Source organism: Meriones unguiculatus, chromosome 11 (genome assembly GCF_030254825.1).
Source record: "Meriones unguiculatus strain TT.TT164.6M chromosome 11, Bangor_MerUng_6.1, whole genome shotgun sequence".
Lineage (NCBI taxonomy): Eukaryota > Metazoa > Chordata > Mammalia > Rodentia > Muridae > Meriones > Meriones unguiculatus.
The window spans coordinates 92,979,216-93,094,313 of record NC_083359.1 but is presented as its reverse complement, the minus strand read 5'-3'; the positions used below and the strand labels follow the sequence as shown (position 1 = coordinate 93,094,313).

General features: G+C 47.5%; 5 protein-coding genes across 6 annotated transcripts; 3 read left to right on the top strand and 2 right to left on the bottom strand.

The window, feature by feature from the left end:
* Window positions 1-2,618: 2,618 nt before the first annotated feature.
* Dusp23 (dual specificity phosphatase 23) lies at window positions 2,619-4,851 on the top strand. Of its 2 annotated transcripts, XR_002476900.2 has the most exons (3): window positions 2,619-2,995; window positions 3,792-4,059; window positions 4,702-4,851. XR_002476900.2 is itself a non-coding variant. In XM_021650599.2 (2 exons), exons 1-2 carry the CDS (start codon window positions 2,729-2,731, stop codon window positions 3,975-3,977), a joined length of 453 nt encoding a protein of 150 aa, XP_021506274.1. In that variant the 5' UTR covers window positions 2,619-2,728; the 3' UTR covers window positions 3,978-4,851. The 2 variants fall into 2 exon arrangements, 1 of the variants encoding a protein (XP_021506274.1); XM_021650599.2 differs by having other exon boundaries at window positions 3,792-4,851.
* A 19,415-nt stretch (window positions 4,852-24,266) lies between these two features.
* On the top strand, window positions 24,267-30,102 carry Fcrl6 (Fc receptor like 6). Its single transcript, XM_021650587.2, has 5 exons — window positions 24,267-24,297; window positions 28,497-28,517; window positions 28,954-29,229; window positions 29,336-29,617; window positions 29,951-30,102. The coding sequence occupies exons 1-5, from the start codon at window positions 24,267-24,269 to the stop codon at window positions 30,100-30,102; spliced, it is 762 nt and encodes a 253-aa protein (XP_021506262.2).
* A 12,054-nt stretch (window positions 30,103-42,156) lies between these two features.
* Window positions 42,157-54,085, top strand: Slamf8 (SLAM family member 8). Its single transcript, XM_021650605.2, has 5 exons — window positions 42,157-42,336; window positions 44,709-45,035; window positions 47,939-48,244; window positions 48,325-48,432; window positions 50,113-54,085. Exons 1-5 carry the CDS (start codon window positions 42,303-42,305, stop codon window positions 50,172-50,174), a joined length of 837 nt encoding a protein of 278 aa, XP_021506280.1. The 5' UTR covers window positions 42,157-42,302; the 3' UTR covers window positions 50,175-54,085.
* A 13,385-nt stretch (window positions 54,086-67,470) lies between these two features.
* Window positions 67,471-75,113, bottom strand: Vsig8 (V-set and immunoglobulin domain containing 8). Its single transcript, XM_021650578.2, has 7 exons — window positions 75,065-75,113; window positions 71,407-71,582; window positions 70,763-70,964; window positions 70,418-70,639; window positions 69,538-69,657; window positions 69,044-69,242; window positions 67,471-68,165 (listed from the first exon to the last, which is right to left on the bottom strand). Exons 1-7 carry the CDS (start codon window positions 75,111-75,113, stop codon window positions 67,880-67,882), a joined length of 1,254 nt encoding a protein of 417 aa, XP_021506253.1. The 3' UTR covers window positions 67,471-67,879.
* A 9,384-nt stretch (window positions 75,114-84,497) lies between these two features.
* On the bottom strand, window positions 84,498-109,112 carry Cfap45 (cilia and flagella associated protein 45). Its single transcript, XM_021650577.2, has 12 exons — window positions 108,994-109,112; window positions 104,024-104,149; window positions 102,082-102,224; window positions 99,610-99,754; window positions 99,068-99,238; window positions 97,633-97,811; window positions 96,374-96,503; window positions 91,594-91,740; window positions 90,156-90,269; window positions 89,370-89,563; window positions 84,928-85,152; window positions 84,498-84,677 (listed from the first exon to the last, which is right to left on the bottom strand). The coding sequence occupies exons 1-12, from the start codon at window positions 108,994-108,996 to the stop codon at window positions 84,599-84,601; spliced, it is 1,656 nt and encodes a 551-aa protein (XP_021506252.1). The 5' UTR covers window positions 108,997-109,112; the 3' UTR covers window positions 84,498-84,598.
* Window positions 109,113-115,098: the final 5,986 nt, after the last annotated feature.

Below are 115,098 nucleotides of genomic sequence, written 5' to 3'. Positions count from 1 at the left end.
AGCACAAACATGCCCACATACACAGTAGGGCCCATGCTCAATAAAAACCAAGAAACCTGCCCCTTTCACAAAACTAGTGATTAGAAGGAGACTCACATAAAGGGAGAGACAGAGAAAGGGGGTCTGCAAAAAGGAGATGAGAGGGTAACTGTGGGGTAAATATGATCACAATATTCTGGATGCAACTATTTTTTGAAAAGTTCTAAAAAAATTTTTTCAAGCCTTTCAAAAATAAAAGCATAAACCCAAGAAATAAATAGTCAAATTAGTATGGAAAAAAAAACGTTCTTTATCTACCTTAATTGGTTGTTGTGTGAGTATACACACGTGTAAAAATTCGCTGAAGTGTATATTCATGTTTCAGTGTGTGGATTATATTGGAATAAAAACGAAGTTCTGAAAGAAGTCATACATAATATTCAACACAGTCCCCATGCAATTAAAGAATCTACAAACACCCTGGCGACTCACAGTGTCTTGGTGTATGTCTTGCCAATGCATTCTGTTTATTTTTATTCCAACCATTTCCTTAACATTTTTAAATACCATGTTCAGGCTCCAATTAAAATGAAAGATTCAACAAATCGGTCTTGGTTCCAATGAAAACAGGAAACTCTGGTTCAACAAAATTTCCACAGTTGGAGATGAGAGTACGCAGAGCCTAAACGCTCGTGAGGATCAGATAACCCTAAACAGAGAAGAACAACTCCATCAGTATGGTGTGAGGGGCTGACTGGTAACAGGACACCTAGTCAGAATTCCAGAAAAGGCTTTTCTTACAGAAACCCTCAGCTGACACAGACAATTAAATGAGAGCCCTGGCATGGGACGTGGCTCAAGACACGGACCCGGAACCCTTCCCTCCGTAGGAGACAGATGAGCAGAAGAGGGACAGGAAGTCTTTATAGGGAGCCAGGCTTTCCATGGGCAAGCCTGGGTGGGGAGGATGAATGTGCCGTTAGCCTGGCAGAGACCCACAGGCCAGAGAACACACTGCTGTCCGTTCAGGGGCTCAAGACAGAGGAGAATCTGTCTCCCCAAAAACTGTTTTTCCACTGAAGAGGACAGGCTTGGAGCTAGATAGCAAGGAGCTGAAGGATGGGCAAAGAAGAACAAGGAGACATGTGGGAAGTTCTTCCCTGACAAGTGGAAGGAGTGAGGGAGCAGAAAGGCAGAGGGCCTGAGAGTGATCTACCCGCAAGGACAGTTTCTGGAAGTGTTGCTTCTGGAGACAGAGACAGCACAGCCAGATACCCTGAGAACCCCAACTGAGAGAAGCTGAGGGGGTGACCATGGCTCTTGGGCTACACAACTCAGGAGGAAAAGGAATGAGCCGAGCATCTAAGCAGGTGGAGAGCTGTATGAGCCAGGAAGCCCTTCACCCTGGGAGGATAGCTGTCTGCATACAAGGTGTTTTCCACCTAGGGAAGGGAGAAATGCTCACGTTTTGCCAAAGCCACGGGATAACTTTGCGTATTAGGGGTAGGGGAAAACAGGTGTCGTAGGCAGGAATGAAGGTGTTCCACAGACACGTTAAGTGTACCCTCCCTCAGGCTGTCCAGTTGCCAAAGCAATGCATTCCAAGATACTGCAATTTCCCCAGGAGCTCCATTCTGGGGAAGGAAAAGGCTGGGTGTCTGCTAGATTGGCAACTTGTCTTCCAGAGAGATTCCACATCGTCTGATGACTTGTCTCCCTGTATAAGAGGCTAAAGCATATGCTCAATTATGCATATCTCTTAACCTCTACTCAAACCTAAATCATCTCAGGACCTGTAAGTACCCAGGGCTTTAAACACGATGTTTGAAAGGGTGTGAAGATGGTTGTATGAAAAGAATGTCATTTCCTGTTTGACTCCCGGAAAGTGCTGTGCTGTTAAAAGATTCTGGAGAACAGTATCTTCCTTTGCTTCCTCGGTGCCTCAGTTTTCTCATCTCTAAAATGGGGTTACTTTGATCATCTATCTTGTGACAGTTAACATATAAAAAGTGCTTGCACATGTACCTAGCACAAAGCAAATAGTCAGTTACTGTTAATGCTTATGTTATTGATTGTAATTACTGTATTTCCCTGAGTACCATTTCAGAATTCCACACAACAGTGCCCCTCCCCCCTTTTTTAGCAGTCCCAGCAATAAGAAAATGAAATTTTCTATGACTGGGACATAGTAGTTCCCTCTTATTAGAAGAACTCAAGAAGACACCAACAATGATTGCTTGGTCTTTCGAGAGATTACCCACCCACACCCTTGAGCCTAGGCGGAAGTGGATTTGTCACCTCTTTAAACCCTTGCGCACAAACTGTGAAGAGACCAGGCCCTTGGGCGAAACAGGAGCTGCTGGCTCGGGATGCAGTAACCCCAACACACCACTAGGAAGCAGCAGAGCTCAGCCCTAGGCTGTTTTTAATCTCCAGGAGCAATTAATTCGTTCCAGGTTTCCTTAGTGTATTCGCTCCCGGCAGCAATAATCGCGCTGGTTGTTGATTACCAACTTATCAACGAGTGTCCTGCTCCGGGATCGGTTGGACCGCACGGCTACTCTACTCGTCTCAGCCCCGCCCCCGCTGTTCAGCCAACCCTGGGTGGAGAGGAGCGTCACGGGGGCGGGTCCGAGGGACCACGTGGCCGCCTAAGGGCAAGTGCTGAGCAGCGACAGAAGCCAGCCCCGGAGGCCGACGAGGGCGGAGTAGGAAAGGCCAGCGTCAACCCGGGTGCCCACCCCCAGCGATGGGCGTGCAGCCCCCCAACTTCTCCTGGGTGCTCCCGGGACGGCTGGCAGGGCTGGCGCTGCCGCGGCAACCCGCGCACTACCAGTTCCTGCTGGACCTGGGCGTGCGGCACCTGGTGTCCCTGACCGAGCGCGGGCCCCCTCACAGCGACAGCTGTCCCGGCCTCACGCTGCACCGGCTGCGCATCCCTGACTTTTGCCCGCCGGCCCCAGAACAGATAGACCGATTTGTGAAGATCGTGGACGAGGCCAATGCCCGGGGAGAGGTCAGCGCGTCCCTGAGCCAAAGCGAGAGGGCGGGGCCTGAAAAAGAAATAAGTGGGCGGGGCCGGGGCAGGAGGGTGGAGTCAGAAAGGAGTAGGAAAGGCCTGGGATGGGGCTGGAGCTAGATGGACCCACCCACTGACTGGGGTCAACTCTGCTGCTGGGGGTGATGGGGATGCCAAGTAGGCTGGAAAGTACTATCAAGTGAAATACTTCGGGGGAGGGGAGGCGAAGCTCTGAAGCCTGATGGAAGAGGTTCAAAACCCATTATCCAGAGGTCCATATGTCATAGAGACGCACTTTGTAATTTTAAATTTTACTAGCAGCTATGTTTTTTTTAAAAAAGATGAAAAAGAAGTAGGTGAAGTTAATTTTGCTACTAATCCAATAAGTCAAAAATATGATTTCAACATAGAATCAATATGAAGCAAATTATTAATGAGGCATTTTCCAGTCATTTTTTTTCATGCTGCATCTTCAGAGCCTGGTAAGTATTTTACACCCATCTGCGGTTTGGACTGACACATTTCAGGAAAAATATCGCCACAAGTAGCTGGGTGTTCTGCACAGTACAGCGCAGGGGGAGAGGTCAGGAGATGCAGGTTGGGCGCCCAACTTGGAACCAGCCACTTCAGGGGCCTGTTAGTCACCAGAAGCAAGGACAGTCCTCCGCAGCTTTGATGTCTCTTCTTGTCCTGTGAGGACCCATGATTTATGGGAAGAACAGTCCCTTTCAGTGGGGACAGAGGAGCGTTGGGGAGGACACTGGGCTCTACTCCCTCAGTTTTCTCTTCACAGGCCGTCGGAGTGCACTGTGCCCTGGGCTTTGGCCGCACTGGCACCATGTTGGCCTGCTACCTGGTGAAGGAACGGGGCTTGGCTGCGGGAGATGCCATTGCTGAGATTCGGCGCCTGCGACCGGGATCCATTGAGACATATGAACAAGAGAAAGCCGTCTTCCAGTTCTACCAGCGAACAAAATAAGAGACGGAAGCATGTGCGCATGCGCACACACACCTGCTGCCTATGGAAAATGTGGCCAGGAAGGAGCGGAACTGGCCTTGAAGTAGGTTGAAGTATTACAACCTTCAGCTCTCTTTGGCTCCTATTGGACAGAAGTTGTCTTTCCCTAAAGCCATCACCTGATTGACAGGATGGCTGAGAGCCTATGAAAATGAGTTAATAACCAAAAAGGACTCATTTTTTACTGCATAGCATTTACACAACACTCCCAATACATCAACTTCATGGAACCTTGTATTGTGGAAAGGACAAAAACCATCTCTATTCTTTGAATGAGGTGGCTACATCTCAGAAAGGTCTGAGGTCACACAGTTCTGGAAAACAGAAGGATGGGCCCAGACTGCAACACACGCCTTTATCTCCTGGAAGGTACACTGTTCCCTGACTATCTGTGATATGATTTCTGGAGAAATGGTCAGTGAAAGAGGCCCATGTCTCTGGCTACCGAGGCTCTAAGTAGCCTCAGGGCTCTGCACTCTCATATCAGGAGTACCCTGGTCAATATCACCCCTATGTAGGTTCATTTGCTCCACCTGAGTCACTTCTGTTCCTCTAAGGATACAGAAGACCTGGGTGTCATGCTCACAGATGATCTCTGTCTGTCTCTCTCCCTTTCTCTGTCTGTCTCTCTGTCTCTGCCTCTCTCCCTCTCCATCTCTGCCTCTCTTGCTCGCTCTCTCTCCAGGGCTGCACACCAGCCTCAGATGCACTCAGCTCATCTATTGCCTCCAGCACCCATGTTGTCCCCAGCCTCAGACCGAGGGATGCTGTACTGAGTCTTGGTGGTCATACAGAGTAGCTGTTAAGTAAGGAAATAAATAACGTTGAGGCTGTGGATCTTGGCCATGATTCTTGGGTGTTATCTTCTCTTCGCCCCTGTTGGACGCCACCCTGCCATTAGCACCACATTTTGGACTTTCTGAGAGGTGAGATAAATGTCATACAGGAAGCCCAGTACTTTTTCATAATGTCAGTCTGAATTCTTACCCTATCTTCTACCATAAGAGGCTGAACTGAAAAAAAAGGTAGAATTCATCCTGAAATATTCTGAGTGCCTGTTAGAACTAGGTGCTGTTAGAGGTAGAATTGACTCAGCAAAGTAAGCCGTGATTCCTAGTGCCAGAAGCCCAGCCTTCTGGAGAATATGGGTAATGACCGTCCATTCACACATAATGGATGCTAAAGGCTACTCTATTCCAGGCACAGGCAGAATAGTAAAGAATTCCCCTATAGCCTCCATCTCTCACATTGAAGACAGAGCTAGGCCCATGCTATTACCTCCCCAGTACATCTTTCCACATTCTCTGCTGCCCCTAACTCAACATTATCCAGCTCACCCTTACACAAAAGGCTTATTTAAATAAGAAATATAAGATGCCTTTGTTCAGAATTATTTCCCTTTCTAATCTTAGGGATCCATTCCTGAATTATTTCCTCGGATCCTGTCTAGCCCACCTAGGGGAATAGATCAGCCAAAGAGAAGAAACTCAAAAATTCCAAGCGTTCAGGCTGCAGCAAAGGAGAGGTGTTGGGGAGAAGGGGAGAGACACTATATGAAATCCTCACCTTCCTCTCACCAAAAGCTCCATCCACCCTGCCACTCCCGAGCCTGCCCGGTGATGCCAACCAGACCATCTCTTCAGGGAGTGTGCATGCCTGTGTGCACATGTTCATGAGGAGGGCATACCCAGGAAGAGTGAAGGTGCATTTCCTTGCCTCTTTTCTTTCGCTGTCAGAGCTTACCCATAGGGGAGGAAGTGGGGGAGGTGGGGGAGGCTTGAAGCTGTGCCCAAGAGCCGTGTCTCTTCTCCAGTACCCAAAAACTAGTCTGTGTGACCTGTCCTTACCCTTTCTACTGCCTGCTCCTCCCCATGTCCTCCCTCTGCACTGCCAGAGCAGAATCAGCTCCTACCTTCCTCCCAAGGCTCCTTTGAAGGAGACAGAAGATTTTTCTAACCCCATTAAAGCCCTCTGTGCAGTGCCCTCCCCATAATTTAAGCAGGTCTCCTCTGCCTCAAGAGTTCCTTAGGGAAATAAACATATAATTATGTGCTTAAGGAAATCGCTTTTAAATAAGTAAGAGTTGACTTCAAATGAAAAACTCTGCCCTTCTCCTTCTATATACCTTGAGGGGTTAGTCTGAAGCTCCATTTGGGCTCACTTATGCCCCTAGAAATTCTGCTTTCCCATCACCCTTCTTTCTGTATCTGTCTACCAATGAAAGGTTGCATATTAGGTATAGCTCATCCCCATCACATCCAATGCTGGTGCCAGGGACACACTTCCTCCATCTGAGAAGCACATTTACATTTGCACAGACCAGGGTTTCTCATCTTTAGCACTCCTGACATTTCAGACAGGGGCTGGATAACTGGAGCGGGACGTGTATACTGTAGGGTGTTTAGCAGTGGCCCTGGTTTGTACTCACTAGGTGACAGTCACACACACACACATCTCTAGTTATGACAACCAAAGATGTCTCTAGACATTGCCACATATTCCCAGTGGGAACAAAACCTGCCCCAGTTAGAGCCAGTGCAACAGACCAACATGCAGGTTTCATTCTGGAAGTAGGGGAACAGATTTTGGGTCTTACATACATAATACGTCATAGTAGAGAAACAAAGACCAACTCACATACTGCCACCTTTCCAACCGATGTCTGGAAGTCAAGTTACTCCCAGGTTCTCAGCTATTCCAGCAAGGTCATAAGCACCACTGACTTTCTACACTCAGGAAGATTATACTCCCAGTGGACTGCTGGTGAACATAGCTGAACCAGCTTCCATGCCTGCTCTCGTTTCGGTTCTGTTGCTATGATAAACATGACTATATTGGGGTTTTATTGGTGTGAAGAGACACCATGCCCACAGCAACTCTTGTAAAGGCATTTAACTGGGGCTGGCTTACAGGTCAGAGGTTTAGGTCGTTGTCATCGTGAAGAAAAGTATGGCGGCATGCAGGTAGACATGGTGCTGGAGACATAGGTGAGAGTTCTACACCTTGATCTGAAGGCAGCGGGGAGAGAGAGTAGACCCTGGTCCTGGCTTGAGCATCTGAAACCTCAAAGCTTACCCCCAGTGACACTCTTCTTCCAACAAGGCCACACCTACTCCAACAAAGCCACACCTCCTAATAGTGCCACTCCCTATGAGCCTATGGAGCCTATTTTCATTCAAACCACCACAATAACCAAATGCAACTTGAGGGATAGGAGGAAGGGTTGTTTCATATTGTACTTCCATGTGACAGTCCATCGTGGAGGGAAGTCTAGGCAGGAACTAAAGCAAAGATCATGAAGGAAGACTGCTATGGACTCACCTTGATGGACTCAGCCCACATTCTTGTACAACCCACCTGCCCAGGGATGATACCACCCACATTGGGCTGGGCTCTTCCACACTGACATGCCCACAGGCCAATCTGATGCAGGAAACTCCTCAGTTGAGGTTCACTCTTCCTAGGTTGACCAAAAGTAACAGGCATAGCACCTGTGTTTATAAAGTCCACTCCTGTTTCTTCTCCAGTTCATGATAGAGTTCTGCTAAATAGACAACATTCTTCTTGTAAACATTTTGTTCCATACAAGCTTGACTCTGTGCTGACCACTTGGGCCTTCTGGGAAAAATTGTTCAGATGCAAGAACAGCATAAGTCAAAACAGTAATCTTCTCAAGATTACTTGAGAAGATGCCTCCCTAGCCTGGTTCTTTCTCCTGCCTTCATTGCCCTTGTCAGATGTCCAAGACAGTGCACAGGACAAACCTATACCCCACATCATTCAGTCTGAGTGATGCTAAGGATGAGAAGCCCTGGTTTTGGTGCTCACATACCCATTGTGATTTCTGATCTTGATTTCATGCTGCAGAAAGAGCTAATAGGCCCACATCTGCATGCCTGTGAGCCTATTCACATATCCTGTGGAGCTAAACTCAGTCCATTCCCGCGCAGCCTGTCCCTTTCAGCCTACATAGGGATACCTTACAAAGGTAGAGATACCTTACAAAGGGCAATTCACTATTGATCATCCTCTCTCTAAGGAAGTCGGCCCCACATTACAACCTCCCATCTGCTCAGCATCGTGCCCAAAGTCAGTTTCCCTGGGGCAATGATGAGCATATTCCCTGGGACAGAGAGTTGAGCTAAACCATAAATCCTTTCTCAGCATGAATGGCACCCATTTGCCAACCTTCAAATTGAAGCTTCTGCTATCTGTGTCTTACCATTCTTTCGGAGAGGGAAACTAATTTGGTCTCACAGGAATTTTTGTCACAAAACAATGACAGTTACCACTAATGCATTTCACAGTTTGTCATACCCATACTTTGCTTGCTTATATAAGCATAATTTCCATCATTTATGAAGCACTTACCATGTAGCTGGTGGTTTACATACCTTGCTTTATGTAATTTTATCATTACAACTCTGCAAGTCAAGTGATTTCTCCTTTCTATAGAAGGAATTGCGCTATAGAAAGGTGAATAATGTACCAAAGATCACACTTGTATTAGCTGCTTTTCTCATTATTGAAACTGCTTACCTGACCAGAAGCAACTCAAGGGAGGAAAGGTTTGCCTTGGCTTACAGTTCACAGGGATATAATCCATCATGGTGAGAGCAACCAGAGCAAGCGTATGAAGTGGCTGGAAGCTGAGAGAAGACGTGAAGTGGGGCTGGGCTGTTAAAGCTCAAGCCCCACCCTCTGGACTCACTTCCTCCAGTTAGGCTCCACCTCCTAAAGGTTCTACACCCTTCCAAAACAGCTCTACCAACTGGGGACTAAGTGTGCCAAACATATGACCTTATGTGTGGGCACAGGGTGGGAGAGAGGCACCTCATATTCAAATTATTTGTATCAAAAAAAAGCTGTGATATAAACCCAAGTCACCTCCACAGTCCAGAGCTCATGTTTCTTGCACCAAATACCCTCCTGACAAGACTTTCCATGACACTAGGAAGACAGTACAGTCTGCATTTCTGAGCTCTGCCCTACTGATCGTCTTACCTTCATGTCCCCAAGGACCCATTTCTTCCTCCTAGGTGGCCAGAGAACAATCCTCCAAAACACAAGTCAATCACACCTGACTTAGGAGCTATGCTTTATCATGAGGCCCACTTTACCTGGGGCTGGCAGAATTTCTTAGCAGGTGTAGGTGACTGTTGCCAAGGCTGACAACCTGAGTTCGATTTTTCTGGGCCACCGTAGTGGAAGGAGAGAACCTGCTCCCACGTCCTCTGTCCTCTGACTTACACACACACACACACACACACACACACACACACACACACGAATAAATAAATAAATAAAGGTTTAACTGTAATTATAAGCTGAGCATCAAATGTGGCCTGAGCACTGGGATAAGTACCATCAAAGTGGCTCTGTCACATCCATCATTCTGGAACTCAGAGCATGGAGATGTCCTCTCCAAGGATGACAGTCCTGGGGCCTATGCAGCTGGCATGGAGCCCTCAAAAATGCCTTTTTATGTTTGATAATTTATTGAAACTCCTGCTACTCTCTATGGCTTTGTTCTTTGACCCCTTAATGTATGCCAGGCGCTGCGCCAGGTACTTTACAGACATTATCTCATTCACTCTTCAAAAAGAAATGGCCTAAAACCCACGACCAGAGTGCCACCACAAAACACAGCGAGTGCACTGACACCCAGAGAGTTTAAGTACTGTGCCTCAAGTCATAGCAGAACAAGACTGAAGCCTGGAGTTAGCAATTAGGCACCTTCCCTCTTACAGATAAGAGAAGGGAGATGGTTGTAATTAGAAAATAGAAGTACCCTGCCCAGAACTGAGGTGTTTGGCCCTCCGGGGCCGTGTGTGGAGCCCTCTGATCACAGGGCTTCAGGGATGCTGCGATCTAACTCCTGCCCACGCTGCCTCCATCGTCATCTCTAACAGACTTCTGCCTCGAGACTTCAAAAGGCATCAAAACTGAAGTCCCCCTGCTGATTGAAAAATTATTTACATAAGCACATCCCCCCCCCCATGATACCCAACATTTTCCAGCCATTACGGATTCAAGGCACGCTTTCAAGAAGGCAGCATGCTTGCCCAAGCAAACAGAAATTTGAGAAACACTTTGGTGCACACCCATGCCTGAAACTGATGCCTTATTTGCAGCCTTGATAACTGAGTCTTTGTGCCAATAAATTGCTTAAATTGCTGCAACCACCCCTTCGCCCTATTTCTCCCTTGACTTATTCTGCCACCATGGATATGCGACCAAGGAACAAATTAGCAGTACCACCTCTGAATTTTCAATGTGTAGCACTGAATATAAAGCAAACAGCTCTGGGATTTTTTCTTCCCCTCCAGCTTGCATAATGACCTCACTCATCTTCATCACTAATATACACTGAGTGGTGCCTGTTCCGAATCCGAGGCGGCCTGGGCAAAATGGCAGTGGCTGCAGACATCCCACAGGTGATACAGATGATCTCTCTGAGTATGTAGTATGTGCTTATGGGCCCCTTTACCCTTGTCTCAGGAAAATTAATTGATTTGCATGTGTTCTGTAGGTATTCGTGATTTCTAGATTAAAGGCTGGGTAAAACCACACTGGGGTCCAGCCCACAGATGGAACCTTGTCATTCCTGATTATAATTCAGAGAAGATCTAAAACATCTGGCTCTTTACGGAAGTTAAAGAATGCAGGTGGAAATCTGAAAGCAGGGAAAGGCTAATGGGACAGAGTCCAGGAGAAACCAGGCACACATTTCCATTTGTTCTCTCCCGGGGGATTCACCAGGCCACAATTCTCCTAGCAACAATGAGTGGAAAAACACACAAAGTATTGCCATCACAGATATTCCCCTGAGCTTTGGTGAGCAGACCTGTGCTGGGGGCCAGTCACACATGCATGCAACATGTACATGACTGGCCCTAGCCACTTGGCACCCAACCCCAGCACAGGTCAATCTGAAGCAGCATGGTCCAAAGCAACGTAGCTATAAGAAAACAGGTGTTTACCATAAATCACATTGTTGTCATGAACCATCTGGTCGACCTGAGGTCTCAGGTATACAGAAATACTCTTATCATGCAGACTGTTCCAAAGGTTCAGTGTCTACCTCACAGGAGCTAAGCAAGGGAGAGTCTGGAGGCCTTGGAATGTGTAGACGAGGCTTCCCTAGCTTGCTGGGCTAACCTTAACAGCACACCATCGATACTTAGTGTATTGGTTACAAGATACCACGACCAAAAGCAGCTTAAGAGAGGGACAGGCTTATCTCTGCTTAGAGTTCCAGAGGAGCAGCGTTCAACACGCTGCGGAAAGCGTGGCAACAGCAGCAGGAAGATGGCTAATCACATTCATCTACACGTGGGAAGCAGACAACAGGAAATGAAGCTAGTCTCCAAACCCTCAGAGCCCAACCTCAGCAATGTACTTCCTTCAGCAAGGCTGTCCCTTCTGAAGGTTCCATAACCTTTCCAAGCAGTACCTCCGACTGGAGGTCAAACGCAATGAGCCTACAGGGGACGTTTTTCGGTCAAACCACCGCACTCGGTGTTCTCTCCATGTGATAATCTGGGCAGCTGGCACTGGGCTTTGCTCCTCTGCTTTTTGCTTACCTTTCAGCTCTGCCTTACCCCTAGCAGCCTGTGTCTGCCCGTTGCTCCTCAGAGAAAGGTTTCCAACACCGGTTTCCATACTCCTGAAGCAGCTGCCCTTATTTACCTATGCTGATTCATTCAATAGATTAATCTATCTATCTATCTATCTATCTATCTATCTATCTATCTATCTCCCTGTCTCTACTGGAGACTAAGGACTTGCCCACACTCCTAAAACCTGGCATGATGTCCGTCGAACAGCTGTACAATGAGGGTAGAGTAACTGACCAACTGAAATGGTTTCCCGATAATGAAAAATAGAAAGAAAAGAGTTAATCTAGGGACTAGTTTAGTGAAGGAACTCAGGGCACAAGTACTGTTAAGTATAAATATAAAAAACAGAACTACGCAGTGCCTAAATACTTCAGCAATGCTACAGTTATTAAAAAGATAAGAAGAGTGAGTCTGCTAAAAAATATTTTTTAATTGAATCTTTCAAAGAGATGTGGTTAGATAAGCTAAAGAGACATACAAGTGTTGAATGTTATTAAATGTACTAAGGTTATGTATTGAGTGCAGAGTCCATTCAGAGAGGCTCAGATAGCAATGGGCCAGATGTTGTGTGTCCTCAGGGGAAGGAGAGATAAAGGCATCAAAAGGCATGGATGAAATAAAATCCCCATCCAGTGGGAGGTAGCAGATTCCTGGCTGGGTTAAGATAGTAAAAGAACAGCAGAAAATTCTTACCACCGGAAAGGGTCTCCATCTGATCTACGGTGTGAACTCCCCGCAGGATTTGGAGCAGAGGACATGTCACTAGGCTCCGTTTTTTTTCCTTAGGTTGTATTCTGACAGAACGGCCCCATTACTGAGTGGCACTGTGGTGCTTTAGCATTTAATGTTGTCAAAAGGAGGCGAGGCCTGGCCGCTGCTGGTTTCTAAGGCTTCAGAAGACTTGACTCAGAAGATAAGAGTCAAGTAAGAACCTGCTTTCTCCTCTTGCTGGAAGTTAATGACTGGACTGCTTTACAAAGGGAAGGAAAGGGGTTGTTAAGTCAGAGAGCCCACCCTCTGGGCTCACAGGTTACGAATTTTTTTAGTGCTTTCAAGTGGGAAAAGATCTCGATCGAGTGTCATCCCTTTGCGCTGCAAATGTGCCTTTCTCCTGGCAGCTGGCTTAGGCTTCTGCATATCCCCTGCTCTGCCTAATTCTCTGGAGTCACATTTCTGAATCAGACTGCCATATTCCCGTTGATACTTTTCCCGAGTTCTCAAGGCAACAGGTCTGATGCTTCACTCCAGCATTCTGGTGTTTCTCCCTGTTTCCCCTAGGCCAAGAGGACTCCTGAGCATTCCAACCATCTGCCTCCATACACCACACTCCATACTCCTCAACCCTGTCTGCTGTTATGTCTGACCCGTAGTTCAAGTCTGTTTTCTTCTCCAAATAATGGTCAATTTGTCAGCTCGGGGAGCCAGACAGAGAGGGTGGCATATTTTCCTGCAGGTGGATAAACCCTCCTGGGGACTCCAGGACTTCCCTCTTGGGAGTATGCTGGGTCTATAGAGGAATCCAAGTGGCTACGAATACCAGAACACCTAATCCAGGGACCCCGTGCTTGATGTTGTCCATATGAAAACCTAGGAATGACAGCATGCGCCCTGTGGAGCGCCCCCCCCCCCCCCAGCCCTTATGAGGACCTTCAGAATTCAAGGTACAACTAGACAAGTGAGTGGCCCGGGTTCCCCAGGCTGAGATCATCAGTTCTATGGGATCCTGCCTCTGTCCTGACCCCTGTGCTCAAGAGCCTCCAGGAACAAAGGGATGCAAAGTCGCCTGCAATTCCTCTGAGAAGTCAGGCCCCAGCCTTGGGAGTGACCTTCACCCCACTCCAGCCCTCTACTGTTCATCTGATAAACTAGGAACCACAGAAGATGTCAAGGGGAACACGAGGTGAGGCTACCAGAAGGAACTTAATAAAATACAAATTAAAATAATAATTACATGATCCTATATACAGCAGTGTTGAACATATACTCAATCTCAAACTAAATCTGGCAAAGCTGGGGGAAACTCACACTCCCGAATTGCTGATGATGTTTCATTTGGTACAGCATCCTTGTAGAGTGAGTTTACCCCAGAAATATGCATACATGAATACATATATGCATACACATATCCAGCCACTGCATATATATATATATGAACAAACTGCATTTGGGCAACTTAGAGACCCATATGAGGCTGCTCATTTATTCATTTGCTCAACACATATTTACTGGACACTTGTCATATGCCAGACAGAATTCCAGGAACTTAAACACTGAGCATTAGCAAAACCCAAAAATATCCACGTTGGCAAAGTGTGTGCCCACCGTTGTTTGAATAGTCCCACACTGCAAACAACCTCAAAGACACTCTCAGGGGTCTGGAAAAGCCTCACTCTGGGCATAGTGCAGCGCCAGCGAAGATGTGTTCTGGCATCCATGCCTGGGTACTGCCAGGAAGGAACTTGTGCACTATTAGACACTATTAAAAAAACAGTCCTGCAGATTGTTTGTGGTAAAACTAAGTCGTTTAGAAGCTAACCAACTTCATAGTCTTAGCTGAACCCAATAGGGAAGGAGGAAAAAGATCGGCTGATTTACTCTATTTCTTAAACATCTGCAGCAAATAGATGCGTGAAAGGTTAGCCCTGTGCGTATTCCATGTTAAGCAGGTAGATGTTTATTTTGGTTAATGTGGGTGGGTCCTTTTTCCTTCAAGAGGGGTACAGTTTTTGCTTTTATCGCTGTTGTGCTGTTGTTGTTGCTGCTGCTGCTGTTGTTGTTATCTTATTGTTGTGTTTGATTAGCCCCCACCTCTCTGCAACCCACAAACTGTAGCCTCCCGTGTTCACTGCCCGAGTTCAGGAGAACAAAATCAGTCCAGGTGAGCTGCCTGATGCCCCCTGGTGGCCCACACCAAATCAGCAGCTCTGTAGGGGCGGAAGTGGAGCTCAGGAAAAACGGAGCTGGCTTAGGCCTGGGAATTTGTTCCACCACTTTAAAGACCAACCTGCCATTATCTACCACGGCTGAGGAGGCATGTTCTATTTATTATTCAGAAATGCTGCTTTTAAGGTTTACTCTAGAGAAGCTCAAGCATGAGCTCAAGGAAATGTGTGCAAATGTCTTTGCAGTGTTGTCCACAAAGGCCCAAAACTGAAAAGGGCACCATTATCCATCATTAGGAAAACAGATGAGTTGGACACCAGCGACCAGTGAAATACTCTACCACAGCAAGTGACAACGGGAACCCGCATGGGTCAGTCACATCTCACACATCACAACCCATGCTGAAAAAAAAGGGGAGGCCTTGGAGTCTTCCCTCTCTAAACTACCATTTACAGAAAATTGCAGGTAGGCCAAACACCAGACATTGTGGGTGGCCACACACATGCGTGTAATGACTGCAAAAACAGATGTCAGAAGTATAAATACCAGATGCAGGAGTGGGAACCACATGGACCCTTGGCTGAAGTCCAGTATCTTATTTCCTCAAGAGAAATCAGAAACAGTATTGCACTCCTGTAATCAATCCCCAATCAGGAGGCAGAGAACACGACTGGAAAACTGGGACCAGCCTGGGCTACATTGCAAATGATCAAGAAAGAGGGGAGACAAGTAAGGAAAGTGGAAGAAAGAATAACCCAAATCAGTATAAAAGAAATTTTATAATTAAACAGGTCTGGGTGGTGGGTACCTTGGTGCTTCTTATATTCTTCTTTTTAAATTATCTAATATTTCGATTTATTGTTTGTTGTATTTGATGTGTGTGTGTGTGTGTGTGTGTGTGTGTGTGTGTAGAAAGTGTTGGTAGATAGGGGTGGGGGAGATCTGTGCAAAGAAAAGCTAGAGGAAGTGTTCAATGTCCCTTGGCTTAATGCTGCTGAAGGACAAGACACATAGAGTGAGGGGTGTGGCCCTGGGGGAGAAGGAAAGCAATGATGCATTATTCGCAGTGTAACGGGGAGATTTGGGGGCTTTAAGCAGAAGAGCCCTTTTCCTGGACTCTTCATGCTCGAGTGGGTCACTCGTCTGTGTTTAAAGTGGGGGGACTAGGAGTAGAGGGTAACAATGCGGTGGGACACAGGAGAGTAGGGGGTAAGAGGGAGGGACATTGGGGGGTTGTGGGGGAAGTAGGCCTGTAAGGTAATGTGTGCGAAGGACTGGAACTCCAATCATGGTGCCTTGAAATGTATCTGTGATGTATTTTGAAGAGGAACACATGGAATTCAGCCAGAGATTTGATGTGAAGCATGTCTGAGATTTTATTAAAGCAGCAGGGTGGGCCGTGGGGTGCTGAGATGAGGAAAGTGATGGGGGTTGAAGAGGGGCCCTAAAGAGGGCGGATCTGTGGGTGGTTCCCAGCAGAGAGAGAAGGAGGAAGAATTTCATTTCATTGTTTGCCAGCCTCCAAGTGGAGGGGCAGAGCTGGCAATTGTGTGCTTAGCTCAGAAGTCCATGGGAAAGGTTGAGGCGGGTCAAGAAGTATAAATTTAGGTGTCGTTGGTTTTCTTCAGAGCCATGCAATTAGGCAGACGGTATAAATAAAAAAGAAGGCTGAAACCAAACTCCAAGCACCCCTCCATTTAATCGAGAGAGAGAGAGAGAGAGAGAGAGAGAGAGAGAGAGAGAGAGAGAACCCAGCAAATAGACTCAACTAGGTTGAAGAATAGGTGGGGGTGTCACAGGGCATGGGAGATGCTGAGGCAGGAACCTGTTTCAAGCTGGAAGCCGTGTTCAACTGTTGATAATGCTGCTGCACCACCAAATAAACAGAGCACAGGCAGAGATTCACCACCACCACCCCCTTCTCAGGGCTGGCAGTACAGGAGTCTTTGTGGCTTAGACAAAAGCAGTTCGGCAGAGGGGGCTCTGCAGGGGCTGAGGCCAGATGGCCCGTGGTTGACAAGTGAGGGGACTGCAGATTTGTGTATGGGTGGGTCTTTTGAGAATCTTGGCTCTGAGGAATAGAGAACAATGAGGTAAGTACCGGGGGGACAAGGACATAAAGGAGGTTATTATTGGCGATGTTTATTCTCATCTAACTGCAGAAGAAAAGAACACAGTAGAGAGACAGTGAAGGGAACGGTGGAAAAGTGAGTGCAGAAGAGACTGCAGAAAGGAAGGAAGGAGACTAGAGTCCAAACCCCACAATTGACTAGACCCAGCTGGGACGCTGAGGCTAACTCTCTTCCGTCTGATCCAGGTCCCAAGCTGTTCCCCAGACGCTCATTACCTCTCATTATTGTTTGCTTGCTCATGGGTGTCACCAGCTCCCAGGGCTCAGTACACTAAATCTTCCACCACCATCTCCTCTGAATACACAAGTCTTATAGTCTTCCCCTCTCTATCTAGGTTGTGTATCTACCCAGGGAACTGGAGGGGAAAATAAGCAAACTGAAGAAAATTAATTCTGACCTATTTTATGCATTCTGTATAAATGCATGAAATAGATTATGTTTGACAGTGGTAAACAGAGAAGCCAAAAAAATCCAATTTATCACTTTAATTATATATGCTTTTCTTCTTCAATCTCCAGGGAAGAATAAGCCTCCAGCAGTTTCCAGCCCCTTCCATGAAGCCATTCCCAAATTATTAATGCTGCTTTTAGTACCACGTGCCCTCAGTGACAGGTGCCCTATCTGAAGCACACAGGCAATGTTTAACATGCTACCTATGGAGGTACATGTGAGGAGGGGGTTACGGGGTGCATAAATGAAGAGTGAGGAACTAGAGATGGAGCATGAAGTTGTGAGTCAAAGGAACAGCAGTTGAAGTTGCTCTAAGCAGGTGGTCTCCTGCTTCTACCAAGCAAAGCATGTGGACGCTGGGTCCACTCAGAGCCAACCACCCACCTTTAGCGACAGCAGTCTCATCCCCTCAACCCCTGACAATTTAGCAGCCATTCACACTGCTTCTCTGCAGAAGGAGGAGCACAAAGGGGAGGGGAGGGGGACTCTATGGTACCCAGTCTCGACCTATTTTGTTTTGATTTGTTTTGTTTTGTTTGTTGAATGCATACTTTTCCAGACATCAAAGTGCAGCAGAAGAACAGGAAAAACCTGGTCCTTGTCCTCCAGAAACAAGCATCCCTCAGGGAGAAATAGGCAAGAGGCAGTTGTAACACCAGATGAAGGTGCCCAGGATGTACGGGCATCCAACACAGGCAGTGCTCAGGACAGGAAGAGGTCTGTACTGAACAGGGTTCTTTAGAGGAACAGAACAAAATAAAATGGGGATTTACTAGATTATACGGCAGGGTGTGTTGGTGACAGCATATTTGCTGGCTAGTTTGCACTTTGATTATAGCCAAAATCATGACACTCGATTCCGGGTTTGAACAGTGGAATAAGTGGCCCTGCTTACCCATGCAGAAAACACCAGGAGAGGACCAGTTTGGAAGGCATGTTCCTCTTCTCATTGTTGTGACAGCATACATCACAAAAAGCAACTCAAGGAAGGGAGGGTTTGTTTGGGCTCATAGTTTGAGGATGCAGTCCATCTTGGCAGGGATATAAATCATGGCTGTGGGAGCCGAGACAGCTGGGCACACTTGCAGACCATCAGGACATACGTAGATTCATACTGGTGATCCCACTCACACCCTCAGTCTGGATCCTGGGATGGTGCTGCCAGCTTCCAGTACGGGTCTTCCTTTTCGAGTTAACATCCCTTTCAGAGAACGTTCCCAGAGACACACCCAGAGATGTATTTCCATGGTGACTCTAAATACAGTCCAGTTGATGGTGAAGACCAACCAGCACAGGAAGAGAGGAGTCCATCTCAATAGGTTGAGTCGAACGCCTTGCACGTAGGCCCTACAGAAGCAGCTGGACACTTGGAACTGGTGTCCTTGGACCGGAAAGACACACTAGGGGTTCACTGAATCACAGATAGAAATTTAGCCCGTGGCATAGATGTGAATGCTTAAAGAACAGGCTGGAAGGAAAATGGGCCTGCGACCATAGTCTGCACAGCTCCTTCAAAACTTCTACAGAGACTGTGCCTGCAGGGGATGATGGGAAAGTTCCATACAGAGATGGGAGAAAAGTGAGGGGAGAGACTGTGTCTTGGTTTTAAAGAAAGAGGCAATAATCAACAGAAACAATGTTGACGTTCACTCAAATAAGATGAGATCATGCCTACTTCCTGGATGCCCTAGAGACGTGATGGGAGAGAGGCAGGCTGCACTGATTTGAGTGGGAAAGCAGCAAACACACCTAAGGGTTTCCCACACAGTTTTGCTCTGTGGGACATAGACTATTTTTTAAGGTTTCCCCCCCCCCGTTTTTATTTTATTTGTGTGGGTGTTTTGCCTGTATGCACATCTCTGCACCACACGCATGCAGTAACCATAGAGGCCAGAAAAGGGCATTGGATCCTCTGAAACTGAAGTTACAGACAGTTGGGAACTGCCATGTGGTTGCTAGGAATAGAACCCAGGTCCTCTGGAAGAGCAGCCAGTGTTCGTAACCACCGAGCCAGCTCTCCAGCCCCAAGATTCTATTTCAATGTAGCGTTTAATCACTGATCCCAGACAGAAACCCAGCCTTATCTAAATGCTCTGAAGACTGAAAAGATCAGTATCTTACAACCTATAACCTATTCTGCATTCGGATGCAGAATAACTATGAATGCAGGGTCACAAGTGTAACAACAAAGGGCCAACGGCTTTGGGGTGGCTTTAAGGTAAAGAAAACAAGCATCTTCCAGAAGCATGTAGTGAAAGGACCAAGTTGGTATGGCGTAACCGAATTCACAGGAAGTAGATGGTAGAATATCCATAGCAGAGGAAACCTCCTAAGAAGGCATACAAGAATCCAGTGGCAGGAGGTGGGGCAGGGAGGAGACGGTGAAAACACAAGGTACTCTGTATGTGAACTGTGGTTCTCTGCACAGTACTGAAAATTGGGTGTCATTATTACCATGACATAAATTTTAAATCTGACCTCCAATAAGGTTAGGCCACTGTCTCAGGCACTCTACCTACCAAGCAGCTTAAACAAGACTTTCTTTTAATTCTTTAATTGTTATTTTTTGTTACCATTTATTCACTTTGTATCCCCAGCTGTCTCCTCCCAATCCTACCCTTCCTCCCTCCCTCTTCTCCCCCATGCCCCTTCCCTAGTCCACTGATAGGGGAGGTCCTCCTCCCCTTCTATCTGACCCTAGCCTATCAGGTCTCGTCAGGACTGGCTGAATTGTCTTCCTCTGTGGTCTGGCAAGTCTGCACCCCCCAGGGTGAGGTGATCAGAGAGCCAGCCCCTGAGTTCAAACCAGAGAGAGCCCCTGCTCCCCTTACTAGGGCATCCTCTTGGAGACTGAGTGTGTGGATACATCTGAGCAGGATTAACCAAGACTTTTTAATATGTATTTTTCTGTCTTCAGGACTCTTAGGCACTATATACTTTGATGTGCCTTGAGGCTCACATGCTGTGCTAGGACCTAGAGACACAAAGATGAATGGGAGTCCACATTTGACTTCGAAGAGCCTGAACGTGAAATAGCAGAGGAGGATAAAACAAATGCGATAACACGTGATAAACAGAACAGTGGGGGAAATGCCTTGAGAAGCAGAGAGACCTATTCTAACGTATGCCTGTCTTTTTCTGAGCTCAAGGAGACAGAGGTGGACTTGAAATAGAGAAGATCTCTGAGAAAGCTTGTTGGCTGTCAGGATTTTTGAAAACACAGGTGGAAGGAAGGGTGGGTAAGTGAGTAGGTGGAGAGAGAAATGACATTTGGGTATTAAAAAAAAAAAAATCTTTCTTAAAGCAACTGTTGCCCATGCAGCCACAAGGAGTCGCTGCAGACCTGACTCAAACACAGCTTCCCATTGGCCCTTCCAGATTCTAGCCGTCCCGGGAGGGAAGGGAGGAGACAGGGGGAGGGAATGGCGGGAGTTGGCCAGATGCCCCCTAGTGATTCCTGCCCTTGCAGTCCAGGCCCAGACTTTAGTTCCAATCTTACCTCATTCTTCATCTTCCCGCTCATACCTTTCATTTTAAGCATTTAATACCCATCTCCATTTTGTCCTGTCTTTAGAACCTAACTCAGAAATGTTCTGGGCTCTTTCTTGGACCTCTGCTTTCAGCAAACCATGTGGTCCCAGTCGCTAGCTGAACAGCTGGGTTCCTCCACTCAAGTTGCTTCATCTTCTGGTCCTCCCAAGAAGTGACATTTGGGAGGAAGTCTAGCTGTGCCAGGCTGCCTGGCTCACTCTTCCACTCCTCCTTCTAACAGTGCTAGCCTCCTCCAAGTACTTCCTCCTTCTGTGGCAGGCCTCTAATCCTGCGGTAATCGAGAAGGCAGCCAGCAGCCACATGCAACGTTAAACATTAAATTTACTAAAACAAAGGCAAAATACAATCGGAGTTCCTGAGCCTTGCCAGCCAGTTCCAAATATTTGATAGCTACGGTACAACCGAAAGCTACCACGGGAAGCATTTTCAGCATGCTCCTTGAGTCAGCACTGTCTGAACACCTCATGTTTTCCTCACAGGTAACCTTCCTTATACTCTTAGGGTGAAGTATAATTGTTTATTCACCTCAGAGGTGAGGATCCAGCGACCCAAACGGTTGTAAAACTTAGCCAAGGTCTCTCAGCAGAGTAAGAATCAAAGCAAGAACTCAAACCTGGGTGGCTGATTGACTCCTCACTGCCTGCTGCCCCCACACCCAGAGCTGCCCCTAGTGACCATTCTCCCAAGTCCCCCTCTGACTTTCTTCGAATTAAACTGACTTCTCCCTGTCCCCAACAACCACTGGCCCTCACAGCTATTGTCCTGACAGTGACCTACACAATTAGGTACTTGGGCTTTCAGCCTCTTTTGGAAAAGAATCCTCCCGTCTTTCTGTCCAATCCCCTGCAGCTGCAGCTAACCTGAATGCAGCCCAACACAAAATCATAGCCTACTCAAAACCTTTGCAGTTTTCTCTTTGAAACTCAATTGCATGGTTTTCGGGTGGACTTGTTGCAATGCAAAAGCAGTGTGATGGGTTTGGCGACTTTCGCTAACCAGAGTAGTCTCCATTCGGAGTAGCCTGGGTCCTAGAAGCTCTGTCACCAGGGCAGATTTCTAAGCTCACAACTACTCTATAGAGTCACCTCCATCTGCAAGGAAAGGCTGGGCAGCCCGCAGAGCTCAGAGAGCCAACTCATTCACATCAGCATCATGTCCTCTGCGGGGGGGTGGGGGGGCGGGGGATACGACACACAAGCTGGGATTCACTGCACACGAACAACCAACCACTGGGATACAATGACAGTAGATGAAGCCAGGGAGATGCTTTGACCACTCTGTGCTCCCAGCATCACAGATGCTTTGCGTGTGAGGCCATTGCGGTTACCCATCACCCTGTCTCCTCCCCCTGTACTTACCTGCCCCACCCGCTGGACCAACATTGCTGAGCAAAGGTGAAGAAAATGAGGAGTCTGCAGGCAAAGAATGAGTAAGGAAAACACAGGTGCTAAGCTCTCTAGGTGAGTGGGCTGTGTTCTGTCTTCCCTCCTTGCTACTTGAATGCTAAAGCAGTCTGGCCACCAGAATACTGCCGAGCTGTGTCAGATGGGTTTCCCATTTCCACTGAGTCAGAGAATCTTTGGCAAGAACACAGGAAACTCTCTCTGTTCTTGCCTTCAGCAATAAGCACATGGATTTTTTTTCCAACCCCATAAAAGTTCTCTTTTAGACTTTCTCGGAAAGCCTTACTGCCAGAAAATGCCTCCTGCTATTTTACCAGATTCCTCTGTCTTTCATCTCAAACTCATGTGTTCTGTCCTCAGAGACGGTGGAGATCTCTGGGAGGGACCATTGAGTCCTTTCAGTTTTTACCTATTACGAATAAAGACTTGCATGTCTTCGGACACCCATACGCGTGCATTCCCAGGAAGATGCTGCCTCGCCAGGTACCCAGGTTTCACGTCTAGTGAACCCTGCCAGGCCTATTCCCAAAGTGGCTGAATCTGTTTCTCAGCCTGTTGATTCAGCAGCAAAAAGCACATAATGGTACCTCATGGCTGCTGGGAAGCAAAGAGAGACAGGAAGAGCCCAGATCCCATAAGCCCCTTTGAGGACACAGCCTCTATGACTACAGCCTCTCACTTAAGCCCAGCCTCTTAAAACAGACCAAGATCAAACCTTTAATACATGGTTTTTGGGAGAATGTTCTAGGGACAGACTATAGCAAGGAAGGACTTCATCAGACTACTGGAGAGATTGGGGTTGGATGGCTCGTGGTTTCAGTATTACTCTATCACTCAAGGAGGCTGAGACTGAATCCAAACACTCTCTGCAGCTTTCCAAAGGTGATACCATTAGAATTTATATTAAAATGATGCCATGCACACAACTGATCTTATATGACAGAGTTTATTTGGGAGAAGGGAAGCAGAAGAGAGTTAGGGCCCGAGCAGCCATGAGGACAAAGAGGGAGGGAGGGAGGGAGGGAGGGAGGGAGGGAGGGAGGGAGGGAGGGAGGGAGGGAGAGAGATGGGAGGAGAGATTACACAGACAGAGAAAGGGGAGAGAAACAGGAAAGGCAAGAGAGAAAGAGAGAGAGAAGTAAGAGGTAGGGGTCCTTTGATCTTGGGCCCCTGTGGGCATGATCAATGATAACACCACAGGTGCCTAAGCAACCTGGAAGGGGGCTAGTGCATCAAGATTTATGAATTAACAGATACCCCATGGTTATAACCCATACTGGTTCCCTGGCCTGAGCTTTTTGAAACCACAGAAAGTGTTTATTAGTGATTTATCTGGCTCTTTCATACTTTGTGTTACATAATATCAATATATTATTTTATATAAAATATGTTTTACATATTTATAAAATGTAGTTTAATATTTAATTAATGTAAATTCTTTTATGTATTTATTAAATATTACATGTTATATATTTATTACACACACACACACACACACACACACATATATATATATATATATATATATATATATATATATATATGCACCAAAGAGGAAAGGCCAACATGAGCTTATCAAATTTCTTCCCTACTTCTTGTCACCTTTGGCAGGCCCAAGCCAAGGTGCTTCCCTGAGAAATTATGCCATGCAACAGATCTGGCATAAAGGGGGTTTATTGGGTGAGGGGAGAGGAGTGAGGACCTGGGGAGGAGGTTAGAGGCAGCAAGAGAGCCGCGAGGACTGAGAGGACGGGGTGTGCACAGGGAATAGAGAGAGGAAACAAGGGGAAAGGGTAAGAGAGAGAGAGAGAGAGAGAAACAAACAGGGAGGAAAGGGGAAAAGGGAGGAGAAAGAGGGAAAGGAAACCTTAGGAAAGGAAGAGGGAGGGGGAAAGGGATGCCTGGGTTGACTGGGTTGGCTGGGATGGCTGGGGGCCTTTTTATCACAGCACACATCTGGAGGCTGAGGCAGGTCTTCACGTCAGCAGCTTTGCACCTGGCGGGGCGGTGACAAGTCTTGACATAAGCAGCTGCTAGGTCTCCATGGGCAGGCCAGAGGAATCCCCTGTATGCTACCACTTCCTCAAGCCACGGCTACTCTTAGGTCAGAAGGGCCACCCACTCACCCGAGGTCAGGAGGACTAGTTGCTCTCTCCCCAGCTTAAGCTCTGCCTGCTCCCTGGTCTGCTCTACCTCAGGAAAACCACCATGCTGCTCTGGATGGTTCTACTATTCCTTGGTGAGTACTGGGCTCTAGCGTCCCTTCCAGTCCCGAGATACAGTTCCTAGCCTTTCCTTAAGCTTGAGAAAAGTTTGGATACTGGCAAGCCGAGGGAAGCCAGTATGGGTTGGAAGCTTTCCTATCTCCTCTGCCAAGGTTCTTGGCAAAGCAGGCCCTTGGTGAATCAGAAATAAACTAGAGAAGCAGACTCTGAGATCCCATTGTCTCCCACAGTCAATTTTACCCTATGAAATAATTTGGGGGGCTATCCCAAAAGGAAACAGTCACAGAAGGAAGCGCGTCCCCTGGGAGTCTGAGGGGGAAGATCAGAAACAGGAGCGTAAGCACCATGCATTTTGTTCAGCAACAAGAAGTGAAATTTGGGAGGCAAAATCATTCTTATGAAGGCTTAGCATTCTCCAAGTTCCACTCATCCATGATTGGACTTCTCACTTGGTCAAAAGTCCTGCTGCCTTCCAAATCCCTTGTCAAGCCTGTCTGTCCCCTTCTGCCTACTTTGTCTCTCTCTGTAGGGGGTATGTATGGTAAGCTTTGAAGTCTAATTGGTCCTTGGGGCTGGTTTGAAGAGTCAGTAATCTATGTCTCTCTCCTCTCCATTTCTCCACCCACATTCTCCACCAGTCATGGTGACTGTTCTAAAAGGGAAAGCTTGCAGAGCACAGGGTTTCTGATCTCCCTAAACTCAGCTCAGTCTCAGCTAGGCTCAATGTGCTAAACCCCAAAGTTATAAATATATATATATAGTTATAGTTATAGTTACAGTTATAATATAGTACATATAATATATATTGTAAACACATATATTAAATATATATTCTAATGTATGTACAATATATATTATATACAATATATATTTATATACTTAAATTTATAAATGTTTCTCCATTCCGTAGACATAGATGGATCCTAATTGGCAAAACTAGTAATTCATTTTAAATAACATGTAGGGTGTGGCCACAATATTGTGCAACAATAACCAGTTATCACTTATCAGGTATCTAGAAGGCTAGAGCTCCCGGCATCAAACAGGATGAGAAATGCCTCAGTATTAAATATGGGAAGTTGGAGGGATGGTCCTTAGCTTCCTCCTGAACCAAGAATTAGACAAGTTCCCTTTCCTAGTGTAGCCTACCTCCCACATCATTGCGGGGCCTTTTGGGGGTCCCGCTTGGGTTGTAATGATAAAGACGTGGGGACATATGTATTGCATGAGGCAGTTGGCCTTTCGCTGGGGCAGTCTCTCTGCTAGCCCTCTAACTTAACCCGACGTCCCTGCCACTGTGTCCCACCACGTGCCTCTCTCGCTCTTTACCTCCCTGCTTTTCCTGTTCTCTGCCTCTGTTCTTCTGCCCAGTCACCATCTAGGTCACTCTTTCTGCCCCGTCCTCAACAGCACTTTCATCTACAAATGCCACACTTCTTCCTCATACGAAAAAGCCATTAGCATAGTAGGAGGGGGGCTACGTGACCTCCCACATGGCAGCTGTCTTTTCTTTTCCGGCAGACAAACATTTATATATCCTGTTAGCCTCACGCTGCCAGCACAACAGTTAACAAATGAGAGCACAGGAACACACCTTCATAGCCAGTTAATACAATATGTGGGGGGAGGAGGGAGGTGGTATCCTAACATGCTCACACATCTTCCATGGCAGCTGTCATGGGACCTCCACACCCTCCTCCCAGCACCGTGGCACCCATGGCTTGACAAAGCAACGTGCTCCTCCATGAAAGAGACCCTCTTTCTTCTTGTTAAGCTAAATCTGTCTCCCTGGTTCTTCTAATTTTCAATAATCTCTTTTCTGTCCTATAAAGCAACTCACAAAAACTCCTCCCCTTCTCTTCCACAGAATGGTTAAAGACCACTTTTTTGTCTGTGCTCTGTTGTGTCTGTACAGATAAAAATCTCCCAAATGCTCAGCATTCCAACAGGAGAGGGTTTCCAGACCCTGTTCCTCATCCTAATCAACCTTGCCTTGATGTGATGTGTTGTGCACGGAGCTCAGCTTTCCTCTCCCTCCCATTGTGAGGCGAGAAGCTCCCAGCTGCTTTTGCTGTCTGGGATTCTGTAAGGCAACTTAGTGTGACAGTAGCTCATAGACAGCTTGTCAAATGGTCACCTCACCTTCATCCTACATCTAACTAAGGTCCCTGGGCCTGCCTTAGAGAAACTGCTGAAGACAAGTGTCACTCAGGAAGTATGATCCCAGTTGGCTGCCATCTTGATTACAGAGGCCCATTTCATACTCATAACTCCAAGGTCCTGCTGTGCAACACAGCGAAAAGTCATCAGGACTTGGAGACGTGAGCTCACTTAAGTGGCTTTGCTGTCTAGGTGACGTCTCTCTTGTTATAAGCTTCAGACCTATCAACCCTGTTTGTTCAGCATTTTGTAACAGCAAAATTATTTTGCAGTGAGAAAGAAGAGTAGGGGAAGCATAACTACATACAGAACAGGTTCTCATCCACCTTCTTTCCACTTTCGGTCAGTGTGGTAACCAGTTTTCCAGGCAGTGGGTCAACATAACTTTTACAACCACCTATTTTTAAAATTACTATTATCATTCCCAATTATATGATATGACAAAGTGAGGAATTGGTAGCTTTTGGAATTTGGGAAATCGGTTTGTCCAAGCTCGCACAGAAAGAGACAGATTTGTGAAGGTCACCTGCTTCGGAATCCTGTCTACTTTTTACAATATCAGACTCATAGGTGAGAAGAGTGGGAAGAGAGAAGGAAAGAGACTGTTTTTCTGGGGTCCCCAGGCGTCAAGTGTGGCCTGCTTGTGTCTAGTTCTCCACCATACTGAATGTCAGAAAGCTGGTCACTAACTCCCTCTGCCCAGCTTTGCAGTTCACTATCTAGATCCTGAGTTCAAAACTGAGATGTCTTGGATTTTAACAAGATAAGTCCCAAGGGTGACTCCTTCAATGAGGTCATAGACCTCCAACACCCCTCCCCTACCCCAGGAACCTCCTACTGAAGTATATTCAGCACAGGTAACCCTGCCCCTGCAGTAGTGTGAGTGTTAGGCATTGTCACTTGCCAAGATGGCCATTCCTAGAGCATAGAGCAGCGCTGTGATGGAGAAGAGAAGAGCACAAAGCAGAACAGGCGCTCTCCTCACAGGCTTCAGTTTTCACAAACTCTGTCCAGGAAGAGGTCAGAGTTAGGAAGAACTTTGCTTTTCTGTTCCATGAAATAAATCAAACAAACAGAAGGAAAACAAAACAAACAAACAAGCAAATAAACCATTGGAAAACAACAGAGGTTTTTGTTTTGGTTGGTTTGGTTTGGTTTGGTTTGGTTTTTCTTTTTTCTGTCCCCTGAAAGGTCAGCTAAGAAAACTGTTAGTGGAATACACATACACACACACACACACACACACACACACACACATTAAAACTTTGGGGTATAGCACATTGAGCCTAGCTGAGACTGAGCTGAGTTTAGCGAGAACAGAGACCCTCTGCTTTGCAAGCTTTCACTTTTGGAACAGTCACCACATGACTGGCCAACGTGGGCGGAAAAATGGAGTGACGACATGGATTACTGATTCTTCAAACCAGCCCTGGCGACCAGTTAGACCTCAAAGCTCACCATACCCCCTGCAGAGAGATACAAAGTAGGCAGAAGAGGTCAGACAGGCTTGACAAGGGGTTTGGATAATGTGCAGGACTTTTGACCAAGTGGAAATATAAGGAAATATAAGCAGTAATGTGCTGGCAACTTAATAAATAAGACAAATTCAAACCATATGGGGCAGCTCAGGCTTGTCACCTCAGCACCCTGAAACAGGAACATTTCCATGAGTCAGAGGCCAGCCTGGGCTGTATGATTAGTTTCAGGGCAGCTTGGGCTACAGAGTAAGACCTTGTCTCACAAATAAACTAGAAGACTGCCAGTACTCTAGAGAGTGTTAGTAATAGTACTGCAGAGTACTAATACTGTGTAGAGTAATAGTCTTACAATAGAATCCTATGAACAGGAGAATTCTTCTGAGTAGGGTCCTGTGTCCATGATAAACATTTGCTAGTTCAATGGTTGAGGGAAGCAACTGAGTGGCTTGGTGATTAGATGGTCGGGTGGCTTGGGGGTTGGATGGTTGCTAGCTCAAGATGATATAAATACCAGTTGTTGGTGTGAAACTTTTTTCTGCTACTTAATGTAATTTTATCACTTTGATATCTTGCAGTTTCCAAGACTGAAGCTCAAGGTGAGTCAACAGTTGGAGGGGTCTTGTGGGATCCTGGAGGTCAGTGGCTCTCTGGGCAGTACCCCTCCCTCTAGATGATAGTGAGCCAATTCATTGGTCCCTGAGATATCCAAAGTACTATCTAATGCGTAGCCAGAGGATGCAAGAAATTTGGAAGAGCACTGGACCGGACCAGCTACCCACTTTTCCCCTCTGAGGACTACAACCACTTAAGGAGTCTCCTGGCTCTGAGTTTCCAAGGTTCTCATGGGACCTGGCTTTGTAGGAGCCATTTCAGATTCCCTGCATGAGGACAGTGGACAAGCTCTGGGGATGAAACTATCTCTATTCTGGGTCTCATAGTTATAGCCTGATGCATGTGGAAGATCGGTCCTCAGCCTCCTGGGCTTCACCGTCTGGGACTTTCTTCTGAGCCCTGGGTTTGTGTCTCCCCTAGAGTCCTTGCAGACGCCTGTGCTGAGCCGCATCCCCTCTCCAGACTCGGAAGACCTGATCCTGAAGTGTAAGGCAAAGGTGCACCCTGAGAAGCCAGCTTTGCAGCTCTTCTATTCCTTCTACAAGGACAGCCGTGTCATTCAGAACAGGAGCCACAGCCCAATTTTCTCCATCACAGAAGCCAAGGACGAAGACTCTGGGCTTTACCAGTGTATGGTGGCCACTAAGGATGGCATAATCCAGAAACGAAGTAACCATCTGGAGATCCAGTTACAAAGTAAGTGGATGAGAGGCCAGAGACATTCCTAAGGAGTCCCCAGAGAGAAAGGATCCTGGATCCCGGCGGTCAGGCTGACTCTCCCCTCCCATGTGCCCTCCTCCAGTGCCTGTGTCGCATCCTGTGCTCAGTCTGGAACATGAAGCCACCAACCCTGCTGTAGGAGATGTAGTGAAGTTTCTCTGTGAGGCCGAGAGGGGCTCCCTTCCAATCGTGTACTCCTTCTACCTCGACGGAAAGATCCTAGGGGAACCGCTGACTCCCCCTGGCAGAGCTGCCTCCCTCGTCCTCTCAGTGAAGGAGGAGTGGAGTGCTAAGAACTATTCCTGTGAAGCTAAAAACAACGTCTCCAGTGAGAGGAGTGAGCCCAAGAAGTTCCCCTCGGTTGGTATGTGCTGTCCCCCACAATCGCTGCGCCCCAGGAACTGGGCAGGAGTCAGACCTCACTCATTCCTCTGTAACCTCCCACCATGCCTAGCACAATAATGACTTCTGGCAGAAGCTCTGCTTGGCTGGTCTCGGGAAAGACCCTGATCCGAAGAGCCTTTCCTACGAGCTGGCGGAGGGTGATGGCCTGTGGGGGAGGGGTTACGTGGCCAGTCATGCTAGCACCTTCTGAGCCGCCTCTCATTCCCACTTAGAAGACCGCTCCAGGCCCCATGATTTCCCCAAAGCCGTCCATTGTGTCTCCTGTGCCAGTTTAGGATGTATTTCTGAATAGTCACTTCCTCGTTCTCAGGTTCTCACGTCTTGTCTGCCTTGACCAACAGAAACATGTTAATTACCTGGCTCCCTGTAAGCCTGCTTGGTGGGATGATCGTTGCCGCTGTGTTTCTAATTTACTTCTTCAGAGCCCATAAAAAAGATGGTTAGTAATTCTTTTCAGATTTCTTACTTGCTAAATCCCTGGCATTTACCAGCTTCTGAGAACTCACAGCCTGAAAGACATAGCCGTTCTCTTTGTCTGAGTCCCTTGAGAGGAGAGAGATTTTTCTCCCCAAGTCACACCAAGAAAAAAACTCAGAAGGACACATTTAAAGAGTGTTCATCATACACACAGAGATACAGAACCTCACATAATCTCAGTCATAGACACACAAACACGCCATTACACACTCAGACATGAAGAGAAACATGAACCAAGGAATTCTAACAAGATAGATATGAGGTACATTGGTGTCCTTCACATTAGGAAGATAATATGACTGAGGTATAAAAGCGAAAGACCTTTAAACCTCATTCACTAAATACAGCTTTCCTCGAGTCTGCTAAGAGAGAAATAATAAATAAGAGCTAGGATGCTTAGGTACGTACTCATACACGCACCTTGGATAGTGCAGTACCCAGGGTGAGTGACACTGACACATCTGACAGGAAATATGATAGAGAGGAGAGATCAATGAACAACTCCCAACCCTGCCACTCTCTGGCTTGAGCCAGTGCTCTCTAAAGTCATCAAATAACTCCCTCTCAGGGATATTGTAAGGCTGCAGACTAATGAGATGAAATGCAGCCTCAAGTAATAGGTTCAAGCGGCACATGAGTGGACGTCTGACAAGTTGTCATTCTGGGACAAGCAGTTCCTATACCAAGTTCCCCAGTGTTTGTCTTCTGAGAGGTTAGCTAAGATTCTGATGTATGAACTTCTACAGAGAAGTAAAAACAGTCAGATGCCTGAGGTGTGTGAGCTCTTCTGTAACTTTTGAGACCCCGGACTCTTCTTCCTATCTTGGTGACAATATTTAAGTATGAATGCTAGCTTCCAAAATAATTATTTTGGACATCTACTTGCTTATTCCATCTTGAAGCCTTATTTGCTTCAAGTCACACTTAAGGAACAATCAGTTTCAAAGCTATTCAATTCCAGTTTGTTTCTAGGTCTTTAAATCTACCTACAGATGTTCAAATCAACCCCCCTCCCTCTCCATGGGGACGATGTTCTTATTTTCTATTTAGTCTAGGCCAAAAATGATTGCTTTAAGAGACTTCTAAAGCAAGACTTGCTTATTTAGATCCTTCCAGTAATAAAATTTTGATGGACTTTCTGGAAACGTATGGAACTTATTTGTCAAGGAAGACCACGCCCATGAATCCAAGATTAGATGTAATAAATAGAATGGTCACACATAAAAGGTTGCCCAGTGTATAGCAGGATCCTAATGTAGCAGTTGTTTTATTTTCATATATACCTTTGAGGTTAGCATGTAACATTATGGGTTTCATTGTGGCATTTTTCAAATACATATGTTATTATATTTTGTGGCAGTTATTTTTAAATCATCTTTTCTACCTCATCTCTCTTGAGTCTTTCTATCATCCTTATGAGGAAGTTAATAGCATCACCCTTTCCATGGTTGAGAGAGCTAAGGACTTCTCAGATATGATGCCTAATAAGGTTACACAGATGGTGGTAGCCGAATTGGTTCTAGAATCTAAGTCACTAATCCCTAATTCTTCCTATTTTGAAATTAAATTGAAGCAAAAGGCTCTGTATTCTCTTAGGAATGTACAACAGACAGAAGGTGGATGGAGATAAATGCAGACACCCTGGCCTGGGTGTTTCCCCTTCCATAAACAGACCTGAGGAGTTCACCACAGAAAACCAAGTAAGGAAGAACCCCTGCCCTTTTCTCACCCTTTGTCTTACATCTGCTTCCATCTTCTGACCTAACTTTCCTGCAGGACACTCCTATCTATGCAATGGTGAATAAAAACAGAGCTACGTGAACTTTCTACCAATGATCTGGATCCAAGCAACAGGACCTACCAACATCCACTTATTATCTATGATGCAACGTCTTCCTCCAACATACCCATCTCCAGCATTCAGCTTCCAGCCTCCAGCACTCCCCAGTTGCTCCAAGCTCTTTCTGTGTGTCAACCAGTTCCTTAGCCCAGCAGCAAGGGAGCCCCAATGCCCTATTTCTGGCCAGGGGCTCCTGAATTGTGAGTTCTCTTCTGAATGAGAAACCAGGCAATGGTGTGAGAATGAACAATTTCCACCTTTACACACACACACACACACAGAGAGAGAGAGAGAGAGAGAGTTCTAAAGGTAACATTGTACACAGAGCAACAGATATCTTGTCAGTACAAATGGAAAAGGGTTTTTCTTCCAGATAGACAGATATAGATAGATGGATAGATGATAGATAGATAGATAGATAGATAGATAGATAGATAGATAGATAGATAGATAGATACGTACGTACGTAGATGGATGGATGGATGGATGGATGGATGGTTGGTTGGATATGTTGGCATAGTGTTATTGTTACTGTGTAAAGATTATCCTTGTATTATTCAGCTGCTGATTTCTGTGCCCCCATACCTGGTTGCAATCTGGACATGGCACTGTAATGCTTATTCTATGACTCTCCTGTCTTAATGCTATATAAACATTACTCCCTAATTATTCTCTGTTTGGTCAATAAAAACCTTATCAGTCAATGACTGAGTAGAGGAGAGAATAGGGCTAAACCTCAAATCCCAGCGAGGGGAGGGTAGAGAGAAGAAGAAAAAAGAATTTTGGTCAGAAGGTGAGGGTCCAGGAGCTACCATGAAAACATGCATGGAGCAAAGAGAGCCAGATCAATACTAAAATGCAAGTATCTGGGGAATTATGGTTGGGAAGTAGCCAGATTACTTTAGAGGATTCCAATAGATTAATATCTGCTCAACTATTGTGCTTTAAATCTTGTTGAATAAATTAAATAGTCTCTGTCTCAATTATTTGGGAGCTAATTGTGTTAGAGAAAAAAAATTGCCACTTTAACAAATGGCACCCAACATGGGGCATGAACCCAAGACCCTGAGATTAATAATCTCATGCTCAGCCGGGAGTGGTGACATACACCTGTAATCCCAGCACTCAGGGAGGCACAGGCAAGTGATCTGTGAGTTCGAGGCCACCCAGGTCTACAAAGTGAGTCTAGGACATCCAAGGCTACACAGAGAAACCCTGTCTCAAAAAACAAAACAACAATAAATGAAAGGCTCTATTGACTGAGCTAGCCAGGCTAGACAAAAACACTGCCACTTTTCAATCTGAACTAACATAGATAATAGACAGATTAGATAGATAGATAGATAGATAGATAGATAGATAGATAGATAGACAGATAGATGGTAGATAGATAATAGATGATTGATGGCTAGGTAGATAATAGAATAAACATAGATAGGTGATAGATAATAGATGATGGGTGCATAGATAGATACGTAGATAAACAGATAATAAAAGATAGAGAGGTGATAGATAGATGGTAGATAAATAATAGATGATAGATAGCTAGATGATAGACAAATGATAAATGATAGAGAGAGAGATTATAGATGGATGGATAACAATACAGAGACAAATGATAGGTAACATGACAGACATTAGATAAGATGACAGATAAGATACCAAATAACTAAATACAGACCGATATGTATGTGTTTCTGTAGATAAATGAACAGATCGATAAATATATTTTATGAGAAAGAGAATGTACTGGCCATTATCCTGAAAGGAAAGCATGAAGCTGTGACTACAGGAATAAAGGCCTCTCAGAAGTTCAGCAAGACCAAGGTCAGCCAGAAAATGGGTTGCCCATACAATATCACAGAATATTGAGAAGGGGTCAGAGCCACGAAGGCAGCAAGGACTCTGTCTTTACCTGCAGTTCTGAGAATGCTGAGCTCAGAGACAGAACTCAACTCGCCCAAAGCTCCAGAGAAGCCTGCCATTGATATCTTGTGTTTAAAAAAATGGCTGTAAAATATATTTTGTTAAAAGAAGTATGTCTGTTTGTTTTGATTGTTCCTACTGGTCATTTACAGTACCTGGTAGTTTGGTATTGGTTTGAGGTGTCCACATTCAGGAAAGGATGCTGACACAGGCTCCTTTAGGCCCTGGCCCATCTTTACTGAATCCTGTTCTGGTGCCACAGACAGCAGAGTCTGAGTTAAAGAAAAAGACTGCACCAGATCCCACCTTCCTTGCCTGTGAAGGAGGCCTCAGTGTTAACAGACCTGCTAACAGGTCCACATGCCCTCCACTGTCACCAGTGTTGGTGTTACCTGGGTGCTTACAGAAATGCAGCTCTTCAGACCCATCCCCAGACCTGCTGGATCAGAACCTGCATTTCAATAAGATCCCCAGGCAATCTGCAAGCACTTTCAAAGGGGCTGATCTGTTTACAAGATGCATTATGGAAACACATACATCCCCTTAACCGCCTATGGTTCTTCCCTGAAGATGGAAGAACTAGAAAAACGGCCCACGCTATCATTTACTTTTTCACTTCTGTTTCTTTTCCATGCATCACTCCTCCCACCCTCGTCAAATCACCCATCCAGTCCATGTCCAGGAAACACCAAGTCCCTCTCCCTTTGCCACTTATCAGAGAGCGTGCTGAGAAGACTGAGCAGCTCAGGCCAGACAGTCTATGTGCAGGGGACCCCCTATGGGTCAGCCAAAGCCATTGCTACTTCATCGGCAGAAAAGCTGGCCCCTTAAATAAAGATTAAAACACAGACATGTCAGCTCATGAAGGAAAACCCTGTTAATAAGATCCCAGAATCCTCTAGCCCTCTGGTTGTTCCCAGGGATCATAAAAGACCCCCTTCCTGAGTTGTCCTACCCCCCAACCCCTACATCAGTGACCCAGACTAGTGCCAGCCTGTGAATTGCTTTTAAGAAATCTATGATAAGCACAAAAATCACAGCAAATATTTAGAAACTTTTATAGCAATGTGACAGTAATTTTATGTTTGTTTAATACAATCATAAAAAATTAGAGCTTGTCTTTTGTAGGTATGCCTTTTTTCGTTTTGCTGGTAATTTGCTTTTATTATAGTCTACAAAAGTACAGGTCCACAATGGATTGGAAATAAAAAAGGAAAAACAGGTTGTTTGGTTCAGATGACTGAGAAGCCACATACACGCACACACACACTCAGTCCTGGCTGTGTAGAAACTTTGCTCTCTCACTGGTATCTGTCTCCACAGATCTATGTGCACAGCTGAAAACATCTTTTTCCCTCCATTTAGAAAAGAATAAGCTGCGTTTTTAAATGAACTACTACTAAGAAAATGGAAAAAAGAAATGAACCCTTCCCCCACACACCACCACCACATGCACACACACAAAGCACAGACAGTAGTGCTACACTGTCCCTAGTTTGTGGAATATTAACATCTAGCCCAAAGCTCGAGATCTGGTCCTGGGGGGGGGGGCAGGGGACTGGCAGGGGGCTCACAGGAAAAAAGGGATACCATCGGTTCTCAAGGGACAGACCCAGTTGGCACTGAGCAAAGGCGCCGGAGAGAACCGGCAGCTGATGTCCACCAAAGGCGCTTGATGGCACTAGTCACGGTACCCTCCACCTGCAGCCTCTGCACTGTGAAACAGCCTTTTCTCCAAGTCAGAGCTCAGTGCAGTTTTATGTACCTAGAGGAACGTATTTACTGTGCCTTTTTCTAGGAGCCTGGGCTCGATAGGTTCATATTCCTAAAGGATAAGGATACAGGAAAGAATTCAGTGTCTGGGTTGGGGGTAGTGAGTGCAGCAGCCTGAAATTACCCCTTAAGAGGGGAGAAGGAAGGGCACAGATGGGAGCCCAGGGGCTGCCCTCTGCTGGCCCTCTCAGGTACTCAAGAAGTTATGTGCCTCCTACACCCAGTCTGAGCCATTCACAGGAAAACTGTGTCTTCACAGTATTTTCACAGAAAATACGGGGACTGGAAGTACAGCTCAATTGGTAGAGTACTTGCTAGGCATGCAGAAAGTCTGGGAAGGCACCTCAAGAACCCAGTATGGTGGTGAGTACCTGAGGTGGCGACAGGAAGTCTTCTTCTGATACATAACAAGTTTCCAGAACAGTTCAGGCTATATGGGATTCTATGTCAAAAGTCTGTCTGTCTGTCTGTCTCTCTCTCTCTCTGTGTGTGTGTGTGTGTGTGTGTGTGTGTGTGTGTGTGTGTGTGTGAAAGAGAGAGGGAGGAGGAAGGGAGAAAGGGAGGGGAAGGGGGACCTGGTTGTTCTTTATGCATGGCTATACAGTTTGGATGCAAGGCAAATGGAATCAAGAGGGTTACATGCCTTGGATTCCTTTCAATTCCAGGCTGGTTTAGATTTAGCTAAGACACCAGGTCTACATTTTTACATAAATGAGCGTCTCTGTGTCATAAATGAGTCCTCTGTGGACTCAGTTCCCTCTGCAGTGCTGGAAGCAACAGCAGCTCAAAGGACCTAGAGCCCTTGGCACAGATGCCTCTACCTCTCATACTGCATGAAAGGCCTCAGCGGAGTTCCTCAATCACTGCAGAAAGCCGTCCAGGTCCACCTAATTCCTGGAATCTTCCACGTGGCGCACATCAACAGTGATGGCCACTTCCATCATCAATACTGGATGGCTGCCACCTGGTTTGTGAGTTCTGACCTCATGGGCATTACGCATACTGGATGCTCTATAAACATTCGTTTGATGCGCTGGTCTGTAGGAGCTGAGAAGCCATCAAGTGTTTGGTGAAGGGTGAATGTATAAATTAGCACCCAGGTCTCCCTCCCTACCTCAATAAAACTCCACAGTGGCTTTGTTCCCTTTCATGCAGCCTTCCCTCGCTTCTGCAAATGTACCTCATTTCCTCAAAAGCAGAGGACCCCCAGCAACCCACTCTCTTGCAGGTACCCACGTCCTACTGTTCTTCCTTCTCTCCCACTCTGAACATCATGGACCCCGGCTCACTAGGGACACCATCCTTTCTCCCCCTTTACAACAGGCTAGTGCCAGGGTGAGAGGCTGGATGTGATGGAATTCGAGAAAGCCATCCACACCAGCTCCACTTCAGGGGCTACCTGGAAGGTGTATCCAATGCACACACGCAGAAACAGGGACAGTGGATACTTCTAGGAGGGGCCTGAAGTAGAGCTCTCCGAAGGTTTCCTGCCTCAGGCCCAGTCTTCCTGCCATACCATAGCTACCCAAGGAGGCTGGCTAGGGAGGGGCCGCTGGGGCCCAGCAGCCAGGCATCTGCTGACAGATCACACAGGCATGCCTTACAAGGCATTGAAAAAGAAAACTTCAAACCTGGTTAAATGATCTATTAGCAATTTATGGAGCAGCAATCCACCCACGAGCTTAGTAGAGGTGCCTGGTGAGCTGAGCCGAGAGCTGGGGCTTTGCAGGCAAAAAGGGCCGGAGGAGGAAGATACGAGGAGGGGGGAAGCCAAAACCAGACATTTCAAAGTTGTATTCCTGATAGGACTGAAATTGTGCTGGAGCCATAATTCGGGTGGGAGAGCGTTTGCCTAGCATGCACAAAACCTATGGTTTAATCCCCTGGTACTCCATAAACTGGAAGTGGTGGAGCAGACCTGTTATCCCAGCATTCAGGAGGTAGAGGGTCTGAAATTGAAGGTCACACTCTATCATCAGTGAGCTCAAGGCCAGCCTGTGACACATGAGACCCTGCAGTGAGAATTTTGGAATTTTGGTTTCTTTAAAAATACACACAGAGAGAGAAATATTACAAGAATATGTTGTTTTAATCCCAGGTGTGGGAATATGGGACTGCTTCCCAGCAGCTGACTATGATTTGTCTTGTGCTCTTGTGGGGTTGTGATTTAGCCAGCTGCAGACAGTTTCTGTGACCGCGTGACATTTGGGGATTTGGGGGACTTTTCAGAAGGTGTATAAATGCTGAAGCCCCAACGGTGGGTTGTTCGTTGGTCACTGGGAGGCTGCTGGTTGCACGTTGTTATGAAGTTGTGCAAAAAAGAGAAACAACAAGAAGAAATCAGGTATCCTGACAGCAAAGATCATAACTGCCCCAAGAAGCTTGATGCCCCTAGTCGGTAATAAGTGGTCTAATGACAAGGCTGCCCCCATTCTGACCCTGACTTTATTCAGGGATCTCTTCCCTTTCCTTTTTATCCTGTTTTCTCTCTTACCTTAGTATTAGGGGGTTGAAAGGGTGGAAGGAAGAATCCACAAAGTAGCAAAACCCCAGTTACAAGACCCCATAAAGCATAAACTGGTCTCCTTCCGATTAACTGATTAAAGAATTACTTGTTTTTCAGAAACTCGCCAATAATGCCTTCTGGTTTGGTCTGGTCAGGATCTCAATCCGCAACAGCCTCCTTCAAGTTTGACAGGAGCAGGAGAGTTCTGCCGGTCCTCCTCAACCCGAGTGTACATTTCCCCTTTAGGGGCTACCCATCCCCCAATAATACCTGGTCTTTCCCCTTCACTCTTGGTTTCCCAGGAACCTATTGACTGCCTTTTCCTCCACAGCCACTCTGACTTAGCTCTCCTTTCTTCCACTTTCACCCACCTTCTTGCCTTCTCTCCCCTTCTCATTTCCTCCCTGAGGGAGAAGCATGGCCCGTGATGCCCTTGCAGGCAGGGCATTTCAAACACACCCTGGCTCACCATCACCTATTTCCACCCAGCCTGAAATGTGTGTACCAAGTGGCTCTGGGTTGATGGTTCTGTTCAGGCAGGTTGCTTGGCCACCAGCTAGTCCATCCTGTAGCCAGAGGTAGAAGTGGGCTGATGGTGAGGTCCAGACTGCATCACAGGACAGGTAAAGCTTCAGAATCAGTACTGGAAGACTCCTCCCGACTCCCAGAAGGGCCCCAGGGAGACAGGAGTAGCAGCCCTAGCAGCCAGCTGCTCGCTTAATTAAGGAATGCAAGGGAGTGGCCCCTTTGAACTCACCTGCTAATTTACTCCAGCACACTCCCCCCTGTGGCTGGGTAATTAATGTGGTGTGAACCAGTGATTAGCAGTTCTAGGGAGAACCTGTGTGCCTCACAACTTAACCCTTCCCTGTACTCGGATGAAGCTTCTCCTTCAGTCTGCCTTTCTCCTGCTGTCACATAGCTGGAGGAAAAAATTCCCCTGTGGGGAGGTAGGACATTTTCCAAGCCTTACCCAGTCTCCCCCCTTCTCCCTGTCAGATTCACGTGGAGGAAAGTGTTAGAGGATCACTAGAGCAACCAGCTGTGCCTGGCAGGCTTTGGGTCCAGCCCACTTTGCCCTACTTTTGCATCCCACAAGCCATGCTCATCTTGTGCTCTCCAGGATCATCCCAGGCAACCTGACAGACACTTCCAGGCCATCATCTCATGGAAGGCCTTCCTTTGCCAGCACACAAAAGGTAAAGGTGAAGGAGACCTGTTCTGTGCCATCATGAAGGTTCCTGTATCGAAGAGATTCAGAGCAGGGTTCTGCTCAGCGGCAAACACGTCACCTTTGCAGCCTGCTCTCTCCTGTCTCTGGCAGACATAGTTAAGCCTTACTGTGGACCAGATCCATGACACCTGGCTGGTGTCAGCACTAGGAGAGGGATCCTGTTATTGATCCCGCCCCACAGGTGAGCACAGCATAGCCAGTAGTTACTTTCTCGTGGCTTCACATCCAAATTCGGATCCAAGTCTTACTCTAGAGATTGCACTCAGAACCCCCGTGAGTCTGTCAGATTCTGGAGGGCCCAAGATGAGCATCAGCATGGGGGATGCAAGAGTGGGGCAAAGTGGACCAGACCCTTAGTTCCTTTGGAGGACACAGTTGGTTGCCCCTAGGTCCTCTATCACTTCCCTCCCATGTGAAGCTGACAGGGTGAATGGGGAGACTTATAAGGCTTAGAAAATATCCAACCTCCCCACAGGGGAAGTAGGATAAACTGCAAAACCACTACCCCAAACTGTTTTATGCTCTAAGGCTCACTCAAACACCTATCCTTCAACTAAGGCCTCCCAGCCTTCTCCCACCCAGGCTAGGACAGACCTTTGCCCTCTGGCTCCCATAGCATCCTGCTCACGCTTCTGGCATTGTTCTTACTACATTGATTGTTTAATTATTGGGTTACACATCCCATCTCCTCCTCTAAACTTCAAACCCCTTAAGGGCAAGGGCTAAGCCTTTCATCTCTGTGTCCCCAGCACCTGGCACCTAAATAGATGCTCAATAAATGCTTGATGACTAGATGACAGAATTGACAAGAGAGCCATAAATGAGTCTCCTCCCTTGGCTTCTCTATCCTACATCCAAAAGCTTCAAAGCTCTGCTGGGGACCTCGGCTCAGCAGACTCTGTTATTCTCCTCTGGACATTCCCCTCCTACTTCAGGCCCCTCCGTTTCTGAGACCCCCTTCCTCTCCCTCTTCTTCTCCCAGGCTGCTCTGCACAAAACAGCCCCCTGCCTCTAGGCAGCACTTCTTACAGCATTCCTTCAATCCATCGCCTGGAACAGTGCTCATTAGAACTGAGATTCTTGGGTCTGTCTCCACCCACTCAGCCAGCAGGCCTGGGAACTCAAGTATTTAACAAGGAGAGCCACTGCTCTCCAGAATGCCTGAATCCAGTGTTCAACCTGCATCATCAGACTCCAATCTCCCCTTCCACCTCCCCACTTTGGCTTCAAAAGATGGCTCGTGACTATCCCTCATTGTTCCTGGAGGCTACTTAGAACTTTCCCACCATAGGCTCTTCACACACTCTACTCTCTCCTGTGTTCAAGGCCCATCAGAACCTTTGGCTCCCCTTTTCTCTTCCTGTCTAAATCATTCTCAAAGTCTACCTGCTCAGGAAACAGTTCCCGCCCAGATGCAACAGACACCACGCCTGTAGGCCTAGTTCCTGATTCAGTGTTACCACGATACCCATTATTTTAAGATTTATTTATTTATACAGCATTCTGCCGGCATGTATGCTTACACACCAGAAGAGAGCACCAGCTTTCTTAGAGATGTTTGTGAGCCACCATGTGGTTGCGGGGAATTGAACTCAGGACCTTTGGAAGAACAGACACTATTCTTAACCTCTGAGCCATCCCTCCAGTCCCCATGATATCCATTTGACTGACAAGATAGACCCTGTACAGGACAACACACAGTGATCCACACTCAGGATGTTCAGGGATCTTCCCCCCTGGGAATAGGGATACTCAGTTGTAGAACATTCCAGAGGCCTTCCATTCTATCCCTAGTACTGAGGGAAGAGAAAAAAACAAAAGAAGAAGCTAACAAGTAAAAGCAGAGAATAGAGTGAGGAGGGGATGGCTATGACAGAACATGTTTTGCCCCCTGTGACCCCAACAAGCTACCAAACATCACCTTGTCTTTTAATCCTTCCACCACTAATACTTCCAACAGGGCTACAAGAAGGTCAGCTATGGGAATGGTCCTCAGCCTTGCAAAAAAGAAAAGGGGGGGAGCATATCTAGCAGTCCTTCACTCACTTAACATTTATTTATCAAACAGTAAGGTATCCAGCACAGAAACAAACACAAATGTTGCAGAGAAGCAGCCTACAGAAACTATGAAGCTACAACCAGCAACATGCCAAGGGCACAAGGGAAGAGTAAGTGCACTTGGGTACCCAAGGCTCCTCACTCTGCTTGTACTCAGGAAGCCTTGAAGGACAGTCTGGCTGGGTGCAGAGCTAGACTGTGTGTTCGAAGGTAGCTAGAAGTACATGCCTGCTAGGGAAGCCCATATAATGTATGCAGCTGTCAAATGCACGGTTCTAAAAAGAGGTAGTCTGTCCAGGATGGCCAGAGAGGAGAGGGGATGTGGGCAGCCAGTCTGGAGAAGCTGCAGAGCCACACATGCTAAGCTTGGTGTTTAGTCTTGAGATCCAGGGGGCAGCGGAAGGCTTTCAAAGAATTTTAAGCAGAAGTGACTGGATCAGTATTGCAGCTCAGAGGTATCTGTGTGGCAATGACGGTGAATAGACACAGCCATGGGCAGGGTTGGATGCAGAGAGGCCTGGTGACAGTCTGCAAGGAGCACATGGCTGTGTGGGCGTGCTTGTCACCATGATTTAGCCAGCCATGTGCACAGAAAGAAGGCTGACTTACAAGAATCCACTCCCAAAAGCCCGGCTAGGTCCCGCTGGGCCCACAGCCAACTTCCACTTTACATGGATGCTTTCAATTTCGAGACATCTCTTTTTGAGTCAAAATTCCTCCTTCTGACCATGGGACTTTCCAGCAGGACCACAGCTCCTTCCGTGCACTCATTTGGCCTAGGATAGATATCCTGGCTTGTTGAGGGAATCTTCAGAAGGAGGACATCAGCCATGTGGTCCCCCTGGAGTCTTCTCCTCTGTGAAGGTAAGTGGAGCAGATGGACAGTCTGTCCTCGGGAGCTGAAAGCCCTCATCAGACCTCTAGGCAGCTTGCCTCTCAAAACCAAGTGAGAACCAAGGAGCTAAGGAGAAGTGAAGAGTAAAGTAAGCTCTGGGGCAACCTATGTGGGGTCTTGGATGAAACAGGAGTGGCAGCACTAGTGGCATCTGTATCCAGGAGACCCCAAATGTTCTGGGACCCCGAGCAGCTTGAAATGATGGAAGTTTTGAAAGTTGGGTTCAGGGGTGATGAGGATCTGGCGGTACTGAGACATGAGGATTCTACAATCCAGAGAAAAGAGAGGAAGATAAGGCAGAGCAGGGTACCCTGAGGTCTGAAGAGTGTTTCAGCAGCTTGTACTGCTAAGGTCTCTCTCTGTATCCTGAACAAGGGGAGATGGACATTGGGTAGAGAAGTGATGTGACAGCAGGTTAAATATGGTCCTTGTGGGCTTGAGAATAGATGATGGCAAGCTGATGTTAGAGTCTCCAAACACTAGGTGACCCTCTCCATCATTCTGATGGCTGAGTTCCACTCTTTGATCGACAAGTAGCCAACATGGCAAGATCATCCCCTCCCTGCAGGGCCAGGAATGGAGTTCATAGACCCCAAGACACTTCTGAATACTTCTGAGACCCGTAAGAACTCACTACATTGTCAGACCTTAAGTCATTTTTAGAGGGGTTCTTACTGGCAAATGAGAATGATACAATAACACTAATACAGCCTCCTTTGTCTTGCTTAGAGGAGGAAGATGAGATGCTGAAGGTCACACAGCTTATTTGTGGCAGAGCCAGGACATGACAGGACCTCAGTCTCAAGGGACCTCCAGTGTTAACACTGAACCTGTGTCCTTCAGGATGGAGATGGCTGGACTCAGACAGGTCAAGGATGTGGATGAGGACTAGAGTGGAGGCCAGCACAGTGGCCATCCAGAATAAGCCTCCTTGTCCCAACTTCCAACACTTGGATACATCACGTATCAGCCCTTACTCTGGCCTGCATCCGGAAGCCTCTTTCTTTGCCAGGCTCAGGGTCAGTCCTCTGCAAACCCTGCAATTTACTGAGCTCCTACTGTCTGGTATTAAACTGGGGGATAGAGGAATACTGCAAGTACAAGGATGAAGACGTTTCCTCTTGACCTGAAAGAGTTCATGGCCTGTGGGGGATGCTGATTCAGAAACAGACACTAATAGGATAGGGGTGCTGATCCCCGATCATCGTGGGAAAACAGAAAGAATGTATCCTTGCAGGGAGAGATGGGAGAGGTTAGAGGTGATACTGGTGCTTCCAGAATAAGCATGAACAAGGCAGAAAGGGAGTCAAGAGGGCAGTTCAAACTGGATGGTCTTCCTCATACTTCAGACTCAAACCGATCCTCAAAAAAATTCAGCGCCTTGCTGTCTCACCTCCCTGTCTGTCTCCTTCCCTGTTTCAAATCACAAATAATGATGTCCAGTGGATCCCAAAGACCTGGGAGCACTCTCTGAGAACTCTCCAGACCTAATCTAATACCAGAGTTTGCTAATTACACAGTTAATCTCTCCATCTTGATTCTCCCCATCCCCGTGGTTCCCTTCCTTTGTTCAAGTTTTCATCACCTTTATCTTGTGTTAATAAATAAAATTAATAAACAAATAGGGGAGGCAGCCTCCCCCTACCTCCATCCCCATTCCCCACGCCTCCTGCCATGGCCATCTTAGGCATGCATTTTATCATGTCACTTTATTACTTAAAACATAAGTGCAACACCACACAGCAGTCAGCAGGCAGTGCACACACACATACACACACACACACACACACACACACACACACACACACACCATTGTTCTAAGGATAAAAAGCCTAGAATCCAATGCTGGTTAATGGTTAATGATCCCACCAACTCTTGGTGTCATTTCCTACTCACTTCCTCTTCACAGGCCACTTTCACTTCCCTCGCTCTCTCCCTGAATCCCCCCTGCTGCTGTTCCCTCAGCTGGTAGCACTTCTCCAACCCTGTCCCAGTGGCCACCACTTGGTCTGGCTGGTTCCCATTCCTTCTTCAGGCTGCTTCTTCTCTGAGGGCGCTCCAGGCTGGGTGAGGACCCCTATTAACCTGCGTGTGTTCAGCCACTTTGTCTCATCACGATACTTAATTGATTTTAGTGGCTGGCTTGAGGACTGGTTCCTCCGTGAACAGAGACCGGATTCTCGTCCTGTTTTCTCTCCCCATCCTTGGCACATTCCACTACACCCTCAGCTCGGCACAGCCTCTGGGAGGTGGAAGGATCAATTCTGAGCCATTCAGCTGTTTACCAGGAGCAGGACAAGGTGCCACACAGGCAGATTCACCAGGGTTTCTGTTCTTACAGCGTTCCTCCCCACTGTAGTTATCAGTGTCCAGGTGCTAAGCAAGGTGAGGGACTCCGTGCTGCTGGCTGCAGAGTGTCCTCCAGGCTTCCAGGTTCGGGAGGCCATCTGGCGATCCCTCTGGCCATCGGAGGAGCTCCTGGCCACGTGTTTCCGGGGCTCCTTGGAGACTCTGTACCACTCCCGTTTCCTGGGCCGAGTTCAGCTACATGACAACCTCAGCCTGGAGCTTGGGCCCCTGGAAACTGGAGACAGCGGCAACTTCTCTGTGCTGATGGTGGATACAGGGGGTCAAACCTGGACCCAGACCCTGCACCTCAAGGTCTATGGTAAGTGTGCCCAACACTGGATCCCTGACTCTCTCCTCCTGCAAACCACCAGGCAAGCATCTGGAGCCATGGGAGCCAGGGAAGGCAAGGAAGACCTGGCCTCTCACCATGTTGCTAAGTCAGGGAACAGCTGCTCCCCAGAAGTCACATCTAAAAAAAAGTTACCCCGCACAATTCCCAGATGAGCATCCGCCAAAGCAGCCGGCTTCACCAGCGCACCAACCTTATCTGTACTCATCTTTCCTTGGCTCAGCAGGCTGGGGGGGATGCTTAGCCTCTGACCTTCACCTTCCCCCCCACCAGGGTACAGTGAGTCTTATAATAAGTGCCAAGTACAGTACCCGTAAAAAATGAAGCACTGTGAAACAGGACAGAGGGTGGCCTGTCTATCCAGCCCAAGGTATTGCCATAGATTACAAGTGATACTACTTTTTACTCACCCTTAAAAAGTAAAAGAAAATAGAATATGGCATATGACATAATTAGTTTTTATTTGCAAGTTAAATTCAACTTAAACTATAATTAATTATAGAAATTTTTTTTGTCCTATACTTCTGTTTTGTTTTGATTTCTGTTGGTCTAAAGGCAGTACTAAAGACTTAAGCCAGGCCCTTATACATGCTAAGAACAATTCAACACACACAATCTAGAACTCACACACATACACACTGCCTTATTTTTCTTGAAAGATTATTTAGTTGGCTGAGGTAACACATGCCTGTAATCCTGGCACTTGGGAATCTGAGGCAGGAGGATTGCTGAGAGTTCAAGGCCAACCTGATCAACATTACTTAAGAGCTAAAAACAGTCACTAGCTTTTATTTCTTAGGGTCTGTGTGGTGGGTGATATTACCATCACTGGTGCAGCTGCATCTATCTCTGCAGCTGCAGTGGTTGAATTGGCTAAGGGCGTGATGAGCTCTCTAACTCTCCCTATCCTCCCCTCTCCTCTACTTCTGCTTCTCCAAGCCTACTAACACTCATTCATCCCATCCACCTAATGGCTTGAGACACAAATGTGAGTGGCCCCACACCAGCCTTTTAGTAAAAACTGAAAAATGTGGAAGGCTGAAGAGCGTCCCAATTTAAGAATGAAAAGTGAGAATAGTGGCTAGAAAGAAGAAGCAGGAGAGAGAGAGAGAGAGTGTGGGTGTGGGTGTGGGTGTGGGTGTGGGTGTGGGTGTGGGTGTGGGTGTGGGTGTGGCTGTGAGCAAACTGGGGAGGATGCTAAAAGCCCCAGACACAGCTATTGTACCTGCTCTAGGGGTGAGCCGTTCCGGATGCTGACGTGCTGACGTTCAGTTAGAGGGTGAGCTTCCGGAGATGGGAAGGCCTGGAGCAAGGTGTAAATCTTAGCAGTCAGAACGCTGGCCGTGTTTCGGCAGTATTTAGCCCCCTCTCCCGGTGCCCTTGCGCAGGGAATAACTCCACAGGCGGCAGGCCGGCGGCAGGCCCCTGGAGCCTCTCCCCTACTCCCGGCCTCAGCTGCCATGCATGTGAAGCGAGGACATGGAGTGTGGTAATGCGTGCAGCACCCACACCGCTAAGCCCTAAAATGCCTTGTTCTCAGTATCCGAATTACAGATTTTAAGGAAATTGCTGTTTTATTGCTTCCAAATACATAGCGTGATTAGAACTAATTGCAGGAAGCTGCCAAGCAGCCGTCCTCAGGAGCTCGGCTTTGACAATAGATAAGAATGATTTGAATTAGTGGGATCGGTTACCAGAAATGTCGATGGGTGTTTCCACTGCGCCTGATCGTGTTTGGAGGCAGCTTGTCCTCTTAAGTGGTGTAAATATCCTCTCCCCCCTCCCCACTGTAATCTCTGTTTATACTATTAGTATGCCCAGCAAATCATTTCGTTTTTCATATCACAAATCCCACCAGATTGAGCCGGCATTAATGAGGTTTTACTCTGCTTGACTTTGGAATGCTGTCAGAGAGTCGGCCCTCCTGTTGTCACTATAATGCTCTCCCACTGGCCCCATTGCTAGAGACTCGGGGATTTACCCATCAATCTATATGGGGATGAAGAGCCACTGCTTAGGATGCCAGGACACTAATTTGTTCAGCAGCCCAGGTATCAAGCACCAATTTGCCAGCTCTAGAGAGCTAAGGTTATGGCGATAACAAGACAGAGCCCCTCCCTCCAGGCTCCTCATTCACAGCATTTTATGCGCTCACAATTATTTTCTTGTTCATCATCACATGTCAGTGTCTGTCTCCTTCAGCAAACTGTAAGCTCCGAAAGTGCGGGAATGTGCGTTCTTACCTGAATTAATAAATACTTGTCATTCCCTTGTAGAGCTGACTACTGTGAAAGGAGTGCTACGAAAAGACATGAGCAGAGCGCCTGGAGAGTTCTGAGTCATGCCTGAGCTCTCAGGGAAGGTGTCAGAGTCAAGGCATAGAGTGGTGTGTCTGGGAGGGGGCTGGAGGCCTTCAAACAGGCAGAGGAGGTATCTAGGTGGGCAGGAAGGGAAAGAACAGAGCCAGGTTTAGTGGCACAGCCCCTGCAATTGCAGCATTCTGAGAGTTGGAAGCAGGAGGGTTCTGAGTGTGAGGACCACCCAGAGCACAGACTGAGACCTTTTCTAGAGAAGAGGAGGCAGAGAGCACTCACGTGCCCAGAAGAACCACACAGGAGTCTGAAATGCTTCATATTTGGGAGAACCTCAAACAAAGGGTACTAGGCAAGGAAGACCAGCAGAGAACATAGCGGAATAGGTTGACACAAATCATTTCATAAAAGGCTTTGGGTGGCGAGCTGAAAAATCATCAGTGGGGAGACAAATGAGACTGAAGAACAAGAGAGGCATTTTACCATGCACAGAGCACGGACAGGGCTGTGGACACTCCCCAGCAGCCCTATAACCCACTCTACTGTGCTATCCTCACACAGACACAGTGCCCAAGCCTGAGGTTCAAGTGTTCACCGCCGCAACGGGGGAAGCTCAACCCCTCAATACCTGCCAGGTCTTCTTGTCCTGCTGGACCCCCAACACCAGTGACATAACCTACCGCTGGCGGCGAGAGGGCCCGATGGACTTTGACCGTGAACCTCACAGCCTTTTCTCAAGTGGACAGGTGTTAAGCGTCTCCCTGGGACTGGGAGACAAGGATGTGGCCTATACCTGCATTGCCTCCAACCCTGTCAGCTGGGATATGGTCACAGTCACTCCCTGGGAGAGCTGCCATCATGAGGCAGGTATGCCAAGGACCAGTAGGCAATGGCTGAGGGATTGTGGTGCATCAGCCCGGTCTCTGACTCTGCCTTCCATGCTGCAGCCTCCGGGAAAACCTCCTACAAGGATGTGTTACTGGTTGTAGTGCCAATCTCACTGTTCCTGATTCTGGCTGGTCTCCTTGGCGTGTGGCACCGGGGCCCCTGCTCAGGTAGGAGTCTCATGTGTGGGGAAAGGAGTGGGTAGGAATGCTGGAGAGGAGCACGGGCTGGCTCTCCTCCCACTTAGATTCACAGGCCTGCCTTTTTGCACCTCCTGCCTCCTGCCTTGGCCCTCTCCTCACACTTCGGTCTCCAGTAAGACTGAACAACTTGAATTTTCTTCTACAGTTCCTCAAGTGAGTTGCTCCCTCATATACATTCCCCCAAAGCCTGTGTACATTATATTCTCTCTGCCTGGAACACACTTTCTGGCATTTTCCCTCTCCATTCGGCCCTCTCTTATGGAGTCTTCAAGGTGAGTGTGTTCCAGGAAGTCTTCCCTAACTCCTCTCTACATTCCTACCTTCGGTCAGATTAATATCCTTCCTTTAATCACCGTTGATTACTCCATCCCAAAGACTAATTACCTGTTTGCTCCTGCTGACTTCTGGGCCTTTCAAAAAGCAAAGGCTGGGACACACCCAACAGGTCTTGAGCATCATGGCTCCTGGAACAGGAAAGGCCTTGGTGAACAGTTATTGAGGAAAGGTATAAATGAATCCTACTCAGTTCTTGCCAATCACTCTTGAGAAAGAAACTCCAGAGAGAAGCCCCACCACAACACCAACTTACCAGCAAAGCGTGGTGGGGAAAATCTGGTTAGCCTGGGTTCTAGGCTCTACACACAGATCTGCCTAGATGCCTCACACCTTGTCCCTGAAGGAGCCTCTCAGATGACATACGCTTCATGGCTGTTTTCATGCTGAGCTTGCTGGTTTCAGTATGTTACTTGTGTCCTGGAAGACCAAGGTCTTGTTCTGTGATTAGGCATTGGGTCCAGGAGTGACAGGTACCTGTGTATTCTTGTCAAGGGACAGGAAAGTTGAGGTGAGGGTGGACAGCTGAGAGTCTGCTCCACTTAGGGATCCTGTCTGTGAGGCAAAATTTGTGGTAAGAAGGTAGAAGCCAAGAAAAGAGCAGCTTTTAAAAACCATTTTATTGAGATAGAAATCTTATGTTGTACATAGTTAAAGTGTGTAATTTAATGGCTTTAGCTTAATCCAGAGCTTAACCTCCAACCCGCAACCAATTTTAGAACATTTTTATCACTTTCCCCACCGGAAGAACACTATAACCACTTAGTCAACATTCGTCCACTCCCCTGTGCTCCCCCAACCCCCCAGGCAACCACATATCTATCTTCTTTGTCTATTCTGGACACTTCACCTGAATGGAATCCTGCTGTGTAGTTCCTTATCATGGGCCACATTCACTTAACCTAGCATTTTAAAGGCTCACATAAGAACAGCTGTGGGCCGGGCAGTGGTGGTGCATGCCGTTAATCCCAGCACTCCTGAAGCGGACATAGATGGAGCTCTGTGAGTTCAAGGCCAGCTGGTCTACAGAGCTAAGCTCTGGGAAAGCCAGGACTGTTAAACAGAGAAACCCTGTCCCCAAAAAAAAAAAAAAAAACAAGAGAGGGTGGGATGGGGAAAGGAGAGAGAAAGAGAGAGAGAAAAAACAGCTGTAGCCACCTGGGATGGAAAAACACTAGCATCCCCTCTTTCAGGGTTTGAAGAAATAAGATGGGGTCATTGGGCTCAGGACATTTCGTGTACAGAGACCTGAAGCCAGGCTAAGTCTGTCAGGACTCCAAACACTGGAGGGTAACTCTCTGATCTCGTCCCCAGGGAAGAAGAAGGATGCTTGCGCTGACAGAGGGGTTCCAGAGACAGAGAATCCCCCTGTATAGGGTATCGTGAGGGACAGCATAAACTGGTACTTGTGTCATGATGAGACACCCTGCCCAGCCACATGATGCTCCACACCAGGAAACTTCCAGTGTCCTCATAACTTCCTCAAGCCTCCAGTCTGCCTCTACTGAACGAACAGCCAAGGAACCTCCTGGAACGCCATCATGCAGGCCCAAACTTCCTCTCTCCCCTTGGCACATGCTGCATGTCTGGGCAAGGTGGACTAATAGGATGCTTCCTTAAGAACACTGGACATTCTCTAGGATCCACAGGGACATTGCTTACCCAAAGCATTTGTTCTTCTGCCATTGTCCATAAGGTACTATCCAACTACCAAGGGACTGTCTCCAGGCCAAGTCCTGGGCCCTAAGAGCTATCAGATGTTTGAACTAACAGGGAAATTAAGCTAACCACTGCCAATTCCAACCCCAACCCCTGGAGTCTGAGGTCCATGAGTTCAAGATGGTATCATAAGAAAAGTCATAGAACAGGGAAAGGTGAGAGGTGGGCCTTTCTCTTTCTAGCCTAAAGGACTTTCAGATCATCTAAGTTCAACGGCCCTCAAAGGTAAATTAAGGTTATAGGTGACAAAGCATAGTTAATATGCCATATTAATAGGGAGGCCATTTTTCTGGTGACACCCTAAACAGCCATCTTCATTGCCATTAATTCTCATGTCTCCTGCATGATCTGGGGTAATGTTTGAGGCTTTCTCTATATATTCTACACAGTTGCTAGAAAAAAAGAAAAATAAAAAAGCAGAGCTTAACCCAGCCAACAGGAAATTCTTCCACAACTTCAAGAGAAGCAACTAAGTCCAGGATAAGTCCCTCTTCCTGAAACTGGAAGAATGACGAGCCATGAAGAGCTACACAGGAGAAAAATTGTGGAGGGGAAGGGTACTGCGACATTTTAGAACCTGCCATATTCATTTTAAGATGCAAGTGTAGAAGTTCCACCTAAGTTCAAGGGGAGAGACAAAGTCCCTACCACTTAACGGCAGGGTCGCCAAGGTCGTTTTGACATATGCCACAGAGGATATAGTTATGGCCGTCTTTGGAAAATGTCCCCTGCCACTGAACGATTCTGTCCTGAAGGAGTCCAGGCTGTTTGTTGCTACTCGGAAAAACAATACTCTTAATGAGTTAAATTTATCCTCATGGAGTAGTTGCTGCAAGGTCCATGCTTATTCCCCTCCAAATGTAATGGGTTTTATCCTGTGGCCCCACCCATTGTTAATAATAGAAAGAAAGGAGGCATTGAAGAAGCAAGGTAGTTTTGTATGTTTCCTAGGTGGCTCAGTCTCTCCACCCAGGAAGTCAAGCCTGCCCTGGCACCTTTCCTCTTCTATTCAATGCCAAGACCGGCAGCCACTTCACCGGGGACAAATGATGATGGCACAATCCGCTGGCTTGTGTGTTCACATTACACACTGCCTCCCCACCTTACCTCTGATTTCCTCCTGCTGGCTTTCCCCCAGAGGTCCCTGGCTTTGTATAATTATTCCTCTCTCCTGTACTCACTTCTATCCTCTTTCCTCCAACATCCTCCTGCAGAGCTCACATGCCCACTCAACCTGGCCACTGTATGGCCCTCCCCTGCCACCTGTAGGCATTTTCTCACCAAATCAGGGAAAGCCTGCCTGTCCCTAAGAACAATGTGAAAAGGATCTAGTGATGAGCCGTTGTGGTTCTGGGTTGATAAAAATACATTCTGCTCCACACACACACTTTTCCTCCCTTTATCCCCACAGCCTCAACTCAGACCAGAGCACAGGTCAGTTCTCCTTGTTATGAGGTGACTCTCATCGACCTTGCGTAGACAGTATAGATCTTGTGTAGACAGTGGCCTTGCAGTGAGTTGTACCAAGGCGTCTTGGAACAGGCCTTGCTCAAACAAACATCCCCAGTGACTCACTTGTCAAAGTAGTAGACTTATTATCCCTCCTCTGGAGAACACAAAGTACATCTGGGAGACCAATCTTACTCTAAGAGGCATTGGGAAAGGTGCTCTAAAAGTTACACCATCCCAAGTATGAACTAAGGGCTCAGCACAGGCTGGGAGCTCTTTGAGGCATTGAGGGATCAGTTTCGAAGGAAACAAAGCCTTTGCTTTCTTGGAGTCCATGTTTGATGGCATATAAATAAATGGATAAGTATATGCTAGATGCTAGCAGGTTCTGTTTAAAAGAAAAGGCAGTCTGGCTTTGTGATACAAGCTTAGAAACCCAGTTACTCATGGAGGCTGAGGTGGGAGGATGGTAATTCAAGGCCTGTGTGAACTACAGAAGAAGTCCAAGGCTAGCCTGGCTGGCTTAGTCAAAACCTTGCTTCAGAACAAAACGGAGAAAAGATGCACTGGGGAATATAGCTCAGTGGTAGAGTGCTCGCTGGCTTGCATGAGGCTCTGGGTTCAGTCCCTAGAAAACACAGGAAGGGAGGGAGAGAAGGAGGGAGGGAGGGACAGAGGGAGAAGGAGGAAAGGGTGGGTAAAGGTTAGGGACTGACGTGTTGGCAGGACTCATCATGCAGTGAGTGCCTTGTCAGCACACAGCAAAACTTTCAGAGCCCTTAAGTGGGAGCACAGTTCACAGCCAACAGAGACCAGGTGGCTGGATCCAAACAAGGGAGAAATAAGGGAAAAGAAAAGGTCTAGAGGTATGGCCTGGGCCCACTTCATGTCAGCCCTCATAGTCTACAGAGTAAGAGCCTCCTTTCCTCAGAGTGTGGGTGGCAGAGGAGTCTCAGTGAGTCAAAATGTCAGTCTCTTTGGGGGACATTCCTTATACACGATTGGACCAGAACTTCCTCCATACTGCTCCTTCTCTTCCTTGTTCTCATTTTCTTTATCTTCAGTGGTAGCAATTTTCTTTTCTGTAAAGGATAAACACAAGCTCTGCTAGGACGAAGAAGTCAAGTGACAGACTATAGCTGAGTGTAATAGGTAACACCTGTAATCCTAGCACTCAGCACAGGGGCTAAAGCAAATGAATTACTGTGACGTTAAGGCCAGCCTAGGCTACCTAGTAAGTACCTAGTGGGCTACAGAGTGAGACCCTGTATCCCAAAACTAATATGAGAGAATGGGGGAGAGCATAGCACAGGAATCAGTTTGGAGAGAGCTTCATTTCCCTTATGGATATAAATACTCAGTGCTTTAAAGGTGGGGGAGAGGAGAAGTCGGTGCCATTATCAATGACATCTCCTTTCTTTCACATTTATGATATAGTGCCTACTCTTAGCTCTTGGTTACTTACTAATCTCTCAGGGAAACAGCTGTCCCTTTGCAGACTTAACCCTCTGACTCCTTCTATCCATTTTCAATGCAGCAGCCTGAAAGGAGAGTCTGTAAAATTCCAGACTACAACTTCCCCAGGTCTGTGAAGGTTTCAGTGGCTGTCTCTCCTTTGGACTATGCGCTGGTGACAGTCAATTGCCAGGAGTGGCAGGCTGAGCATATGAGTGGGGGTAGTGGGGATTATCTATTGCACAGCCTGACTGGTTTCCATAGAGTGACATCGTAAGGACCCAGAAAAGAATGGCCAAAATGATGAAAGTCTGAAAGCCCTTATGCTATGAGAAATGACTGAAAATACTGGTGGTGTTTAGTTTGAAACAAAACAAACAAACAAAAAAAAAAAAACTCAGCTGGACACAGATATACAAATATTTGAAGGGCTTTAACATAAGCCCCAGACTGTGTAACCGGGGCCAACGGAGCATGTTACAAAGATGCAGATATTGACTCATGTGAATAAAAGTCTATCCCAACTGAGAGGCAGCTTTGTGGTTACTCGGTTCAATTTCCTAGGTAAAAACCTGAAGCCAGAAAGACAGAATTACTCAATGCAAAGTCAAAATAGTTCTAGATTTCCTAAATCAGTTCAGCCCCTCACACTACACTACATCACCAGGAAAGAACTTTCTAGCTGGTGATGAAATAGTCATGAAAAGAGCTGTTTCAACAAATGTGAGTAAGCAGAAACTGTCTCAGAGCAAGATCATACACTAAAGATTGTTCATATTAGGAAGTTGCAAAGAAGTGACAAATGCATTAGATAGATAGATAGATAGATAGATAGATAGATAGATAGATAGATAGATAATATTATATTCTCTCTCTCTCTGTGTGTGTGTGTGTGTGTGTGTGTGTACAAATTTCTGTCTTCCAAGGCCATGTCAAATACATGCTAACAAATAGATGCTAACACACTTTTCTCAATGAGTCTGGAAGCAACTTTGACCTTACCCCTACCAATCAAAGTTGACTGCTGGATGAAAACAATTTGCTATTCCTGCCCTAAACAATCTATAGCATCCTTCCAATAGTGAGAATCATCACAAATTAAGGCAAGAATGTATGAATAAGCAATGAGATGAAAGAGGCCAGTAGAAGGGCTCTGCTAAGGAGTGGGAAAGCAGCCATGTTTTGTGGAAGAAGATTTATCTAGCTTTCCTTCTCCCACCATTTTTCTCAGCACGTTGCTCGGGGGAAATATCAGTGCTGTAAAGGGGAAAGTGATGGGAAGTAGTTACACCATTACCAAGAAACACAAACCAGCAATCATACAAACAAGTGAATAATACACACAGTCATTGAAACCGTCGTGTTTTTTAGAATGTCTAAGAATAAAAGAGAAACACTGGCATTAGTCAAGATTCTTTGGGTCTATGCAAAGGCGAAAGCAATGACAGCAAAAAACACAGAAACAAAAACAAACCTCTCTGGCCTTCACTAAAGCAAATAAGAAATTGATCCTAAAGTTCTGAGTTGCTCAGAGATTCCCCCCCCAAAAAAAAAATGCTGACCATACTTGGAGTCTCTGTGGAATTATTTTGTTATACTTTCTGCACCCCAGTTGTTCAATAAAAATTCAAAATCAGTGGCATTAGATCAACTTAACTGAAGGCAAGGACTTTCCTTCTAGGACAACAGAAGAGTATGAGATATCTTGTCAGAAGCAATTGTTGGTTTAGCAAATAAAGTGGGGTGTTTTTTTTGTTGTTGTTGTTGTTTGTCTGTTTTTTTAAGCTTAAACAGGAATCTATGTAACAGGAAATGCATCTGTCTGCTCATTCAATAAGCTTTCCTGAGTCTCTGCCGCACAGCAGGGCAGTAAAAATCCATCAGTTACTAAAACACATTGCAGCCCTGCCCTCAAAAGGCTCCTGATCTCATCGTCTACAGAGGTACCAGTAACTAACTGCCACACAGCCCCCACAGTGAGTTCAAAGCCACCTCCTCCTGATCTGTGAGACCTCTGTGGCAAGTGAGGGCTAGTCCAGTCCCCAGGACAAAGGCAAACAGGACAGAAGCTTTGCTTGGGGACAGCTGGCAGGCATGAAAGACTGGATAGCATAGTGATTTCCTGGACAGATCTTCCCAAAGCAAAGGCTGTGTTCAGCTGTGTTGCCAGAATACGGAGACATCACAGGTTGCTGGGTAACCTTCGGCTTCCCCTCCAAGTGGAGGAGAAAAGGGAGAGTGGTGCTGGAGCTAGAGCAACACTCCCAGGGCAGAGTGATCCCGTGACCTGGGATTCTTGCACTGAGATGCTGTCAAGCTCTGTCTGGTATTCAAGCCCACCAGCCTACCACATAGCTTCATGTCACACTCCTTTGCTGGGGCTGCTCAGGTATCTCTGCGGTCAGGCGAAGTCAATGAAACTCAGCCCGGGAGAAGAGAAAGTGAGGCAGGCTGCACCTACCTGACACTCTCTGCCTGCACTGGCTGGTCTACTCACCATGTGCCCACCTACTGCCAGGGGGACTGCAGGCGCTCAGAGCACTGCATACTTACCACAGCCCTGCCTGTCAGACCCAGGAACACATCATTCCCCAGTCCCATTGATCATCTGATGACCATTTCTCCATGCTCAGAAAGATTGTGCAATCCTTCTCCCTCTTACTGATAACAGTAATGTTACAGCCTAACACCCAGAAATTTCCTAACAGTCCCATCCTCCAACACACACATACAACACATGAACATACCATACACACACAACACACATAAAACACAGACACCACACACAATATACACACACAACACAAACAGACGCAACATACAGACACCACACACAACACACACACAATACACATATAACCCACACAACAGAGAGCCTTGGCCTTTTCCTGAGCCTTGAGAACACATCCCATGTGAAGCCATGCCTCAACATGAGAAGGTAAGGGAGGACATGGACTGACCATAGACCTGGCTAATACAGGGGAAAGATGAAAGGTACAGGGGAAAGACGAGGCTCGCAGATTATTTGGAGGCCTAAGCGTGGGCAGTCAAGAGAAAACAGAGGTTCCACCAGCACGCTCATCTGCCAGAGAATTTTATATCCACAGCCAGAGCTCGCACCCAGAGCTTCAGCCAAGGCAGCTATCACTGTTTCGTTCCCTGGAGAATGTGTTTGTTCTAAAAGGACAAGTGGAGTGGAGTGCCTGCCCACCCGTTCCCTGTCAGTTACCCCTAGATACCCTCAGCACTCCTATCCCCCTGCACTTGGTCAAGATCTAAAGCTCTGAGCTGTGCTGGCTTCCCTGGCTCATCTCCATCAGTGAGGGAGAAAAAGGGACACTGTCTGGAGTTCACTTTTCCTCTGGACCATCATTCTCTTTGAATCCAAGATCCAGGAAGCCCTTTCCCAAACAAGAATTCCGAGAATTTTCTGCGTTCATCCTACCAAAGATGGGTAAGGCCACCCTCATCTGTACCCCTAAGTTGAAGTCAGCTTTGGGGGGATGAGCAAAGTAGTTTCACTTGAGTGTCCAAGGTCCCCCACAGTGGAAGATGGAGTTACAGAGAAGAAAATAAAGGCTCCAGCCTCCAGCCCAGGATGAGGAAAAGGTTTTTTCCCCCCTTTATTACCATGCTTTGATATGAAACCCCAAAGTTGCTCAGTCCAAGCAAGGTCTCTCGGGTCATCTTGAAAGAAAGATCATAGCAATTTCAAGTAACAAATTTTTTTATTGTTTAAGAATAAATGCATGTAATACATTTTAATTGACTCTCCAACTTCCCTTCCCTTCAAATCTTCCCACTTCCTCCCTACCCCTTTTTCCTCCCAATTTCCTATGCTTGTTTTTTTTAAAAAACCCACTGAATCCACTTACTGCTGCCTGTAGGACCTTGTATTAGAACATAAATACCCCCCCTTGGTCTGTGCAGGGAGTGTGCATGGAGACACAGCCACTGTGAGTCTATCTGCAATGGTGCCATTTCATCCAGCCAGGCCCTAGTCCACTGCAGACATCCACCACCCTGCTCCCCCTTCTACGATGACTTATTGTTAAGAGTGAGCTTAAACATGGGGACTCTTCTCCTTGGGCTTTTTTTTTTCCATCATAATTCTTAGTCACTCTCCATAACTCAAGGCAAACCTGCAGCTTTGTCTAAAGCCCCTAAAGATACACAACAGGAGGGTATAAATTTGAACGTGGCACAACAGCTCCAGCCAACTGGAGCTGTCTATCTTCAGGACTCATTCTCTCAGCAGGCATTCAAGGAATGCCTACAATAAGCAAGAAATGCTAGGAAGGCAGCTGCCAGGGAAACAAACCTGCCTCTGCCTCTCGCTGCACTCAGGAAACAGTCTACCAGGCAGAGATAGACACGGAACCAATAAGCACAAATGGGTAATTAAAATGGTACTAAGCATCTTCAGAAGGAAATAACTGAGAACCTCAAGTGAGAAAAAATCGAGGGAGAAAAATATAAGGCAACGTGCAAAATGCCTCTCTGAGGACAGGATGTTTAAGCCACAACCAGCAGATAGAGAGGGGTTAGTAAAACTGAGCCAGGAGGGCCTGCGAACTCAGAAATCGGCAAGCATGGAAAGCCTTCTGGAAAGATTTTGATGTGTGTGAATGTCTAAACATTAGACTGTAAGGGAAGGTCCCTGCGGCCAGTGGGTAACGAGCAACAGGGACATTGGAAGGATCCATTTGCAGAGGTCAGGTCAGGCAGGGTCTGGTAAGACATGATAAGATATAAATTTTAACTATAAACATAAAAGGAGGGCACTGAAGAGCTTTAAGGAAGGAAATGACGTGATCGGGCTTGCATTTTTAAGAGACCTGGATGCTACTGTTTGAAGAATGGAGCAAAATGGGGAAATAAGGGCCTGAAGATGAAGGGATTGCAGTGACCCCAACTAAAAATGACTACAGCCTGGAATGGAGGCAGAACAGTGATAGGAAAGGCAAATATATACAATAACCACCCGGGGCCTGGACTAGACAGGGTGTGGTGTCCTTGGCTGAAGGAAGGCCAAGGACACCACTGGGGTATCTGGCCTGGGTAGGCACGGTTGGCAAATGGAGGTGTCATTCATCAAAACTGGTAATACCGAGTAAAGCTGAGCACACTGTAGGAGAAAGTCAAGAATTCCCTCACCCTCAATTATCAGGAGACAGGATCTAACAAAAGGAATATGAGGAGGATGAAAACTATATTGGACTGGATCATATGAAAATTGTCATAGATACAAGCAATACGGATGATTTCATAGAATTCAACCTGGTAATTTAAATGTAAGTCGGTCTAAGGAAGAAAAATCTCTCCCCTGCTCTGATTCTACACGCACCCAGGATCATAGAGATATGCCTGTAATCTGGCACATTTTTACAATGCAGATCTGCCAGGTTCCTGGGATGTGAACTTGATAATTGAGGTTTATAAGATAACTTAAAGACAAGAGCATCTCCCGAAGAGCCTTCAACCCAAATTCATTCAGTATCCTTTCTCCTGGCCCGGATCTTGCCTTTGCATATTCAGAACAACCAAGAACATGAAATCTTAATGATGGAGAGTACTGGAGCTGCCTCAAGAGCCAAGAGGAACCGTCCTGGACCTCAACTTCCTGTGACTCCAGACTACTTACTCCTGCAGCGTTGGGGATCCCACGTGGGATGTCTGGGAGAGAAGCCTTTCCGAGCAACGGCAGTGACATAGTCAAAGTCAGACACAGGAAAGGGGGTTGGGGGGAGTGCTTCACTTACAGCAAAGCTCCTGTTTTGTTACACGCTGTGATTGTCCCTCAAAGGTGTCACACAGGCCAGGTCAAAGGCACTACAACACCCTTTCATGGGAAGGGCATCAAGAATTGCTGGCTCAGGTCAGGAAACTGGGAACAAGGGGTTAAAAAAGCCCTTCCAGGACAGTTGGGACCCGCTCACTGCTGACTAGTGCCCAGTGCCCACTTCTGGCAGCTGACCATCAGCTGGCCTCACACAGCAAGGTTAAAGTAGGCAAGTAGGCAGGTCACTAGATTCTCAGTCACTCTGGGATGGAGGTGTCCTAGGACCTTCTGAGAGCTGACTGGGGAACGGGAAAGCAGAGACTCAAGAGTATCCCAAGTTTGAACCTTGAGACAGTAGAGGATAGTGTGGACTGTTGTGTCTTATTCCCTGACCCTGTAGCCACTCAGTCATCACTAGCCCAATGGACATCTTACCCCCTCACCACACAGGTTACCGTTGGAGGGACACACAACATCCCATTACCAAGTTGTCCCCTCACCTCGGAGTGCCAGCACAGCCTAGGTGCTGTTGTCAGAGCCAGGTCACATTCCTGGAGGCTGAGTCAGCTGGGTTCTAAACACGAAAGCAGGCTCTGTCTGGGTACTGTCTGGGTTGGGGAAATCTAGAGAAAATTCAGAGGAAGCCAGAATCCCTCAACCCTAGAGGGACAGGGCTTCAGCGGAAAGTTTACAGTAAAAGGAATAAAGGGGCCCAGCTTGGAGGATAGATCCTCAGCTAGGATGAATAGCAGATTACACAGACAAACCTTCCCCAGCCCTGGACCTAGGAGCCTTGAGATGACAATAACAGCCAGCAGCAAGCCCCAGTCACACCCTCCATTCCAAGCAAGACTCTTATCTGTCCGAGAATTCTGACACATTCACACACTCTATCCCTTAATCCAGGCGCTCCTTCCTAAGTCCCAACCTGACACGAAAGCCTTCATCCATCTCGCCTTCCAAGCAAGTGATTCAAGGCCCAGCCCCAGGCACTCCTACTTGCAGACGTCTTTCCTCGAGTGACCGCACAGCAGCAGCAGCTGTCTCAGCTCACCCGGGAGCTGAATCAACAGCTATAGGCATCGTTCTATAATTTTCCCAAATGAGCTTAATAGTCTCCCTCGGGAGGGTGGCTGCTCCTGGAAAGATCAGGTCTCATATTCCAGCCCTGTCACACACGTGAAACACATCTCCCCAAAGCATACTTGTTAATTAAGAGGTTAATGTGGAAAGCTGGGGACAGACAGGTGGACAGCACATGGTCATTGCCACATCGTCTCTCCACTAAGTGAGCCAAGGGTCCCGGGTTGGGAAACTCTACCATTCTGTCTCCCCTCCCAGACAGCACGGTCAGCCTTCTGAGAGTCATCAGGAAGCACTGAATTCTAGAGAAGGCTGTTTCTTCTCTTAACTGCTCACCCCACCTCAGGGGCTGAGACCAAGGGTTAACTCCTCTGGCTGTAAGCAATCTGCGCCTTTGCCTGTCTCTTTTCTTTTGTAGAAGTTATTTACTGAGTGTTCTCTATATGCCTGGCATTTATTTATTTATTTGTTACTGTGTGTGTATGCGTGTGTGTGCCACGGCACTTGTTTAGAGGTTAGAGGACAATTTTATAGAGTTGGTTCTGGGGGTTGAACTCAGGTCGCCAGGCTTATGCAGCATCTTTACTGGCTGAGCCTATTCCTGGCTGTCTTCCGAGTTTGAGAACATTAGTGAATAAAACGGATAAGAATCCCTATCTTGCCCTTCCTCCTCGTAAGGCTGATAGGGGGACAAGGAGTGATGAGTAAATTACCAACAGTCACCCATGAAGGAAACGGTATGTGAGATGGCATACTCCGAAGACTGCCTACGACCTGCAAATTACAGAAAGGGATGAACATTAAGGATGATAAGCATAGGGGAAAGACATGGTCTTTAACAAGGTGGCCATGATGGACCTCCCTGAAAAGAACGCTGCTGTTGAGAGAGATTGGGAGAAGATGAAAACTTGCATTGGGCAAGGTCTGGAAGAGCCAAGGGGTCAGCCAGGATGAGAACTTAAAGGTGATTCAAGGTGGCTGGTGTGGAAAGGGCTGGGGAGTAGGGCTGAAGAGTCGGTCAAGCCACGGACGGTACAGCAAGCATCAGGAGCCAGTTAAAGACCTTTGACTCTGGAAAGCCAAATTCGAAGTTTGAGCAGAAGAATGCTCAGCTCTCAATGTGGCTCCTCCGGCCATACAAAGCTGTGGCGAACAGGAAGGCAGCAGGGTGATCACCCAGAGCCCCACTGACGTAAGCCAGGCAGGATGTGAGCGTGCTCAGGCACTATAGAGCAACAGGAAGGAATGACTTACTTCTGGACTTACACTGAAGGCAGAAGCAGGATTTCCTGACCCTGCTGTGGGGAGATGGTGGGAGAACAGATAAGAAAACCAAGAAATTAACAGAGTTGCCATCTGCTGGAAGAGGAAGGTAGTAGGATAGATTTAGGGATGACCACAGGCAGACTTTGGAGCACACTAACAGTGTCAGGTCTTAAATAAGCAGAGAGGACTGTGGGATTTAGGAGGGATGCCCGGCCTGGTGTGTAAATGTGTGTGTTGTTGGTATGTAGATCTTAACTGACTGGATGGGGAGGTAGAAGACACCAACAGAGAAAACTGCTGACTTCTTTTCAGATCATATGCTCCATTCCTGGAAAGGCTTAATGTTTACTGAAAAGAAGGAATCAGATTTCCCACAGGAGCAACGTTATAATAGCAGGTTAGGCTCTGGACAAGGATCAGTTGCTCAATTTCTTATAGCAGTAATCACAGACATGACATTTCCTCGAGTCCTTCAAGCTGTAAGTGAGAAGCCTTCATGCTACACAAGGAAGCACTTTGACCGTCTGCTGGTCATAAGACAAGGGCACTAGGACCTAGCTAGTAGACAATGTCCTTGTCCCATGCCTTGGAAACCCAGTAGCACTGGCAACAGTTCCCCCACTCATGCCCTGCTCTGTTTATCCCTTCTCTCAGGGAGGGTTGTGTTCCACGGGTACTTTCAAGAAGGATTTGAGAGGACACATGCCGCCTTTTCTGCCCCTCCTCTCTGAAATAATCTTCCCTGTCGCCATGACCAAATCGGGAGAGGAGTAGCAAGCACAAATTATCCATCACTAATTTTTACCCATTAGCTGAGCTCCTGAGCTTCCAAGGGAGTAAATGTTGAGAAAGAGGAGACCAGGCCACCACCCTCAGGACGCTCCCCAAACAGAAAAAAAAAAAAAAAAAAAAAAAAAAAAAAAAAAAAAAGATAATTGAGTAAACACCTTGAAGGGGCGGAGCTAGTCCAGTCGGCTTCCTGTGAAGGCCCTCTGACAAAAAAGGGTCAAGGAAGAAGGCCTGGAAGGTTTACAAGCCTGGAAAACTGCCTTGGCCGAGGGCTGAGGCAAGCTGGAGCAAGAAGAGGCACAGGGGCCTCCTCTTCGGGTCTAAGACAATAGGCATCCTGGTAGGAGAAACAGTCGGGGAGAGTGGGGGGAGGGGGCAGCCCAGGGAACACTGAGGAGACTGGCAGAGAAGAAGCAGGGTGAGCCGCTGAGTAGTGACCAAAGGAGGCCAGTTGCTGAACTGAGTTGATTTTTCGGGGGTGGGGGGGGGGACGACAAAACAAAACAGCAGCAGCCGGCTAATCTGCATACACAAGGTGGTGTGAAGAGCCCTCAGGAGCAATGGGCTGCCTGGGACAGGCCGGCATGCTCAGCGCTACAGTGGGCATCCCAGAGGGCAGCAGCTGTGGAAGACACGCCCAGTTCTAGGTCCCGGGAGGCACCAGAGGATCTAGAAGCTGGTCCAGGCCCCTGCCGAGCTTGTGTTTCAGGCGCTCCCTCCAATTATTAGTATCGCTGATACTAATGAGGATTGCTGTCAATATTAGTGCCTGCCTGTGGACTGAAGCCTCACAGGCTGGGCCTGGTCCTCCTAACTTCGCTACTGGCTGTTAGCAGAATTCCTCCAGATAGCATGACCTGTCTCCAGATCCATTCCCACAACAACCCCCTCGCTGCAGCCCCACCACCACCTCAGCCTCCATCCCAACCCCTGTATGGTTAGATCCAGGCTTCCAGGCCTGCCTTTTCGTGGAAGATGAGATCACAGATTACATATGGAAGGACCAGCCGCTTGCTGAGTCCCAACTAGCAGTGCGTGTAATACGCACGTTACATTAAATAACCTTCCCCCTATTCCATTTCACAGATGAAGAAACCGACACTTTAGAAACCTACTCAGTCGCTATGGATCTAGTTCTGTCTGGCTCTAAATGCACAGGCTCCTTTTGTATATGTGAACACAGAAAACTCACAAACCTTTATTACAACTCTCTGATTCTCTTCTTTTTCTCCTACCCGCCCTCCAAGCCCACCAAGGACCCACCATCACTCTACTCGGCCTTTATGACAATAAGTTCAGCATTTGAACCCAGTCCTCCTCTGCTCGGTTTTTTGCCTTTGTCCAACCTTCCTGTCTCCTCCCTACTGCTCAGTGTCCCACCCAAAGAAGCTCTTAAGGACAATGGCCACGGAGGGACAGCAGGCCATCTTGTCTACTCCCCACCAGCAGGCACAGTGACCAAATCCAAAGCTTGCCAGATATCCCAAATTTGCCAACCACCTCACCTGCCTTCAGCACATATTTACTAGCAGCAAGAAGATGCTGATAACGATTCATATATAAAATCAGGTCATGGGACAGATTTGACCCTCAAAGTATACTTGACAGCCCTGTGATTTGGGTCACATTAAAACAAACAAACAAAAAAAAACTGGTGACCTGAGATACACTGTAATACTTTTCTGTTTGACTTAAATGGTTTTTCATAAACAGAGACAATTGTACAAAAATTAATTTAACAAATAAAAACTAAATGGAATTAATTTTGTGTCCTTGATGGGAGCAGGATTTTCCAGGCTCCCATCAAGCCAGGAGGAAGGCCCCAGGAAGCTTAGGAGGCAGATCTGAAGTCTTGATCAGTCTTTCATCTACCTCCAGACAGGCCACAACCTCATCCCACAGTAATTAAGTAAGTGGGGAAAAACAAATAGAAAGAGAGACAGAGACAGCAAGACAGAGACAGACAGACACACACCACACACAGAGAGAGAGAGAAGAGAGAGTTTGGCTGGACCTAGACTTGACCTAGGGCAGTAAAAGTGCAGTGTGCAGCCTACATGGTCATGGTCACTCTTGGGGGAATGTGCGGGTGATTCCTGGGAGGCCTCCCACACGTGGGCTTGAGAATTGACTCTATATCTCAGAGCTGGGGAGGGAAGTCAGAAGGGATGGGTGAATGAAGACTCAGAAGCATTTCCAGCAGAGATGCCTCACCATCACTTGCACTGGAAGGCAAAATTCACGAAAACCTTGTGGATGCCAAATTGAGTTCCTAACGGCTATCAAGAGAGTGGTGTGTGTTACCAAGGAAATGTCGGTTATCTACATAATTCTTCAGTCCTGGCAAGACTGGGAAGAGGTGCAAAAGATAGAAATGGAAAGAGGAATGGAAATAGGTGAATTTGTGCTATTTGGGTCTCTGGACAGACAAAAGTAAATCAGAACTGTCTTAAGATTTCCCCTCAGAAGCGGTGTCTCTGCCTAGCCAGCTGTTTGCCTGGTATTGCTGTTTGGACTAGTGACCACCAGAGTCCTGGGTGTCACAGGCTTGATTTTAGTCTCTGGCACCATGGTAGAATCTTTAGAAGGTGAGGCTAGTGGAGGAAGCTAAGACATTTGGGGCATACCCAATTCCTCCTCTTGCTTTTTCTCTTTGCTTTCCAACTCTAAGGAATGAACATCTTCCTCTGTTGTGTTCTCACAACTATGCGCTGTCTCCCCCAAGGCCTCAAGGCAGGGAAGCCAAGCAGCCATAAACTGAAATCTTCAGAACTGTGAGTCAAAATCGCCTTTTCCTCTTTCAAAGTTCATTGTCTCAGGAACTTTGTCATAGTGAATCAAAGCTGACTAGGACATATGGTAATATGGCCCACCTAAATTTCACAAGCCAGCTAGCTAATAGGGCCAGCCATTGAAAGTCAATCCTAGAAATGAGTTGTATCACAATAAGGATGCTAAGTACTAAAACTTTACCACTTTTGGTTATCCATCTTTTTTTTATTCTTTCTTTCTTTTTTTTTTTTTCCTACTGTATCTAAATTGTGGAATGGTGCAATGGTGTGCCATCTCCAACATTTCTCCCAACCTCAGGCCACTAACATTAGGTTGGCAGTTTGGATATTGAACTGTGGGAGTATTTTTGTTGCAGAAGATAAATGCTACAGATCAAAGCTTCTGTGACCTCCGCCCAGTCCGGCCCACTCCCAAATCCATTGTTCAACATGTTTGTATCTGCCTTCTTCCCATATTTCTTCTCGCACCAAACAGGTTGCACGCAGAAGAAATGAGGGGAAAGAACCAGGAGTTCTTGAAGTAAATCAAACATTGGAAAAGTTAAGCTTCCTTTCCTGTACTTAGAAACTCCCCTCTCTTCCCAGATGACCCCCCCAAACCGAAGTTGTTGCCAGAGTCTTGCTGAAACTTCTTTTGCTACTTCATAATTGTTTTTTTTGTTTTGTTTTTTTTTTTTTTTGCCAGAGCCTCACATTTTTCACTGCTCAAATGAAAGCTGAGTCTAAGTCAGCATGGCTCCCCCATTCCCAGAATGGGGAAAAGGATGTCACTCAGCACACCCTGTAAGCCACATGGCTGCCTCAGCCCCTCACCACCTTGCAGGAGGCTGGCTGGGCTGGCAGCTCCTCAGAGTGGGAACACCTTTTTCCTCATGTCATCTTCATCAGTCAGCCGCCTTAGGGCAAAAGTGTGCCGGGCACAGTGCCCTGCTGGAAAGCTAACTCTATCTATGAATAAGTCATTTGAAAGGCACTCACAAACATGACCAAGTGACTGATGGGTTCTTTACTCCCTCCCTACTCAACTCTCCTTCCCCTGTATCCCCTGTACAGCCCCAATTCCCATCCCCCACTCCTAGGTAAGCAGTCTTTGATTCTCTTTGTCTCAGCATTCATTCTCTCTCATTTATCTTGCCAACCAGGGAATGGAGAACTGTCTCATCCACCCCTTGACAAACCCCGGGCCATCTCAGAGGTTTCCAGGTTATTTTCTACCAGGCAGGATACTCTAAGCCTTATACACACCTACTTTATGTTACCCTAGGACAGGAAGAGGACAGTTAGGGTGATCAGTTTCTTTTGAGGAGAAGAGAAACAAAAGAAGAGTCTAGGCTCTCAACAAGCACATAGCTGGGGAGAGGCAGGCAAGACGAAGGTGTCCTTGTGAAATACAGCCATGTGATCCACTGGAGGCAGCTGAGTTGAAATAGGATGCTCTGGACTCCCCACAGGCAGATCTTGGACCAAGGGATAAAAGGGCACACACTGTCACTAGGAGGAGTATTCCATGCGATCTTGACAACCAAAGGAGGCAGTGAGCTGCCCCTGAAGATGGACAGGCCAGAAGCGGGTTGGGATCGCCCTCATCAGGAATGTTACACAAGGAATTGAGCTATCAGAGTCAACTGATAGCCTGATGTCCTGGAGTCAACTGTTCCTAAACCAAATCCTGTTGGTGGTGGTGGGAGGGGCGGGGGCGTTTTGTTTTGGTCTTGGTTTTGCCTCTGTTGGGATACTTCATCGCCCTGAAACTCGGTCTCTTTTGTGTAAAATGGGAATGATGCACAGCCTCACAGAACTAAAGAGATAGGTACAAGAGAATATTTGAACGCACCTGGCACTTAGTGGGCGTCTCATAAACTTAATCTTCCCATCAAAGAAGGGACGGAACTAGATATCCTCAGGTCTTCCTACCCCAGAGTCTGAATGAGTTTAGACCCCCTTCCTGGCTGCTGGAAAGGGGGGCAGGCGTATACCTGGGAGAGATGAAGAAGTTCGGCTTAGGTAGACGGATGGAGAAAGGAGGATGCTGAGATGGTCCGGGAACATGTAGCAGGGGTCACCTCTAACACCCACCCACTCTCATTTGTTTCCCCTTCTAGAATAAAAAGGGAAAAGATGGCTTTGAAATCTTAAAGTCCGTTCTGAAGGACCTCAGTTTTCCCATTCGTTCTGTGAAGGAATAGGACTGGGATGTTCCCTCCCAGATGTGGCTTTCCCTTTAGGAGGGGGAAGCAGAGGATTCAGATAAGACAGGAGGGAGCAAGGAGCAACCTGTCAGGGTTCCCCGCCCCACGCCCAGCCCTCCGCAGAACGCTGGACAGCCACCTCCGCTTCGTCTTTAAACTTCTTTATTGTGCTAACACTGTTGCCTCGGAGCTCAAATCTCACACACGGAACAATTCAGCCCTGAACCCCACCTACCCACGGCCAGGGGCCCTCTGCCGTGGCTGGGGACACCTGGCTTGTACCTCAGTGGTTCTGGGATACCTTTCCTTCCTTCTGCTCCCTGGAGCCCACGGGTGACGGGGGTGGGGCTCTGAACTGTCTTCCTCTGTGCCCCAGCCCTCTCCCACTTCGGGGGAGAAGGCTTTGCCCCACTAGGCATCCCTGAGGGAAATTCCCCTGAACTCTCTGCCGCTAGGCGGCCGGCGAGAGCCAGGTCTGCCGGCCGGAACCTGTCCCCAGCTGCGGGCGGAGAGCCCCGAACCGCCTCCCAGCCGGGGCGCAGCCCGGTGCTGCGCGCTCACACCAAGAGGCCGTCCTTGCACGACCGCTGCTCGACCTGGGCACAGTCGGCGCAGTCGGCCGGCTCCGAGCTCTTGACCTTGACGTAGACAGGGGAGGGGCCCGCTTCGCAGGCTGCGGAGGCGGTGCGGGGCACTAGGGCCACGTCCTCGGGGCCGCCGCAGGGCGGAGGCGCGTACTTGCGGCGCAGGGAGCGGCTGACGTTCTGCGTCGGGTACCCCAGGAGGTGGGTGACGCGGCTGCCGCGCCCGCTGGCCTTGCACCCGGGCGCCTCGGCGTCCACTCTGGAAAACAACAGGCGGGCGCGTGAGCTGGCTCCTCCACGGCGCGGCGTTGGCACGGCCTGGGCAGAGCTGGGGGCTCTTGGCAACCTCTCGTCTCCCTCGCCCCCCCTCCACCTGCCCCTCACCTCTCCCTCTCTCTTCGCCCTCTGGACCTCAGCCTACTCTCCTCTCTGCACGTTCCTGGGCCAGCGACCCTACAGCGCCCCCATGCCACCATCCCTATCCTTCAGACTTGGTTTGTCCTCGAGTGTCCCAGCTCACTGCGGGCAGGCGCCCAGTCGGGCGCCGTCGGTCCCTTTCTAGTGTTTGGCTGGAATGGAACCTTAGTGATCTGAGAACTGTGTCCCTCCTTTCCTTGACTAACCCTCACCCTGCGCTCTGGCAAGCTCTCCTCGCCTCCTGTCCCTCACTCTTCTTTCCCTCTGTCCCCAAGGCATTGCAATCATTAGCACTGCTACACTTGTTCTATTTTTATTTCTAGTTTGCTTCTAGTATGTTATTAGCACTATTGGTGTTAACTCTTCTTGAAAAGGCGTGTTGAGGTTTTGGCCGGCGCAATACAAAGGAAAGGTGAAAACACACGGTCCCTGCCCTCCAGGAGCTTACAGTCTAGGCCAGACAGACCGAGGCATGGTGCATAGACGACAGGAAGGAAAGGGGAAGCAAGGAGCAGAGGTGAAGACTGGAAGCGGGGAGGGGAAAGACAGAGAAGCCATGCGGCGAGTGGGCGGGTCGACATGCTGAAGTCCCAGCACTCCATGGCGATGGCGGGCAGGTTTGGAATGGGGTTCCCAGCCGGCCGATGGCAGGCAGGGGTGAAGAGGACAGGGCGCCGGTCCCCCGCCGTGCAGCAGCATGCAGCATGCATCAGGTTTTACCTGATCTCACTAGCCAAGTCGCCGCAGGCCCCTCCGCCGACCCCGCCGCCGACCCCGTAGCCGAAGGCACCGCGGGAAACACCAGCCCCGCTGCCTCCGCAGCAGCAGCAGATGAGCCCCCAGATGCCTAGCGCCAGGCAGGCCAGCATGAGCAGAGAGCCCAGCACTGAGCCGACGATCATGCCTACACGCTGGGAGTCTGCGGAGAGAAGTGGAGGCAAGTCAGGCTTCTGACAGCCTGACACATGCCAGGGCAGATGTCTGGGGGGGGGGGGGGACCCAGGGCCCTGGGAAGCCCAGTGAGGAAGATGTAGGAAGGTGAAGGTTAAGCGAATCTGCAGGTGGCTTCCAGCTGCTCTGGACAAAGGCCTAGCCTGACAGCAGCTGTGAGGCAACCAGCTGAGGCTCCGAAATAGAGCCTAGGTACCTGCAATCCAACCCCCACCGCCACCCCGAGTGCAAGCCAGGGGACTGTCGGAGCTTGCTGTACCTACCTGAGACTTTAACCTCTACCACACAGACGCTGTAGCCCACGTGGTTGGCCACTGTGCACTGATACAGCCCATCATCGTCTACATTGATATTTTTCAAGACCAGGTCTCCATTGCCCAGGCCTGAAATGGAAGGAGCATCAGAGCCGTACTGAGACAGAGAAAACTGGTCCCTGAGAGCTCCTACCCTGCCCCAGCCCCTGTGGGATAGAGGATGGAATGCCACTCTAAAAAACCAAACAAACAAGCAAACAAGGAGAGTGTATAGAAGTATTCACAAGTCTACTCCACTCTAAATCTGACCCACACTGCCCTTGCTGACACAGAAGAACAGGGAAGGACACCCCTCTCAGAAAGAAGACAGAGTCACCATTTATTCTCTGTGACCTTAGAGAAATGCATTCTGACTCAGTACTGGTCTCCTCGTTTGAACAGTGAAGACAGAATTAGACCAGGAATTCTGAGGCACCCTCTAGCTCTATTACCCTTTGATTGTGGATATTATTCAGCTTCTCCAAGGGCCAGGACCCTCACGCAGCTCATTCCATCTAATCCTTGCAGGCCAGTAGGTGGTAGTGACTAGTAAGTAATCCTTTTTCCATCTGTCAGAGAAGTGTTAAGCCACTCCCCTGAGATTTACTACCAATCAGCATCCTGGCCAGGATTCAAGCCCAGCTCTTCCTTGGAACTCTCCAAATTAACCATGCTGCTTTTAACTGACATCCATCCCCTTTGTACCTTCTCTCCCTCCCTCAACAGCAGCTGCAGGGACATGCCCAAATGAGCAGTCTCTCACGGGGGTGCTAGGTCTGACTCGGTACCACCAACAAACCATGGAAGTCCCAGCAGGCCCCAGCTCCCTCCCTTGGCTGGGCCCCCTCACCTTGACTGATGGAGCTGTGGAACGACTCTTGGTAAGAAAGCTCAGAGTGGAAGCTGTGTTGAGAGTGGTAGGACCCAGCTCGATAGGGATGGCTGTGCCCACTGATCTTGGCCCACCTGTAGGAGAGGGGCTGAGAGCCTCCATTGGCAAAACACTTCAGCACCACATCGTTGCCCCTTGACATGTGGCCCTCAGTCCAGCACATGGGTACCGCAGGACGTGCTGTAACAAGGCAGGTGGTTAGAAGCCCAGACTCAGCCAAAAGCCAGAGCCTGGCTCGCAGTGGCCAGTCCATCCTTGGCTCTGAAGCCTGGGAAGGGGGAGCCCTGAAGAATCTGGCCATACCTTGGACAGTGACAATGACCTTCCTGGTGGCCATGGTGGTCTTCTTCACCCGGCACTCATAGGTTGCTGTGTCAGATACTTGCAGGTTCATGAGGTTGATGGAGGCATCGTACTGGCTGGGGTCTGAGGCTGCAAAGCGGACCCTCTGCTGTAGATGGGGGAGGTTGCCATGGCCAATCCTCTTATCTTGATAAGTAAGAAACTGTGAAGAAGAGAGGAAAACAGCTGTGAGACAAACTGAGCCAAGGAAAGGTCGTGTGAGTAGTCACTGACCTTCTCTAAGACTCAGTTTTCTTAGCTAAAAAATGGGAATGATGGTGTCAGGCTCGCTGACCTCTTACAGAATGAATGAGAGAAGATGAGATTAGACATTCTGGTGAAGTATAAGGTCAGACTGAGAAATTCTAAAGGCAGGGGCCACAATCTCCCCACACCTTGATATGGGATTCAAGGAGGTGGAATGAGTGACTGGCTGGCTTGATTGCCAGTTGGATGGCTCTTATCCCTGTTGCCTCATTCCCTGAGAGATCTTGGGGGAAGTTTAAAGCCTCGGTTTCCTCATTTGCCTTCCTCCTCCCTCAGGCCATTGGCTTCCCATCACGTTGACATCACAGAATACAGGGAACCCTGTGCCAAGCACTTACCACATTCTCCCGATGTGAGGGCTCTGAATTGACTTGCATCCACTCAATGTCCAGACCATTGGGACCATAATCCTCAGGATCCAGAATGTAGGGGCAGCCTAGCCTCACGTTGTCACCTTCTGCCAGATACATGACCTCCTGGCCATCCCCGTTGATCCTTACAGCATACAACAGTGCTGGTGACGGGTAAAGCAGGTGAGAAGGAGAGAACAGAAAACGATGCTTGAGTAGTCAGTCTCCATCACTCTGCTGCCTACCAACCAGGCTCATGAGCTTCCATAGTCATGAGGGTGTGTGTGTGTGTGTGTGTGTGTGTGTGTGCTGACATGAGCAATACTTATGTTGTTTGTTTATTCTTATGGCAGTCTCCGAGCACTCTTGTGAACTTGTATAAATACTCTAGACTTGTGTAGATGTGCATTTGAGCATTGTTCACGTACACAGAACTCTTGTGTCATATTTATGTCCATACATAATTATGCTTTTGCACGTGCAAACATGCAAGTGTGCATTTTATAGCTTTGTAGCTGCAAAGATGTTCATGCATATAACCATATAGGATATTTACCTTCATATTTACATGATAATGTGGGCATTATGCATGTGTGTGCAACACCCAGTTGTTAGATGTTCTATTGGAGGAAACAGGCTGTTTAAAAGCAACCGGGTGAAGTGAAGTGCTCCAGCCAGAAGCAGGAGAGTGGATGCAATGACTGCTGGGGTCCTGTTCCATCCTGAAAAGCATAAAACTAAGTATATCTGTGTATAGTTTGTGTATGTGCGCATGTGTGTATTTGTGGTGTAGAATGATGTATGCTGACTATATATAAGTGTTCTAAGTGACAATGTGTGCCTTTGCCTGGCACTGGGCAGCTGTGACCTAGAGCCTGGCCATGGTCATGTGCCTGTCTTTGTCTATGCAGCTTATATATGTAGAATGAGCCTGGTAGGGTTAACTGCGGGCCCTGCTCTGTGTGATTGTGTGCCTCCAGTGTATCTCTCCCACTTGCTTGCTCCCATTGGGGCCCCTCCTGCTACTGAGTCAGAGCAGGAGCCCAGGGTTTGGAGCCAGATCAGGAAGCTTAGGACTGAGCTCCTCTCCCTCCCTACCCTGAAGCCTCAGGCAAGCTCTGGCCCCAACCGGTTAGACCTAGAGATGAATAAAGGGGGGGAGTGAACCCAGTGCTCCACCCTAGACACACAGCTCCCTACCTCCCCAGTCTCTGCAATACTTCTTCTTCAAACCCCTCACCAAGCTTCTCTGTGGATGGTCTTTTTGGGTAAAACATGCTCTTTGGAGAACCAAATCTCAGGGAACCTCTCTCTACTCCTCTCTCTCTTTCTCACTCTCTCTCTTTCTCTCTCTCTCTCATACACACACACATACACACACACACACACACAGAAGAACACACTGTCCTGAACAAAACAAATAAACTCAGGCATGTTCTTTCAAGCCCTCAAAATGTGAATATATGCCTATACAGTCCCCTCTTTCTTATACACAAAAACTATCCGATCTATACACAGACACATTCACAGGCAAAGTACACATTAATCTAAGACACACCCACTGCACGCTCTTGTGGCTTTCTGCGCGTCCATTCAAGACCAGACATATCTACAGAAGCCCTGAGTTCCAAGTGTAGCCTGGCTCTGAAGAAGCAAGCAAGGGCCTTACATTTTCCCCAACATCCCAAGGGTCACCAGGCCTGCCCCCTCTAAACCGTGGCTAGCCTACGCACATGCCGTAACCTGATAGACTCCGACTTGACCTTGAACAGGCGGCCTGGCTTCTGGGACTCTAACGGGACCTGGAGATGCCTCCTCCAGCCTTAGGCCAAGAGAATACCAGCTCATTCCTAAGATAAGGATCCTGATGCCATCTGCCAGATCCTGGGGCACCGAGAGGCAAGCCAGGGATGAGCCAGAATTCTGCTGAGAACAGAGGCTCCACCCTGAGGTTGAGCCACTGGAAACAGCTGACAACAGGGAGGATTCCCCTGCCCCAAACCAAGGAGGTCAGCCAGGCAGAGGGTAAGTATGCAGAGAAAAGGGCTTGGGGGACTTTACCGGGACAAGCTGGAAAAGAGTGCCTCCACCTTGCACTGGGCTGTATTGCTTCAATTGTCTCTGGCCACGGAGACTCACCCTATCCTCCCTAGGGCTCCAGACTTGTGCCTCCTCCTCCCACCCCTTGGAAAGTTGTTGGCATATCACTCTGGTTTATCTTGCTGTGACACTGGGGAAGGGTTTCCAGGGAATGAAATAGAAGAAGGAGGCTGTGTGGAAGGAAGAAGCAGGGTGAGAGTCGGTGCAGAAAAGAATCCTAGGTAGGGAGACTTGGGGAGAGAGGGACACTGGGCAGTCAAGAGGCTGTGGAAGGAGTTGGTGATTGCCCCTTCTAAAATCACCAGGGCTGACCACCCTCTGTGGGGAATGCCACCTCAGCAAGCGTCTATTCTCAGCTTAAAAAAAAAAAAAAGTATTCTGAATTTTCAAGCTAATTTCAGACTGGGAAGGGAAAAGAAAAGAAAAAAAGAAGGCAGCTCAGAGAAAGTTTGACACATGACTCCACATGGCAACCCTCTAGCCCCAATACCCTCACGAACAGAGAGCACACATGGAGATGCCACAGCTCTCCTGGCACAGTCAGGTCTTCCTAAGTGGGCACTGCCTGAGAGGCTCTCAGCAGACAAAGGGTGCAGTGCTGATCTTGCCAGAAATGCAACCATCACCCATATATGCACACACAGGCACACATATTCTCATACACAGAAACAGGATGAAAGTCTCCCTACAGTCTCCCTTCCCAGTCTCCTTCTTCATATCCTTTATTCTACATCTAGACCCCAGGAAAGGCGCCGTGCTATTTTCAGCAATCCTCAACAGAATGTCCCTTGCTGCAACTTGCCCATTCCTGGGCAGGAAGCCAGAGTATCCAAACCTGAAGCTGTCCCTTCACCAGAGAGGTGAAGGGGCTCTGGGAGTTTACCATCCATCCTGTCCACCTCCTCTCAGCCTCACCCCAGAAGAGGCAATACCCGTGGACTCTTATAACACCCGGGGCCCAGAACAGAGGTCCGAGGCCTGGGTTCTTACTGGCTATGAAGGAAGCAACCCAGCATGTGGAGCCCTTTCAAGGCAAACAGCTTTCCTGCCCACTGCCCTAGCTTGGGAGAACTGGCCCTTCCACTGGGCCAAGCACACAGACTGTCTAAAAGAAACAGATCTCTGACAGGCTCCTCCTTAGCCCCCACCCAGAGCTGCTGCTCACCTGACTCCTACCCCACCTGCAATCCCCACAACTAACTCTCCACATCTCCAAGCAAGCCCTCTCTCTCTCTAGTTCCCAGCGTGGGAAAAGCGCAAAGGGCACCTGCACACACGTGTTAGCTACACAGGCTAACAATTACCATGAAGGTCTGCTCCAAAGCCTCTGTACACAGACATTTGCCCTACAGCTTCGGGTACAGACTCTCCTGGGAAGAAGTCCCCATGGCACCGTGCAAATGAGTATCAGCAGAGTGAAGGTAGGCATTTCTACCAGGGCCTCTTCGACCATTCCTTTCGTGAGGCTCCTTTGTGATGGAGCCCTCACTCATCCCTGACCTTCTGGCACAATGCTGGGCATCCCTGCCCCTGCCCAGCCCCATACCTGGGCTCAGGCACACGAGTAGTAGATGGAATGCTCCTCGAACTCCCATGTCTCTAGGTTTGGTCTTTCTTCTGCCTCAGCTGGGCTCCAGTGGGCTGGTGGTGGTGGGTGGAAGGGGCAGGTGGAGGGAGGGGGAGCGGAGGGCCCAGACACTGCCCGGGGTGGCAGGAAGGTGCAATAAGTGCCAGGCTGAGGAGCAGCCGGAGTTATTTCTATAGGAGGGAGGGGGCCAGGTCCCCGCCTTGGGGAGGAGCCCAAGTAGCCCTAATTAGCAGGGTGACAGGATGGCCTACCCAGGCATTACCCAGCCCTCACCCAAGCTCTTCCCTGTCCCAAGAGTGGCGCAGGGTGACCAGCGGGACTTGTAATTAAGCACCTGTTAAACCTCCACTTCCTCCTGGCCAAGTCCTCAGGGTGACAACAGTTGCCCCATTTTTACAGCGTCCACAGAGCTCCCCTCACCACTCATTTGTTGCCTCCTTCCCTGGGGGAAGTGGGAAAGAGGAAGGAGAAGCCAGATTTGAGGGTGGAGGAAGGATGGCCAGCAAGCACTTGGATGGCCAGCGCCTGGAGGGTTAACACTGGCCAAAGGCATCCTAGAGTCTGACACACCCTCCCCATTGCAGACCCAGATTTCCAGATCCCAAACCCCTCAAGCATTCCTTGCTCCCCAGGTCAGGTCTAAAAGATAGTGCACCAGAGAGGAGACCCTTCTGTTCTGCTGGGATCTGGGCAGGGAAGGGAATCCCAGGTAACAGGAGATACAGGAATGTAACTTCCCTCTGTCCCTTCAAAGGGAGTGGGGCCTCTTGGGCTGGAGGGAAACAAGAGGTGTGTGTAAGAATGGGCTTTTCCACTACTACTGTTTCTCCATCCCTGCTGACACAAAGGTCATCCCCAAGTTCCAGGATTCCAGGGAGCGTGAGGTACTATGATGGGTCTAGATCCCTACGGCTCACTCATCTGAATCAGTTCAGATGAATCTGAGGCCTGAAGGGGTCAGGGCTTGTGGCGGGAGTGAGGGACTGTGTGTCCTGGGGGAATATTTGAGGTAGCAGGGCAGGAGGTCGTGTGTGTGTGTGTGTGTGTGTGTGTGTGTGTGTGTGTACCTCTCATGGGTATGCAAATAGGAGAAGGGCTGATTTCTTGGTATCCTAGCCCTGAAGGTTTAATGCAGGCTCACTGTCAACAGGGCTCATAATGCCCTAAGAACTAAGACCCTTGAAGCCTGAACTGTCCGCTGGGCAGCCAGTCATTCCAGTGGTTAAGCCAGCAAAGCTCTAGGCAGGTATGTTGAAGCTGGGGTGGGAGGGTCTTAGCCGGCAGAAGGGGGAAGGCCACCCCCTGTCTGGGTTCAGAAGAACCAACACAGGTTCAGGACAGTTCCTTAACCTTCTCTGGATTCCACGACCGACCTGGGACTCAGGGAGGGCAGAGGGAGAAGAGCCTTCAGGAGAGTTACTGGGCTCAGGAATGCTGCCAGGACCCACCCCCTCGGAAGAATAAGACAGAACAATAAGGAAGCATAAGGAGTCCGTGCAGCTCTGTGTTCCAAACCCCAAACTGCCAACAATAATAGGTTGCTCCAGGGCCCACCGGTTGTACACAGTGGTTATTCTTATTTCCTTATCTATTTTGAGATTTATGGGGTTGTCCTGAGCCTTCTGGAAAACAGGGGTCATTATCCCCATTCTAAAGGTAGGGAAATAGAAGCCCTGGAGAAACAAAGATTCAGTTCAGTTGCAGCTACTGGCTAAGTAGAGGATAGTCAGGGCATCCTGACTCTCAGCCCCGAGTGGTCCAAAAGAGGGCTTGGTAGCCAGATGGACTACAACACCTCAGAGGAAAGCACAGAAGGTCAGTGGTAAATGGAGGGGATGGCAGGCAGGGCCAGGATGAAGGAGAGCAAGTGGAAAGAGATAGAGCTGAGGTTTCACTAAACTGTCCTGGAGGGATACATTTGTGCTCCTGGTTTGAACTAATGTGCCGTAACAGCTCCTCCTGGGGTTAAATTTGAGATGAGCTGAAATTGTGAATTAGGTTGAGGTCAGATTTGAGGTTGGAATTAAAGTTAAGGTCAGTACTAAGGTTAGAATTTCAGCTAGGAGTTAAGGCTGGGCTTTGTGCTATGAGAAGGAAACCATTTTTAGTGTCATTCTCAGATACGCTTTGGAATTCAGGTTGAAGTAAATCAAAGGCTGGGTTGAAGTTGATTTAAGATTTGTTACAAATGGATTTGAATTAAGTTTGGGATTTAAGTCAAGACAGTGTGGTTGGGGTTAAAACACAACTGAAAATATATGATCAAGAGGGCTCAAGGTAATAAAAAATGATACTTTATGATATAGAAAGATACCTGTCCCCACCTGCTAAATCCAGGTTTGGCTCAGCTCTATAAGCATGCTTAGTGGCACACACTGATGTGCCCAGTGTCTGAGGGAGGCCTTCAAAAGTGCATGAGCCCATATGAAAGGGCAAGGAGCACCTTAATCCCCTAACAAATGTAACTTCTGAAGTCCTGCTCACAGCCCAAGGAAGCTCACAGATGCAGGAAGCTATGAGTAACCCATGGGTTTCTGTGTCAGACTGAACCAAAAGATGAGGCCCATCAGAGGGATTTACTAGGGAAGGGACCTGATTGTGGAGTCTCAGAGAGGTTGAGGTTGACAGGTTGAAGAAGAATAAGGTCCTATTAACTAGAAAACCACTTTTGAGGGGATCACAGAGGGTTTCTTGAAGCTGGAAAAGGCAGAGCATCATCTTCAGTCCCCCTTGACCTACTGAAGGCTAATTGTCACCTGCTTGCAATTTAGAGCCTATAAAAGCAGCTGTCAGCCTTCCTGCCCTATGCCACAGGCAGGGGCTTGGGTGAGGGGTGGTGGGGTAGCAGTACCAGGCATAGCTCCAGCCTTGTGTTCCCACCTTCTAAGTTTAGCCTGCAGCCTAATGGCTCTGGGCCTCATCCTCAGCAAAGGAAGAGGGCCCTCCACTCCTGAGAGGCACCCTGCTCCAACTCTTCCCTTGCCTTTCCCTCATCATTCCTCTCTGCCCTAAATGTCCCATTTCCATCCCCACTTCCCTTTGGGATCCCATAAAGGTCCATGCTGATCTCAGAAAATCTCGGGCTGCCGTGCCAGGAAAGAGGGACAATACCATTTGCTTCTGTTCTAGTACAGAAATAAAAAGTCAGTGACCTAGAAGGACTGAATAGAGAGCATGAGAATGGAGGAGACAAGACAGGGGTTCAGAGAAGCCAGAGCCAGCTTTGGAGATGTGATCCAAACCAACCCCAGATGCCTGTAGGATACTCATCCTCCAAGACCACCTCAGCAATTCCACACAAACCCCCAGCACCTCTCCCCATACCCGGCTTGCCCAGCCCTCTCCTGAGGCTCCCTACAGGCTCCAGACCCCAGCTGACTGAGGATTATAGCCTGACCCCCTTCTAGACCTTCCTTCCTCACAGCCCTCTTCCCCCTCTTTAAACATCCCCATGTAGACCTAGAGGTTACCCTAGAACATGCAGGGAACAGTAACCCAGCAGAGAAAGTCTCAGAAGAGTTGGAGAGCAGGAGTTAGGAACTATGGTTAGAGAGACAGATGCTATCATGTAGGTCTCAAAGCAAGATGGTCACAGAGAAGCTGGATTCTGGATGCCAATGAGCTACTGCAGCTGCTGACTTCTGAGCAGATTTCTGTGATGGTAACAGGATGAAGGATTACCAGTAAAACCAGGGACAGGAGTTCAGAGATGGTGCTGGTGGCATCCAAGGGGCTCACTCTAAGTTCTGACAGGAAGGGCCTGTGACCCATCACTTTCAACAAGGCTCAAGAGCCAACAGTGGCTGGCTGAATGTTATCAATTGAAATGCCAGGAGGACAAGCAAAGGTGAGAGAGAATCCCTTGTAAAGAGTACACGGAATCTCGATGACAGAGCTGAGGAAGAACTGAGACGCCTTGATAGTAAAGGTGTCTTCACATCATGGAGTTCGCTACATCTGCATCCCATGGGCCTTCATTACTTCCATGACCACTGGACCTCATGCTGGAATGCCAGGAAAGAGCACAGGGGGCTCAGCTCTCTTGCAGCGTCCTCACTGAGGAGAGACACAGATAAGGGCAGGAACACTTAGCCCAAGGTGTGATAAGCTGTGCTAATAATATTCACAAGGTCCTGCATGGTGGAAATGATGTTTAAACAGAGATTGAAAAGGTTATTGATGGTGTGCCCAGAGAGAGAACTAGAAGACCCCGGAGGTGGCCAGAGTTATGTCTGGGTGCTTGGGAAGTAAGCCAAGTCCTGCCAAACACAATTCAGAAGAGTGAAACCAAGAGTGACAGCTGGTGATTATTTTTTGGGCAGAGTAGATAAAAATCCTTGAGAACTAAACCTCTTGGAACCGTCTACTCAAACCCTAAGAGTACTACACTGGGATCCGAGCCAGGTCCTCAGGATGGATTCTACAACTCAGATTGATTGGCCTGGACCATGAGTCCCTGTGTGTGGAGACAGATTTTGTGATGAATTAATCCATATATGTCCAGCAGAACTTTGGTTTTTGGACTTGTAGGAATAAAAATTTGCTTTTGCTTCAATAGTTGAATTTTTTTTTTCTGACTACATGGCTTCAAAGGGAAGCAAGCTGTGGTCCCCTCAACCCCCCAGGGTGGTCCCAGGCCTGTTCTGCTCTAAAAAGCTGCTCAGAGAGCTAGGACGTGGAAAGAGGCATCAGAAGAAAGCTCTGGTTCAGAGCTTTCCCCACTAAGCCTGACCAGGCAGGTCTTCGCTCTGCCCTCCCTGTTTGTTTCCTGTTGCCTGGATACCTGGATAAAGGCCTGAGTGAGAGAAGGTGGGGCTTCTCTCAATTCTGCCAGGCCTGGCTGGAGAGGGAAGTGTTAACTGTCAGGAGAACCATAAGCCCTGCCCAAGGATAAAGAGGAAGCCTTCCCAGTCCCCTGGTTCCTCCTTCTCCCGGAAGCCTCTAAGAGCCCTGTGTTTCCAGAATCACCAGCACTTCCCTACGTAAGGTTCACTAGACAGAGTGGAGACAGAGGCTTTGCTCTTACAGAGAGATTCTGTGCCTGTTTAGTGTGGTCCCAAAGCATTGGGCTAGGGTTGTGCATTTGATGCACAGGAAGAAACAGGCAGACTAAAAATTGAGCTTTCTGAGAACCAAGGCCGGCTCTGGGATGAGGTTCCATTAGCAGGTAGGTAGTGGGTGCCCTGTCTCTTAGGGAAAGCCAGCCAGACTGTGCAGCCATTTGGCTAGGGCTTACAAAAAAAAAAAAAAAAAAAAAAAAAGACTGGAACACTGGCAATTCTCTGAGGTCTCCTCTAGCCATCAGTTCTCTTGATCTGGTGCTCATTCCCATTATCCCAGAGACAGAGATTCTCTAGCTGCAAAGTGGAAAAGGGTCGTAACTCTGAGTGGTTTCTTCCAAGCCTTTCTCTCTTCCCCACCTCCCTTCCTGTTATCACCTTTACCTCCTCTTTCTAGGAGTCTGAGAAAGCCACTGCCTCAGCTCCATCACTGCCCAGCATCAAAGTCATCAAAGCCATTGAGACAACAGCCACCTTTTCCAAGGAGGACATAGGTATGAATGCAGGAGTTTGTATCTCAAGAGGAAGGCAGGGCAAGAGCAGGAGCTGCGGGTATCAAAGCGGAAAGGGGGGTTGGTCAATTTAAGGACAGACAAATCATAACAAATCTTGAAAATCAGATATGCCAGGTAACCGTCACATGATTTCCTGGACTGCATCCCGTGTGGAGAAGGTAATGTGGGTCACCTTTAGGTAGGAAGGGACCTGAGGTCTTTACCATAGGGCTTCCAGGCTTTGAAAGAATGTAGCAGGAGGGGTGTGGTTGAAAGAACAGAAATTGAGGAACTCTCTGTCCCTAATCCTCCAAGCCTGTGTACCCAGACTTCTTGTCTGAACTTCAGCGTCTTCTTTCTTCCATCACCTAAACAGCTGCCACCTTTCCTCACCCCCAAAAACCCTTCAGGGCTTTGAACTCTGAGAGCCCCTTTCATCCAAGCCCATTCAAAATGCTTTTACTGAGACCAATTAATAATGCCCAGCTGTGACCCAAGTCACACCGGGGGGGGGGGGTGTGCTGAAGCTTTCAGGAGCACCAAAGGACAGCCCAGCACCCAACTGAGTCAGGGACTACCTGGCTGGGCCACCAGAGCCAGCAGTTGAGTCACGCTCAGCTGGAGCCGGTGCAAACGTCCAGAGACCGCCCCATAAGCCACCGGAGAACAGGAGCTGAGGTACACGTTCCTGAGAGGCGGCGGCTTGCAGATCTGAGCCGGTGTTGTACCTGAGAACCCAGGCCCTAGGTTTCCTAGGCTGGGCCAATCCAGTCTGATAGATTCCAGAGGCATAAGATGGGCCTATGAAATCCTTGGCAGCAAATAGGTACCCTTATATATAAGACAATATAGATGTAATAAATAAAAGATTCTGGGCCTGGTATAGTGGTGCATGCTTTTAATCCCAGTACATGGGAGGCCCAGGCAAGTGGATTTCTGTGAGTTAGAAGCCATCCTGGTGTACATAGTGAGTTACAGGATATCCAGAGCTATGTGGCCTCAAGGCACTGTCTCAAAAAGAAAAAGAAAAATAGTTTGGGCACTCAAAACAAACAGAAATTTACACCAACAAAGACAAGGCACCAACATCAGTACACCTACTTGTCTCTCAATCCTGGCCCCCACCTCCCTGACCCCCTCACTCCTCTCCTCCCCAACCCACACCCAGCTCCAAAACTGCTTTGTTCCTCTGCAAAACCCAAAGGCTAATCTGTGGCTTGAAAGGGAACTCACGAAGGGAGCCACTTGTGCCTCTGAGTGTGAGGTCAGCAGAAGCCTCCCTAGCAGAAAGAGCTCAACAAAGGGCCAAGAGCTAACTAACCTTTAGAAGCAAGGCTGAGGCTGGTCCTTCCTGCTTCCTGAGCCTGGGGGTGCCCTAGAGCCCTCAATACCAAACCTTTTTGCTCCCCACTGCACTCACTCCAACCCTGCAGGCTGTATTCATTCAACCAGGGCTTCCACAGGACCGACCAGCCCCTACTCAACAAGGTGACTTCTTCCCATCACTAAGAGGGCTAGAGAGGGGCTGGAGCTACATCGTGATAGCAGAGTGTTTGCCTAGTCTGTGTGTTTGCCCATTCACTCTCCATCAATCATAACAACAGCAACAATAATAATGATAATCCACAAAATACCTTCTAAAGACTGAGTAGAAGGGTTATACAAGGTGACAATATGGAACTGCCCAAGACCCCAACAGCTCTCAGAACTGTCCCACTTATAGGCTCAGTTATGGGCTCTAGTGGATGAGCTAGCTGTTTCTGGAGGCTACAGAAGCCTGTGAAGGGTCTCTTATGATTCCTGAGAGAAGAAATCAAATCCCTCCTCTGCATCATGGACCAATTCTGACTATATATATATATATATATATATATATATATATATATATATATATATATATATTTAGCACACATGGTTTTTCTGGTTAGCTTCTTTTTTAAGATTTTTTTTAAAATTTCATGTCTGGGTATTTTGCCTGCATGCACAGATATGTACATCACATGTGTGCCTGGTGCAACAGATTCCCTGGAATTGGAGTTACAGACAGCTGTGAGCTGTCGTATGGGTGCTGGGACTCAAACTTGGGTCCTCTAGAGGGTCAACCAATCCTCTTAACTGCTGAGCCATCTTTCCAGTCCTAACCATCTTCATTTTCTTAGTTGACTATAGTCCCTTCTCCAGAGCCAGACCTTTTTCCATGTGACCTAAACCCTGTCCAGTGTCTCACTCTGAGGCCTTGGACACAAGGAGCCCCACTGGACCTGCATCTCACCAGCATCCTTGGTCAAATGCCAGCCTTGTTTTACATCTGTGAACCTGGCCCATTCTTCCCTATGTAGACTCAGGAGCTGGTAGTGTGTATGGAACCTCCTTCCTCCCTGGCTTGCACAGCAGAGGAGTCCATTCTTTTCAGCTCTGTGAAAGACAGCAGGCACCAAGGACCCAAGGACGTTTCTAACTTTCTTGAGAAAGAAAGTCCTCTGAAATAGATGAGGCTCATTCTGTGGTCCCAGCAGGTATCACCTGAACAATCAGTGGTGCCTGTGTGCCAGCTAGAGGTGGACTAGAATCCCACCAATGCTTTCACTCCTATTCTGGGCCGAGCATATCTTTAAAGACCTTTAGGGAGGAATGATGTACTTCTCTGGGTAGGACGGCATTGAGTTAGAGCCAATGGAACTTCCCACTTAGTTGTATGAAAGCAATAGTCTTCCTGTTGAGGAAGGTGGAAACGGGGGACTGGGGAAGAAGTCACTGGGTCCAAGGAAGAGGAAACATAGGAAGCAGCTTGTGACTCTCTTTCGGCCTTATGAAAAGAGGACTCTTGCCCCAGGCCCTTGTAACCTGGCGTTGTAAACAGCCAGGACGCACCCGGCAGCTGTCCTCTCCTCCTTGGTGCAGAATACACGAAGGGAGGCAGGACTAGACTCTAAATATGAGAGATAGAGCAAGCCCCCGCGGGTGGAGGAGATGGGCACCACAGTGATGGTTTTAGATGGAAGGCCTTTCTTCCAGGACAGAATTGTCTCCATCACTGAGAGGTAGCATTGCAGTTCAAAATGGAGGGCTTGATACCCGAGGACCTAACAGGGTAGGGAGGCTGAGGGGAGAATCAGGAGCACACATGAGAAGCTTCCAGGAAAGGGGGCCAAGTCTACTGCAGACACTGAGTGCCCAGATGCCTCACAAGCATTCAGTAAATGCCTGAAGAGCAACTGAGTGAACAGGAACAGATTGGGGCAAAGCAGGAAAAGTTAAAAAACAGAACTGGCTTTGAGGAGGCCCACTCATGGAGTAAGGAGAACGGAGGATAGCAGGGTCCGCCGTAATTGGATGAGGAACTGGGTCCTGGGTGTGCCTCGATGGGAATGGGCTGAGTGTCTGTGCTGCAGAACTGCCGGAGTTGAAAGGATCTAAGCAGGAGGGGCCTGAGCCCAGAGCAACAAGCCCCAGGCTCACACTCCGCCCCCATAGATGTGCTCTGAGTCACAGTTAGGAGCTAGGATGAGCCAGCCTCAGCTACACATGCCCCGCCCCCCCAGCTCTGCCCCATGAAGCCTTTCACCAGCCTTCAACAGAAGCTCTTAACTGGCTCGCTTCCCCCAGCTGAGAGGCAAGGTAGTGAAAACGGAATTACCCTGTGATTACAAAGAGGCCAGGGAAGCTGCCCAAGAAAATGCGTCTCACGGTTTAGGACAGAAAACCCCACCTGAACCCCATCTGCTTCCAAGCCCCTGAGCGTCAGCCAGCCCAACCTGGTCCACTGTAGTTTATTTTGACCCACCTTCAGGGCCCATCGGTATCCCCTGCCCCACAGCAGTAAAGCTGAGCTGTTCCTTAAAGAATAGAATAGCTTTAATCTGTAACTATGAAATGTCTAGCAGCAACTGTGGGCACCCCGGGGACAAAGGAGAATCTGAGACCATAGAGGCTTCCCGTCACTTCACAGAAGTGGCCGTCAGGATGTTGGCTTTGCGCTCCGCTTCCATGCAGTATTTCTCAGGGAGGCCTGTGGCTCTGCAGGGAGAATCACAGGGCGTCACACACACAGGGCGTGTGACGGGAGAAAGCGTGCCATCTCCCCACCAAACACATTCTGGTCAGGTTCTGTTAGAGCCCCTCCCCCCCCCACCCCGCAAGCCTCGGGCTGGTAGCCCTCCCACTAAGCACCTACTGTCAACTGCCCCTCCCCACCCAGTCACAGCTTTCCCAGCCTGCTGCGCCACCTCTTTGGGGAAGAGGAGAATAGCACAGAGAGAAAGCGCACCTCAGCTCTTCCAGCTTTTGTTTCTTGATCTCCTCGATGCGTTCTCGGCGCTTCTCGGCTTCCTCCTTGAGGCGCCGGCCCTCTTCGAAGGTGGCGATCCGGTTCTGCACCTGCTTCTGCTGGTTCTCACGCACCTGCCGGCGGAGCTCGTTGGCGTGCTGTAGGCACCCTTTGGCCTTTTTCTCCTGCTCCAGCTTATCCTTCTCAATCTGCACTCTCTGAGTCCTGAGGACGGGACAAAAGGAATACAGCTGGCTGAGCTCCTGGGTTATGCTTCTGACCTCCAAGCCTCAGGGACCACAGTAAAAGTGGGCACCACCTATTTTCCTCTCCCCTGCCACAAACGTTGTCATACGGCGCAGTATTGAAATTCTTAATAATTTCTAAAGTGGTTTCCATTTTATTTTATGTGTATGACTGTTTTGTCTGGGTTTGTGCATGGCATCTATGCCTGATGCCCTCAGAAACCAAAGAAGGGCATAAGATCCCCTGAGACTGGAGTTACAGACAACTGTGAGCTGCCATGTGGGTGATGGGAATTGAACCTAGATCCTCTCGAAGAACAGCAATGCTCTGACCCACAGAAATCTCTCCGGCCCTTAATATATTGTAAACAGAAATCTCCACAGTCCAACCTAAATTACAGTAGTCGGTAAATTACATAGCTGGGACCTGCCAGCAGGGGCCCGCTGAGCTCTCATCCATTGAGAACTATCCCTTCTCTTCCTTCTAATGGTGCTCTCCAGCCTATTCTAAGCTGTATCCTTTCTTTCCTCCTTAATGATAATAGCATCAACAAAACCAGAGTAAGGAAACAACATCCATCAGGTTAGCGCTACTTTGGCAAGAACCCAGTCTGATATCTCTCTGTTCTCTTAGTGATCAATGTCCTCACATTTCTTCTATGGATGCCTTCTTTTTTGTTTGTTTGTTTGGTTGGTTGGTTGGTTGGTTGGTTGGTTTGGTTGGGGTTTTTGTTGTTGGTGTTGTTTTGTTTTCAAGATAGAGTTTCTCTGTGTAGCCTTGGCTGTTCTGTATTCACTTTGTAGTCCAAGATGGCCTTGAACTCACAGCTATCTGCCTGCCTCTGTCTCCCCAAGGGCTGGGATTACAGGTGTGTGCCACCACATCTGGCTTATGAATGACTTCTATAAGAATACTTCCTAGACCCTAATATAGGAAGAGAAAAATCATGGGCTGGAGAGATGGCTCAGCCATTAAAGGCTAGGCTCACAACCAAAACTATTAGAGGAAGAGACAATCTCTAATGTCGTCCAGAGAAGCTCAAATGAAATATAATTGCGTCCCAAAAAAAAATTGGTCAGAGACCATCTAACCTAATATCAGATTTCTTCTTAATACAATCAAAACCAAAATTGTAAAACTAGGTTAAACAGAGATTTCTCATCTGCTTTCCTCCCTCCCACAGGCTCTCTCACACCAAATCAAGGATCCCGCCCCTTCCCAAGCCCTCATTGCCAGAGACCACTTCACTTATTCATTTTGTCTTACAAAACCCATCGCACATGGCCAACCCTCTCAAGTCCTAGCAGGTCCTCTAGCCATGCAAACGTCTCCCCAAACCCCACACCTCTACAGGGCCTTCCCCAGAATATGGGAAGGCAAGTGCTCGCCTCCATGCACTTTTGCAGCTAGACACCAAATGCCTACAGCCCACACAGATGTGTGGCACGCGTGCCCTCCCTGCTTGGCACTCCCCTGTGTGTAGATTAGTTCCCTATTGGTTCACACTCACCATGTAAGTGAAGGAGGGATTATGGGGAAGGAGAGCTGGATGTCTCTAAAGAGCTGCTGGGTTGGTGGGCAGTTGAAAATGCAAATGAGGAGGAACTTGGTGAATCATTGTCAACTGGACTAGATCCGACACTCAGCTAGAATAAACCCCTCTGGATATGTCTGTGAGGGGGTTTCTAGGGAGGTTTAAATGGGGAGGAAAGATGCGCCCTGAATTTGGGGTCCTGTGGGTTGGGGTCCTAGAATATAATTTATTTATTACAATTTATTCACTTTGTATCCCAGCTGTAGTCCCCACCCTCGTCCCCTCCCAATCCCTTCCTCCCTCATCTCCCATGCCTCTTCCCCAGTCCACTGATAGGGGAGGCCCTCCTCCCCTTCCATCTGACCCTAGCCTATCAGGTCTCATCAGGACTGTCTTTCATAGTCTTCCTCTGTGTCCTGGTAAGGCTGACCCCCTTTAGGGGGAGGTGATCAAAGAGCCAGCCACTGAGTTCATGTCAGAGACAGTCCCTGTTCCCATTACTAAGGTACCCACTTGGAGACTGAGCTGCCATGAGCTACATCTGTGCACGGGTTCTTGGTTATCTCCATGCATGGTCCTTGGTTGGAGTATCAGTCTCAGGAAAGACCCCTGGGCCCAGATTTTTTGGTTCTGTTGTTTTCCTTGTGGAGCTCCAGTCCCCTCCAGGTCTTTCTATCCCCCCACCCCTTTCATAAAATTCCCTGCACTCTGCCCATAAACTAAAACTTTTTAACAGAGAAAGGGAGCTGAGTACCAACGTTTCTCTCTGTCTGCTTCTTGACTCTGAATGCTGTGGGAGCCATCACCTCGCAGCCACAGCTTCCTACCATGCTGTACTGTATCCCCTCAAACCATAATTACCCAGACTGCTTTCACCGACTATTTTGTCATTGCAATAAGAAAAATAACTAATACACTGGTCATGCCACGAGCTGAAGGCAACAGTCATGGGTCCTGACCGCATGGCAGAATCACCTGAGAGATTTCAAAAGCTACTTGCCCCAGACTGCTTAAAAATCACAACCAGTTGGGGTGCCACCTGAATGTCCATATTTTTCTAAATATTTTCTGCTCAGTCAACAGTCTCAAAGTTCAAGATCTCCTTCTGCCCAGAAGCGGGAAAAACATATGTAGGCCATACTGGAGGTTATGCTTCTGAAGGAAGAAAAGGTGGACTCCTGGCTGTGGCAGAGACTCTCTGAGTGAAGACGGCTGTCATGGAAGTCACATGGTCTGGAGACACTAGGTCTAGATTCTAAGCTAGGACAGCAGGTGATGTTGGACTTCTCCAAAGAGCTGGCCGAGCTTGAATAGCCTGCTACTGTGTATGCTCCAGGCAAACAGAGCGGAGCAGAGTCAAGTGGGCCAGCAGCAAAAGTAGGACTTGGAATTCGTCCCATTAATATTTATTAGTGCCTGCCAAAGGCACACAGCTGTCCAAGGGCACAGAGGCAGGGAGGAGGGGGAGACATCTGGAAGGCAATCTGGAGCCCAAGGGCAGGCTCTGTGGGGGATTTAAGAGGCTCTCTCCATTACCAGGTGTCCAGTGACCACAGCACAACCCAGGGGCAGGAAAGAACGAAGAGCCAAAAGCCATCATAAGCCAATGAGGACAAGCAGGGGCAAGAGCCTCTGAAAATCCACGGATGTGGCGGGAGACACACTACAGGTCTGCTCTGCCTCTGCTAGGGGTACAGGAAGCCTGGCCTGGCTTGCTCCTGACTGAGGAAGGACCCAGAGCCCAGACACCAAGATGAATGGGTGCTGATCAGTCTTGCTTCTTTTGAGATTATCTTCTGTAATTTCACATTTTCCAAATGCAAATTTTATTTGGTCTGTTCCTTTTTTTTTTTTTAATCTTATTTTCCAGAGATTGGAACAAAGCAAAAAGGGAGTTGTTCCCAGTCAGATCAGGTCTGGTGGTGGCAGATCTAACTGGGAGAAAATAGAACAGAGAAGGAAACCTGCTGCTCCAAAGGAGGATTGGAAGAGTGAGCAGTGTGAGTCCTTGGCTTCTGTGTACATGCTGGAATCGTCATTAATCCAAAACAACACAAAGTAAAAAGGTAAGAGCTGTCAAGCAGCAGAGAGATGAATGTAGAAGACACCCACCCAAATAAAGCCTTCCTATGGAGCAGGCAAGAACAGTGTTCATTCATTTCTAACGAGCTTGCCGATACCCAGACAGAGTCTTCAACACGTTGCTCAACAGCTATGAGTCAAACCAATAGCAAAGACTCTCTGAGTCTTGCTCCTGTGACGCAACCCTTAGTGTCTGGAGTAACCCTCTGTCTCCTCTGGGCTTCTCCTAGTTTGCAGAAAGATGTGGGATCTAGGGGAGGCAGAACAGACCAGATGTATGTCTTTATTTACACCATTAATGATACAGGATAAATAACCCTCCGTTTCTTAAACACTTCCAGATGCTATTTTCCAATTCTCTAATCAGAAAATTTCTGGCTCGGATGGCTTTGATTTCAAAGCCATCCATCTAGGTCGGAATGATGGTAGCAACATGGTCAAGATGGATGTACACCTGCCTGTTAACACTGCAGAAATCTCCTCTTCATCCAACACACAGCCTCCCCTGAGGACACTCCCATTTCCTTCCACAACTTTACCAACCCAGGGAAAGGAAGCCAGGGTTCTCGGCCCCTCCTACCGAAGGATCCTCTCGAACTCATCCCGGTCCCGCTGCACCTGCACGGCCAGCGTGTGTTCCTTGAAGGCCACCTGCTCCAGCCGGCTTTTGCGCAGCTTTTCCTCTATCTCCATCTTCTTCTGCGCCTTTTCCTTTTCCTTTAGGCGCCACTCTCGATCTGCAACCTCCTGGTTGCGCTTGGCCCGCAAGGCATCCTAAGAAAGCAGGCAGAAGGGGCAGGGGACAGGGGACCAATGAGGATACAAAAGAACATGAGACACAGAGTAACAGACTTACAGAGTTCAGTCTGCCAAGAGAAGAAATGGAATCTTTAGGGTCAGAAGATTCCAGGGGGGGGGCACCTTGTCCTGCCCCTCCCACCCTTATTCTTTCATGGTTCCTCAAGCACCTCCAGGCACTCCTAGAATTGTTTCTAATTTTAAAAACTGCTAATGATAGAGGTGCTTCATCTTCCTCTGGCGACATGTTTCATTAGTCCGTTAAGGTTGGAAAATCTTTATGTAGCAGAAAAAAAAAACTTTCTCTAGAACCTAAGTGCATACTTCTGCTCTCTCCCTGCTGCCATGGCCAAGGGGAACAGGCCCACCCTTCCTCCTCAGATGCATTTTCCAGAATGTATCCCATCATTAAATGATGTTTGTCTGCAGTCAGATTTTGAAGGCTAGACAGCAGGCATCCTCTCTTCTGTCCTCTACCCTGGAGGCCACTTTACAGGCTGTGAGGGGATGGCTATGGGGCTGGGAGAGAGAAAGGAAAGTGGAGAGGAGAGGAAGAGGAAGTGGATACCTGCTCAGCTCGATAATCCTGCGCCTTCTCCTGCAAGGCCCTCAGGCGGGCAATCTCCTTCTCTTTCTCCCTGCGGATTCTCTCCTGTTCAGCTTCAAACTCTGCCTCTCGAGCCTGCAAGAAAGAAAAGGCCTCATGGTAAGCCACACTGTTGCAGCTCTGCACAGAGAAACAGTCTCTACATTGAACATCCTTTCCAGCCCTGCCCCTACCACTTCCTCGTTCCATCTCAGAGGGGAGTGAGACCTTAGCAATTCACAAACCTAAGGACAACTAGCATCTGTCGATGGTGGTTTACAAAAGGCTTTCTTGGGCATTATCCTGGAGAGCTCAGGCAGCATCTCACCAGACAGAAACTGTGGATGCCAAAACAGATGTGAACACCTGGAATCCTGAGCCCAGGCTTTCGTGTACCTTCCATCACCCTGAAGATAATTTCATGTTGCAAGGCCAAGGAGTCAAGTAACAGCTGTGGTTCCCTGCCTGCCTTGTAAAATGCAGCAGGTGGACGGTATCTCATTAGCCCCCCGGGGAAATTGCCAGCCACGGTTTGGGCAGTCACACAGTGCTTAGCAGATACCTCGAGAGTGAACCATCAAATTTTTTTCCTTTTGCCAGCTCTGTGCAAGAATAGGAATGAGTATCTCCCAAGGCTTCTCAACCACTGCTTCCAGGGTGGTCACATGGCCACAAGCACGTGGTGGGTGACACACAGTGGACATCCCATGAAGACTGTCCCTTATTTCTCATTATTCTAATGAGAAATACAGACCCTAATCATTCCATCATTCAATTTTGTCCTAAAATGAGTCCACACATTTGGGTGCTTTAGCCATCCAAACCTGTTAGCAGATATTGCTTTCTGCATATATATGTTCTTATACATTCATTCTACAGTAGGGGGGGCCTATTTTTAATATCCAATACAGGATGTCTAATATAAGAATTTTCACACACACACACACAAATGTATGTGAAAGCTAACCCTTCGTTTCTAGGGTACTCAACCCTTGAAGAATTCACAAAAACTTCACTTTCACATCATTTTAATTTTCTTTTATGGCATGTGACCCTGATCCCAACTTTTTTGTTGTCGTTGTCTCTCTGTGTAGACCAGGCTGGCAGTAAACTCAGAGATCCACTTGTCTCTGCCACCTGAGCGCTGGGATTAAAGATGTGCATCACCATGCCTGGCTCTCATCTCAAGTTTTAAATGAAGGTTTTAATGAAGACAATGATACACTTATTTGGGAGTATCTCAAAAGTCATACTCTTATTGAACAATTTATCAGGCCATGGAGAGAAAAAAATAAGCCAAGCCTATTCATTTTTAAATGAAGACATGGCTGTCTTCCACTAGAGCCCCATTATTGCTCAGGCCTATTACAGACATGTCAGTCCTGAACACAGATCCCAACATCAGACACCAAGTCCCTACCATCTTCTTCTTGGTAAATTCCATCACCATCTGGTCTGCCAGTTTCTCCCGTTCCATCCGTTGTTCTTTCTGTCTCTGGTTTTCATCATTGATACGCTTAATTTCAGCTTGGATCTTCAACCTTTCCTGATGCCTTCGTTCCAGATCCTGCCAGCAAAAGGAAGGGGTCCTCAGAGTAGCAGAACACAAGACAAAAAGCTACCTGCATGTTGGTACAGAGAGAGACAGAGGCAGGAGGTAGTCCAGCTGCCGTCACCTGCCCACACTGAAGCTCTTTTTCAAGAATGGACAATAAGCAACTTTACTATCAAACAGCCTCTTTGCAGTCTTCATTCAGCTCTACTTGGTGATGGCCCCTGACACTGTTAACTCTCTACACTTTCTGGAAGTGGAGGCTCTTAAAATTGTCTCCATCTTGCCATGCTGAAGTCTACCCCTGTGTCATGAGCTACCACTCTCTGGCTTCCAATTTCCTTCTATTTAAACTCAAATTTGAGATCTCATTCAGCAGTGATGAAAATAAAATAAAATAAATTGCTCAAATTGAGTAGTTTCGACTCACTGGGCATTTAGCAGAGACTGCTTCCCAAGTCCTGAAAGGTGGAGCCTTGAACAAATGGAAAACTGAGGTCCTTCAATTAAGTGGGTTGCCCTAGGCTGCTGGTAAACTCCGTCTGCCTATTTAACGTTTCTACCCTCTCTGGAAATCTTACTGAACTACTTCAGCTTTCTCTCGGTTTCTGAATTTTCTACACTTGAGGCTGGTGCCACATTTTTGGGAAGTCATCATACAGCTCCCTTTCACTTTGTCCCTGCTAGAAACAGGGACCTTGTGTCATCCCCTCCCTCCCCCAACAGCATGTAGTCCAAAGACAGGAAGACAGCAAATACCCAATAAGCTAGTGCTAAAGAAAGACCAAACGGAGTAGTACATAATGAGGGAAAAGGCTTAGTTAGACACAGAGCCATGAAAAGCAGAGTACCAATTTGAGTGCCAAGATCTTTTCTAAAGACAGAGCCTTTTTTTTCCCATCCCAAGCTTCCAAACTCAAGTACTTTTAAGCCAAGGTACATTAAAAAATATATATATGGGGTCCCACTATCACAGTCCTAGCTAACCTCTGCCTTCCTCCTCCTGCCTCCTGCTTCCTGCCTCCGAGTGGTGGGATCAGAGGTGTGTGTGACACCACACCCAGCTTACTCTTGAGTCACACACAGAGACACTGGAATCCTGTGCAGCTGGCTGCCCATCACCTCCAACAGATATCAGGCTCTGCTTCAGATTTCTTCCCACCCATTCACTCAGGTTCTCTTACTGCTTCCTGCTCCATTGGCTCCACTTCTTCAAAAGCCGAATCTCCCCAAAGCCTCGTAGCTTCTCCGCAGGCCAGCTTCAGCCTTGAGTCACTCAGCCTAAGGCCTTGCTGCCCTGGTCCTTCCCTAGGGCTGCTGCCCAATTTACGGCTTCCCTCCTCCCAGAAGCTTCCTCGCCAGATCCCCACAGCAGCTCCGCAAGTCTCTCTCTCTCTCTCTCTCTCTCTCTCTCTCTCTCTCTCTCTCTCTCTCCTCTTATACTCTCTCCTTGCTTTTTTCTTCATACCACTTTTCCCTTCTGCCCCTCCAGCTCTCACACGCCCTCCCCCTCTTCTCCACTTCTTCCTTTCCATTTTTTTCTCACCACTTTCAGGACTACCATTGGTAGCCCAGGCAATATTCACACTGACCCTCGTAGCTAAATTAGCTGTCGCCTCTGATCTAGGACATTTATATAATCGTGTATTTATTTGCTTCCTTGCCTGTGTATTTGCTCTTTATTTTCTTTATTGGCTCATTTGACTTCCAAGAAACCAAAAGGACTTTCCCTGTTTCTTGTCATTGAAGCCCTTCAAAGAAACCTAGAAAAACTCTTGATTCTTCTCCATTTTGCTAGCAAAGTGGGAAGAGCCGTGCAGCTCCCTGAGATACTGACAAGCAGATCTATGGTTGCTGAGATGCAGGGTTCTACCCTAAACTTGCCTAATACTACTTCCTGGAGACTCGGGAGTGTCTTGTGGAAGGACATCCAGAGGACGGTGACACACGGCAGTGTAATGGTGCTGACTCACTGACGGCTGGAACTTCCCAGGGAGCCCACCAATTCCCAGCTCCCCAACCTGGCTGAATCGCCTAGCTTTGTGTCCCACCTCGTTCCCTGTATATTTTCCCCACACCTCTGTTTCGTACACTTCTCCCCTGACCCAGTGTCCTAGCTAGGTGTGTCTACCTTCTTGGTCTCCTTTGCAAGCAGTTCACAAGGCTATAAGCCCCATCCCCCAATCAGGGATCTTCAACCTACTCGTCACACCAGTCCTCACACCTAGGAGCTCTGAAAACCTGATCATCACTTATGGGACCCTTAATGGTCCCCAGTCACTCACTAACACCCAACATACTGGCTGATGACAACTCAATCATCCACACACGTGGGGAGGGGAAAAACAAAAAACAGAAGACCATCAATTCCATAAGTTCAATGGCACAATAAAAAAAGAATCAGGTACAGGAATGCCATTGGATAAGAGGAACAATTTCTTTTGTTCTATAGCACAGTGGGATAATTACACCCAATAATAATCAATTGTACATTTCAGAATACTAGCAGAAAAGATTCTGAGTGTCCCCAAAACAAAGAAATGTCCACCATTTAAGGTGATGGATATGTGAGTCACCCCCATCTGACCATTACACATAGAACTGTCACACTGTAGACCACAAAGTGCTATATGTCAATTAAAAATAAAAATATATTTAAGAAACAAATGAATCAACAAATGAAGGAATGCTTTAGATCAAAACAGACTAAGAGACTTAACCAAATGCAGCCTGCGAGCCTTGATTAGAAACTTGTTTGGAAAAAAGAAAAGCAGCTGAAAATACATGTCTAAACCATGTTGGTATAATGTTCTTTTGGAATGTATACAATTTACCCTTGTTCATTCAAATGCTGATTTCTCTACCCCACTATATGGTTTCAATCTGGACATTGCATTGTTACATTTATTCTAAGCATCACCTGTCTCAAGTTTGTGTAAACATGCCACCATTTGTTCTCTGTATTTTCAATAGAACATCCAGCCAGTGCTGAGCAATGGAGAGAATAGGGTTGGACATCCTGGTCTGGAGGGGAGGAGAAGGAAGCAATTGGGAGCAGAGGTCAGCAGAAGGGGACTTGGAACCATGAGGAGAGATAAACTGGACCTAAGATATGACTAAAAGCAAGTAAAATGGGTAAAATCGGAATGGTAGGAAACTATGCAGGCTTGGAGGTTTAGAATGGAGTAATCATTGCCCAGCATTGTGCTCAAAGTTAAATAAATTCTAGTCTCTGTGTGGTGATTTGAGTATATAGCTAGTTTAGGAATAACCACTGTTTAACTAAAAGATAAATCAGTATTAAACTTTAACCTTCAACAATGGTACCAATTAAAGAAAACTGAGTATAAGTTAATAGTAGGTGATATTGTGGGACCTTAAAAGGAGCTTTTGATGGAAGCTATATAAGCAGGCTTCCCTCTTCAGAAATGGAGATGGGGGAGGGGATGAAGCACTTAGCAGCAAAGTGTCAAGATGTCTATAGCCAAAAGTAGTTTAACCAAGTATTAAGGTAAATCATTAAACCGAAGTGAAGTGCTTAAGGGTATGGTTACGATTCTTTCAACTTTTGTTTATGTGTGAAGTTTTCAAAATAAAATAAAAAATTGGCAAAGGGGTAAATATGATCAAAACACATTGTACAACATTGCCAAAGAACTAAGAAAATGTTAGCATGTGTGTGCTCAAATGTCTGCTATAGGGCTAGAGAGATGGCTCAATGGCTGAAGTGTTTGCTACACAAGTGTGAGGGCTGTGAAGACTGGAGTTCAGATCCTTGGAAAGCCGGCAAATGCTGAGTGGACGCAGTGGTCCACTTACATTTAAACCTGAGAAGACAGAGAAAGGAGCTCCTTCAAGACTAGGCTTGACTGAGAGACCTGTCTCCGTGAATAAGAGAGATGGAAGATGATTTCTGACCTCAGCTTGGGCTTTCCACAGGCGTGTGTGCACACACACATGCCCATCCGCATGCAAAAGCATGCACACCCGCAGCCCTATATGCGTATGTCCTTGTTTTCCACGTCTGTGTGTTGCAACATACATGATAAGGCAAATTAAAAGACCATCTTAAACTTTATAAGTTCGCATAGATGTGTCATCAGGTTTCTGTTTTGGTTTTGGTTTTTGGTTTTTGTTAAATGCTCCGACTAATTTTATCTAAGCTAATAGGGATAAAAGGTTTGGCTTCCCAACACAATTAATGACAATGGGATATTGTGTACTTTGAAAGAGACAACAGCAGGGAGCAGGAAACAAAGCACTACTGTTCATCTATGGAGTGTGTAATTTTCCTCAGTAACTGAGGAAAAGACTGTAAAACAGCCCTGTGTTTGCTTGTGCAAAGCATGCGGCCATATATTTCCTTTATGTGTCTGCTCACATCGATATGCCAGTCTTGGACCATAAGTCCCTGGGAGGCAAGGACAATATCTATCCAAATCACAGCTCATCCCCAGCATGATGCATGGCCAAACAAATGTTTCAGACAGCAATTAAGAAGTTGATGGTGATGATGTTGTGAAATGAACATGTGCCCTGTGAGGAGAGAGAGAGGAAAAAAAAAGCACTCCATACCCTGAGCTCTGCAGTCTTGGGAAACTTTGCCACTGGTGCTGGTAAAAGCCAGCATGGCCTGATGGCCTGTTACCTGCATATCCTCCTCGTGGAGCTGTTCCAGGTACGCCAGCATCTGTTCCTTCTCCTGTTCACGATGCTCTGAAAGCAGCGAGCGCTCCTCCTCATTCTTTTTTATCTGCTCCAAAATGTGCCGTTTTCCCCTGGGAGAAAACAGGGTTAGAGTAGCTCTGAGATCATGAGTCCAAGTCTCTACTCTGACTTCCATCGAAATCATGCCCAAAACGGGAGACTTCCTGGACATCATTTCACAAGTGTCCCTTTGGCTTCCTTACACCTCCTGAGTCCAGACTATAGTCCCTCCATGGAGTGTCCTGGGGCATAGGCACTCATTTTCTGTTAGTTCCAGAGTGTTCCTGCCTGAGATTTCTCTTCTTTATCTGTCTTCCCAGGAATTACCCAATATCTTAACCCACCTTCTCTGCTCTAGTATACTTAACATGCATCTGGAATCCAACCTCTTCCCTCTCTGGGTTTCACAGAGCTTTGTAGATTTTCTAAAACCGGGATCTCTAATTCCTTTAGTGCTTCTCTGCTATTGTCTTCCAACTTGACTCTCACCCCTTCTCTGCCCGCTGTCTTTTTGCGTACATGCTCTCCCTGGAGGCTCTCGGCTGCCGGCAGACAGGGCTGAACCCTGAGCTCTACTCAGCAAAGGTCTCTTTTCAACAGTAAATATAGGGATACTGACTCGACTACCAGTGCTGCCTGCCAGCGACCCCAGGGTGCTACAGGTATGTCAGTAAACTTGGAGGCATCTAAAGCCTATGGCATGAGTAAAGGCAGGAAGAACGGGAATAGACAAGGCAACGATATGAATCAAGAAGAAATATTAAGGTCATATTCAGATGGTGTAGTTGAATGCTTCGTGTGACGGACTGAAATAAACAGGGGCAGGAAGAGTCAAACCCACCTGGAGAGTGGGTTTGAGCTCAGCCAATGTAAAGACTGGATCAAATCACTAGAGCTGTCTAATGAGGCAGAGTGGTCCTTCATTGGATCTGTTTATAAAGATTTTGTAGATGTTGGGGGAGACACATAGAGTGGATGACGACAGGAAGTACTGAGAAAGCGCTGGGCTATGCGGAGAAGTACCTATTACATTCTTGTGAGTAAGCTTTGCAGGTTGTATGGTGCCCTGTAGCATTCTATAAGGGGTGGGAGACATTGGCACTTCGCGACTTGCTCTTCCCTCTCTGCTAGGCTGCATGGACCTGAAGACACAAAGAGAGGACGTAAGGAGGGAAATGCAGACACTCCATCTTTGCCTACCGTATTCTTTCCTCCTTCCTCTTATTGTCCCGATCCTTCTGCCTTTGGATGGAGTTCTGCCGTTCTGTTTCCATCATCTGATCCAACCGCTTCTCCTCTTCATCCAATTCCTTTTGGATCTGTTGCTTCTCCAGGATCTGGGCATCCCGGATTGCGTGGCACTTGGCATTCAGAATAATCTAGGGAGTGGGGGAGGGGGAGATTGTGCCACTAGGCCTGGTAATAAGGTTAAGGAAGGAGCTGTTATGAGTGTGTGGAAATTTAAGGGGGAAAAAATGGGAGCAGCAGGCTAGTGCACGCACTGGAGATGTGAACACTCACTGAGTTCAAAGAAACAACATTTTTTTCACTCGTCCTACAACTCAAACATTTACTGGGTTCTTTTTTTTTTTATATAACTTATTTTTGTTCAGTGTTCTTGGTGGTTTGCCTGCATTGATGTCTGCTTGAGGGAGTCAGAAGGCCTAGAACTGGAGTTACAGACAGGTGTGAGCTGTCATGGGTGCCGGGAACTGAACATGTGTTCTTGAGAAGAGTAGTCAGTGCTCTTAACAGCCGAGTTTTCTCGCCAGCTCCTTCACTGGGTTCTTACTGTTCACTAAGGTTTATTTGAGGAGAGAGAGAATCACTCAGGGTATTGTAGAGTTTGGAAAGTAATAGATCAGCCTTTGGAAATATGAAAGCTGTGATATCATATTCACTTACATAAACACACACAAAATGTCAATAAGACTTTAGAGCTTTGCAGTTCCTTCATAGGAACCCATGAACACCATGTTTTGCTTAGGGAAGCCAAGACATTCTAGCAGAAATTCAACCATTACCTTTTTTTTTAATCTAGAAGAACCCAATATGACATAAAAGAAATGAAAATCTGTGGTGCTGTCATTAAGAACCAGAAAGTAAGAGCTTTGGAAGATTAAAAGCAGGTGCAAGTAGAGAAGATTTACCTGAGACACAGAAATCAGAAATGAAGGGGTTGGGGAGTCAACATTTTTTATTGGATCAACAAGAGAGACACATGCAAATGAATTACAGAAGAGAATTTCAAATGAGCCCCTGATCTTTATGCTCCCAGCTAAAAGAAGTACTCTGGGCACTTCAAAAAGAATCCTCTTGTCTGTACCACTATCTGGGGCCAGACTGAAGCTAACAGGATTGAAATAAGAGTGAGATCCTTATCAACCACAGTTCCCAAAGGTTTGCCTATATCTTAGCTAATTTAGTACTGTCAGTAATTCTGCTAAAAAGTGTTGCCATATTTATTTTACACGTGGACATGAGGCTCAGAGAGGGTAAGTGACCAGCTCTAGTCATCCGGCCAGCAGGTCACTTTTCCTCCTCCCCTCACAAGCCCCACTCACATCAGTCCAGTGTGTGAATAAGAGCAAAGGGGGAGCAGCAGTGAGTCTTCAGATAAAAGGAACATACCCACCTTGCTCATGTCCTTGAGCTCCTCCTCCTGCTCCAGGCGAAGACTGTTGGCTCTCTGTAGAAGGTTCTGGGCCCGTTCCCTGGCCACCTCCTCTAGATCACTTAGCATCTTGTTGTTGTTCCAAATCATTTCCTTCTGCTTCATGATCTTCTTTCGGGTTGTCACTGCTTCCTAAGGGAGACCAGCTTAGATTGGTGGGGGTCATCCCCTATGAGCTTGCCTGCCACAGGTAACCTGGGAAGATTTCTCCTCAGCTCATCATTACATCAGAGCAGAGAGGTTTCACAGCCTGGCTTTGCTCTCATTTTCCCAGTGGCTCACGGACCCCTTTAGTCTCTCAGATAAGAGGAGAGGGCAGAGTAGGGTGTGTCCTGAATTCCAGAACTCCAGAGACACTCCTTCTAGCCTTCACTGTTCAAAGATTCTTTGTAAATACATATGCACAGCTTACTTTAGCATGCCTTCACTAAGTTTATCACCTCTGGTACACTTTCCTATTCAGTCACCCATCCACCAAGAACAAGGCTATAAAGGTGAGTTACCAAGACAGCTTCCTTCTCCTTCTTGAAAGCCTGCTCTCTGGCATCCAATTCTTCTTTGGTCAGGACTTTGGATGCCCACTTGATCCGCTCAAACTCCTCAGGGCTGATGATTAGGGATTCCCCAGAGGGGTCCTCTGTTGGAACACTGACATAGGAATGGCCAGTGTTAGGAGGAGAGCAGGTTCCAGGCTCCCTCCCCTCTTCTCCTCCCCACATTATCTGAGGCACATGAGTCTGCAACTTTGTGGGCCCCTGGCATGAGGGGTTTCAGGTGAGGAACAGGTAATGCTGCAGATTAAAAGGGACATTTTACAGCTTTCTCCCTACAGTCCATCTCATATAGTGTATCCTCGATATAAGTGTCTGTGACCCTTCCTTGTATCTACAGATGTCCACATTGCTCCCCAAGCAGTCTCCTCTAAGCCTCATCACATTCTCACTCCAGTTTACTGCCCACATCAGGACCAATGGTCCAAGGCCCGTTTCAAGATTCTTCAGGGTCAGACTCTCTATCTTTACTACATCAGTGGCCTAGCCTCTGAGCCAGGGCTTTGTACATAACACTCAAAGCTGTTGAATTGAACTTTTAAAACATACTGTTCCTGGGGGTTGGAGAGATAGCTCAGAGGTTAAGAGCACTGGCTGCTCTTCCAGAGGTCCTGAGTTCAATTCCCAGCAACCACATTGTGGCTTACAACCATCTATAATGAGATCTGGTGCCCTCTTCTGGGGTACAGGCAGAACACTGTATGCATAATAAGTAAATCTTGAAGAAGAAGGAGAAAGAGAAGAAAAAGAATAAGAAGATTGTTCCTGGTGCATAAAGGGTATAAGGGAACACTTGGCAAGGTTGAAACAGATGCTGGTAGGAAATCTAAATATCCCCTGTCCATCCAGCCTAGATAGACGCTTTAAGCCCTAAATATTAATTAAAAACTCTATCGACAACTGCTGGAGACATGTCTCTAGAACTCTTCTTGTAGCTACCCAACGCATTCAACAAACCTATAGCTAATTATAATGATTAGAAACAAATAACATACATTAAGGATGGGGGAGGGAGCAGCTGAGAGGTGACAATAAAGCTGCTTCTGGGCGAGGCGATTTAACAGATGCATAGCAATGAGACGCAGATGATCTGAGACGGAAAGAGAAATCGCATCTAATAAAAGTCGTGGAGGATTGTCCTAGAAGTAGATTCACATATTAGTCAAGGTCTTATACGGCACCAAGCAGCGTGGCCCGAAACAACCAAGGGTGTGAAGTGACAGAGAGCAGCCTGAATCTGAGACACTGGATCTGAAACACAACCAGCATGTCTGCAGAGAGGCTATTCCAAGAAATAGGACCCCTCAACCTGCTGCCAACATCTGGCTGTCAGATGCCTAGGCTAGCCGGGTTCAGCTAAGCAAAGGCCAAAGTCAAGTCCAGCTCCTGCACGAGGATCCAGCTGTGTCTCTTCAGCTCAAGCCATGAGCCAAGGACTTCAAATTCTGGGAACTTACGTCATTCCCCATTCAGCAGTGGAGCCAGAGCAGTAGGAATTAGAGAGCGTGAAGCATTAAACATGAGTGCTAAACCACCAAACACAGCACTGGCGCCTGGCACTCAGCTGAGCTCAGCCTGCACCCTGCAAGAGGAGCCCAGTGACACTGATCCTGTCAGGAAGTTAAGACTGAGCTAACCCCAGAAGAACCTGAAGAGTCCCTGTGAATTTCCTCTGATAGCCTCAGAGTCTCGGAAGGAGCCAGAGTGATAATTAGGAACCTAGTCGGTTTCCCTCTGCTTTGGATTCTTGATGTAGCCAAAAGGAAGTGACTCATCTGGCTCATGTCCCTCCCCCAAATGCATTACTGAGGATTTAGAAGCATCACCCCTCTACCAGTTAGAGCAGTAAGCAAGCTTTAGAGTGAAGGGCAGTGTAATGGTAATTACCAAAGGGAAGAGAAGAGGACCAAGATGGAGGAGAAAGAACTCTGAAACAAAACAGGGACATTTTTTCTTAACATGTAGAATTTAGATGTGTGTCTATGTGTGTACATGTATCTGTGTGGCTTGGAAATAGAAAGAGGACTGTAAGAAGGAGGAAAGGGAAGAGGTCTAAAGTAGGAAAAGGGAACTATAGAAGAGACTGGAATGCCTGTGTCATAACAGCAGAAAGGGACTATTTGGAGGAGGAAGGGACCAGCCAGAAGGGGAGAGGGAAGACAGTGAAGACACTTCGGGAAGGACAAATAGTAAAATATCACAATGAAACCCATTTCCATAGATGTTAACCAGAAAAGAACTGTTTTAAAAGCTATACAGGCAAACAGAACGAAAACCCAAAAGTAAAGGAAGAGAGCAGATGGGTGGAGAGGCAAGCAGTTGGAATTGGGCTGACTGCACATAATCATCCTGGTGGCCCCATCACCGTGCACAGAGGCAGCACTGGCTGAGCCAGGAATCCTGGACTGTGCCCCAGGGACTCACATGAGTTCTCTGACCATATCTCTGGTGATGAGCTGGATCGTCTCTGGCTTGTGCTCCAAACCCAGAACAGTGAGAGTTTTCGGCATGGCATGTTTATTGCGGAGCAGCACGGCGGGGCTGTCGCTCTTGCCCTGGGGTGGAGGCTATAAGATCAGAGAGAAATACTTAGAACCTGGTTGCTCCACTTCCCACTGACCCATCAGAACCTCAAGAGTAGCTTTCCAGAGGCTTCCATCCCAGCCAGCCACAGGGGCAGCTGGCTCTGGTATAGACTGCAGCACAAGAGCAGCTAGGACACTGGAAAAGCATCCTGGTGTTCTTTATCAAAACATGGTGTAAGTGTGCTCTGTATTGGCCAGATCTTTTGAGAACAATACCTTTCATTCTTAGGAAGGTTTTCCTTCCAAGGATGTTAAAGACTGTGCCAAGGAGTGAGGAGGAGGAGAGCGTGACAGGTGTATGTCTATCCCTATGTTGACAGCATAAAATTTTAGTGTCTACGTTATCTCTTCATGAACATTTCTGGTCTTGTGAAATTCTTGGACCACACTGTGACTTTGAAGCAACACATGTTACAGATAAATCTACCCTATAATATTAGGGTATACAATGCTTAATCCTTTTTAATGATTAATGGTTTAAAAAAAAAGCCATGTTGAGGGAGTTAGACATAGCTAAGTGACCTAACAGAAACTGCCTTTAAAAATCTAACATCACTGGGCCAAGCATAGTGCCACACTCCTTTGCTCTCAGCAGTTGGGAAGCAGAGGCAAAAGGACAGCTGATTTGGAGCCAGCATAGACTCTTAGCAAAACAAAATGTGGTTAAGTAGGTCACCAAGTTAGGATTCAGCAAAATGAACACAGATCAGGTGCATGTTTTTTTTTTTTCAGATTTTTCTGACTGTGAGTTAGCAAAAAATTCAATTCAGGGGATTTCTGAACACAGGAAAACTTAGGTACCATAAATGCAGGAACCAGCACCTGCTTGGTATCCAGGGGGGTCACTTTAGTTGGTTCACTTTGCACCATGCCCTGAGCACCACTGCCACCTGGTGTTCATCTCCGCTTCCGGAAGGGCCCAGCTCAGTCATGCCGCAGGCCACCTCTGCCCCCTATCGCCAACTTCCTGGACTCTCATCTACCCAGGAGGCCAAAGAACTTGGGCTGGGACAGAACTAATAAATAAGCAGGACTATTCCTGGAGCACTTGGTCACTCCCACCCTCCTTTTGACTAGAAAATTCCATGAGGACCATTCCCCCTTAAAAAAAAAAAAAAAAAAAAAAAAAATATGTGTAATTCTGAGGTGCATCCTCTTGATTCTAGCCTTCACCAGAAGGGAAAACACCAGAGTGGGAGACCTTCCAAGGGGACCCTCTAGAAATCCCTCTCCCACTAACACTGAGACCAATAAAGAACAGGAACAGACATCACCCCTCTATCCCCCAACATACCTATGCTTCCAGAGGTAACCCTTCTTTCTCCTCTCTGCTCTTTCCCTTCATCTCTCCCTGCTCAGCTCTCCAAGTCTCACTCTTTTGCCTCCTTCTCGTCTACCAGCACGAGCACCGAAACTATGCCGAACAGCAGTCTACCTCTCCTTTTCTGCACTCAAGGAACTGTCTTTGTCCTAGTCTGGCTGGATCTTGCTTGTCTCCCCAGGCTAAGCCACTGTTTTAGTTGAGTATCTAACAAGTCCAAGAAGGGAGGCTGTTTGTAGTGTTTTGTACTCTGATGCTGTGAAGAAATGGGAATTTTCAGGGGTGAGGAACCAGGTACCCCTGTTTACCTAGAACACACTAGATGTCAGAGCTCTACAGCTGGGGCCTCGGAGCTCTTTGGTATGACATCTCTGTGACGCGGCTACTACAAGCTGCATCCTAAGCCACACTGATCTAAGCCACTGCTATCCATGGGAGGAATCTACTGATGATCAATTACCTTGACACCTCCAAAAAGGCTCTCGTCTACCTCAGAGTTCATGGCCTTGGTCCGATAGCGAGTCCTATTCCGTGACCTGTTGGAAGCAGTGGAAGCAGAGCCTGGGGATCCACCTGCGCTTAGTGGCTGCAGGGAAAGACCAAAAGGGCATGTCATCAGTACCCAGTGACATCCAGACCACAGACTGCAAACATTTCTCTAGCCTGTGCTGAGAGCTAGGAGGATAAGCGTGTAGGGAAACCTCTTACAGAAAGGGTCTGTGTTGGCCGTGAAATGTAGGGGCACAACATTCCCCATGGGGAGACCTGGTGACCAGCCACTCTAACTCTGAAAAACAGCATTTCTGTACTCTCAAAAGCTGATAAAGCCAAGTCAGTCACAAGGTCTGGATGAAAGGATGGAGAAAAGGATGACAAAAGGATTGGAGTAACACTACAGCTCATTGCCCGCACAAGAATGGCCTTGGAGAGGCAACTGTGCCAGATTTTCCAAGGATGTCCTCTTCACCATCAGCCTACTCAGGCTGAGCTCTAGGACCCTTTCAGTAAGGGCATACTACATAACCCCTTCATGTTTCACGAGCAGGCTAGGGACTAAACGAAATAAAAGATGTAGAAACTCGTTGGGCCACAGCTCAGCAGCTGATGGCTGACAAACTTTAGTTAGCAAGTGAACAATGATTACCAGCTACCAGCAGACAGAGCTAACCAGAGCGTAATACACACTAAACCATTCAGTGTGCCAATAGCTTCCTACGTTTGGCAAATGCCCCCTTCCAATGATTGTGGGAGACAAGGCTCATTCCCAGCAACAAAACCTGAAAACATCAGGTATTTGTCTTCCTAGTCAAGCAGGGGATCTAAGCTGAGACAGTAAGACGCCCCTGACCTGACAGGGACTAGGGAACCGGTGATGCGAGACACAGTACAAGGAAGGCCTTCCTGACATAAGTGGCTGGAGCAGCCACAGTCGGCATCTGGGGCGACACTGATAAGGGCGCCACCAGCATGCAAAGCGGCAGTGTTGAGGAGCATGTGCCAGATCAGCTCTCAGTCTGGATTCTGGCCTTGGTTACAGCTGAAGAGGCTCCCTCTGTTCCTATTTTCCAAGCCTAGTATCCCTGCTGGTGCAAAATCAGTGGGCTCTCCTAAATCCGCTCAGGGTGTTCCATCCTCCTTAAATAAGAGCTCCAGTTCTGCTGCTTACAACCAAGAACCCACCTAATTACAGCCTCCAGTCCCAGCTTGGCCCTGAGAGTAGGTATCGACATCCAGGAAGCAGTATCTGCAAGGGCTTTTGGATAGCGGTAGCCTTAATCTAAAGCTGATTCCATTCATGGCTCTGAAGGAGCCCGTGTCTGCCTCGACAGAGCTCTGAGAGCTGAGATATCATGGGGAAATAGTCTAGACACACTGGGTCCCTCCAAGTCTGGGAGTCAGCAGCCATGAGGGGGGTGAAGTAAACAGAGAAGTGGACCTTGCTTTCCAGGGCACTCAACAGTGTTTTCCAGGCTCTCCGCGACCTGCTGTACCAACAAGACCTCCGCCAGGGACCTGCGGCACCTGCATCAGGTTCTTACACTGAGCTGGGCGACTGTTCTTCAGCTGGCTCACTACCAAACAATGAGCACCGGCCTTGCGTGCCTTCCCCACGCTGCCTGGCCCAGACAGCCCAGGCTTCCAGAGGGGCCTCCTTGACCTCTTCAGCCAGCCCCAAGAGAGCAGGGCAGAGACGCCTGGGTTTACTAAAAAGGCGAATGAGGCAGCCCCAGTGATGCCTAACAGCAGTCTCTGAAGGGCTGTTATATGGTGGACTGAGAACAACCACTGCCTTTCTTACTGAAAATAGAATAAGAGGAAAGGAGCAGTAGGCAGGACTGAGACCAAGCACTAGGAGTAAAGGGAAAAGGTGGAAAGATCTTGAGGTGTGATGTTTGAGTTCCCTATGAGATTAAGGAAAACGTGCTGGGCCCAGCACACAGCAGAAACCCAACTTACACGTGATACAAAACAAGGCAGGAAATTAAACAAGACAACCTCCCGAGGACTCTAGACTAGATTGAAATGAATGTCGCTGGGGAAAAGTATCTGTCTGACTCCAAGTCACTCCACCAGTCCACGTTTTCCAGATCACGTATGTGGTCTGCGCTGTGGATAATAATGTATATGAAAGGGCTTTGGAGTACAGATGGAAAGTATTATTATTGTTTTTGCATCTGTTTTCCTGTTTCTTTTCAAAGACTCTTCGTGTGTGGAACTGCACACCAGAGTTTAGGTCCCTCAAGGCAGAGACTGTGTCTTCTCTTTCCTGTGTCCTTGGTACCCAGGTTGGAGGAAGTCACCACAGGAAATAATCCACTGCCTGAACCTAGACGCTGTTACAGAGGAAGGAAAGCAAATGACCACAGAGAAGTAGCCACCAAGCAGGCCAGGGGGGAAGTTATGAGCACTAGCGTCGGGTATCTAAGAAAACCTCATTGGAGAACTGCTGACTTTGAAGCCACAAGCTTTACCCCAGGGCTAGAATAACCACTTTTGCCAAGAGTAATAAGAAGGACTAGGGAGGTCACTGTGTAAACACACTAGGAAAAAAATGAAGAACCAAGCAAAAATGGAAAGTTGGATCCCGCTGGACCAGGCGCAGCAGCCAAGTGGTCCTCTAAGGAGGTAAAGGGCTGGTTTTACTTCTTGCATGACCAAATAAATATTCCCCGCAATGGTGAACAGTGGCCAGACAGAAGCTGCCTAGTCCTGCTTGGAAGGAGAAAGCCTTGGGAGGAGAAGCAGCTTTCGCCAGCTACCAGCAGCTGAGGAGGCAGGGAGAGATGCAAAAGATGGGAGAGTGGTTGGGGACAGACAAACATGCATTAATGTGCTTCTCTTGGTGACCCAGCTGCCCCCACACACACACTTCTCATCCCAGGAGCCCGAGAATCTGGTCCGAACAAGGTTACTCTAACAGAGAGTCTGAGGCAGAAAGATTAAGTCAAATGGACATCGATGAGACAGGGAGATCTCCATAAAATACAAAGTCTTTACGAAGACTTTTTTTTTCAATAGGAGAGGGAAGAGGATGTGAGGGGAATGTGAAACATGACATGACTAAACCTCATCATGTAGCTGTATAAAACTATCAAAATTTTATCGAAGAAAATAGATTCTAAGAAATACGTAGATATTCCTATAGGAAGGTTGGCGCGGGGGAGGGCTGGTTTAATTGCAAAGTGCTTGCCGCACAAGTGTGAGGATATGAGTACAGACCTCTGGCACTCACATAAGAGCCGGGCATAGCACGCTGTGATCCCAGCACTCGAAGAGGCAGAGGCAGGCAGATCTCTGTGAGCTGGAGGCCAGCCTGGTCTACATAGTGAGTCCAGGACAGCCAAGGCTACGCAGACAAATCCTGTCTGTCTCAAAACAAACAAACAAACAAACAAAGCCAGGCATAGCATCGCATATCTGTGATTCTCCCATCTCCACCCCCTTGTCCCTGCATTTCAGGTGAGTACTATCATCTTAAGATATTTCTTATGTGGAATAATTTTCTGCAATGAAGAGATGACTATTTTATAGCCAAGAAACATAATTTAAAAAAAAAAACTATTTCTAGTTGAAAACAAAGTGAAACTATGAGGCTGTAAACTGAAGGCAAGAGAGCGCAGCCTCTAAAAACTAACCCAATTAAGTATTCGGCTTAAAGACAAGCAAGACAATGCTAGCAGGGTCTGGAGGAGGTCGGTGCAGAGTTTCCCTTATGTCAATACAACACCGGTCAACTAGACAAAGGCAAAGGCCCGTCAGTTCTGAGACATCTTTCCCACTCAGACCAACTTCCTCTTTTACATACAGAGTCATCACAGGCTGACGAAATCAGGCTTCAGATTCTTGACCTGGGTGTACTGTCTATTCCACAGACTTGCCTACCAAGAAAAGAGGGATTCCCACACATCGGGCCCCTTGCTTTTTAATGAGTGGTGCACCTTGCTTTAAATGGACCAGGCAGCCCATCTGTGGCATATTGCCTGAACATTATGCCAGCATGAGCACTGAGGTTCCTGCTCCTCCCTCCAGAGGATGCTATTAATCATTTCCTTTGGGGGAGTCCGAGAGGCCTGTCTATGGGCCTCTCTACCACCACCTCTTCTCATTCCTCCATGCTCTGAAAAAAGTGTGTTAATAACAACACACACACACAACTGTACAACCAAAAGGGACCCCATCGCTGGACTTTGGGGAGTCCTCAAAAGCTGGAAACTTGAAGACATTTCTTTCATAATTAACCAGCTTCTTCTGAAATCCACTAAACCCCAGAAAAGCAAAGGAGCCTCACGCCAGCTACCGGGCTCCGAGCTACTGGGCTCCTAGCCACCCAGGTTGCCAGACATTCTAAGCAAGCTCCATTAGCCACATGCTCCAACACCTGTCCACAGCCTCCCCTAACCTCTCGGAAACAACACAGTCAGGTCCGAGCTTTCATGGCTCCTACCAGGCCTCGCTGGCCTTCTGTCTAGGACCATGACAGGCCACCTCAGCTCAAGGCATCTCAGGACTGGCAGGCTTATTTCAATCTTTCCCCAGCACTTTGTAAACCTGGGATCCTCATTCATTCATCCATCCGTCCGTCCATCCATCCATCCATCCATCCATTCATAAATGTTTATGGCGTGCCCGAATCATTCCCACACAGTGAGAGCTGAGGCTCTTCTGGAACATTAGGTGCCTTCCACATGATCACCCTGCTGGTTAACAGCACGGCGGCCCACCACCTGGCTTTCTTGCGGGTGCTTTTCTTCATATCACATCTCACAACCCAACAGGACTCAGCCCAATGGGACACCCCCCCACCCGACGACCTTGCCAGTCACCACTAATCTTCCAGCAGCCGTACTGTCCTCACTCCCAGCCTCCTTTCCCCCCTCAGAGCCCCAATCCACTTCAGGACTCAAGAACTCCAGCTGCCCAGAGCCTCACCATCTCTGCCGGCGGCGCTTCAGCCTCAGACGCCTCCGTCCGATCCTCTGGAGCTGACGCGTTACCACAGCAACCAAGAGCCTGAGGTCGGCGCTTTAGCCCCGCCCCCGGCCCCGCCCCTCTCGATTCCCCGGACAGTCGCAAGGTAGTTTAGAAGCAGGAACCCCCCCACACCCTCAGCCTTTTCCCGCCCTACAGTGGAAGGGGGCGAAGGCTCTAGAAGGTTGATACACTTCCGACGCCGGCTTTGGCTTTGACCCAATTCAAGCCACGCTCAAACTTTTAAGGATCTACCTCCCACAGGCCCAGGAGGGTTCAGCTATCAGCAACCCCAAGAGCCAGGCCCAGGATCAAGGCCAGGCCCAGGATTATGGTTTTCCCCGCAGACCCTTCCCCCCACCCCCACCCCCGCCCTAGGTTGCCATGGTTACCGCTACCGGTTTCCGGGAGGAGCCAAATCAAACCTGATGAGAGTTCAGGCTGCCGAAAGGCAAGCAGCAGTAAACCAAACAAATCTCACAGCAGGAGGTAGTCTGGCTAGACCAAAAACCGAACTCCTAGCCCTAAATACGCGCATGCACGCCTCACAAGCTGTAACTGTTCCAAGGTGAGGGAGTCTGAGACAGGAAGTTCAAAACCAGCCTGGACAGCATACCAAGGTCCATCTCAATAAATAAGTAAATAAAAAAAATGTAAGTCCTACCTAAACGAAGCCAGACTCCACGGCACGACTTTGGGGGGAGCTGCCTATTAACATTCTACTGTGGGTATTCTCATTTGCTTTAAGATTTTTCCAATTTGGCCTTGGTTCCTTGTACCTCCCCATCTGAGGAACAGAACCTGGGGTCCTGCACGACCCGGACTTCACAAAACCTCCCACCAACCGGGTGATGCTTTTTCTTCCTCAGATGTTTCCTTTCTGAGCTCTTGGTCTCTCAAAACCCCCAAATCTCCATCCAGACTCAAGCTGCTTGTCTCCCTTAGCCTTATTCCCACCTAAGGGAAGTGGAGGAAATAAGACAGGGTCATCTCCGCCACGCCACCGTCACCACCTGCTGCCCCTGCTGCTTCTCCGGAAAGCTGCACAATTCACTCCCTGGATCCCTCCACTCTTTATCTCCTTTGGAGTCCAATTATTAGCCACACCTCTCTGGGGTAAGTATTAGCCTGTAGCCTAAGAGGAAAGTAAAACCAAAAAAGGCAACTGCAAAAAGAGGTGTGTTCTCTTCTCGACTCAGACTGCCACACTTGAAGGGAAGGCCGAAAGGTGGGGACGAAAGGGTGGCAGAGTGTGCTGTAAGGAAATCACTCCCCAGCGTTCTCTCCGGAGGTTAGCAGTGCCTTGCTCCAGGCCTGCTGTTTGTATGAGCCGCTCTGAGGCGCATCAAGGAAAGCCCTGAGCAATATGTCTGCTTAGTCATGCATTTGTGCAACGTAACTTGATTTAAAGAAACATTTATTCTGGATTTAGTGACACATGCTGGTGTGGTTTCCATCGCTTGCGTGTGCAGTTAAGACTCTGCTAGGACAGGAGAGCTTCCTGGTCTGCTCCTTCCACCAGGCTCCTAAGTCAACTCATTGGATATCCAGGCTGCAACTTACCAGCCGTATTCTCCGTCTGGCTGTGCTGTGATGCCTGGTGCCTAAAGGATCCGGAAATGGAGAGAAAACATGGTTGGAAATGAACTAACCCAGAAAAATTAAAAAATCCTCTAGCCACCCTAAAGCTCTAAGTGGGTGTGGGGAGCTTCCTGATTGGGTAAAATATCTGAATACCGGAGTTCGGATCCCGAAAACCCGCATACATGCCTGATGGGTCCGGCAGGTATGACAGTCCCTCTGTAATCCCAGGATGCATAGCCGTCTATCGGGCATCACAGCACAGCCATATGGAGAAGACGGCTGATAAGTTGCAGCTCTAGACGCCCAGAGTAATCTGGCTTTCTGGATTAACAGAAGCCATATGCTTTCGGAGACATCTTGCTTCAGCATGTAAGGTGGAGAGCAAATGAGGAGGACACCCAGCACCAACCTCCAGTCTCTGCATGCATGCATGCACAGCCAAGCAAGGTATCTGAACACATATGCAAGCACACACACACATATACATGCATGTACACTGTGCATGAACATACAAATAAGAACAGAACAAAATGTTAAGTGAGGATTCCATTTATATCAATGCTTAGCAAAAACTGAAGTTCTCTGTGTCCAGAAAGGCACAACAATGCAACACAAACAGTTATATGCATGTCATATGTCTCCTCAGAGAAAAGCTACCCCCGGGACTCCCAAACTGGTTGGCTGCTTGCACTTTTCCATCGCTGATGTTTTCCTCTTTGACTCTCTTTATTACAGTACCTGAAATGCACAAGTCACCTGAATTTTCCTAAAAAGAATAAGGCGTGTCTTCCCACTTAAAAACTATCTGAGTCCTGTTTATTAGTTTTTCCACTGCCGCTGTAACAAATAACCGTGGATTTAGTAGCTTAAGTAAACACAAATTTATTAGAGTTTTAAAGCGTGGGTTTCACTGGGCTAAAATTGAAGTATTAACAGGGCTGCACCGTTCCTGGTGCCCTTGGTGCTTTGAAGGATGCCCCTTTCCTTGGCTCGTGACCCTTTGCACTCCCCACAAAGCCAGCAAGCATTGTTGGCATTCTCTAACCAATCTGCAGTAGTCTCATTTCCCTCTGCTGGGAAAGGTTCTCTGATTTTTCAGTCGCAATCACCCCCCCATCTCCGACTCCCTAACTTAATTTACCTTTCTGCAAAACCTCTTTTGGCATGTAAGGTAAGCATTCACAAGTTCTGGGGATGACGAGGAGGACATTTGGGCAGTGCATCGGGGCAGGGGGCTTCATTCTGCTGCCACACTGTGAAGCATAACAATATTTTTAATGGTTTCTTTAAATTTTTTACACCATTTTTCTTATTTTTTTTAATGTGTATAATGACTGAATTATGTTTGCATACCACATGCCTGCAATACCTGTGGTGGCCAGAAGGTGGCATTGGATCCCATGAAACTGGAGTTCCAGATGGTTATGATCTGCCCATGTGGATGCTGGGAATCAAACCTGGGTCCTCTAGAACAGCCGTCAGTGCTCCTAACCACTGTTCCATCCCTCCGTACTCTGTAATGTGTTTTCAAAGATTTGAAAAATGAAAAATTTTTTTTCTTGAAAATGCTGAAACAATTGAGTATGCTGCTTTAAACTTTGTTTTAATTTGATTTTTTTTATTTTGAAGCTTTTTATTGAAAATATTTTTCATACAATATTTTTTGATCACAGTTTTCCCTCTTTTGTCTCCTTCCAGACTCTCCCCACCTCCCCACCCTTCCAACTCCATACCTTCCCTCTCTCTCCCCCTCTCTTTCTCTCTTTAGAAAACAAACAGAGAAATTTTTAAAGGAAGAATGAAAATGCATGACAAACATATAGTCATTCAGAGATACACATATACACACACAAAACTCATAAAACTCATGAAAATCGTAAAAAATAATATACAAGCAAAAGACCAGTAAAGACAGGGGAAAAAAAGTCCAAACAAAGCAATATAATACAAAAATACCATTTAGTTCACTTTGTGCTGGGCATTTCCTGCTGAGCATGGGGCCTGACCTTCAGAGTGGCCCACCTGTACGCCCAGTGAGACTCCATTGGAGAGACTAATTTTTCCTTTTCGAGAGGTTGTCATCTGGAGACAGCTTCTTGCTTAGGGATGGGAGTTCATGGCCACTCCCCCATTTGGCTTGGACCTGTGTAGGTCCTGTGTTTACTGCCACAATCTTCATGAGTTTGCATGTGCGTCCATTCTGTTGTGTCTGGAAGATACTGTTTCCTCGGTATGAGTTCATATGTGCGTCAGTCCTGTTGTTTCTGAGAAACAGTTTCCTCAGTGTCAGTTTGTATGTACGTCAGTCCTGTTGTGTCTGGAAGATGCTTTTTCCTCGGTGTCATTGGCTCTGACAATCTTTCTGTCTCCTCTTCTGCATAGTTGCCTGCATCCCAGGAGAGTGTTCCACCACTGACCTAAATCCCCAGATACCAAATTTTTGAGATGTTAACCACACAAGTCAAATTTAAAAGATTTCTCATTTAGACACATATGGACAATATATTTGTTTTATTCTTATGTCTTTTTTTTTTTAAATCTTTCAATGGTTTTGTTTTTCTTTTTTTTTCCTAATTGTTTATTTATAATGTATACAATATTCTGCCTGCATGTGTGCCTGCATGCCACAAGAGGACACCAGATCTCACTATAGAAGGTTATAAGCTACCATGCAGTTGCTGGGAATTGAACTCAGGACCTTTGGAAGAACAGCCAGTGCTCTTAACCTCTGAGCCATCTCTCCAGCCCCTTCTTATGTCTTTAAGTGTATGCATTAGAGGACATTAAATGAACTTAAAATGGATAGCTCATGAAATGGAAATAGCAAAACCAAGCCATGAAATAAGTAGGAATTACTTTGAAATTGAGAAGAGAATTAAAACAATTTTTAAATTACACCACAGAACAAGGTAATTCCAAAAGAGGAACAGATAAAATATGAAGGAATAAGAAGAGATTTGGGGGGCGGGGGAGGCAGAGAGATGCCTCAGAGGTTAAAAACGCTGGTTATTCTTTCAAAGGCCTTGCAACCACATGGTCGCTCACAACCATCTACAATGAGATCTGGTCCCCTCTTCTGATGTGCAGGCATGCATGCAGGCAGAACACAGTATACATAAATCTTTTTTAAATTACCTAAGAGAGAGAGAGAGAGAGAGAGAGAGAGAGAGAGAGAGAGAGAGAGAAAGGGAGGGAGAGACATTTCAGAAGCCGGTCAGGGTGGCACACACCTGTAATCCCAGCACTTGGAAGGCAGAGGCAGGTGGATCTCTGTGAGTTTGAGGTCAGCCTGGTCTGCAAAGCGAGTCTAGGCCAGCCAGGGCCACACAGAGGAACACTGTCTTGAGAGAAAAAGAAAGAAAGACAGAAAGAGAGAGAGAGAAAGAAAGAAAGAAAGAAAGAAAGAAAGAAAGAAAGAAAGAAAGAAAGAAAGAAAGAGGAGAGAGAAAGAGAGAAAGAAAGAAAAAGAAAGAAAGAAAGAAAGAAAGAAAGAAAGAAAGAAAGAAAAAGAAAGACAGAGAAAGAAAGAACAAAAGAAAGAAAGACATTTCAGATGTTCAAAATCCACTTAAGAAGAAGGAAGTGACACAAACATTGGGATAATGTTAAATTTCTTGTTGATTTAACACAAAGCATTGACATTGATAGAGAATGTATAAAACTTATATTAGCAAAGCAAGGGGAGGAACAGCGACAATCTGATTAATGAGTGTCATCAATTCAAAGGACACTTAAGATTAATTACAGAACAATGCTCTGAAATTCTATAACTCCTATAAGAAAGAAATTTAATACAAATATTCCCAAATTTGACAACAATAAAAACTGACATGATTTTTCCCACAACAAACTGTGACATGAAACATTCTAATCTATCAATAATAATAAAAGTGTTGTTCTATCCACATCCCTGGAAAGACTGGGCTGTCTTACAAGTTATAAAGTCATTATCATTCAGAGACTAAGAGGTGTGAGTAAAAAGCTATTCACGGAGCATTTCACTCCTCTTGTGGTGGAGATCTTGGTGACATTTTCCAGAGTGCTTGAAGCTTATGATTATTCCAGCTTTGTTATTCCAAGTTTCTGTTTCTGTATTTAACTTTGTATTAATAGTTTGGTATTGCTTTTCATAATTGGAGCTTCCAAAACTGCATAAGCTTCAGGCCTCACAAAATCAGGTCCCAGCTCTGATGAGTTTTCTCAGCAAAACTTGGCTCAAAAGCACAGCAGCATCCTACCCTTATCTGGTAAGGCTTCAAGCAGTTAGCTCCCTCCCTCCACCAGCCCTGCCCACTGGTTCCTCAGCATCCTTTTCTATCTTCTTCCCGCTATTTCTACTTGTACGTGTTTGGAGTTTCCTTCCACCTTTCCCCCATAAGCAATCCTTTCACTCTCCTCGTCTCTGTCTCATTTTCATCATGTCCTCACTGTCCAGCAAGCTCAGAGGAGAGAGCTAAGAGAAGGATTAAGAGGCTAAGTAGC

Coding starts and splice junctions, on each gene's coding strand:
- Dusp23 (XM_021650599.2), top strand. CDS start 2,729: ATGGGCGTGCAGCCCCCCAACTTCTCCTGGGTGCTCCCGGGACGGCTG. Junction 2,996..3,791: donor AGGCCAATGCCCGGGGAGAG/GTCAGCGCGTCC, acceptor TTCTCTTCACAG/GCCGTCGGAGTGCACTGTGC.
- Fcrl6 (XM_021650587.2), top strand. CDS start 24,267: ATGCTGCTCTGGATGGTTCTACTATTCCTTG. Junction 24,298..28,496: donor GATGGTTCTACTATTCCTTG/GTGAGTACTGGG, acceptor GATATCTTGCAG/TTTCCAAGACTGAAGCTCAA. Junction 29,618..29,950: donor CAAGAAGTTCCCCTCGGTTG/GTATGTGCTGTC, acceptor ATTTCTGAATAG/TCACTTCCTCGTTCTCAGGT.
- Slamf8 (XM_021650605.2), top strand. CDS start 42,303: ATGTGGTCCCCCTGGAGTCTTCTCCTCTGTGAAG. Junction 42,337..44,708: donor GAGTCTTCTCCTCTGTGAAG/GTAAGTGGAGCA, acceptor CTGTTCTTACAG/CGTTCCTCCCCACTGTAGTT. Junction 45,036..47,938: donor CCTGCACCTCAAGGTCTATG/GTAAGTGTGCCC, acceptor ATCCTCACACAG/ACACAGTGCCCAAGCCTGAG.
- Vsig8 (XM_021650578.2), bottom strand. CDS start 75,113: ATGGGAGTTCGAGGAGCATTCCATCTACTACTCGTGTGCCTGAGCCCA. Junction 69,658..70,417: donor CCACAGCTCCATCAGTCAAG/GTGAGGGGGCCC, acceptor CTTCCATTTCAG/GCCTGGGCAATGGAGACCTG. Junction 68,166..69,043: donor GACTTGGCTAGTGAGATCAG/GTAAAACCTGAT, acceptor GTTGTTTTCCAG/AGTGGACGCCGAGGCGCCCG.
- Cfap45 (XM_021650577.2), bottom strand. Junction 99,755..102,081: donor GATATGGTCAGAGAACTCAT/GTGAGTCCCTGG, acceptor TTCCTATGTCAG/TGTTCCAACAGAGGACCCCT. Junction 89,564..90,155: donor AGGATTATCGAGCTGAGCAG/GTATCCACTTCC, acceptor CTGCTTTCTTAG/GATGCCTTGCGGGCCAAGCG.